General features: G+C 49.6%; 3 protein-coding genes across 7 annotated transcripts; 1 reads left to right on the top strand and 2 right to left on the bottom strand.

The window, feature by feature from the left end:
• Positions 1 to 24,555: 24,555 nt before the first annotated feature.
• MSI1 (musashi RNA binding protein 1) lies at positions 24,556 to 86,561 on the top strand. 5 transcript variants are annotated; one of them, XM_083373286.1, is made up of 15 exons: positions 24,556 to 24,730; positions 25,188 to 25,228; positions 25,766 to 25,847; positions 26,010 to 26,094; positions 43,685 to 43,726; positions 47,928 to 48,020; positions 60,834 to 60,882; positions 68,870 to 68,952; positions 70,055 to 70,172; positions 70,398 to 70,478; positions 71,554 to 71,610; positions 77,245 to 77,307; positions 77,428 to 77,582; positions 78,201 to 78,266; positions 83,802 to 86,561. In XM_083373286.1, exons 1-14 carry the CDS (start codon positions 24,672 to 24,674, stop codon positions 78,240 to 78,242), a joined length of 1,050 nt encoding a protein of 349 aa, XP_083229412.1. In that variant the 5' UTR covers positions 24,556 to 24,671; the 3' UTR covers positions 78,243 to 78,266; positions 83,802 to 86,561. The 5 variants fall into 5 exon arrangements, with proteins under 5 accessions (XP_083229412.1, XP_083229411.1, XP_083229415.1 ...); XM_083373285.1 differs by having other exon boundaries at positions 77,410 to 77,582; XM_083373288.1 differs by having other exon boundaries at positions 24,595 to 24,730; positions 25,192 to 25,228; positions 77,410 to 77,582.
• Positions 86,562 to 113,902: 27,341 nt separating this feature from the next.
• Positions 113,903 to 122,397, bottom strand: LOC310646693 (hydroxysteroid 11-beta-dehydrogenase 1-like protein A). Its single transcript, XM_083373338.1, has 6 exons — positions 122,187 to 122,397; positions 119,315 to 119,445; positions 117,549 to 117,660; positions 116,097 to 116,282; positions 115,154 to 115,297; positions 113,903 to 115,066 (listed from the first exon to the last, which is right to left on the bottom strand). The coding sequence occupies exons 1-6, from the start codon at positions 122,266 to 122,268 to the stop codon at positions 114,852 to 114,854; spliced, it is 870 nt and encodes a 289-aa protein (XP_083229464.1). The 5' UTR covers positions 122,269 to 122,397; the 3' UTR covers positions 113,903 to 114,851.
• A 2,056-nt stretch (positions 122,398 to 124,453) lies between these two features.
• SIRT4 (sirtuin 4) lies at positions 124,454 to 137,992 on the bottom strand (the record flags this gene model as incomplete). Its single annotated transcript, XM_083373941.1, has 4 exons — positions 124,454 to 126,117; positions 126,505 to 126,693; positions 134,277 to 134,571; positions 137,484 to 137,992. 3 exons carry the CDS (start codon positions 137,990 to 137,992, stop codon positions 126,544 to 126,546), a joined length of 954 nt encoding a protein of 317 aa, XP_083230067.1. The 3' UTR covers positions 124,454 to 126,117; positions 126,505 to 126,543.
• Positions 137,993 to 141,502: the final 3,510 nt, after the last annotated feature.

Raw genomic sequence — 141,502 nt, 5'->3', positions numbered from 1 at the left:
ACTTAATACGCAGCCTTCCGCAGTCATCTGAAAAATATGGAAATGGGATTGTGTTTTCAAAGTACACTTACATGCATGCTGTTTGAATTTATCTTATTAAAGTGTGTGTTCTTGTAAAGTTTTTCTTGGTTTTGCTTTTGCATTTTACTTTGCAAACAAAGTTTTAAACACAAGACGGTTTATCCTTTGGAGCCTTCTTCAGATTTGCCTCTTTTCCAAGTTTGTCCTATGTTTTCTTCAGGAAAAAGAGTCGGCTGGACGTCAGGGACCTGATCCACAGACCTTCCCTTTCCCCTGCCACGCTAGCCAGAGAAGCTTTGGGTCGTCCCGGTGCCGCCTTCCTCCTACTGCCTGCCCAGTGCCCAGACATTCAGTGCTGCCCGCAGGTCCTGTGAAGCTGCAAAACCTGTGAAGAGGCAATTGTGGGGTTGGCCACCCTGTTGAGTTTGGGCCGAAGGACTCGCAAGTTGTGCCCAGTTTGCAGATCTCAACCTTTCCTGATGACCGACAGATGGGAAGGAAGAAAGAGATGCAGAGAGCTATCCAGTAGCCCACTCCCACATTCCCTTGGAGTTTGCCCACCTCGCATCCCCCTGACTTTTTTTTTTAAAAAAAAGTTCTTTCTTCTTTCATGGTTTAGAGAAAATGGCTTTCTAAGAACGCCACATTCGGGATGCCAGATTCAGGCTGCCAAAACTTGGATGGACACCAGATGCTCCCCAAACCGTGGAAAAAGTCTTGCCCTTTACTGCCTCCTAGTGGCTGTCTGAATGTTTGCAGCCCAGGTCTAACCCTGGTTCCATTGGCATTCAGATAATAATAATAATTATTATTATTTAATTTTTATACCGCCCTTCTCCCGAAGGACTCAGGGCGGTGTACAGGGCAATACAATAAAATACAATATATAAAAATTAAAAGAAATATTAAATACAACAGCCCAATTCAGTAGATGACCTGCCCTAAAAAAATGAAAAAAAGGGAACTGGGGCGCAGGAAAATATTTTTGTAATAATGGGGACCGTCCAGGAGATTTCCTTCAGTCAGTGGATGTTTTGGGATTGCCCCCGCGCACAAGGGTAGCCATTTTAGGGTTAGAATAGATGACGCCCTCTTCCCCCAAGCAGACAACTCTGAGAATGCTCCTCGCCTGCCTGTCGTGCCTGATTCAGTGCTGTGGATGAACTGCCCAAACCCTGATGGTGAATTTGTCTTTGGGTTTATCTCCATTGTTTGGTTAATTTTCAGCAAGGGGCGGAGGCCTCCACGATGGGCTTCGGACTCCTCCTTTAGACCTTTTCTGGCCACAGCCCAATACGAGGGAGGGGCAAGTGGAGACGGCTGCCCTTTTATTTTCCCAAAATGCCCTGGAGGCAGTCTTCAGAAAGCCATGATGGGAAATTGAAAGGGCCACTTCCACTCCACAGGGCTAAGCCATGCATCTCCTTCAGATTCCAGGGGACCACCAAGGCTATGGCAACACCGGCTCCTGGCTGTGGATGGCAGACTTCGCTCCACCCCGACTTCACCGATGATGGAGATGAAGGAGGGGATCCGGGGACTGGCCAAAGGCAAAGAGCTGGGAAGGCCTTGTGCGTGTGTGTGGGGGGGAGGACTGACTTCTGTGCCCTGCCCACATTTTGCAGCAAAACACTGAACCATGGCTGGGCGGCAATTCTCTTTTGGTTTGTAAAGAGTTACATTCATCCTTTGAGAAGTTTAACGCACCTATTTTATAAAGCCTTTCCAAGCCCTCTAAGATAAAAGAGGACAGCAGAAGCTCCAGCCTGGTCTGCCTGGTGCTGAGAACTGGGCCATCCCCCTCCCCTCTGCAATCACAGCCCCTCCCAAGTACCCCAGCCAGCCTCCCCACCATCCCCACAAGAGCCAGGCTCCTTCGCCAGCAACTGCCTTGGACATAATTGCATTTGAAGTGAAACAGTTCCTCCCCCCCTCCCTCCCTCTCTCTCTCTCTCTCTCTCTCTCTCTCTCTCTCTCTCCCAAATCACCAATGAAGGCTCCAACTTGCTGCTCGTTTCTGGGGCGACGGGGGGGGGGGAATGTGCCATTCCTTGGGCACAAGCCTGGAGGCCTGGATGAGCACAGATGGCCTCGGGGGTTGCCCCCCTTTCTGAGGATGACAAAAGACCTTCATTTCATTGGGGAGGGGCCTCTCGCGCTGCCTCCCCCCCTGCCCTGTGAGCAGCCTCCCCAGGGCCAGAGTTGTCACCAGCCCCACAAAGCGGGTGATCAATGAAAGGGAGGCAGCAGGGCCTTCCCAGCCCCTGTTTGCTCGGCTGTCTCCCCCTCCCATTGAGCAGGCATGCAGAAACATTCCCCCTCCGGGACACCCATTGTTGCCACCCGGTTGCCAGGCTGCACGGCGGCTTGAATAGCTCTGCTGATCCGGGCTGCTCCCAGACCCGGCCATCCGGTGCTTGGGGGGGGGATGGGGGGGACCACAGATAGGGCTTGTCCTCCCTCCACCCGGCCCCTTTCCATCTTTTGGGAGGGCCTGGATCTCGCTGGAAGCCTGGTGGGGCAGGAGCAGAGGGCGTGAGAAGCGGGCGACACCCCATTCCCCAAAAGACTCCCAGGGCCTGTGGCTGCTGCTAGTCAGGATTACAGGTGGCCGGTTCTCTTGCAGATGTGGGGCCACTGGAGACACGAACATCTGCAAGGAGCTTTTCTTGCCAGACATGCCAGGGCACTTGCCTTGCTTTCACTTTAAGTGAGCTTTTTAACGGCTGGGGAAGCATCCGAAAGCCGTGCTCGCTGCAGCTGATTCCCTAAATGTCTTAGGACGCAGCGGTAGACTTTGGACAGGCCAGATCTGAAGCCAGAGGGTGGAACATACAGTAGAAGGCAGAACATGGGGTGCTCACCCCCATTGTAAAGATCTCTGGAAGAGCAGACCACCCCCGCCCCTGTCTTTCCTTGAAAAGGCTGGCAGACTTTCCCCTGGAGCAAATCAACAACAACATCAACAACAACAAAAAAACCAAGGCAGCAGGGTCAATCCCAAGGTTGCCACTGCCATCTTGACTTCTTCGACACCCCCCTCCCCAAGAGAAGGGAGGGGGAAGCAATCACAGCAGAAGGATGTGCTGCCCTAAGCCCTGCAGTGGTTAACAACAGCTCCCTGAAGCTTTTGGGGAGGGGTCATTTACTTAATGCCTTGTGTGAACTCACAGCTGCCCCACTTATCAAACAGGCCTCGGCCTGGTCTTCCTGAATGGAAGCTTCCAAAGCCGTGAACAGAAAGCATTGTCTCCTTATCGTGCTACTGAAATAGTTTACGCTGAATTCCTCAAATTAATTTTAATTGGGCTTTGATTATTGCTGAGTCTCAGCGTTTTTGCCTTTTGTAAAACAGCACAAAAATGCAATTGATTTGTTTGGAGAGCACTTAAATGCTTTGATTTTTTAAAGAAATGTTCACATGGTGCTTGACTGACTTTTCACTGTTGTTAGAAATGCAGGGCAGTTTTGGAGTGGAATGACTTGCCTCCAGAAGTTGTGAGTACTCCATGGTTGGGGGGTTTTAAGGCAAGACTGGACAGTCATTTGTTTGGAATGGTATAGGGTCTCCTGCCTGAGCAAGGGGTTGGGCTAGAAGATCTTCAAGGTCCCTTCCAACTCTGTTCTACTGTTTACTGTACAGATGTTGGAAGGGAATCAAATTGGAGTGGTCACACTGTGCCCAGCCCTCCCGAGCTACATAACTCTCTTCAAGTAATCTAGAATGATACAATGCTGTAGTGCAGCAGCCCCCAACCTTTGGGGCACCAGGGACCACTTCTGTGGAGAGAGGTTTTTCTGCAGACCAAAGCAGGCCCTAGTTTCGTGTGCTGCCTGCATCCCGCGGATGGGGCTTGGCTTCTTTGCCTGGACCAGTTTCCGGCATGCCGCAGTCCGGTGCCGGTCCATGGACCGGGTTTTGAGACTCCCTGCAATAGTGTATCTGGAGGGGATGATAATGGTTATTTAGTCCAGCCTCTCTAAGATGCTGGAACACCAAAGGACCATCCCTGAGACTTGACTACCCAGCTTATCTTTAAACTTGTGGCATCCTTGCTGCTCTCTGAGGTTGGCTGTTTTCATGAGCCAAGTAGGAACATCTTCAGAGATGAGTAATGAAACATCTGTAAGAAAACCACCAAGCTCAAAAGGCACCAGGGACTCTTATCGTTCAACCCCGAGCCAGAAACATTATTTTCTATTGAGACTCCTGTACGGCTCTCATTTGACGAGCAGTGTTTCCTTTCAAACAAAATTCTAAGTAGCTGCAACTTATACCTGTCCAGTTGGGGTGGTCATGGACATTAGTTCCTATAAAGGAGAATATCTGTAGTTGAAATGAGGTTGAAATTTCAGCGTTAGTTCCCTGGAGTTTCCCTTGGCTAGTCTGTGCTAATGTGGCTATCGTGTCTCCCTTCTGGGACCTTTTTCACCCCTGAACTGAACATCCCAAGTTCCTTCAACCCATCCTCAAAGGAAGCATCCTCAAGTCCCTGTATCATCTTTCTCACCCTGCTCTGAAGCCCTTGATATCCTTCTGGAAGTGTGCCCAGAATCTGATGAACTCCAGGTGTGGTTCTGCTGAGTAGAGAGGAATCAAGGCTTCACGTGTCTCGGACAGGCTGCTTCTCCTGATGTTGCCACAACTGGTTAGGCCTTCTCGCCACTGTTTCCCCTGCTGACTCACACTCAGCCTATCTCACTTTCATACACTGCTCAGTTCTTCTCTGACGTAGCACATCCAAGCCACGAATCCCCCATCTTATATTTGTGCCTGACATTTTTTTTCTCCCTTAAGCTTCTCCTGACTGAGGAACAACTTGTTCTTAGTCTCCCAGGCTGTTGGTGGGACTGCAGTCTTGTTCTGCTATGCTGAGTGTTGGCCAGACCTCCCCATTTTGTGTCCTCCACAAAGGTGTGGTGAAGGTCAGTTTTATTGAGGCGGTCATTTTAGTCGGTTTTTGGACTACATTTGCATGACGTGGTACACTGCAGTGCATTATCCTCAAGAGAGGCCTTTAGGAAAGCATATCACCAGCTATCACTTTTCTTGAGCTGCAGAAAAAATCCCAGTCAGTTTGTGTTTCCGGGACACCTGTTAAAAGTGCACAGGTCCGACAAAAAAAGTCTATTCTGACAGGTTAGAGGTACAGTAGGAGCTGAATGTCTGGTGACAACTTCTGTGAAAACTTTGTCTGGTCCAGTAAGGCTCTCCTTGCATTCTTCAGCAAAAGTGCAGGTATGGGGTCCTTTATTTCAAAGGATCCTGCCTCTCTCCCTTTGTGCACAGGGTACAACCCTGAAATCAGCCTCCCTGTGGTTTTGGCTGCTGAGCCTTTAAAAGCCACAGGGTGAGCAATGCTTTCTGTTCTGCTCAACTGAGACGCCGGAAAAGACCAAAGTACCTTTGGGGGGGGGGGGCTGAAACTGAAATGTGCAACTGACAGCTGACTTCAGGGAAAGAAAGACAGAGAAGCTGATATATACGTTGGCTCCCAACAGCCCCTCCTGCTCCCTCTCTGAGCCAGAAGCAGGCTGGAGTGCAGCTTTGGGGTGATTAGCATAACAATCCTTACAGATCGGCTTCCTCCTGAGCCCAGGACTGGCTCAATCCAATTTGCAGGCTCTGCTCTTTGTTTAGAAGCTAATTCCTACCACCAGGATAGTGAAATGACCTTCTTAAGGAGACACAGCACTGCCTCACCCACCCACCCCATGGAACTTGCCGTGGAATTTCCTAGAAGGTTGTGCATTCCAGATGTGCTTAACTGTGGCTGAGATACCCTGAGAAACCCATCTTGAGGGTGAGAAAGCTGGCAAAAGGGACATAAGTATCCCTTTGTTTTGCAAGCCAATTCCCCAAAGGTAGCAAAAATAAACACATACGGTGCTAATACATAATTTCAACACTTTTCTAAGCGCTTCTTAAAAAGATGAGTTAGCATTATGACAGCACAGAGTGGTCTTTATAGAAACAGAACCTGATTTGTTCTTGTATCCCGGGAACAATTTCATTTCCAGAAATTGGCCAGCATGGAAAACCACGTCACACGGCAAGGTAGTGTAAAAATTGTACATGCAGAGGGCAATAAGTGGGTCATCAGCAATCCTACTTCCAAGAATTCTGTCAAAGAGGCTGATGTTATTGTCCCCATATTAGCAGGCAGCACCTGGCTGACCTAACTGAGACTTGGAAACCGAGTGGAATCATCCAGGTTAGAACTTGGATAACTGAAAAATCAGGGAATTCAAGGGCTGCTGGACTGGGAAGTTGAAAAAGCTTTCTGGAAAGTGGCCGTGGCAAAGCTTTCTCCTGTTTTGCTGCCCAGCAAAGAATTTCTCTAAATGTACTTGAAGGTGACCTCCACTCAACATTTCAACTAGCAAAGTAGCAATAGCAATAGCACTTATATACCGCTTCATAGTACTTTACAGCATTCTCTGAGCAATTTACAGAGTCAGAATATTGCCCCCGACAATCTAGGTTCCTTGTTTTACCGATCTTGGAAGGGTGGAAGGCTGAGTGCTCCTTGAGCCGGTCAGAATTGAACTGCTGGCAGTCAGCAGACTTAGCCTGAAATATTACATTCTAACCACTGCACCACCACGGCTCCTGAAATATTATTCTTAAGTTCTCCGGTGTCCTCTGTACAGTCTGGGCTCGAGATTCAGTCTGTCCTCTTCTCGACCTCCTGGGGAGATTTTGTTCCATTTCTCCGATTCCTCTCCTTTGGTATAATTTTGGTCAGGACATGCACAGGGAGCTTTTGGTAAGAAAGAGGGGATCGTTGTGGTTTTCTTAAAAACCCCATTTTAAGATTGCCAGCTGCTAGAAACTGCTCTTGCTCCTGTGGTCTATATGCAACAATGAACATGTGAAACCGCTAAACTATTTCCATTACATTCTCCCAATAAAAAACATTGAATGAAGCCATGATCTATTTTAACCATGGTCTGCTGAATATTTATTTATTTTTATTTTATTTTAATCCCATTTATATCCTGCCCTTCTCCAAAGACTCAGGGCGGCTTACAATCTAAGCACAAATCAAATATGCTTAGCAATATGCCATGATTACTGAGTCAAAACTAAAAGGAAATTGTGGGCCAAACCAAATAAAGCACATTATGATTAGCACAATGTAGGCAACCAACTTGTGTCTCAGCTCAAGAACAAAAAGCATCAAAGGGCAAAAATAAAGTCTCTCTGCATTCTTGTCGGTTGCACCGATGATTCTGCAGCTTGCCACCATCTTGTACAGGGATATTTTTTTTTACTTCCTTGTCTAGCTTATCCTGATATTTACTAGTGGTCTTCCATCCACATGCCAAGGCAATCCCAGGCTGAGCTGTCCATATATAGGGAGTCCTTGTCTAAAGACTGCCTCATTTAGCAACTGTTCCTGGTTACGAAGGTGATGAAAAGTAACTTTGCAACCAATCCTCACATTGACAACCTTCAACAGCTCTCTAGAGCAAAGAGCACAGTCATGGTTTCATTTAGCAACCGCTTCGCTTAATGACTGAGTTGCTGGTCCCAATTGTAGTAACTAAACAAGGCCTATTTGTAAATGAATTGGGAGGCTGGCTAGGATGCCAAGTTTCAATAAAAATAAAATACAAAAATACAAATATTTTAGTGGAGCGAGAGTACTGATTGCATGGTGCCCCTAGGAGTTGTTGTGGAAGTATAGGGCTGCCACAGCCAGATTCAACCCTATTTGGCTGCTTCAAGATCAGCCAAGGTTACCTTGAAGCTGTCATCTGTTGATCAAAGGCTGCCCTGTGTCTGCCTTCATGGACACATCTATGTTGTTTCCTTCCTGACAACGGCAGGCGGGAATTCTTATTGCTGTCTAACCTTTGCTGAAGTGGTTTTATTTTAATAGCTTCCCAGCACGTACTACAGTTCTGGGATTTCCGGTAACCCTCCATCAAAGTGCAAACCAGATCTGGCTTGGCTTGGCTTGGCTTTGTTTGAGATCCGTCCAGGATCTCTTTGCCTATTCTCCAGATCCTATGGCTTCCCAATTTGTTAGGATTCCATCTTACTTCTGAAAGGGCAAATGCAATTCCTGGGCAGTGCCACCTTAGTCTCCTATACCAGGCAGGCTGTCTGTAGTGTGTGATGAAAAAAGTTAAGATTGGTGATTACAACAATGCAACCTGTTTTGCTCCATTGGGACATTTTGACCACACCAGGTAAACAGTCTTCTCATGACTACTCTCAACTTGGGCCCCTGAGATGATACCTGTAATGTATTGGCCTTTTGTATATGTTGTAAGTGTTTGCTCTTGTTGCACTGCTTGCTAATTGCTTGCATTCAATTGCTAAGTACTAGTTCACCTGTATGTGTATGTTGTAACAGTTGCTAGCCGGCCCAGACTGGTTGTCTCCAGTCGGCTAAGTAGGTCTTTGAGCGGGGAATCTATGCTTAAAACCTATTGGTCGCCGCCTATCGGCCAACTGTATAAATAGCTGTGCAGCAGTTCCCTTGTTGCTTCTGTTCTGTTTGACCTTCAATAAAGCATGTTGCTGTTTTGAACCTTCTGTCTCGCTCAATGCCTGCAAAGAACTGGCTACACAACAATACCATATTAATAAGAGCCTTGGTGGAGCAGTGGGCTAATGCCTCCTTAAGTAACACCAGCTGCCTGCAATTAGTGCAGGTTCGAGTCCCACCAGGCTCAAGGTTGACTCAGCCTTCCATCCTTCCGAGGTAGGTAAAATGAGGACCCAGATTGTTGGGGGCAATTAAGCTGACTTTGTAATAATGCCGCTTGGGTGTGTGTGTGAAAGCCCTAACAAGCAGGCATATACATAGAATGAAGGCTACTGCTAAGCTTGTAAGCCGCCCTGAGTCTTCGGAGAAGGGCGGGATATAAATGGAATTAAAATAAAATAAAATAAAAAAATATTAACCTTGTTGAGCCACTCTGAACATTGGACCTGACTGGAAGAAACCAGAGGCAATGCGTATTGTGGACCTACCGTAGATGTTTCTGCAACTTCTGGAGAAACGGAATTCTACTCTGTCTGTGGAAAACCTCTTCTTTGGTGTTACTTGAGCAGGAGAAAGACCAAATGGGAGCACCTTTTGGGAGCACCTTTCCAGCCTGAGAAATGTTATTCAAAGGCATCAGCCTGGGTCAGCTGCAGTCCCCTTCAACCCAGACATGGATAGCTAAACACCATCCAATGCAACAGGGTAACCGCATATGAAGTGAGGCACCCAAGCTGATCACTTTTCTTAGCTTGAAAAGATGCTACATGGTGTCTTCTGATGTTTGTCTGCCATAGACCAGAGACAACTTTCCTTAAATTTTGAGCGTGAGAGACAAGGGGTTTCTTAGCTGAACGAGGAAGTCAAGAAAGGGACACCTGCAAAGCCACAGGATTAAGACAGGTGAGGTCACCCCAGCAACTGAGGGTGAGCTGCAGCTTCCTGACTAAGTGGCTTGTCTCTTCCCCAGATCCTGTGGTGAGAAAAGAGAGGAAGTTGTAAAAAGGAAATGAGGGAGGTGCCAGAAGGGTGTCTACACCTATGTTTGGCTTTGTCAACTACTTTATTCAGTCCGCTTCTTCCTACCTTGTTGGGCCTTCTCAGAAAGGGTTCCTGCAGGAGGGCCTCTCTGTGCAAAAGCGCCCTATGGCCCCACAGGTGAGAGGCCTCTTTCCTGGGCTCCCGCCTGGGTGGAGGGCTGATCCAGAGGATAACCTTGGAGGACCCACTCGGCCACAGAAGAAGAAGGCAGCTCTGGAGCTGCTCACGTGGGAGGAGGACCATGGCTGGGAGACCTGCAGCCCCAGCAAACAGAAAGGTACCACAAAGGACACAGGAGCTGTGATGTATAGGTTGTGGTCAAAAGTAACAGGATGGCAGCCAGCCACATTATTGATGCTCTGCCTGCTTTTTTTTTACATGTATTGCTTTGATTTTACACTGTGGTTGTGGTTGCCATCTTGATGTTTCTGACCCCATTTGGCCTAGGAGTCATGGCCTGTCACCTCCAGATGACCTCTGGGTGCAGATTCCAAGTCTTTTTAGAGAGGGCCCCCAAGTGTAAGATGCAGAGGAAGGCTAATAACAACAACAACAACAACAACAGGTAGGTAAAATGAGGACCCAGATTGTTGGGAGCAATAAGCTGACTTTGTAATAATGCCACTTGGGGTGTGTATGAAAGCCCTAACAAGCAGGCATATACATAGAATGAAGGCTACTGCTAAGCTTGTAAGCCGCCCTGAGTCTTCGGAGAAGGGCGGGATATAAATGGGATTAAAATAAAATAAATAAAATAAATTACTACAAATACTTGGGTATCCTTCAAGCTGATAACATCAAGCACACTGAAGTCAAGAAAAAGATTAGAGGTGAATACATCAAGAGAGTGAAGAAGATCTTAAAGTCCAAACTCAATGGAGGAAATACTGTGAAGGCAATCAACACATGAGCAATTCCAGTCATTAGATACACAGCTGGAATAGTGGACTGGACTCAAGCAGAACTAAAAGCAATGGATAGGAAGACCAGAAAAATAATGACAATGAATCATGCCCTTCATCCACGCAGTGACATTGACAGACTCTATCTACCAAGGCAAATGGGTGGACGTGGAATGCTGCAAGTACATCAGATGGTTGAAGAAGAAAAAATGGCTTTGGAAGAATATCTGAAGGACAGTGATGAAGATGCACTGAAATTAGTATATCAGGAGGGCTTACAGACTACTGGAGAGACCAAACTGGCTTACAAGAAAGACCAAATGAAGAACAGAATAGAGGCATGGGAAGACAAAGCATTACATGGCCAGTACATTAAAAATTAGCTGGGAAAGCAGATACTAACAAGACCTGGCAATGGCTAAGAGCAGGAAAGTTGAAGAAAGAGACCGAGGGACTAATTCTGGCTGCACAAGACCAAGACTTAAGGACAAATGCATACAAAGTCAAAATTGTGAAGACAGCAACAGACAAGTGCCATCTATGCAAAGAAGCTGAAGAAACAGTGGACCACCTGGTAAGCTGCTGCAAGAAGATCACACAGACTGACTACAAGCAGCGGCATGACAAAGTAGCAACAATGGTGCATTGGAAAATCTGCAAGAAATATCATTTGCCTGTAAGCAAGAACTGGTGGGATCATAAAATAGAGAAAGTCATAGAAAATGATAAAGTTAAACTGCTCTGGGACTTCAGAATTCAAACAGGCAAGCACCTGCAACATAACACCCCGGACTTAACAATTGTCGATAAAAAAGACAAAAAAGTCTGGATAGTGGACGTGGCAGTGCCTGGAGACAGCAGAATAGACAAGAAAGAACTGGAGAAGATAACAAAATACAAAGACCTACAAATAGAAATAGAAAGACTGTGGCAAAGGCAAGCAAGGGTAGTATGAATAGTAATAGGTGCCTTGGGTGCAATCCCAAAACAACTGGAGCACCACTTGAACATCATTGGCATTGACAAATTCGCCATCAGTCAATTGCAAAAGGCAGCCTTACTAGGAACTGCTTCCATCCTGCGACGATATCTGTAATACCATCAAACATCCACATCTGCCTATCCCAGGTCCTTGGTAAGGACTCGATAGGTAGACAAAAATGCCAAATCCAGTCTGAACATCTGGCTGACTGTGATAATAATAATAATAATAATAATAATAATAATAATAATAATAATAATAATAATAATAATTTAGAAGGGGCCTTGGAGGTCATCTAGTCCAACACCCCCGGTTCAGGCAGGAAACCCTATACCATTTCAGACAAATGGCTGTCCAATCTCTCCTTAAGAAATTCCAATATTGGAGTATTCACAACTCCAACAGCGGAAGTTTTTATATATAATATATATAATAAGGGTGTGCGGTGAATTACAATTAGATTCAGCGGAGCAAATGTAGCTTTCTCCTGGCTGCACCCCTTCTTCTTGCAGGGACCCCCGAGCACCCCGTAGAAAAAGTTTCTTGCTCCGCTCCAGAACATGAAGTCCTTTGCAGAGATTTGTGAGTAAAGAGGGAGGGGGCTCCCCAAATCAGTCTTTCTGCATTTGCCTATCACTACCCCCAATTCCTTTTTTGCCCCCCCCCCCAGCCCCTGGGCCTTTTCCTGGGTCAGGGACTGTTTCACGCACCCCCCCCTTCCTGGACTGCTCTGCCTTTGATGGTAGCTTGGAAGGCAGGCCTGCAAGGGGGGGGGAGACTGGGGGAACGCCATCCCTGCATTGCAGAAAAGCTACATCTGGACAGTTGGAAGGTGGGATGGAGCTGCAGTGGGGCAGGGAGACCCTGATACAGAGGCTCCATCTGCAGAAATTGGGGTGGGGGATGGGGAGAGGAGGGGACCCTTTCTGTTACTCAAGGGTGCACTTTCGCCCTGGGTGGGGCAGCGCCCCATCTCCTGCCCAAGTTGGCCATTTCTTTTCTGTCACTGCTGGTGGGTGGACTTTGCTTCTCGTCCTTTGTGAGACCCTCATCCTGGACCCCATAATTTTCTTCCTCCAGCCCAGGAGGGCCCCCTCCCAGTGTGAGGTGGGTTTGAGAGGGTCTCTTTAAGGAATCCCTCCCTGTGCCAAACCCCCTCTCCTCCCCCACCTGAGAACCAATTAAAACTCCATGAATTCAGGGAGGGGGGGGGCTTTTGTGCTTCCCATGCGGTGGGCTGACAAAGGCTCCGGGCAGGAATAAAAGCGGCTATTCAGCCACTCCGCTTGTTCTCATTCAAATCACTTCCACTCCAGCCTCCCCTCCCGGCTGCTGTCTGCTGAGTTCCCAGGCCCACTCCCAGCCCGGATGCACCTCCCCAGCCCCGCCCTCCCTCTCTGCCTGCCTGCCTGCCCCCAATGGCAGAAGATGGGTCTGGGGGTCTCCAAAACCTGGGATAGCCAGAGCCTCCCTGGAAGCTGGCTGGCCAGACGGGGGACAGAGGCTTCTAGCCCTGCTGGGCTCCCAGAATGGAGCAGCGACGCTTTCAGGGGGCAGTCAGTGCCCCTGTTTAGGTTGCCCTGAAGATCACAATTATCTCTGATTCTGCATTGTCAAACCGCTACAGGTACTCCTCAACATATGACAGTTCGTTTACTGACCGTTCGAAGTTACAACGGCACTGAAGAAAGGGACTTAGGACTGTTTTTCGCACTTAGAACCGTGGCAGCCTCCCCAGGGTCACGTGATCAAAATCCGGACATATTTGGCTACAGACATGGACTTAAGACGGTTGCAGCGTCCCAGGTCACCTTTTGTGACTTTCTCAGAGGCCAAGTCCACGGGGAAGCCGGATTCACTTAACAACTGTGTTACTAACATAATAACTGCAGTGATTCACTTAACAACTGTGGGAAGAAAGGTCGTAAAGTGGGGCAAAGCTCGCTTAACAAGGGTCTTGCTTAGCAAGAAAAAGTTTGGGCTCAACTGTGGCCATAAGCTGGGGATTATCTCTCCACAGGCTCCGCTGCAGTCATCACCGAAAAGCCAAACGCCTCCAAATTTTGCATTACTACTTGCAATTTTTCCCCCCTAAAAAAAGGGTGGCAAATAGCATAAAAATGCATTATTTTTAAATGAAAATAGTTTGCCTAAAACCATATTAGGCAGAACTTCCAACAGAAGGCAGAAATATGGTGCAAACTGAGCCAACATGTTCATGGAAACATTTAACACAAATCGTGAAGTTTCTCCAGCTAAGCGCCAGAAAAAGTTTTTTTTTTTTTAAAAAAAAAAAGCAAAATGTTGACTCATTTTCAATCTCACCCCGAGGAAGAAAAGGGCACGACTTCCCTGGAAACAATACGGGCCATCCTCGACAATGGAGTCCGGAATTTCCACTGCTTAAGTGAGTTTTGCCCCGTTTTACGACATTCCTTGCCACCGTTGTTAAGTGAAACACTGCAGTTGTTGAATTAGTAACCCGGTCATTAAATGAACCTGGTTTCCCCGCTGACTTTCCTTGTCAGAAGGTTGCAAAAGGGGATCATGTGACCCCGGGACGCTGCGACCGTCATAAATGTGAGTCAGTTGCCAAGCATCCGAATGTAAATCATGTGACCCTGGGGATGCTGCAACGGTCGTAAGTGTGAAAAATGGTCATAAGTGTTTTTTTTCAGTGCCATCGTAACTTTGAACAGTCACTGAGTGAACTGTTGTAAGCTGAGGACTGCCTGTGATTCAGAAAGATGACAAGAACATGATGTAAGATGGGACATGGGACATTAATGACTCCAACTCCCATCAGCCCCAACCACAAGCAAATGTGGCTGGGGAATTCTGGGAGTTGAAGTCCATCTTCAAGTTGTCACGGTGGAGAAACACGGCTCTCCAGGGTGGGACCATTCATTTTGATGGCCATTTTTGTCTCGGACACACGTTTTTACTTATTTCCCAGACCAGTTTCTTGGGGTGGAGCCTATCTGAGAATAATCTTTCACGAGACTCTGAAAATAAAAGTAACTTCTAAACTCGGAGGCAGCTTCACAGCTGGTGGTGGGGGCGAGCTACCCACTGGTGTCCTGCCCCATCTCATCTCGGGTGCCCTCCTGGAAGGAATCTTCTCAAGCCAAGTGAGTGAACTGAGCCACTCCAGCGGCTGAGCTGGGCAAATCTTGACCACGCCTGGCAGCCCTGATTCTCAGAGGTTCCCAGAGGCCCCAGCCAGCCTCCCTGGGGTCACAGTCTGGCACGGAGGACTACTAGGGAGGTCCCAGGAGCAAACATTCCACCCAATGGTGTACTGGGGACATGGGTTGTGTATCCATTTGGGATGTCTATGGAGATTCTCCAACATCCGAGCCTTGGTGGCACAGTGGGCTAACGCCTCCTTAAGTATCACCAGCTGCCTGCAATTAGTGCAGGTTCGCGTCCCACCAGGCTCAAGGTTGACTCAGCCTTCCATCCTTCTGAGGTAGGTAAAATGAGGACCCAGATTGTTGGGGGCAATTAAGCTGACTTTGTAATAATGCCGCTTGGGGGGTGAAAGCCCTAATAAGCAGGCATATACATAGAATGAAGGCTATTGCTAAGCACATTGATTTGTGCTTAAATTGTAAGCCGCCCTGAGTCTTCGGAGAAGGGCGGGATATAAATGGGATTAAAATAAATAAATAAAATAAATGGGTGTCCCAAAGGTGTTTTTCCAAAAGGCAACTGGACTTCCTTCTTTTTTTTTCCCCTTGAAAATGTTTCGCTTCTCATCCAAGAAGCTGAAGAACTGAAGAGGTTTCGTGGGTGAGAAGCGAAATGTTTTCAAGAAAAGAAAAACTGGGAAAGTCCAGTTGCCTTTTGAAAAGACCCCTTTGGCTACACCTGAGATTGTTGTTGTTCAGTAGCTAAGCCCTGTCCTGGTTCTTTGCAATTGCATGGATCACAGCACACCAGCTCCCCCCCCCCCCCGTCTTCCAGAGTTTGCCCAGATTCATGTTCATTGCATCTGAGATGCCTTCTGCAGGTCAGAAAGACAGATTCTTTTCCGTTGCTACTCTTCTACTTTTCATGATAATTCTTCTCCTTTTTCCTTCACAGGAAGAGTTCGCTCCTAGACTGCTGCCTCTGTTCCCCTTCTCCACTGCAAAGGGCTTCTTTCTACCCCGGAGACACCTCAGATTGAAGGTGAGACTGGCATGCAAAGCATTGGCCCCTGGGGAGGTGATACCCACAAGACAGGCAGCTGGCTTTGGCTGTCTTGGTCTGGTGTCTCCCATAGCCTTGGACTGCACCTCCCATCTTTCCCAGCCAGCGTGGGGGTTCAGACCGAGGCACAGGGGTGCTTTGGCTGCAGTCTGCTGTGCCTCGGTTCCTCCAGGGCCCCTCTTGAAGGAAACACGGTGCCCTTTGTGCCTCCTCCTGCTCCCCTCCTCCTCCTCCTCCTCCCCTCGGCTGACCTTTGGCTCTGGCTGTCCTCCTGACAGGCCGACTGCTTCTCATCAGGAAGAGAATTTGATGCCGCCAATCTTTTCCGTGTGTGGAGCAGGGCCTCCTTCCTGCCAGGGAGAGAAGCGTTCTAGTCTCAGCTCCTAGATCAGACCTCCAGCGCCTGGGGGGCTTCCGTGATCCGGGGCCACCTCCACGGCTGCCCAGGAACCACATGGAGGCTACAGTTGAGGACGGTGGCCAAGCCAACTCCACCCAGAGCAGCCTCTGTGTGCAACAGGACTGTGGCCCCACATCTGGGGACTTGGGTCAGGATACTAACAAGACACCCCCACTGGGCTCCCCCAGATGTCTTGGGCTGCAGGCCCCACAAATGCCTGAGAATCAGGAGATTTGGACTCCAAGGGCACCTTGGACACAGGGATTTTTCCACCCCTCCAAAGGATGGCAAGCAAGCCAGGGGTTTTCTGCGATTTCTCTCCCTCCGCCCCCCACAATTCCTCTGCCTCTCCCCTCAAAAGCAGTAATTCTTTAATCTTGGCAAAATCTGGCTGCCTAATTCAGTGTTTCTCAGTGGCAGCTTTAGGCTGTACGGATGCTGGTTGGGGAATTCTGAAAATCGAGGTCCACCCAGTTTAAAGCTGCCAAGGCTGAGAAACTCTGCTCAAGAGAAAAGTGGACTGAACGGGTGTGTGTGTTGTGTGTGTGTGTGTGTGTGTGTGTGTGTGTGTGTGTGTGCAGGGCTGGTGAAAAAAGTCAAGGTGGCAGCTGCGCAGCAAATACATCCCCTTTTCTATGTGTGTGCAATACAGGTTAAAAAAGTGATGCCCTTTGCATAATCCCAGTTGCCATCTTCGTTTTTTTGACATGCCTCTCCTTCCAAATGTGAAATGTGAAATGATTCATTTCCCAATTCCTGTTCTGACAAACAGCCTGGAAAGTTCCAGAATGGAACATAGAGAAGATTCTTCAATATATCTAGACCACGTAAAGGTAGTTGGTAGGGGATTTTGGAGTTAACCCAATTCCTGTGAAACATAAACCGTGGTTTATGGTCTAGTGTACAACACTAACTCATCAATTTAGCTGATTTTCCCCCCAAATCCTATCTAATTTATTACAGCCAGATAAAAACAAAATATTGGACAAAAGAAGTATCACATCCTCCTATACCAGGGGTCGGCAACCTTGGCTCTTTTATGACTCGCGGACTTCAACTCCCAGAATTCCCGAGCCAGCTGGCTCGGGAATTCTGGGAGTTGAAGTCCGCGAGTCATAAAAGAGCCAAGGTTGCCGACCCCTGTCCTATAGAGAGAGAAAACAATAAGTTTAATGGAATCTAAAAAATAATTAAGAACATAGTTACTAAAACAAATTCAAATAAACTATTATTGCAAGAAGGTCCAATCCTAAGTAATGATACAGTGTATCTATTGCACAAATGGCAACGGAACTGGGCAACTTGTCAGCGCTTTCAAACTTGGCAACTTTAAGATGTGTGGACTTTCCCACTGGCTGGGAAATTGCAGGAGTTGAAATTTACACATCTTTCAAGTTGCCAAATTTGAAACACTGATTTCGTTTGGACAGTAAAGCATTGTTTTAAAAAATCCTGGCTTTGGCAACATGTGAAATCTTCCAGTGAGTAATGTTTGCTGAATTCTTTGGACTAATGAACCTGGAATCAAGTAGCAACCCAATTTCTGTCTTCATTAAAATTAACATGTAGCTCATAGAAAAACTCTGGTAAACAGAAAAGTTGGTTGTGAAGTTGGATGTGATCAATATACGCTAATGCCTATGAGCTCTTTGGAACCCAATTCTTTTTTTTTTTAATGTTGTTTTAAAAAAAGCAAAATGGAGTCTTTGCTCACAGCTTCTTCCATCTTTTTTTTAAAAAGAGGCTCCTACTTCCTGGTAACTGACCATTATTTCACAGAGGCTGTGAGTCCCACCATGAGCTTGGGCAGGTTCTGCTGAAAGAGCTGAGATGGAAGGTTGTCTCTAGACTCTAGAAAGAGTACAGAGAAGAGCAACAAAGATAATTGGGGGACTGGAGGCTAAAACATATAGGGAACGGTTGCTGGAATTGGGTATGTGTAGTTTAACGAAGAGAAGGGTGAGGGGTGACATGATAGCAGTGTTCCAATATCTCAGGGGCTGCCCCAAAGAAGAGTGAGTCAAGCTATTCTCCAAAGCACCTGAAAGCAGGACAAGAAGCAACGGATGGAAACTAGTCAAGGAGAGAAGCAACCTGGAACTAAGGAGAAACTTCCTGACAGTTAGAACAATTAACCAGTGGAACCACCTGCCTCCAGAAGTGGTGAATACTTCTTTGAAGATCTCTGAGAGGATCTTAAGAGGCAGCCCATTCAACTGGTTGACAGCTCTTCCCCCTAGGAATTTCCTCTTTGCATCCAACCTGAATCTGCCTCCCTGTAGTTTCCATCTCTTCAATTCTGACCTTGCCCTCTTGGGTGTCAAAGGAGAAGCCTACTCCGTTCCCCTCATGGCAACCCTGTGGAGATCTGAAGGCTTGCTATCACGCCTCTCCCAGCCTTCTCTTCTGCAAGTTAAATATACCCACTTCCTCCAGTCTTTGCAAAGTGTGGTTTCTTAGAGCCTTCGTTGCATGAACAGCTGTCTTCACCTCCTCCAGAGTAAAGTGGAAAATTAATTTCTGTGACCTGGACTGTGCACTCTTGCTAGTAGATGCCAACTTTTGTAGCAGTGCCTGGTTCATGTTTAATTTGTGGTCAACAAAGACAACCAGGTCCTACAACCAAGCCAGGTCTTCCCCATCCTAGGCTTAAGTGTCTTCCTCCCGTGGTGCAGGCCTTCACATTTCTCCCTGTTTCTTTTGGTCCACTGCTCAAACCTAGGTTTAGATCTTTTTGAATGTTTGTTTCCTTGTAGTTTTGGGACATTTGCAATTTGATAATTGTTGGTCATGACTGAATATTGGTTGATGCCTTGGAAATCAACCCCAAAGGGGCTGGAAAGGCTGAACCCATACACTCCATGGGTGCTCTAGTTGTCCAAGAACCACAAAATGAGTGTTCAATATGTTGTGAACCCTCCTTTCAAGAAACTCTAGTATTCTCCAAAGAATAATGGATGTTCATAAAGCTTTTTAGATCTCTCTAGATTTTATCAGCATTTATTCATTGCTTGCCAGAAACCATCCCTGAACTTAATTCAAAGTAGGACTAAGATAAGTTTATTTGAAGTTGGAGAGAGTGATACAGACTCTCAACTTCTATTAATCCTTGGTCCCTAAGTAAACATCTCTGTTGAGATAGTTTAGTCTCGTATTAAGTCCTGGGTTAAAAGCTGGGAGAGGTGCCCAGGAGCCAAAATTGACTTGGTGGATCATAACAACAACAGTCGCCTCAAGCACAGGACTCTCTACTTGCTATCACCCTTAAGCATTGGGAATACAAGCCCCGGCATGTTGGCAACAGATTCTGGAATTCAGTCCTGATCCACCTCACTGAGATGAATGCCAGAGTTCAGAGGTCCCCAACAAATGTGCTGGAAGCTTCCACCAGCTGAGGACATCACAGCCCCAGCCGTTGCAGGTTGGGCTCCACAGCACAGTAGTTTTTAGGCTAAGCTGGAACTGTGTATCTTGTATGTTTGCAAATCCCATCAGTGCCTTTATCTTAATACATTGTGTGAACTGAGCCGTCTTAAGATAATTCATTTGAACAAGGCAAAATACATTGGCTTTTTGTTGATCTGGTTCTGCTCCAAACGCAGGTAATCCACATTTAACAAATAGCTCCTTTAGCAACCATTTGCAGTTAGGATGGAGATGAAAAAGTTACCAATCCTCGCATTTATGACCTTTGCAAGTCTGTAAAGCAAAGGGAAGCTGAAGTAAAATCAAAAGGCCGGTCACAGTGTCACTTAGTGACCACTTTGCTTAGCAACTGAGCTGTCAATGCCAATTGCGGTTATTAAATGAGGACTATCTATATTGGGAACAGAGCTATTGAGTCTTGCCAAGATGTCTGCATGGAAAAAACCTTGGCAGGCTTCACAAGAGCTTGCTCTGAAAAGCTCCCCATGCTGAGCTCCAAGTGAAGCAGAGGGCCTGAACTGGTTGGGACTGGACTTGTGTTTGTCCTTCACTGGAAATGAGTAGCTCTTCCTGCACCCATTCAGGACCTTGTCTCCACCCCCCAGTCCGTGGACTGGCACTGAGCCGTGGCATGCCAGCAACCAGTTCGCACAAACAAGCAAAGCCCCATCTGTGGGATGCAAGCAGCACACAAAACCAGGCCCTCTCCGGTCCGCAGAAAAACCTCTCTCCATGGAACCAGTCCCTGGTGCCCAAAAGGTTGGGGGCCTCTGGTCTAGACAGCAGGACACAACCTGGTGCCTTCTCATCAGTCCCAGCCATCATGGCTGACAGCAAAGGAGAGGGGCACCTCAGGTTGTCCAGTTTTGGTCAAGAGGTGACAGCTTCCATCCAGATGTCTGCTGCCACTAGCAGGGGTTGGGGGGCCAGATAGCAATGGCAATAGCCCTTAGACTTATATACTGCTTCACAGTGCTTTACAGCCCTCTCTAAGCGCTTTACAGAGCCAGCCTGTTGCCCCAAATCTGTGTTCTCATTTTACTGACCTTGGAAAGATGGAAGACTGAGTCAACGTTGAGCCGGTCAGGATCGAACTTCTGGCAGTCAGCAGAGTTAGCATGCAATGCTGCATTCTAACCACTTAGCCACCATGGCTCTTAACCGGATCAGCATCAGAATAGAGCTGGAAGGGATGTTAGAGGTCTTCTAGTCCAGCCCCCTGCTCAAGCAGGAGACCCTTTTGTTGTTAGCTGCAAAGTCGTGTCTGACCCATCATGACCCCATGGACAACGTTCCTCCAGGCCTTCCTGTCCTCTACCATCTTCTGGAGTCCATTTAGGCTCAGGCCTCCTGCTTCAGTGACTCCATCCAGCCACCTCATTTTCTGTCGTCCCCTTCTTCTCTTGCCCTCAACCTTTCCCAGCATTAGGCTCTTCTCCAGTGAGTCCTTCCTTCTCATTAGGTGGCCAAAGTATTTCAGTTTCAAAGGAGACCCTATAAATAAATGGTTGTCCAATCTCTTCTTAAAAACCTCTAGTGATGAAAGCACCCACAATTTCTGGTTGCCAAGCTGTTCCACTGGTTAATTGTTCTCACTGATAGGAAGTTTCTCCTTAATTCCAGGTTGCTTCTTTCCTTGATAACAGTTAGAGTAACTATTTTGGTGGGAGGGGGACTATCAATGTTGACTCTGGGAAGGGAGTGGGTGCTTAGTCTGTCACCTCTGCCAATCTGTACCAAGAAAGAGGTGGCCTAGGACTATCATATGGTGGACAGTAGAAGAATCCTTTTAGCTCCAATTCACAGTCTACTTAGGCAACTGCTTTGTTCAACCTGGGTATCAGTGAAATATCTGTTCACGTCTGTTAGAAAATACTGCCTCTATTTGAAGCTGGTTCTGTCATAGGTAAAGGTAAAGGTTCCTTGGCACAAGCGTGCTAGTCGTTTCCGACTCTAGGGGCCGGTGCTCATCTCCGTTTCAAAGCCGAAGAGCCAGCGCTTGTCCGAGGACGTCTCCGTGGTCATGTGGCCGGCATGACTAGATGCCAAAGGCGCACGGAATGCTGTTACCTTCCCACTGGAGTGGTCCCTATTTTTCTACTTGCATTTTTACGTGCTTTCGAACTGCTAGGTTGGCAGAAGCTGGGACGCGTAACAGGCGCTCACTCTGTTACGCGGCACTCGGGATTCGACCCACCAAACTGCCGACCTTCTGATCGACAAGCTCAGCGTCCTAACCCACTGAGCCATCGCGTCCCTCGGTTCTGTCATACCTGGTATTATTGCTCCAGGGCAATTTTCTCCATTGTGGCCTTCAACATCCAGCCCTAGACAACTGGGGATTTTAGAAGTTGTAGACAGCCACACTCGGAGGCCCCCTTTGCTCAAGGTTGCCCTGCTCTAGTAGCAACAATCTCTGGGTTGTGAAACACCTCTGGAAGGTTGAGGTGATCAGAGGAATGTCTTCTGAGACTGGCCGAAGAATCCTTTGCACACAGGGCTTTTTCTGTGGGTATTTCAGAAGATGGGAAAGAACGGCTCCTTGGAAGTTCTCATCCTGATGAGGAATGTCTAAAAGTCCAGAGAAAATCTCCCAGCCTTACCAAAACTTCTTTCAACATTCCTCAGATGTTTGAACTAAGAACCTCAAGGCAGCGATGACCCTAAAGATGGGAGATTCAAATCCTCTCTCCTTCGTCACTCAAAAGGTTTTATGATACTTTCTCATAGGTTGTACCCCAAATCACATTGAATTCCTCAGGTCTACTTGCTGTGATGTTGGGAGGTCTCCAAAGCTTCTGGACAGTTCTGTCTGGTGTTGCCAAGGGTTGAGCCCCAGGCCTTTCGGTGCCCAGAAATCGCTCTGCCATCGAGAAGGCACCCTACATAGATTTTGAAATGTTACCACCTATTCCACACCTTCTTCGCACAGCTTTCTGGAAAATGTTTGCGCTGAGGTCGCTCCTTGCAGCAAAGGCTTTTTTAACAAAGCTTTTCTGCGTAATCTGGACTGGTAACAAGCACACCAGATTGCAGAACAGGGTGACCCAAGTTTGAACCAGGCACCTGGGTGTGAAGAAGGGCCTTCTGCTCAAAAAGTGGAGAAGTGTTGCAAAGCACACACTTAGGACCCCCGGGACTCAGGCTGCAGTTCCCAGAGATGGGAATGTTACCCTTCCTAGCTTATAATGCACAACCTATCAGGGCTGTGACCTTCCCTGTATTGGCCAAGGCAGGTGGATCAAGGTTAAGCAACATATTTTGGGGGTGTGTTCTGTGCTTGTAGACAATTTATAGCTTGCAATTCCAACATGTTTTTCTGGAAACGAACACTTCGGAGGGGGCAGGTAGAAGTGTTGTGAAGTCCTGGATCAGTTGCCTCTCTTGAAGAATTCTGCCTGTCTGAATGAACAAAGGAGCGCTCCCATCTGTCTGGCTAAGGCTGTGTGGATGCCCTCAGGCCCTCTGAAGGTGCCACAAAGACAAGATGCCACCTTGCAACCCCAGAATGTCGCCCTTTGATCTAAGCCTGCGTGGAAGTGATGCCCCTCAGACCTGCTGCCTTCAGGGGTCTTGACTAGCCACGGAAGACCGGGGTGGTGGTGGTGGTGCACCCTTTAGACAACCCTTTGGTGGGGTTCACACAGCAGCCAACTCTTAAGTGGTTTGCTTGGCTTCAGGCGAGGGTGGCGTATGAAGTCACGGATTTGGGCTTAGTGCTATGTGTGAATCCGGCAGTGGTAGCTTATCAATCACTTGGTGCCCTCAAACCGACCGGGAACCAACTCAAGCTTGCTGCTGTGGCACCGGAGGGGGGCAGTCCAAGGGTTGGGGGCTCTGGGACTAATTCAGGGTGGAGTAAGTGGATTTGTAGGAAGAGGCGGCTGTTCAATAGGCCACCCACTCCGGCTGCAGCTCTTCTGCTCTGCTCCAGAAGGCAAAAGTCCCTGGCAGCTTCGCCCTTCCTCCTTGCAAAGTGGCCCCTGAGGAAAAAGGGAGAGGAGTGGACCCCTCACCCTCGCGGGGTCCCAACGGGGACCAGGGCAGCCGTCGGGGCTCTGCCCTCACAAAGACCTGGCTGCTGCTGCTGCTTCTCTGACCTCCATCCCTGGAGAGGCCTGCATCTCGTGCGCAGAAGCCCCAATTCTGCATCTCCCTGCCCGAGACGGCTTCTTCGTCTCCAGGTGGGCCGGGCCGCACCGGAGGCCGCTGGCCGGCTCCCCCGTGCGCCATTCGTGGCGGCTCGCCCGGGAAACCGACTCCCCCCGCCGGCAGCCCTTCATGCCGGGCGGCCGGTGCCAGGCCTGGCCTCGAGCCAAACGCCGGGCACGGACCGCGCGGCGCAGAACTCGCCGAGCGAGCCTCGGGAGGGGGCCGGCCCCGAGGGGAGCCCTTCGGTGGGCAGCGGCCGGGCCTGGCTGCCGCCCTTCTCCCCGCCGGAGCCCTCCAGCCCGCGCTGCCCGCGTCACACGCCGGTCCTCGTTGTCGCCGGCTGGCTGGGCTTTAACCCTTGGCGGCCCGGGCTCCCCCCTCCCCCCGTTCCGGCGAGCAAGAGTAATGAAGGGCCGGGCAGGCCCGGGCAGAGCAGGGCGCCCCCCCTCCCGGCGCCCTTGACCATGGAGGCCTCGTCCCCCAGGTAGAGAACAAAGCGGCGAGACGGCCTACTGGCCACGCTCGCCCGGCATCGCCGCTGGCAGAGCCCGAACTGGCGCCTGGCCTGGCCCAGTTCGGCCCGGCGCGCTCTGCCCGGCCCCGCTTCGAGGAGGGACGGACGGGGAGGCAGGAGCCGGCGGCGAGGCGAGGCCCCTAGGCGGCCGCCTTTGTCTGGCGGCGCAGCCAAGGACGGAGCTTCTCCCGCCTGGGGGACCGAGGGAGCGGGCGGCGGCGGCGGCGGCGGCGGCGGGCAGAAAGGGAGCCGCTGCGCGCATGGCCGCCACGCCGCCCGCCTCGCCCGGGCGCAGCCACCTTCTGCGCGCTCGCCGGCGGGCCGGCTTTTATGCTCACGCCGGCCACCCGCCTGCCGGGGGTGGGAGGAGCCGGGCAGGTTGTCCCCGCCGGGCCCGTCCCTCCCTTCCCCTCCCCGCCCGGCTGAGAGGGGTCGGGGGAGGGGGCAGCATGGCCTGGCCGTCCGGCCCCTTTTCCAGCGCTCAGCTGCCCCGGGAGTGCGGCGCTGGTCCTCGCCGGGAGAAGTAGCCCGAATGGAGACCGAAGCCAGCCAGCCCGGCCTCGCCTCCCCGGACTCGCCTCACGATCCCTGGTACTCGGCCCGGACGGACGGACGGCCTCCATCCGCGCGCCCGCCTCCCTCCGCTCGGGGAGCCGCCGGCGTCCCCGCCTCCCGCCATGCCCGGCAGCTCGTGGCTGGGGAAGCGGCCGGCCGGCCGGCCGAGGGGAACCGCCAACATGGCCGATGCCCGCGCCGCGCTCCTCGCCGCTCCGCTCGGCCGCGCGCCCCCGCCGCCGGCAGCGCCTCCCGTTCGGCCGGCCGGCTAGGCTGGCAGCCCGCCCCGGCCGCCTCCCGCCCGGCGGCCCCGGCGCTCTGGAGCCGCGCCCCCCCTCGCCGGCTTCTCGGGCTTCGGCTTCCCGAGGCTCCCCGCGCGGCGTCCCCGGCCCTGCCCGGTCCCGGAGCGGGGCGTCGCTCGGCCCCTGCCCGCGGCCGGTGGGTGCTGCCCGGCGCCCGCCTCCTCACGCGGCTCTCTTTCTTCCCTCGCTAGCAAGATGTTCATCGGGGGACTGAGCTGGCAGACGACGCAAGGTGAGCGGCGCCGGCGGGGAGGGGGTCCCGGCTCCGGGTCTCGCCCGGCGGCACCTGCCGCCCCGAACTTCGCGGCTCCTCCCCCGAAGCCTCCCTCTCCCGCCCGCCGCCGCCGCCCCCTGCAAGTTCGGCGGGCCGCGGACCAGCCCGCCGCCGGGGCTTGGCGGGCTTTGTGGTGGGGTGCGGGGAGGCCGGGCAGGCGGGCTTGGCGCGGGGGAAGCCGGGGGCAGCGTTGCTCCGGAGAGGCTCCCGTGGCTCGGGAGGGGGGGGGTCCTGCCCCCGGGCCTCCCTGCTGCCCCGGCTCGGCGGGCCGGAGGGTGCGCAGCGGCATCTCCTGGGACAGGGGTCGGCAACCTCGGCTCTTTTATGACTCGTGGACTTCAACTCCCAGAATTCCTGAGCCAGCATAGCTGGCTCAGGAATTCTGGGAGTTGAAGTCCACGAGTCATAAAAGAGCCGAGGTTTGCCGACCCCCTGTCCTGGGACAACCGCCTCCCGCCTCGGAGCCCCACGGGTGGCCTTGTCTTGTGCTTGCAGAAGGCTTGCGGGAGTACTTCAGCCAGTTCGGCGAGGTGAAGGAGTGTCTGGTCATGAGGGACCCGCTGACCAAGAGATCCAGGTGAGGCTCCCCGGGGCCCTGGGCCGCCTCCGGCACTCCCGGGCAACGGGGGTGGGGGGAACGGGGAGGGAGGGAGGGAGGCGCCTGCTGCCCTCCCCCCTAACCGAGTTTCTCCCTTTCTCCGGCTGCCCCCCCTCCCTTCCGGCCCTTCCTCCCGCGCAGGGGCTTCGGGTTTGTCACCTTCATGGACCAAGCCGGGGTGGACAAGGTGCTGGCCCAATCCAGGCACGAGCTGGACTCCAAAACGGTGAGTTGCTTCTCTGGCTGGGCTGCTTGGTGCGGCTGAAGCCTCCCTTGGCTCTGCCACCCACCAGGAAGGTACGGATTGCAGCAGCGGCTGCCGGGTTGGCAAAACTTTCTCTTGGTTGCAAAGTTGAACAGAGTGTCTTCTCAGCCGAGTCTGGCTGGTTCGCAGAAGCGGGAGACTTGGCACCTTGTGTTTCCCATCCTAACTGGGAATCCTGGGAGTTGTAGTCTCCCTGCTTTCGGGATGCCAGCTCAAGGGAGGGGTGTAATCAGGATGGGGCACCCCACAGGTGACTGGACTGATGCCAAAGGATGGGGACGTGTGTGGTTATGGGGCCAAGCCCAGGCCGTCTAAGAGGAGGCTTAGAGGCTTTGGGACCGGCGTTAGGCTGTTTCTTTGAGGATGGGTAGAAATTTCTGGGGAGGTGGGTGGGATTTGGTTCTGGGCTCCGTCTGGGGATACTGTTCCTCTGGCAGGCCGTCTCGGCCACAAGGTGTGACTTGTAGACCTTCCTCTTGGGCGCCCAAGCTGGGGTGCTTCCGATGCGTCCTTTTCCCCACGTAACCCCAAAAGGAGTGAAAGGATCCTGATGGGCTTTTCCCCAGAGAGTGGATTGTGCTGAGACAGATCTTCTCCGGGCATCCTGAGCTCAGATCCAGGATGTTGTGATGATGGAATTCTCAATATCTGTTTCCAATGTTGCGGGGGGGGGGGGGCACCAGATATTCTGGGGGCTTGGCTGACTGGTTAGACAGCCTCTGGTCATCCCAATAAAGCTTCTCATTCAGCATTTTATATCCCCATTTTGCTCCCATCTGGAAAGGTGCAGTTTGCCTGTGCCAGCCTTCCCCAGACACTCCACGCCAGCAATATGGGGATATCCCACCCATCATCCTCTCCAGATTGGCCATGGGGTGCACTGGCTGCCAGCTGGCATTCTTTTGCGCCCCTTTGGGTCAGGAGAGATCTGCCAGCTTTCCCTTTAAGAGCTTTTTGCTGTCCTCCCTCTCTCCATTCTCCATTCTCCCCTCAAGCTTATTTGCAGCTTTAGCAAGCAGAATCCTTGCTCTCCGGAGGTGAGAAAGGCAGCTAAGCTTAATCTTCCTAAACAGCAGTGCAGGTTGCGGGGAGGGGGGAAGGAGCAGGATCCATATCCTGGATATTAATAACAGGACCCAGTTCAGCTCTTCTGGTGGTTTTAAGGTCCAAGGTGCCTGAAAAATCAAGTCCAAATCCACTCATGCCAAATTTTATTTGGAATTATAACTTGTATTTTGCCACCTCGGAACCCTCAAATGTCTCAGTCTAACCCGGGTCTAAGAAGACCTGGAGGTTTAGTGGCTACATCTCTTGGACCATTATTTTAGAAGCTTTTGGTGTGAGATTATGAAGCTGTGAATGGTTTCAATGTTTTATTGTATCAACTGTAGTTTTATTCCTGGTACTATGCTTAGTAATATGTCCATGGTAAATAAAAATACTAGCAGGACTAAGGTGGTCGAGTAGGGATTTCAACCCACATCTCCCAAGAGGCCGTAATCAATCCTTCTTTGATTAATTTGTGGACTAATATGTCTGGTATTCTTCTGTGTAACTCGAATGTGTGAATACGTGTGTATAACTGGGATCATGATTCTGTTAATCCAGATTTGTTTGAACTACACTTGTTGAGCAAGCCTCAAGTTAATCAAACATTAAGTATGGTTTGTGAATCTCAGTGGCTTAGTTGCATGATGTGTGAACTCCTCCTCTGTGTAATACTGTGTAGGTACTTGTTGCCTTCCTCTGCCTGGACGTGAGTGGGAATTTCTTGTGGATACTTTTAGACACTTTGCTCTTTGGGTTCAAGGCTTGGGCTAGAAAAAAGGAACAATGTTTGTTTTCAAAATGTTTTCTCTCCAGCGAATGGCTGTTAGGGAACAATGCTCCTAGAAATCCTCATAAAACGAAGGGGAGCTGAGCTGCTCCCCCTCTTTCGATGGGGCCGATGCCCAGTTACAGCTCCCGTTTCTGGTCAAATGCAATTTCTTGTCTAAAGTAGAGAAACAAATAATATTTCCTCGAGCGGCTGGTTAAGGAAGCTTCACTGCCTGATCTGTACGAATCCAGGACCTTGTGATTCTGGCGTCGAATAGACCTGAGTGCAACAAAAACATTATCCTAAAAGTTTGACACTTTCTTTGATTAAATTCAGGCTTCTCCATTTAGCTTCTTTACAACTTCTCAGGCTGGGCCCGGTGTGGCTGGCATCAGCAAGCAAGCTCTAGGTTGTCCTTGTGATGGCCTTGGGGGCCTTTGGGGGGCTTTGCTATGGGGCAAAGGAAAGGTGGCAAAGGGGGTGTATTTCGGTGGTCTTGATGTGGGCCTCTGCAGCTGGCCTAATCTCATGGACCCCTCAGATGAAAGTCGCTGATCCCTTTTCTTCTCCGCTGCTCTCTCCCCGCCTTTGAAAACAGGGCTGGGGGCCTCCTTGCAAGGCAGAGCAGGTGGGGGGAGGGGCTAAGCAGACCAAAGGAGAACAGAAGGGGTCTGGGGCAAGACAGAAGGCAATGGGAGTGGGCTGCCATGGCAGTCCCCGATGCGTCTGGCGGGCTGGGTGGAGGGTGGAAGCCTGAGGTGGCACTGGCAAAACCTGGGCCCAGAAGGACTTATTTCTCTTTGTTTGGTGCTTAAAAAAAGCTCCTGCCTTCTCGCTCTGTTCCCTCCGGATGCAGGTGGTCTATATGGCACCTCCCTGCTACCTGCTGCACCAAGGCCCATTTCTTATGGGGCATAATGTCCTGAGAGTGTCAGGAAAAAGCACCCTCTTGGGCTTGAGTGTTGGGAGAAACGGACTGTGCGTCCTTTGCCACTTTTAATGGCATCTCAAGACCTTCCCCTCACCAGAGCAGCCTTTTTGGATCCTTCCTAGTTTATTTATTTACCTGCCAATTGGAAGAGGAGGGGACCTCAGGGTGGGCGTCCGAGGGCTTCTTTGCTGACTGCTTCAGGGCCCAGGAAAGCCAGGAACACAAAATGCTCACTTGGGGCCATTATGTAGCGCCGGGAGAAGCTGGGTCAAAGAGGCACACTGGCATCATCTCAAGTGTGGCTGTGCTACGAGAAATCCCTCTGCACATCCTGGTGACACAATTTGTGAGTTGCAACGGGCACCTGGGCAGCGGGAGCCTGCCTACCATTGTCTAGGCAAGTTTCGACTTGGAGACGAGCCCAAAGAAGGGCTTGAGAGAGAGAGGTTGCGCCATTTGGCCAGGGAGGATTTAGGCAAGACTCCTGGATCGGAGCCTCTGAAGAAGGCTTGGATCTTCTGCCTTCCCCTTGGATTTTCCAGGTCATTTCTCTCAGAAAATGGAGCGATTTTCCTTGGCTTTCTATTGTACAGAACTCCGTTCCTTCCACGGGTTATTACCAAGATTTGCTAAACTTGCAAAAAGGGCCCCAGAGGACATGTCTCAAGTGCTGCTTTGCTGGCACAATACCTGAGGGATTTTAACCTGTTTTGGTCTTCCTGGGGTTGGAAAGACTGCAAGGTTGCCACACGGTATACTGTATTGGCCTTATAAAGTTTTAGGCGGGAAACATTTCTCTTTATCACTTTGGTGCTTGACCTTTAACTGGACCAACTGAAATTTCCTTATTAGCCAACGTTGGTTCAACACGTGCAGTTTTCTCTAGCTAGAACGCCCAGCCAAACACAGGAGCTGAGCCCGTAGGGAATTTGAGAGCAGAAATGAAGAGGTTGCTTCCCTGTTCTGCTTGTTATTTTGCATTCAGACATGTTCTCCATCTGCTTTGCTTCTGCGATGGGGTGAAAGTCTGCAGGGGTTGCAGGGCTGGGTGATTTCCCCCCCCCAGTGCAAAAGAGTTTCTTCCTCCCCCCCAAGAATGTGCTTTTTTGAGAACACTCTTTATTTGTAAGGGAGATAACTGCCTGCTAGGCTTTGTTTATGGAAATGTAAGTTTAATAGATACCTTGGCTTGTCTCTTCACATTTCAAAGGCTAGGGAGGCTGGAGTAGTCGGAAGTGTTTGTTTTTCTTCCCAGGCTGGGGGGGGGGTGCTGGGGGGGGGCGGTGAAGGCCCTTCAGGTTCAGGATGGAGCAATTTGGCTCTTGGCTTCACTGGGCATCTGCCAGTGTGTCCTCTTATACAGTATTGGTCTGGGGAAGAGGCTCCCCATTCTCCCCTCTCAGCACCCACTGGATATTAGTGGTGTACAATCCAAGAGTTCCCAGACAACTGTTGTGAATTGTGGGTGCTGGGATAGCAGTTTTTGTGTCTGTTCATTGTGATGCCAGTGTGTTTCAGCATTGTGGCAACGGGTTGGAGCAAAGGCTGTGAATCCTTGGCTGATGACCGGAGGCTGAACCGTTGTGTGATCTTTATGTGACACAACCTCCACATCCACAAACAATACAGGTAGTCCTTGACTTACAACCATCGTAAGCCTACAACGGTGCTGAAAAAAGTAATTTATGACTGGACCTCATATTTACGACTGTCGCAGCCTTCCTGTGGTCACGTGGTGATCAAAATCCGGGTGCTTGGCAACTGGCAGCCATTTTGACGGTTGCAGCGTTCTGCAGTCACATGACTGCCAGTTATCACTACCCAGGTGGCTTCTGGGAAAACTGGATTCACTTAACAATTGTTTGATTAACAACTACAGCAAAAAAAGGTCCTAAAATTGGGTGCTGCTCACTTAACAACCGCATTGCTTAGCAAGAGAAGTTCTGGTGCCAGCTGTGGTCTTACATGGAGGACTCCCTGTGTGGAAGAGTTCCAAACCTAGGCAGGAACCGGATGCCCCTCCTGCCTGGGCAGACGGGAGATCAGGCAGCTCCGTTTTGCTTCTTCAATTTACAGGCTGAGCCACACGAGATCAGAGTTCCCCAAACTTGCCAGCTTTGCGCACTGGTGGGGGGGGGGAGAAGAGGGGATGTTCCACGTGAGTAGTGGGTAAGTGCACAAATGGAGCGCATTTGCACACTGCACAAGTGGGGATGAGTGTACACACACTCACCTTCCACTTCTGCGGCCCGGTTCCGAACAGCTCAAGGTCCAGTAGTGGGCTGCTGTCTGAGGTTGGGGACCCCTGCTCTAGATGAGTCGAGGAAGGCTGGATTAAAAGTGAACGTAAAAAATACCGGTTTTTGGTCTGAAGCACGACGTGGCTTGTTCTCTGTCATGGCAGTGCAGGAGGCAGAGTAACGGCTGCAGGTTTACAGGGAGGCAGATTCAGACTGGATGTTGGTAAAAATCCCAACTGCTTTCAACTGTACAGTTAGTTTCAAAGCCAGAGGCCTTGGCGAGTCGTGGCTCCTATCAGCCCTTCAGGGTGGGCCAGCAGCAACGCTACTTCGTATCCTACAACGTAGGATACAACAGGATCTTGAAACCTGTTAACATTTCTCCCTACAGGCTCTTATGCCAAACAAAATCAGGCTGGGGGTTGTTTCGGGTTCCTTTTTCATGTTTGTCCCTTCCTTCCCCAAAGTCAGTTCTAAATTTCTTAACCATTTTTCTTTACTAGCAGTCATCTATGAGCATGTTGCAGTCAGCGTGGGGTTGATCTCGATGACCCCAAGGTTACCTTCCAATTTTACAGTTGACTTTTCTCACCCTCTCTCTATTTTGGGGAGAGGAAGATGGGGGTGCACTTAGGCAGTTTCAGATTCTGGAGTTAAGAATCCTCTGGGCGGGGGAGTGACGTTTATAAATTGCAATAAAAGCTTGTTCCATTGCAAGGCTGTCCCTGCAGGCATTTTGATACAAGTAGTCCTTGAGTTACAGTTGGTGACTTAACAACCTTTTGAAGTTATGATAGACCCGCCCCCCCCAAAAGCGACTTGCAACCCGATTCAGAATTTCTGATTCGGAAGCAAGTCTTTCGCTGTTACATGATCGCATCTTGGGTGCTGGATACCTGACTCACCTTTACTGGTGTTTGCAACATCCTGTGGTCATGTGACTGTGATTTTTGATATTTTCTTTTGGTTCCTAGCAAAACACACCTATTGGATAAAACAGATTCGCTTAACAACTGCTGCGAGAGAGATCATAAAAATCAGGTGTGGTCACATGGTGATCCGCTTAATGACTGCAGTGGCTTACAAAAGGGGTCTTCAAACTTGGCCCTTTTATGACTTGTGGACTTCAACTCCCAGAATTCCTCAGCCAGGCACGCATGCCTGGCTGAGGAATTCTGGGAGTTGAAGTCCACAAGTCATAAAAGGGCCAAGTTTGAAGACCCCTGGCTTACGACCATAACTTTGGCCTTTGAGGAGTACCTGTATGGGCCCAGAAACTCATTTAATTTTCTGTTCAATTTATTTGATATGTGACAGTAACCAAGAGTTGTCACATGCCACTTCTGCATTGTTTGCATCACCTTGGTACCCGTTGCCCTGCCACTTTTGGGGTCCAAGCCCACACTCTCCAAGTCGGTGCCTTCTAGATGTTTGGGGATGGGATGACACATTGCAGAAATCCCCCCCCCCATTGCCATGCTCCTTAAGGGCACCAGATTGAGGAAGGTGCCTGCATCTCCTTTCCATGTTGGCAAAGAAAGAAGGGGGGGGAGGGGGAAGGCTTGGACTTCTGCATGGTTTGTTGTGCCAAAGGACACCCGCCCTTTGAGCCAGCTGAGGGACCTCTTTAGTTCTGGACTTCAGTCTGCAGACTGGAAAGGAAATGTGGTTGTCAAAAGAATGCAGACAAATGGGCCATGGACGCAGGCACCTGGAGCACTGACCCAATCCTTGCTTGTCCCTTTGGAAAACAATGTCCTTTTTGGCTGAGTTCCCACAATACGCCGAACTCTTTACCTGGGTTAACCAAACAGACTGGCTGTGTTCATACAAGATGCTGCGCCCAAATCAATAAAGCCTTTAGTGGGCCGATGGGATGGCCTGGTTCACAGGACATGGAAGGTGTTGGCTGGCTTCCCACAACAACATGGAGGCACCAATCTCTTGGCTGCCCTTCAGCCCAGCATGGCAGGCGAGTCCAGTGGGAAGGGAAGGACTCTTTGCAGAGGCCCCACCCCTCCCTATGCTGGGAATCTGGCCAGTTCCTTTTAAGTTTGGTTATTTGCAGACCCCAGGCGATGAGTTGGCTTGGTTCGTTTCTTAATAAAAATAGCAAGAGGGACATGATGGGGTCTGTTTGCTGGATCTCGGTCCTGCCTTTTGTATGGAAGCTCAAGGCACCATATCTATAGTGCTTCCTTCTCCTATTTGTCCTCATCACAACAGCCCTGCGAGCTAGGATAGACTGCGAGGGAGCAACTGGCCCAAAACCTTATGGAGCTTCTCTTGCTGGGGAAGGATGGGAACCAGAATCTGCATTTCTTGATGAAGTCCTGGGTTGAATCAACAGATGGAGAGCATCAAGGTTGCATGAAATATTAGTCCCACTTTATGAAGCCTTAGTAAGGCCACCCCTGGAATACTGCATCCAGTTTTGGTCACCACAATATAAAAAAGATGTTGAGACTCTGGAAGGAGTGCAGAGAAGAGCAAGAAAGATGATTAGAGGGCTTGAGGCTAAGAAAGGTTGCAGGAATTGGGTATTTCTAGTTTAATGAAAAGGAGGACTAGGGTGATGTGATATGGTGGTGTTCCAATATTTCGGGGATTGACAAAAAGAAGAGGGAGCCAAGCTCTTCTCCAAAGCCCCTGAAGGCAGGACAAGAAGCAGCAGATGGAAACTCATCAAGGAGAGAAGCAACCTAGAACTAAGGAGAAATTTCCTGACAGTGAGAACACTTAATCAGAGGAATGGGTTGCCTTCAGAAGCTGTGGGTGCTCCAACACTGGAAGTTTTTAAGAAGAGATTGGACAGCCATTTGTCTGAAATGGAATAGAATCTCCTGCTTGAGCAGGGGGTTGGACTAGAAGACCTCCAAGGTCCCTTCCAACTCTGCTATTCTATATTCTATATTCTGATGCAATCCAGTTTCTTATCCTTTGTCCTGCACTTCACATTTGTGATTGAGGAGATCCGGGTTCATGTTCCCCCTCAGCCAAGTCGTTCACCCAGTGACTTTGGACAAATTACTGTCTCTTAGACCCACCTACCTCACAGGGCTGTGGTTAGAAAAAAAAGCAGATAAATAAAATAAGACATATATGTTTCTTCATTAATTGGACAGAAAGAACTATAGGATGGGAGGCTTATCCAAAAATCAGACAAAAGAGAACGCAAAGTTGACACAGTCACCTATGGAGGGTTTCCATAAATAGGGATTATTTATGAAGTGTGGGGGGGGGCTTTGCCAGATTGCAGGTAAGAATTTGCAGAATTGGGTGCTCCTACCTATTCAAATACAACCTCTGCATTTGGAAAACTAGGATGTCAGGAAATAGCAGGCTAGATTCCCAGCCTCTGTTTTTTTTCTGTGCTCAGGGTGATAGGGTGAAGGAACACACGATCCTGAAATAATGCCTTTAGACCAGTGTTTCTCATCCTTGGCCACTTGAAGATGTGTGGACTTCAGTTCCCAGAATTCTTTGCTGGCTGGGGAATTCTGGGAGTTGAAGTCCACACATCTTCAAGTGGCCAAGGCTGAGAAACTCTGCACAGCAGCCACAAGCAGTTATGTGCCTATCCCTGAAACGCATCAACACCCAAATATACTTTTTGCTCTTCCTAGCCTCTGCCCAAGGTTGTAAGATTGTCAATCCAGGGGCCCCTTTATCCTCTGAGGGCCACAGGCCCCAAAGGGAGAGAGCAAAATAGTGAAACAATAGATTTGAGGGTTGGAGACTTCTGAATTCAGAGGCTATCTTGGACAGAAACTCATTGGGAGCCTGTGAAGTGAAGTGGGGCAGAAAATTCTTCATTCTTTTTATTTTTCCATGGAAAAATTTGCCATTTTTTCAAAAAAAATATATCATTCTCCCCCCCCCAGAAAATTAATTAGCAGCATAAAGAGTGGATACAAAGACTATTCAAATTGGATAGCACTGAAGTTATAATTAGCTTTTATATATATATATATATATATATATATATATATATATATATATAAAGAGAAAGGTGATTATCTGTAGGAAGCAACCATGCATATATAATGGAGCTCATTGGGGCATGCTAAAAAGGGGAAATGAATAATTTTATCTCTCTTATTATATTTCCCTTAAAATGTAAACAGGATCAGCAGGTGTCTGGCATTGCTACGCAGGGGTTATGTTTGCAGGTATGCTGATCCCAAAAGGCATTCCAGTAAAGCTTGGAATCAGGGAAAAAAAACCACAGAAACATTCCACTAAAAGGTTTTTTTGAATCTTGCCTTCAGGCCGCTGGAACAGGGCCAGGCCAGAGTCAGTGGTGAGAGCGAATGGCAGCTCCGCCTCAGTGCTCCAGCCCTCGAGAGGGAGGGGGGCAAAACACAGACCCAGAAAATCCACAAACGGGAGAGGAGCCCCCACCTACCTCCCCCGCAGGATTCACTCCGATCCCATTGCTCTGATCAGCCCCTGGGCTTTCAGCTCCCTCCATATAGGGTCAGCCAATGAACTTGATGGTGGTTGATGGTGGCATTTTCCACACAATCACAACACAGCATGCCGTGCAAAGGGCACAAGGGTCTGCTGGTACCAAAGGCATTATGCCCAGATGCCCAGAATTTTACTCTTACGTTTCTGATGATCTAGCCAGGATCAGGGCCTGGCTGACCTTACCTGAGCCCCAAAAGCTTGGAGTGGGGATATTTTGGTCAGGCAGCATCTCGGAAGAAGCCAGAGCAGATTGCTTGTTGCAAAGAATTCCCCAGGCCACCTGGAGTCAATCTTGGGCTTCTTACAAGCCTTGTGGAACAACCTGCCTCCAGAAGTTGTGAATGCTCCAACACTGGAAGTTTTTAAGAAGAGACTGGACAGCCATTTGTCCGAAATGGTATAGGGTTTCCTGCCTAAGCACTGGGTTGGACTAGAAGACATCCAAGGTCCTTTCCAACTATTGTTGTTGTTATTAGCGATTTGGGGCATTGTGTTGCAAGGAAAGGACGAAGGAGGGCACCAGATGCTTTACTGATTAAGAATTATGGGGCACCAGCAGCATTTCCTACATGGAAGACACCTCTTCCCCCCAATTGCTGTCAGGAATATTTCTTGGACAAAGTGTGTGTGTGTTCGTGTGTATGTGCTTTAACTCCTGACGACTGCCTGGACAAATCCCTGCAATTTTCTTGGCAAGATTACGAGTGCATGCCTTAAAGGAAGTTTAAGTTTTAAAAAAAACACCAATTGTTTTATTGCTGTCTGGGAAATTATGAAAAATAAGTGGGGTCCTAGGATAATTGCTCCTGTTAACAAGGTGCAAAGAAAATGCACCTGTTAGCCCAGGGTGCCAGAAAGCAGTGAGAAGGTTCATCTCATTTCATTCCCATTAACTAAAATTTAAATGGACACACTGTAAATGTGACAATTACTTGTATTTTACCATTTCCTTTCCTGCCACATTACAAATTAAAATTTGGGAACCACTTTGGGAACCATTTTCCAACTTCAGGGAGATCCCATTTGCCTCTGGGTGACATGATAGCAGTCTTCCAATATCTCAGAGGTTGCCACAAAGAAGAGGAGGTTAAGCTATTCTCCAAAGCGCCTCAAGGCAGGACAAGAAGCAACGGATGGAAACTAGTCAAGGAGAGAAGCAACCTGGAACTAAGGAGAAACTTCCTGACTGTTAGAACAATTAACCAGTGGAACAACCTGCCTCCAAAAGCTCTGAATGCTCCAACACTGGAAGTTTTTAAGAAGAAACTGGACAGCCATTTGTCCGAAATGGTATAGGGTTTCCTGCCTGAGCAGGGGGTTGACTAGATGACCTCCCAGGTACCTTCCAACTTCTTCTTCTTCTTCTTCTTCTTCTTCTTCTTCTTCTTCTTCTTCTTCTTCTTCTTCTTCTTCTTCTTCTTCTTCTTCTTCTTCTTCTTCTTCTTCTTCTTATTATTATTATTATTATTATTATTATTATTATTATTATTATTATTATGGAAAAAATGCTTTTCTACCCTCGAAAGATACAAACTTATTTTACAAAGCCCCTGAAGGCAGGACAAGAAGCAACGGATGGTAACTAATCAAGGAGAGAAGCAACCTAGAACTAAGGAGAAACTTCCTGACAGTGAGGACAATTAACCAGTGGAACAACCTGCCTCCAGAAGCTGTGAATGCTCCAACACTGGAAGTTTTTAAGAAGAGACTGGACAGCCATTTGTCTGAAATGGTATAGGTTCTCCTGCTTGAGTAGGTGGTTTGCACTAGATGACTTCTAAGGTCCCTTCCAACATCATCATCATCATCACCATCACCATCATCATTATTAGTGTGGTCTTCTGCTTCTGGGAAATAATTTTTAGAAGAAAGTTCAGTAAAGATTTAAGGACATGGGCTATGGCTTGAAGGCTGGCCTGACAGACCTGGACACCCACTCCACCTAGAGGGCTGTGCCCCAGACGGTGTTTTGTGCCAGGCATGCCAACCTGCGTAATAGGAAATACTACCTGTGGTTTAGTGTGATGTGCAAATTGAAATTGCTGCCAGGACCATTTGCTGCTAAGCCATCATGCAGTTGGCTTGGTGGGTTGAACCAGGAGGGCAACACTCAACTCGGCCTCTTAACTGGCTGATGACCTGCAACAGTAATTTAAGGTCCCCAGGAGGAAAGTGCCCAAAGTTTAGAGCTTTATTGAAAATTTTCCGGGGGCTAAAGATGAAACAGACCTGGTTCATTATTAGTATTATCCCCGTTGTGACCAAAAGGGACACGGTGGCTCAGTGGGTTAAGACGCTGAGCTTGTCGATCAGAAGGTTGGTAGTTTGGCGGGTCGAATCCCGAGTGCCGCGTAACAGAGTGAGCGCCTGTTACTTGTCCCAGCTTCTGCCAACCTAGCAGTTCGAAAGCAAGTAAAAATGCAAGTAGAAAAATAGGGACCACTACGGTGGGAAGGTAACAGTGTTCCGTGCGCCTTTGGCGTCTAGTCATGCCGGCCACATGACCACGGAGACATCCTCGGACAAGCGCTGGCTCTTCGGCTTTGAAACGGAGATGAGCACCGGCCCCTAGAGTCGGAAATGACTAGCACGCATGTGCGGGGGAACCGTTACCTTTACCTTGCCATTGTGACCTTCGTCAGTCTGCTGCTGAATTTTGGTTGCATGTTCTTGAGATCTTTCAGGGGCCACAAACAGGGTCACCTGAGTTTAACTACCCACTATGTTTGGATGTGTTCATACTGCTTGATTAGTGCAGCAGGCTGAAAGTTGGCTAGTTTTAGCCCCAGCCAGTCCTTTGTGGGTTCGTGTGATACAGATAGCCCTTCACATACAACCAGTCCCATTTTTTTTTAATCCCATTTATATCCCGCCCTTCTCTGAAGACTCAGGGCGGCTTACAATCTAAAGCACAAATCAATGTGCTTAGCGGGTCTCCTTCGCAGTCATGCGACTGAACTTCAGGTGCTTGGCAAAATAACCATGTTTACAGTTGTTTGCCACCTCCTGTGGTCATGTGACTGCATTTTCCATGGTTTTGACAAAACTGCCCATAGTGGACCATTGGCTAACAACTGCCCCCCAAAAGGTTGTATAATCAGATTGGTCATATAATGGACCCATTTTACAACCATTGCAACTTGCAACCATATTGGGCAGACTATTACAGCTGTCTGTTGAGGGCTACTTGTAGATGTGTTCAACTCTTTTGATCAGTTTAGAGCAGGGGTCTTCAACCGTGGCAACTTTAAGACTTGTGAACCTCAACTATCAGAATTCCTCAGCCAGCTTTGCTGGCTGAGAAATTCTGGAAGTTGAAGCCACAAGTCTTAAAGTTGCCACGGTTGAAGACCCCTGGTTTAAAGCAGTGTTTCTCAGTGTTGGTGGAAGTAAGCTATCAGAATTCCCCGCTAGGAGCTGAAGTCCATCTATCTTAAAATTGCCAAGGTTTGCAAGAGTAGACTAAATAACCATTTGACCAGGATGGTATAATGTTCTTGCCACGACCAGAGGTTTGGAGTAGAAGACCTCTTAAGGTTCCTCCCTCCCTCCCTAGGCTTCTGTAAGGTTGAGAAACATTGGTTTAGAGTCCATTGCAGTGTGAAAATCTGGGAAATGATTTGGTGATCAAGTCAAATCTGCCTATATGTGAGTACAGTCTGCATATTCCTCCTCTTACAGAAGAAGGGAATAAAGATAGAAAAAGTTCATGTTGGATGTTTGGCTCATGTGTCCTGTTGCAAGCAAAATCCAAAAATTCCTGGAAGACAGACACTCAGACAGATCAGCCATCAACAGGCAGATAGAGATAAATAACATTTACACATCATTCAAAAGAGACAATCAAAAAGCTGAGAAGGAAACAAAAAGACCAAAACACCTCCTTTACGAAGTAATCAACACCCAGATAAGTAGAAATTAGCACCAGGGTTAATATAGTACCAACAACCAAGCAGTAAACAATATCCCAATCAAGGAATTTCCGACTTGGACAAACAGTCAAACAATAATAAACTAATCGAGGAACTACATAGAAGAAAACCACGCTTCCACCGACACTGAGAGGGCAAGCTATTATATATAAAGAGAGCAAAGTCCTCCCCTAGCACTGAAGATGTTGCCTAGTTGGGTCATGAAACACCTTCCAGAAAACAACCAAGCTCAGAGAGCACCAAAGACTCCACAACTAACCATGACTGGAAACCTTCATTATGCTATACCATGTGCTTTGTTGTGGCTTGTTTGCATTTTCCTTCCAATGAAGCTGGTTTGAGTGAAACTGACCCAATTTGGGTAAAAAAGGTGGTAGTTAACAGAATATCAGAGTTGGAAGGGACCTTGGAGGTCTTCTAGTCCAACTCGCTGCTCAAGCCGGAAACCCTATGCCATTTCAGACCAATGGCTGCCCAATCTCTTAAAAATCTCCAGCGACGGAGCACCCACAAGCTGTTCCACTGATTAATTGTTCTGTCAGAAAATTTATCCTTAATTCCTAGTTGCTTCTCTTGATTAGTTTCCATCCGTTGCTTCTTGTCCTGCCTTCAGGGCCTTTGGAGAATAGCTTGACCCCTTCTTTGTGTCAGCCTCTCAAATATTGGAACACTATCATGTCACCCCTAATTCTTCTTTTCATTAAACTAGGTATATAAATAGACACAGCTCTTGTAGTTGTTAATGTTGATGGTAGGAAGTATAGGGTCAATGGAGCTGCGAAGGATCATCTCTACTGCCTCTTAATTTCAAGGATGTTATTATGATTTTGCATGATTTTAGCTCTTCTGCCCGTAGACAGCATTCCCAAAACCTCTTGGCCAGGGAACCTTAAGCAAGATTGGTCTGTTTGAATGTACTTTTTTGTGTTTTCCCCTAAATCAGCTCAAATGTTTTCGGTACTCTGGGAGGTGCTTATCCAGCTTATAAAATCATCCTTCCTCGGGTCCATGCTGCCTGGATCATAAATTGAATAAGTATGCTAGCACAGAAAAACTTTTGGTTCAAGAAATTCTGTTGATTTCAAGTTTTTTAAAAATCCACATTGTTAGGGAAGGCAGTGTCTTTGAATTCAGTTGGCAAAAATGAACAAAATGGCAGCAGGACTGTGGCCTATCCAGACCAAGACAACGGTTCCCATCAGTGAGTGTGGGGAGATGCTATGGGCCGTAGCAATTGTAGTCCAGAGAATCCCACCTTTGAGAAGTCTGATTTAACTGAGTTTATTGACGTGGATGCCTATCTGGAGTTAAGAATCCCAGCTGCATTCAGTGAAATTCGCTCACGATTGAAGTCTTTGCCTTTCTTTACATTTCCTCCGAAGGTTCCATTTCATTCAGTGCCCTGTTTGATACGATGGAAATTAATGTACAAAATAAATTTTGAATTCAATAGAATAAATACAGTAAAGCCATTCAGTGTAGTGTAGTGCAAAATGCCAGATATCAAGATAGATTGTGAAGAAGAGTGAAGGCAGAGATAAATTTTTTCCCCCGTCTTTTGGGGGGAGGGAATTTGAGAAGAAGGCATGGTCCAGCTTGGGGGCAGCTGAGGCAGTTGGAGGCCCACAATAAATGGAAAGAAAGGAGAAGGACAGCACATCAGTGAAAGGAACAAGAATGACAAAAGCAGGCAGGATGTGTCCTTGCAGTGTTGCATACAAGCTGGAAAGGCCTTCAAAAGCCTGGCCTTTGCTGGTTCTCTTCCCTGCAGAGGACAGCCTCTGCTTTCCTGGGATGGAAAGTCGATGAAGTGAGGGAGGTGCTGGTGTGGTGCCCTCTCAGTAAACCAGAAGGAATTTCTTCACTGTGGCTTGTATGACGTGAATGCATGGACCTTCACCATCCTCATGGAAAGAGGACATAGGGCAGGGGTAGGCCACCTTGGCTCTTTTATGACTCGTGGACTTCAACTCCCAGAATTCCTGAGCCAGCATGGCTCAGCTTGGAAACCTCTCCCTTTCCCCTCAGCGTGGCTGGCTTAGGAATTCTGGGAGTTGAAGTCCACGAGTCCTAAGAGAGCCAAGGTTGCCTACCCCTGTGACATAGAGTAATAAGACTGCAAGAAGCCTTGGAGGTCTTCTAGTCCAACTTCTTGCATTTTCAAATTTTCCAAACCTGCATTTGAAATGTTTTCCAAAGGAAGGGAATCCTTTAAGGGTGGAAGGAGGCGTTTAGTGGCCAAGGACTTGACTGTGGGTGTGAATATCCAGTCTTGGAGGCTATAGTCCTCTCTCCAGGGGTCCGCAGCCTTCCCTTCCACCCAGGGGAGAGTCTGAGTGGGGATCTCTGCAGCATCCTTAACCAACACAGTGTCCTTGGGAGGGGTCCAAGGGGAGGCTGGGGGGATGGCTTAGGTGGTTTTGCTCCCCACGACAGAGGGAGCGACTAGATGATTCTCCTGGTCCAAAAGAATTCCATGGTTTTGGCCCATGAATGCCTGTGTCACACCAAGCAAATTCTTAAGCCCTGGTTTTTGTTGCTACAGTATCATTGCATCTGTGTGTCCATGCCCCCCTCGCCCTGCTGCCCATTCCTTTCTCAGTGAAGATGCTGTGACCAGGGAGGTGGGCAGAGAAACTGGCGGGGGGCGGCGGCGATTCTCCTGCCTCAGAGAAAACATCCACCTAACTGGATGCACATTTGATGGGGAATTTGGCCCAGTTGGTGTGTTATTAACCCTGGTGCGTGGATGGAGCCTCCCATATCCGAAGGAGGTGAGGCCAAGGAATCTTCTGGGCGCCTGGCAGGTCTTGGGAAAGGTGGAGCCAGCCCAAGCTGGCACAGCAGAGGGCAGCTCTTCCAGGCCTCGACTTTCCCCGCTTGGCAGGGAGGGCTCCTCCCTCTGTGCCAAACGCTCCTCCTCTTCATGCTGGGGGTGGGGGGGCTCCCTGTACCCCTACCTGCAGCCTGTTATGGCTGTACTGGCCCAGCTCTTACATCAGCCACAGCTCCAGACTTCTCTCTGGCCATTTTGTCTTTCAAAGAGCTCACCTGAGAAGGGAGCCTAGGTGAGAAATGGGAGACATTTCAGCCAGAGAGGAGTCTTGCGCTGTGGCTGATGTAAGAGCTGGGCCATTACAGCCATAACAGGATGCAGGGAGGGGTACAGGGACCCCCCCTGAGGCTGACTTGGCTGTCAAATGGCTGGTTCTGGAAGGAGAAAGTTTTCCTGCCCTTGTCCCCCCTCTCCAGCTGCAACCTGCCTCTTGCTAACTTAAACCTGCTATATTCCACGGTCTCTGCTCCAGAACCGGCCTTGAGTTTTTGCTCTGTGAAGCCTTTTCACATTTTGGGAGAGCCCCCCACCCCACCCCGGTACCTGAGGGATGTCTGACCAGGTGTCCCTGACTTACAGCCGGTTGCTTAACAACTATTCAGAGTTGTGATGGCCACAGGGCAGGTGCTTTATAGCCCCCAAAGCACCCCCAGCCGCTGTAAATGATTGGCCACAGCCCCTTGCAATTTACGGTCACTTTTTTTTTTGCTGGTTTTAGGCAGTAAACGTCCATTCAGATGAATGGTTCACATAATGACTGCTGCAAATAAGGCCCTAAAATTACTTCTGGTCGTGTAGCTGCTTCGACTTATGACCATCGACTTATGATCGGATTTTTGGTTGTAATGGAATTATTACTTTCCATATTTCAAATTCCACACTTCCAAATTTGCCAGTTTGGCTGCCAGGCTGATCTGCTAAATGGTGGTGATCAATTAGGGTTCAAAATCCTTGACTCACCTGTGAATTTGATTTTTTAATTCCTAAATGAAGGCTTCTTCATTGGTTTCTATTTAAATTTCATTCATTCTTTTGTTTTCTGGCCCCCTCTGTAATTTCCAAGATTCTTTTGAATAGTTACATCTACCAGGAAATCCTGCCAAGTTCTACTTCCGTGCAAGGAATCTAAGGGAAACTGCAGACTGCACCCCAACTTTTAATTGTTAAACCCAGCAAGTTGTCATATTCTTTTGTCGTGCATGTTCTTTTATGCTGCCGTGTTATTTTTCTGCATAAGATGCTGGAGAGTTTTTGGTCCCCAGTAGAAACTGCAAATACACCAACCTGATTTTTTAAAAAAACACCATGTTTCTCTTTCAGATTGACCCAAAGGTTGCCTTCCCTCGCAGAGCACAGCCTAAGGTAGGGTACATTTTATTAATGTAATTGTTATATTTCTGTTTTAAAGAGACACTAGTATATTGGTCTTCAGAACAAAAGTAAAACAAAACAGTGACAAAAAGCAAGCTAAAAGTAAATGTAAAACAGAGCCGCTCAATAGAAAACCTAAGTTATAAGAGTTCCTTGGCAGCATAAATTAAAATGACAAAATTTGAAGGAAATTCTGGCTGGTGGCTGCATTAGAGAGAATCCATACTGTAGATAGTTGCTGCTCTCCACTTGAACAGACATGTGTGGCTCAGTTGTGGTCTGGTAGCTTGTATCTTCATTTTGAGCTTTGCTCTTCCATTGATTTTTGAGTCCCCAATGGATGGTTACGATTCAGAAAACCATCAGCAATGTTTTGCAAGCCACAGTTACTGGGTTTGTGCATTTTGTGTAGAACACCACCTTGAGTGGATTGAACCATCGGAGTGTCAAGGAGCTGCACCAGCCTATTCTAAGTTGTGATGCTGGCTGACAATTAGAGCACTAGCCCTTAGCATTTAAGACCTACATACTGCTTCGAACTCCTGGCATTGGGCAGAATTATCCTGCAATACAGAATAGGAAGGAAGGAAGGAAGGAAGGAAGGAAGGAAGGAAGGAAGGAAGGAAGGAAGGAAGGAAGGAAGGAAGGGGGGAAGGGAAGGGCAGTATCAATAGCCCTTAGACTTATATACCACTTCACAGTGCTTTACAGCCCTCTTAAGTGGTTAACAGAGTCGGCATTTTGCCCCCAACAATCTGGGTTCTTTTTTTAACGACCTCGGAAGGATGGAAGGCTGAGTCAACCTTGAGCTGGTAAGAATTGAACTGCAGGCTGTGGGAGGAAGGAAGGAAGGAAGGAAGGAAGGAAGGAAGGAAGGAAGGAAGAAAGAAAGAGCAATACCACTTAGACATATACTGCTCCATAGTGCTTTACAGCCTTCTCTAAGTGGTTTTACAGAGTCAGCCTGTTGCTCCCAACAATCTGGGTCCTCATTTTATCGACCTCAGAAGGATGGAAGGCTGAGTCAACCTTGAGCCAGTTAGGATCGAACTGCTGGCAGTGAGCAGTGAGTTAGCCTGCAATACTGCATTCTAACCACTGCTGGAATGAAGGAAGGAAGGAAGGAAGGAAGGAAGGAAGGAAGGAAGGAAGGAAGGAAGGATGGACCAATAACATTAGCACTAGCACTTAGACTTATATACCACTTCACAGTCCTTTACAACCCTCTCTAAGCAGTTTACAGAGTCAGCCTGTGGCCCCCAACAATCTGGATCCTCATTTTACGGACCTCGGAAGGATAGAAGGCCGAGTCAACCTTGAGCCGGTCAGGATCAGTATACTGCATTCTAACCACTGCACTACCACAGCTCACGAAATGGTGGTCTTAATACAGGTAGCCTTCAGCTGTGGCCACCTTTGGGACCAGCACATTTTGGGCAGACGTTTGCAGGGCCAGAGGCCGCAGTTCAGTCTCATCATTCCAGCATTATGGGGGACCCACCCAGGGATGCTGGTACATCACAAAAGGGACAGGGCCAATTTTTTCATCTCTTTTTGGTTTGGAGGGTGGGCTAACATTAGCTCTTCAAGGCCGTGCAGACAAGAAGCACAGAAGAAATTCTATCTTTATTGTTGTGTTAAATGAACAGAATCTTGCAAGTCTGAAAGTATCTCTCCGCTCTTTTCCTTTTACTCTCTAGAAGCTAGGGAGGGTCCCTTATGAAACGCTTCCCACGCCCCTTTTCCTTTCGTGAAACGAGAGAACTTTTTGCACGAATGTTTAGTCTGCAGCTCTTCCTGTGTCTCTCACGGTCATTCCCACATACCGTTAATATGAGTGTGGGACTTTATTTCTTCCTTATGAGGTTTGTACCCTACTTTTATTTTATATGACTCAGGGTGCTGTAAATAAAGCTCCCGTCTCCTGCTTGCCCCACAATAAGCAACCGATCAGTAGGTTGGACTGAGAGAGAGCCCACCTGGCTCCATAACCACTACACCAAACTGTCTTTCACAAAAGGGAGCAAGGAGCTCCTGGGAAAACAGAGCTACTTGCCACAGTCCTTAAAATCTAACCCTGGTTTGGTGAACCAACCTCTGCAGGGGTTGCAGGCTTCACTTAGCCCTCACCCCCAGCTGCCAGCAGCAAGATTTGCTTTGCCCGCAACCTTTTGTTTTAAATTAAAATAATAATAATATTAGCATCTGACATTATTAGATTAGCTAGGAGACCACAATGCTATTTCAGAGTAGTAGCTTGACTGCCTGTTACATACATGCTTGTGGGCTTCCCAAGGTGTGCCACGAGATTAAGAATAATTATTGAAAAAGGCAAAAAAGCTGGATGGAACCAGGCAACCGGGTGGCACCAAAAACATACCCACAGCGACCAAACTGTTTCTAGCCACGAAGGCCACATTCCTCTGTCCCAGAGGTTCACCATCTAACATTGAGAAAGGAAAACGGTGGGGTCTGCGTGCAGAGGGTCACCTGGGAAGCATTGAGTTTGGATGCTCTCCTTTCCAAGAAGGATTCTCTGCTGAGCTCTTCTGATAACACCCCCGTCCCCAGATGCCCGAGAGGCTGCTGTGCTCGTAGTGCCGAGGGTGCTCTGGGCAGGTGGCCGAGCGGATCAGGTAGCCCAAGGAACAGCTCTGCGGCTCAGGGCTGGAACTGGGTTAATTCCATTAAGCAGTTTGGTGACAGAAGGTATTTTGCTTGGGGGGGTGGAAACGGCTTTCAAGACTGAGAATTGCAGTGGATTAACTCTGTGCTCCATTGAGTCATTGGAAGCAGATTTTTCTTGCAAAGCGAAGGCGTCAGGCCAAGGGGAAGGGGGTTCCAAGACCTCCCTGGGGTCCTTCACAATTAAGGTGCTCTGGAGCTGGAAATTGGGTGTCCTCCCATGGTCTCTTCTAAAAGGCATTTTGGCATGTTGAACCATCTCTCTTGGGACGCGGTGGCTCAGTGGGTTAGGACGCTGAGCTTGTCAATCAGAAGGTCGGCAGTTTGGCGGGTCAAATCCCGAGTGCCGCGTAGCAGAGCGAGCACCTGTTACTCGTCCCAGCTTCTGCCAACCCAGCAGTTCGAAAGCACGTAAAAATGCAAGTAGAAAAATAGGGACCACCACGGTGGGAAGGTAACAGCGTTCCGTGCACCTTTGGCGTCTAGTCATGCCGGCCACATAACCACAGAGACGTCCTTGGACAAGCGCTGGCTCTTTGGCTTTGAAACGGAGATGAGCACCGGCCCCGAGAGTCGGAAACGACTAGCACGCATGTGCGGGGCAACCTTTACCTTTACCTTACCTTACCATCTCTCTTATTCTCCCCCCGCTGTCTCTTAACATGTTCGATTGCTTTCCATTAAAGTGGAAGCCAAGTATCCTGTAATAAATCCAGTTCTGTAAAATATATACACAACCCAAAAATTACAGCCATACAGAATGTAATGCAGTAGCAAATAAATCCATGCCACATTACAAACAGCAAAAGCGCAATCCGTGAAAACTGAAATTGGGGAAATGACTTGGCAGGGGGTGGTTGGCCCAAAATTCCTGTTCACTGGTGATGCTGAAAAGCACACAAATCCCACAACTCTGCACGGTTTATTTAATGGGAAGACCTCCTCTGTCCTGGCAGAGCATGCCCATAATAGCGGGGACTTGGCCCCTGTTGGGGTCTTCCTAAAAAGCCTTCTGGGGCACGAATGAAGAGAAGCAGGAGGGAGGGAAGGGGGGTGTCCCTCAAAAGCCCAACGTCAGAAATGACCTTGCTGGGCCTACCCTCTGAGACACTGCCAGTTTGTGATGTTCACAAGATGTTGCCGATCTTCTCGGGGCAGAAGAAGCTGTGGCTGGTCGGTTCTTGTGTTTTGTAATTGCGATCCAGGCTGTTTATAGGCAAGATGCCCAGTGTGGGAGCATTTATGCTGCAGCACAAATTCTTCACTCTAGATTTTGACATTTGGGGGCAGAAAGGGGACATCTTCGGCTTGGGATCTCTGCAGAACAGATGCCTGCTCTGGCCATCCAGAAGCGGCTAGCTTTCTTTCCAGCTCAGCCTGCCGTGGGACCTTTTCTTGCAAAAGCTTTTCTTTGTGTGTGTGTGTGTGTGTGTGTGTGTGTGTGTGTGTGTGTGTGTGAAAAACTATGAATCTTGCACCGCAGCCTCTTTTTTCTTCTGTTTTCTAGATGGTAACACGGACTAAGAAAATATTTGTAGGCGGCTTGTCTGTGAACACCACCGTGGAAGATGTAAAACAATACTTCGAGCAGTTTGGGAAGGTAAGCACTTAGGGTCCGTGTAGGAACGAACTCTCCAATTATTAAGTGTTCCAAGACTCACCCTATTTCCTCCAGGTGTTAGTCAGAGGTTGGGAGTGCCTGCTAGGGCTCAGCATCCCTGTCAGAGTACAGTTCCGAGGTTTCTTTGGTGAAGACGCCCAAAGAAGAACACAAATCCTAAAAGTCCTAAATTCTAAAACATCATCTATTAGAAATTGACCTATTTCATTATACCCACAGAAGCTAGTATAAAGTCACCATTATATCCAGGGGCTCTCTGGGGTGTCTAAAGTATAGAGATGGCAGCCACCTTTAGATTCAACCCACTCCTCCCACGATACCCTTGATTACAACTTCAGCACCTAGTGCAATTCACTGCAAAATATAATTAGGAGTTGAGCGGGGCAGGGGCTGATCAAAAGTTGTGCTATGAATTAACCAGCATTCCTTCCCCCTGTCCTGGATGCTGCTCTGCTTTGTTTGGCAGAGCTTGACAAGGATAACACAGGAGTAGGGTGTGTTTCCTCCTGTCTCACGCCCAGGAGTATAAGCGCTGCAGCCTGTAATTACTCTGGTGGCAACCACAGATTGTTCTAAAAGTCATAACTAGTGTTTGTTGCCACCTGAAAGTTTGGCGGCTCCAACCTTTGAGGACGCTTTGAAAGGCCTCCTGTCAATCATGTGCTTTTCCTGAGAGAGGTTTTGGAAGATCTGCCACATTTGCACTATAGGAATCTAATGGCCATCCAGATTTTTGCACCTCAGCTGTGGTTTCCTGATTTCAGGGCACCCACAGCTTATGCCCAATTGAAGCCCTTTAGATAGGACAAACTTCAACTACCAAAATTCCCATTTTTTCCCTCCTCTCTGCTCATTCCAAACTCTGCAGCCTGGCACAAAACTTTGGGGATCCTGGCTGGAAAGACCAAATGGTGCATTGCTAGCAGTCAGCATTCTTGCGCAGGCCAACACTTCTGCCGGCAATGCCATGGCATTGCTGGACAGCCAGAGCGAACAATTTGGGGATTTCTTGAAGGAGTTGGGTAGTTTTAAGGGGTCATGCCTAAAAGTCCGAAAAGGCCTGCCAGCTCTGGGATGCTTAAAGCCCTCAAAAGGGGTCCTGGGAGTTATGTGTGTGTCACACAGCCAAAGGTTGTCCACCCTAACAGGTTCTTGGCCTGTGCAAGATTATTTCCTGGGAAACTGAAGTCTGTCATTGGTCTTGTTCTCCCCCCCTGCCCTCCCTTTATGCCCCCCTTTCATGATGCCTATACTTTTCTGCCTGATGGTGGGGGGGGGTCCTCTGCTCCCCTTTCTTTCTGAATCCTGCAAGATCACCTGGTAACTCCAGGAGATTTCAAGGGTTTCAATTTCAGTTTTCATTGCTCCTACTCCATACATTGTTGGAGGCTTTGAACATTTTGCGTTCTTGGCATTTTATTTTATCCATTGCTTTATTTTTAAAAGGATGGATAAAATGAAAGCAGCGCCCTTCAGTATGTGGACATTTGCAATAATGTACTATAAAAGCAAGGCAATAATGAAAAGGAACTGCTCGCAAGGATAAAGCTACGGATTAAAATTGCGGCATTAAAGCCATTTTTAAAAGTTTAGAAACAGAGTCAGTCAAGGTCTTTGGGGCCAAAACTATTACGAAGCCTTTCAGGGGGAACCATTTACCTATTGACAGCCCGCCTCAGTTCAAACACTCAGGCTTTTAAAGAAGCGTCTCCAAAAATGTCTGAGAGGTAGATTGTTCCTCCTGGAGTCCTGCTTTGAAGGTTGTTTTTTTTTTTAAAAAAAATCCCATTTATATCCCGCCCTTCTCCGAAGACTCAGGGCGGCTTACAATCTAAAGCACAAATCAATGTGCTTTAGCAAGTTGAGCCCTTATTCTTCGCATCGTGCATGGTCCAGCAAGCAATTCCAGGTAGCAGCTGCATTTTCAGACGCTGTGGTGGGCCACCACTTGCAATGCTCTTTGCTTGATGAGGTACTTAGTAGCCAGCTTCTCTTTTTCTGAAAGGGGAGATCGGCCTGGATGGGCTTTCAGGTGGATCAGCACTTGCTTTCAGCAACAAGACGTGGGGCTTGGCTTGTTCCACCCCCAACCGGATCAGCTTCCCCCAAGGCTGAGGCTTTCCGATGGGTTGTATCTGCCCTCCGAGGTCCGTGTGCTCCATCTGGACTTAAATCTATTCAAAATGTCACTCTATCCCGACACTTCCAGTTCTCTAGCACACACAGAGAGAGGAAGCCACCGTTTGCCCATCCCAACCAGGATTAGCAAGGCAGGCTTCTTACGTAAGTGCGAATTGCAAGTCCCGTCCTCCCTTGCTGGGTTAAAGAGGGAGGCCTGAGCTGCTGAAAGAGAGAAAGGCAAAAGCGTGAGGCTGGAATTGTCTGATGGGTTTTTTATTGTAGGAGTGAGGGCGAGAAAGAGTCAGGATGGTGGATCCCTTCCTTCCCCAGGTGGTCTCCCCCCCATCCAGCTTATTTTTATTTTATTTTATTTTATTTTTTTTAATCCCATTTATATCCCGCCCTTCTCCGAAGACTCAGGGCGGCTTACAAGCTTAGCAGTAGCCTTCATTCTATGTATATGCCTGCTTATTAGGGCTTTCACACACACCCCAAGTCAGCTTAATTGCCCCCAACAATCTGGGTCCTCATTTTACCTACCTGGGAAGGATGGAAGGCTGAGTCAACCTTGAGCCTGGTGGGACTCAAACCTGCACTAATTGCAGGCAGCTGGTGTTCCTTAAGGAGGCATTAGCCCACTGCTCCACCAAGGCTCTTATAATCTTCAATATTTGGAAGTCTGGAAATAAAGTACTTTCAAGTAAGAGTTGCAAAGATCTTTGTGCCCTATGTGAAAGATAGGGAAAGTTCTCAGAGCTGCTTTTTCGGAGTTTCCCCCCCCCCTCTTTGTTTCCTTTCCCATGCTGCATTTTCTACATCTGTGGGTGTGAATCAAGACTGGGATATTTTTTGGTCTCCTCCTGCCAAACAAGGAAGACTTAACAGTGCCCCCAAAATGAGGGCAAATGAAATTTTTGCCCATATTCAGGTGTTGCACAAAGCATTCAGTTCTGCTTCCCCCCCCCCCAGCCATTGTGCTAAATAAATCGTGATTTCTAGCTTAGTGTTGTATGAGGACCATTGTGGCTTGGTCTATAGATGCTCAGTAGACTAAGGATGCAGGTCAAGATCTGCATTTGGAAAGGAGGGAAGGGCCAGCTAGTGGCCAAGGGCGGAGGTCTTCTTCTCCGTGGTGGTCCTGGTCCATTCAAACACCTCACTGGGAAGGTCAGTGGAGCAGGAAGCCTTCTTGGCCCCGGGCAGTTGCTGATGGGGATGATCTTGCACAGGGGGGTGGGTGGGTCTGGCGCCTTCAGTTTCTCCTGTCCCCTGAAAGGCCTTCCTGGAAGGAACCTCTCTTGAATGCTGCTTGTGCCCCACCTTCTTCTTGGCCAAAGCAGTCTCTCCCTTGCAGTGCAGGAGACCGGCGATCCAGGGGCTAAATACTCTTCTGTGACATTGCTTCCTCAGAGCTCCTCCTTCTGTGGCCGTGGATGCCCTATGATCAGTAGTTGGCATTGAAGGGGCACTTTCGTGTCCCAGCACCCCATAGATCAAAGGTACAAGTACAGTGTGTAGCTCCCCTCTTTCTGTCTTCCAACTCAGGAATCACAAAACCAGCCTCATCCCCTCTTCGCTCTATTCACGTAGTGCGCCCAAATACTTTTGTAGATCAGTTCTCATTATGTGTATAGTTAGATTTAGATTTAGGAAAAAAAATACATCTCAGTTGTTGTTGTTCTTTTTTTTCTTTTTTCATCCTTCCCCTCCACTGTTGTGCTAATTTTTTGTTTGTAGCTTTGAATATCACAATGTAGATTGCAGTACCCATATTTAGCAGCTGTCTTATCTGCATATCTCCAAATTATAACAGTCCTGTCGAATTAATGTATAAATGCGTTTAGTGAAGAAAAAAAAAGCAGTCTGCGTATATTTCTCCTTTCCCCCTAGACCAGAGCCCCCCAACCTTTGGGGCACCAGGGGCCGGTTCCGTGGAGAGAGGTTTTTCCGCAGACCGGGGTGTGTGTGGTTTTGTGTGTTGCCTGCATCCCACGGATGGGGCTTTGCTTGTTTGTGCAGACCGGTTGCTGTCATGCCGTGGCCCGGTAGCAGTCCACGGAGCGGGGGCATTGGGGACCCCTGCCCTAGAAGATTCCAGGTTTGTTGCTGCCAGAAAGTTCAGGAACTCGTTCAGCCTTTTCCCACCAATTGTTTCTAGTCCTGAGTGATGCACAAGGAGTTAGGAAGCCACAAATCTTCAGACCATCTTTAGATATCTGCCTCCTCCAGCCTTGAGGCTAACACAGACACACGCACACACACACGCATTCCAGCTACTCTACCAGCGTGGCCTGATCACCTTTTGCACTTTTCCATCTGGCTTCCAACAAGCAGTCAGTAGTGGGGGAAGCTGGATTTGCTTAACGACCACCTGATCCGCTTAACAGCTGCAGTGATTCACTTAACAAAAAAAGGGTCATAAAATCAGGCACGGTCCACGTAATAACTGCCTTGCTTAGCAACAGATATTCTGTTCCCAATTGTCGGTCAAGGTAGTACAGCAAGCCCGGGAGCAGATGTTCCCCCTCTCCCACGCCGGCAGCCCTCTGACCGTGCTCCGCCTCGCCCTCCCGACTGACCGCCTGGGGGGGCCGGCTGCCAACTCCAGCCAGTAATTCGGGGGTAGCTGCCCCCCTGCTTGGTCAGCTGAGGGGGGGATCCCGTTGTTGCCTGCCCAACTCGGGCCCTGGAGGCTGTCCAGTGGCAAGACCTGGAGCTGGCTGATTGCAGGATAGCCGGCGAGCAGGTGGCCCTCCTCTTGAGCCTCGCCTCGGCAGCTGGTCCAGCGAGGAGAGCCTGGCCTGCGCTGAAGGTCAGACCTATAAAGGGCCTTTGTTGCTGGCCTCCCTCCTCCTGGAAGAAAGGGTCTCCCCCCCCTCATTAAGCACAGAGAGGGACTCTGGCCAAATGAGCGGACTTTCTGTTCCTTTCCGCTGGGCATCCCCTCCCGTACCTTCCGCTTTAGGGATTTTTTTAAAAAGCTGCCATTGTGAAATCTCCTTTGAGATGAATCCGACTCTGACTGACAGCGTGAACATATCCATGGAGTTTTCTTGGCAACCGTGACAAAGCATTTTGCAATTGCCAGTTCTTCTGGGATTCTTTTTTTTTCTTTTTTTTTTTAAACTTCGCCATGTAACTTCAGTTCTCAAATTTCCTGGTGGTCTCCTTTCAAAGTCAGCAGGTCCGGCTTTTCGAGATCAGCCAAGGTCTGCCCTCTAAAAAAAAAGAAAAAGAAGGCAAACAAGTCAGAGAGAAGGCCGGGCGAGAGCTTTAGGCTGGCTGCTGGTGTTCTGTATACGGGGACGTATTTTGCAGAGGTATCGTGGATTATTGTGATCCAGTCTGCAGTCGTGCAAGCACGGACACTTGGCTTCGCCCGCTGTCAGTGAGGGCTACTCCGAGCCGTGGGTGGTGGGAGGTGGCGTTTTGACTTTGTATACCTGTCCCTGGCTGATGGGGTTACAGTTCAGAAGAGCTGGTAAGGAGATCATCTAGTCCACCCCGCTCAGTTCAGGAACACAGGTGGCCTTCCACCCCGGTTTGAAAGCGTCCAGCAAAGGGAGCCCCACTGGGCCCCACTGCTTGACCACTCTTCCCATCAAGAAATGCCCCTCCTTTCAGACTGGAACCGCCGTCTCAGGTTCACAGAGAACAGAATAGAACAGAGCTGGAAGGGACCTCGGCGGGGGCACCCACTTGCTGAGGAGAAGATCCTTGTCGGCCATTTTAGCCCCTCTTAGCTGTACTACAATCAGTGAAGTGGCCGAACCAGGCTGTGGTCACCCACAGGACTGGCCGATGCTCCGAAAGAGATAGTAGGTTTTTGAATTCCAAGAGATAACTGTTGGGTATAGATTGATCTCTCTGCTGCTTCCTGGCCGAGTCTTCTTGTTTTTCAGGTGGGACGTCCAGGCCTGCTCTGGGCTTCTGGTTGGCTCATGCCTTGAAGATGCCCACTAGTCTCCCCAGCCTGGCTTCCTGTCCTGGGAGTGGCATTAAGGCTCCTTCCAAGCTTGGGGTTCTGTACGGGGGTGGGCATCAGGTGAAGGAAAGGCTGATGGAAATCAATCTGCAGTTAACTATGCAGGTCCCTGGTGGGGAGAGACCTCTTTTGGGATGATGGTGCGTGTCTCTTGGACAGCTGATCCCCGGGGAGGGGAGGGGGCAGCTCCTAGGAACCCCTCTCTGGCAGAGCCAGCAGACCTGATCTGCAAAACTATGGACAGCCACTAGAAGGCAACTTCTGCGTATCTCTGCAGCCCTCAAACCCCTAGATGTGGCCCAGATCACTTGGCCCCCAACCCAGATGCAGGCAGACGCCCTCCGTGAGCTGCCAGGGAGGCAGCCCCGTTCCTCTTGCGCATTTTAAAAATAAACCCCCCCTGTGAGGCTTCTCTCTGAGTCCACCTCCAGAAGAGGATGTCTGAAGGCAGAACGGAAGTGCGCCAAGGGGAGCTGCTATTTATACCTCCTGTCTGTAAACCCTGGATCTGCCCGTCCCACACGCTCAAGGGCATCTCCTGCTCAGCGCTGGTTCCAGCAGGACGCCGAGAGGTGGATCATTTGGGAAAGAGGAGATGTGGGGGGGGGCCCTCCCGCTCCCCCTCCCGCTCCCCCTCCTCCCTGGGATGATTATGTCATCTAATAATCGGGCGGGCTGGCGGTTCAAGCCTCCCCAGAGGGTGCCTTCTCTGGACAGGCTGGCTGTTATCTGAGGAGATCAGCTGCTTCCTGGCTGGGCGTCGCTGGCTCACCCCATATGTGTGCTCAAGGTGGCATCTTGAGAGGACTCGGCCTCCTCGGAGGAAGCCACTCGGGCAGTGGTGGGATTCAGCCGGTTCGCACCACTTCGGCAGAACCGGTAGCTAATGTTTTGTTGCCCAGGCCCAGAACGGACTTCCAGAAGTGTCATCCGCACAGAGAACCGGTTGTTCACCTATTTGAATCCCACCACTGCACCTGGGATTCAAATGGTTAAGAGATGATATGAGCTCAGCCAGGTAGAGAGTGGGGGTGGGTGGGTCGCTTGGTTCTCAATGCCACCGACCCACCGGTAACCTACCACCACATTCCGGATCATTTGCAGCTTCTGGCTCATCTCCAAGACTGCCCCAGGCTGGTGGTGATTCTGGCCTAGCATGATTGGCATACCAGGCCAAACTGGACAAAGCCCTTCCTCTTATCAAGTGGGAGCTCCAGTGATGGGGGAACTCTGGTGATTGGGTCGGTTGACTAGGGAATTTTAAAAGAGCCACTGAATGCAGGCTTGGCTTGTACCCACACCCTTACATAGCAGGGGAAAATTTAAAAAAAGCAGAGAGGCAGGGCTCACATGGTGCTTGGTTTCTGGAAGAGCCATTGGAGATGAGAGCAGAATAACTGGATTATCTTCAGGGGCAAGATGGTTCTTCTTACAGACATCTCATTGCAGAATAGCAGAGTTGGAAGGGACCTTGAAGGTCTTCTAGTCCAGTCCTTTGCTCAGCCAGGAGACCCTATGCCATGTCAGACCAATAGTTATCCTCTTCTTGAAAACTTCCAGTGTTTATTTATTTTATTTATTATTACATTTATATACCGCCCTTTCCCAAAGGACTCAGTGTTGGAGCATCCACACCTTCTGGAGGCAAGCCGTTCTGCTGATTAATTGTTCTCACTGTCAGGAAATTTCTGCTTCCTTCTAGGTTGCTTCTCTCCTTGGTTAGTTTCCATCCGTTGCTTCTTCTCCTGCCTTCATGTTCTTGCTGCTTCGTTGGTTTTTGGCAGCTTGATGGCCACGGGTCTCTAAATTTCCCTTCGGGGGAACAAGCAGCCCCTCTTAGCTGTACTACAATCAGTGAAGTGGCCGAACCAGGCTGTGGTCGCCCACGGGGCTGGCCGATGGTCCGAAAGAGATAGTAGGTTTTTGAATTCCAAGAGGTAACTGTTGGGTATAGATTGATCTCTCAACTGGCTTGTGTATCTAGGTGAGGCTTCTATTCCTGCAAAGGTTCTTTTTTGGAGTTGGGGAGCATTTGTGTGGAAGCCCCTCTACACAGAATGGGGCTTAACCCTTGTAAACAATCGGTAGAGTTGTAGTAGTTTCAGATTAAATAACAGAAATGTAAAATTTATATCTGTGCTTTGACTTACGTAAGGTCGGATTAAGTACTGTAGGAATATATAGGGTCAGTTCAGGGAGTCTGCCTCATAGGTCAGAAAAGTCAAGATACACCCAGGAGAGCGCAACCGTTATAAAAACAGGCAGAGATTTGATTGCACTCTCCAAAGCTGTCTTTAACATTTTTGACCACACCTTGCAGACATCCCTGAGTCTGGTAATGTGTGGAAGTTATCTCCGTTTATGAGTAACCTCTAACAGTAGGTCTGTAAGACCTGACTGGTGTTTTTCTTCGATTTCTACTTCCTGGTGCAGCATAAACAAAGATCAATTGCTTGGCGTCTGTCCTTAGACACCAATCCTCATTTCAAAATTTGGAAAGGGATCAGCCGGTCTGGGGCACTTGAGCCACCCTTACTGGTCCGGCTGGACCACTGTCCCGTCTGGCTGGTTCTGAAGGGGCTACTAAACACCCCCCACTGCAGAGGATCTGACCTTCTGGGCCAGGTTGGGCCCCCTTGAAGGAGGGGAGTGGTGCAGGGTACTTGGGGGGTACAAAAGCCCAGGCTGCATTGGGGAAGCTGGCCCAGAAAGTCCCAACTGCCGCAGGGGTTGGGGGGGCATGGTGGTCTTCCGCCAGGCCCTCTTGGGGGAAATCGCCTCTCACGGCTCACCCAGCAGGCCGTCAGCACCGCTTTGCGAAGAGGGCATCCGAGCTGGCGCTAATCGGATCCAGCAGCTGGGATTGGAGGGCAGGGTTGCCACAGCAACCAGCCCCGGGAGAAGCCATCCCCGACAGACTCTTTTGTCTAGGCCTCTCTCGGGCGTTGGCACGGCCGGCCAGCGCCGCCTCTGGAGAAGAAAGGCTCCGGAGGACGATGAGCGGGGAGCTGCAGGGCGCCGAGAGGGGCCGGGCCAGCGGGGCGTCCACTGAGCAGCTGCCACAATAGCCCCCACCAGGGGCTGCCACTCATGCTTAGTGCTCGGACGCCTGAGCTCGGCAGCCGGGCCACTAATCCTTCCTCCCGGCCCTGAGTTTCCATGGACACCTGAGCCGGCTAGGACAGGCAGGCTGGCTGGAAGGGGCCTCGGCTGTCCTCAGGGCAGGCCTGGGCCACCATCCGCCACATCCCGGCCCTCGCTTCTTCCCTGCTGCATTTCCTGAAATGCCTTTTGCCTGGTCTCAGCGGTGCAGGGCCCGTCCTCGTGGCTGGCGTGTGGCCCTCTTTTCTCGGTCACTCCACGCCGGCCAGAGCTTTGCTGGAGTCTTCTCTTTTCCGCTTTGGAGTTTGGAGCCATTGCATTCATTTCACCCCATTGTATTCTTCAAGACCTCCTGGCCTGTCTCTGGCTCTCGGGCTGCAAAGTGTTTCCGGAGGCACCACAGCCCAGAGGAGACAGCCAGTTTGGGGCACGGGTTAAGGCACCAGGCTACAAAATGGGAAACCTGAAGTTCTAGTTTTGCAAGGAAATGGCAAACCATTTCCAAAAACTTTGCACAGAAAACCTCACTTGTTATCAGGAGTCAACACTGAAAAAAGCGCTCGGAGGTTGGTTGTGGGCCTGAATTCCAAAATCTGGACGCTGGCATCCTGCTGAGACCAGAAATTAGGAATTGCTGTTTGAAAGCTGAAGTCGAAATGTTCGCCCCGAGGGCACCCTTGCATGAGAGGCTGCCAGTCCAGCATTCCTGGGTTTGCAACAGTCGTTTGGTGCCCGAGGAGCGCCAGTCCCTGCCACACACAAGGCCTGGCATTAGATGCCCTGAGCTATTAAAAATTCCCCTCCTGCCAGCAGAGATTCCCCCCCCCCTGAGGTGCCTGCTGGTAAACTGGATAATCTTCTTTCCTCCTTGCCCGTGTTTCGGTGCCCAGCGTGCAGGAGGCTCAGAAGCTTCCAGCCCTGATTTTGCTGGGCCTGGCTGTTGACTCCAGGCCTGATCTGAACAGAAGGTTCATTGTCTGCCTTCCACCTCCCCTCACCCCAGCTGGCCGGACTGCGTCATTCAGGAGAGCCGTTCGGGTATTCTGTATGAGAGTCAGGCAGGGGCAGATTAAAGACTCCGCACTCCTGACTTGTCGGCTGCCACATAAACCCAGTTCTTGACTTCTCGAGATGCCTTTCGTGGAAGGCTGGGTGGCCAATCAGCTGTGGGCTTGGTCCAGTGGACCCTTTGCAGGACCCTGGCCAGAATTACCAGCCTTTTCATGGTCACAGGAGCTCCCTGGCTCCAGATTTTAAATTCTCCCACTTTTTTTGTCAAGCTTCTCATATCCTGCGTATCTCATTTATACGATGTGCTGAGTTTGGTTACTGGTAGCTCTTGTTTGTTCTTGTCTCGCCCCCCCAGCATATTGCTCAAATTCAACCCATTTGGTTAGTTTGTGATTCAATATGTTGTGCCAAACTAAAACTGGGTTAATTCGCTACCTACGTTAAGTGGATTGTGTGTTGACAGAAATAGGAATATGACCTACTTAAGTCCAAGATTAAGGGGTGGGATGGGGGGAACAAAAAAAAGGAGTTTTCTCACTTGCTACAACACCTACGTTGTCTCTCACTTCCCAACTGGCGCTCTGAGTTGTATTAACCCTGGTAGTTGGGAATTATGAAATTATGCCCAAATATTTGTTTTTTTTTATTGCAGTTGCCTCCTCGGTGACTGCACCTATCTCAGCTTGGCTGGTTTCCAAAGAGATAAGGAGAAATAGACCTGGTTAGTGTTTGGATGGGAGACCACCAGGAAATCCCAGGGCTGTAGAATCAAGTAAAAAAAATGTTCTGAAAGAAAACAGTAGCCAATTCACCTTGTTGCCAAGAAAACTATAAAGATAAGTCAGATGTCTCTTACCTTTGTGGTCTCCTCAAGTGGGCAAGATTGATGGTCTCTCAGCAGCCCTGCGAGGTGGTTGAGCTAAGCCCAAAGTCACCTCATGAGCTCTGTGACCAGTAGTGGAATTGAACAAGGCTTGCAACTGATCGATTGCGTGCCCCCTCCCCGCCCCCGGTGGAGCAAGGTGGCCAGGCAGCCCCCTGCCTTGAGTTCATTGCTAAGAAGGCACGATGGTGCCGCATCGTTTTGAAATAAGGTCAGCAGCTCAGATTCAGGGCTGTGGAAAGGCACTCCCACCACCAGCCCTTTAGCACAGTCTTTCTCCAGTTGCAGGTTCTGAGGTGGGTGGGTACCAGCCTGGGCTAGTCTTGAGGAACTGCCCCTTTGGCTGTAGCTGGGTGGTCGCCTGAGGAGAGCCCTGTCCTGGAAGGAAGCCATCGTGGCCATCTCCAGATGACTCCCAGGCGGCCCGACAGCCATTTTGCACCTTTGGTAGTGTTCGTGGCTTATACAGTTAATTTATGGATCAGTGTATTACGCAAATTCAGAAAAATTGGGTTAATTGAGTAAATTATGGTCCAGTTACCAGTTGTAACTGCTTTATGCAATCAGAGGTAATGAAATTTGGCATGAAGAATGGCCAGGTCTGGGCTGTGTAAAGTATGAACATCGATATAGCGCGCCTATTTTTTTTAGCTTCTGACTGGCAGTCCCTCGTCAGGTTATCCCAGTTCATCTGTCCTGGGAATAGCAGCCCTGCGTCCGTCTGTTGCAACCTCCCGCAGCCTTGGCTGTTGTTCATGTTGGATGAGCACGATGGGAGTTGCAGTCCCAAACGCTGGGATGGGCTTCGGTGAGGGAAGGCTGAATCAACCAACATTGGTATCCTGGGGAGTCTCCTGCCAACCAATAGGCAAACTTCTATGGGTTGATGACGTGGTTCTAGGTCCCTTTAAACCTATGAGGGGAAAACTTCGAAGGAGCTGATGTTGCACCTAGCCAACATTTCATTACATTTGGAATCCCTGATTCCCAAGGCTGTGTGATCTCACACCGGAGAATTTGTTCTGTCTTCAACCTACTAGCAATCTTGCAATTATCAGGTATAACTTACCACCAGCTGCTTCCTGCCTGCCCAAGGCAGGCCATCTTTTATCACCTTTCCTGCTGTTGCTGGATTTTTCACACCTGCCCAGAATAGTGAGTAAAATCTCCTTTCCTCAAAGGTTTAGAGATGAGTAAGTTACCAAGGGGAAAGTTTGCAGTTGTGATTGATTGCACACAGTCCTCTGAGGCTTAAGTGGTTGGTAGCTCTGATGCTTTCCGTGTCAGGGGACAGATTGAAACCCAGAGCTTCCTGCTGGTTCTGGATTTAAGCGATACGGATGACCGGTGGGGTTCCTGGGTCTGTGCAGATGGGAGGGTGAGGAGCTTGCCACTCTGGTTTTCTAGGAACATCTCCAGATGTTCAAGATGTTCAGACCTCCAGATGTTGGCATTGCAGGGAAAGCTTTTCCTGTCTCTGCTTCCTCCTCTTGTGCTCAAAACTCTAATAGGTAATTAAATAGCTTATCACCGTCTATTTTCTACTAATGCCCCAAATATGTTATCTAATAGATTATTGTAGCCTAACATTGAAGTTATTCCTGGCAATTATTTTATTTTTGTTTTATCCTTCTGCCCCCAACAGCCACCCATTTCACCCCACCCATCTGGATTATTTTCTCTCTTGCAGGTGGACGATGCCATGCTGATGTTTGACAAGACAACTAATCGGCACCGAGGTGAGAGAGACTCAGCGCTTGGATCGGGGGGGGGCTGCCCAGCGGTGTGGCCCCTTCCAGCACCTCCCATCCCTAATCAAGCGCTTTCACCCACTGTGGGGGCCCTGCCTCAGGTGATGCAAGCCTGGGATAAGCGGGGCTTATCCCAGCCTAAGACTTTGCAAGAAAGCCCAGGGGCTGCCCACCTTCTTTCTTTTCCCGATTTCCTTCTGGGGGACTTTGGTTGAAAAGAGGGGGCATCTCAGACATCAGATAGGTAGGTAGGTAGATAACCTTTATTGCCGTTTTTTTTTTACTGTGGGCATATTGGCACACATTAAAAATGAAATTTAGTTGCTTGCTTTCAAAATGTACACATGCATATTTAAACATGCTGTATACAACATGAATAAACCTACACCCTTACATTTAAATAACATATAAAGAGCCTTGGTGGAGCAGTGGGCTAATGCCTCCTTAAGTAACACCAGCTGCCTGCAATTAGTGCAGGTTCGAGTCCCACCAGGCTCAAGGTTGACTCAGCCTTCCATCCTTCCCAGGTAGGTAAAATGAGGACCCAGATTGTTGGGGGCAATAAGCTGACTTTGTAATAATGCCGCTTGGGGGAGGAAAGCCCTAATAAGCAGGCATATACATAGAATGAAGGCTATTGCTAAGCACATTGATTTGTGCTTCTTAGATTGTAAGCCACCATGAGTCTTCAGAGAAGGGCAGGATATAAATGGGATTTTAAATATATATATATATATATATATATATGTATATATATATATATATATATATATATATATATATATATATATGTATGTATGTATGTATGTATGTATGTATGTATGTATGTATATGTATATGTATATATATAAATATTAACCACAGTCCATCTTGAATACATAATGGGAAGAGGAAACTTTAGTCTGACCACCTGCAGAATCTGTTGAAGTGGTTTTGGGCAGATAGCTATCCAAGACCTCCAGGGACCTGCATCCTATTCCACTGTTGACAACTGGGGAAAATCCTTGAAATCCTTCCCAGTAGCTTCAACCTATCGGTTCTGGCCCTGCCCTCAGGGACAGCAGAGAAGAACTCAAGTTGGGGAAGGATGACAATCTTTCAGATAGTTATGACTGCTGTATATGTCCTCTTGGTTGTCTTTTTTGCAGACTTATTATACCCAGATGCGTTAACGGTTCCTCAGAAGATTTGGTTTCCTCCACCATCTTGGTTGGCCTCCTCTGGCCTCGATCCAAATTGTCCTATTTCTCAGAACCAAATCGGAGACTGGTCCGATCGGGACAGAATGGAGGGAGCCATTATTTCCCTGGATCTGGCTCTCTACTTCTGTCAGTGCCTCTCAAGATAGCATTTGCCCTTTCAGCAGCCGTATCAGACTGCTGAGTCACGCTCCAGCTGTGATTACAAGAATGCCCAGATCCTTTTCCCAGGCCAAATTTTCTCCGTCCTGTCCTTGCGGCTAACACATTTGCTACCCAGATGTACATTTCTTCCTGTTGAATTTCATTCTTTTAGTTTTGACCCACCCTTCAAGCCTGCCCTGTCTGAGCAATTTTGGATCTTCTCTTTTGCTTCTAAGACCGCCAAATGCCGCCATCTTTCCCACAATGCCTTCTTCTAGGTCAGCAATAAAAATGTTGAAGAGTACAGAGGCCAGGATAAGCCCTGTGGCAATCCACCTGGTGCCACTTTCTGGATGATGTGCAGCCATTTATGAGTGTCGTTCATTCATCCAGTTATGAATACAGGTAGTCCTTGACTTATGACTGCAATTGAGCCCAACATTTCTGTTGTTAAGTGAGACATCTGTTAGGTGAGTTTTGCCCCATTTTACGACCTTTCTTGCCACAGTTGCTAAGCGAATCACTGCCATGGATAAGTTACTAACCCGGTTGTTAAGTGAATCTGGCTTCCCCATGGACTTCGCTTGTCCGAAGGTCACAAAAAATGATCACATGACCTTGGGACATAGCAGCAGTCATAAGTATGAAGCATTTGCCCAGCATCCGAAGTTTGGTCACGTGACTGTGGGGAATGGTGCAAAGACCGTAACTCTGGAAAAAACGGTCATAAGTCACATTTTTCAGTGCCGTTGTAACTTTGAACGGTCCCTAAATGAACTGCGAGGACTACCTGTACTTTTAACAGCTCTACCACCCAGCCCCTATTTTATCATTTCATTCACAAGGAGACCATGAGTTCATTGAATGATTTGCCAAGGACAGAGGACATTATTTCCGTGGGATTCCCCCACAATCGATTAAGCTAGTAAGCCTATCAAGAAAGAGACGCTATTAATCCAGCACGATCTGTCTGGGGAAAACCCAGTCCTGCTCTTGATCACTGGTGCACAAACACACTCGAGGCCTTTGCCCAGGATAAATCTCAAGCTGATCCGTATGTAATTGCCTGGGTTCTCCCCCTGTAGTGGGTGGTCCTGTGATCTCTGCTCCTTCCTTCGGTACCCTCGGATGCAATTCATTTGGCCCGGGGAATGGTCAGCTGTCCTTTTGTCCTGAGCTACACAGCTCCCTCTCCACCGCCAGCATAACAATGGTCATTCGTGGCTGTGCTTCCCCTCTGACGAGGGCTGACATCCTGCCTCCTCGTCATCCCTGGTTATCGATTTATCCCATTCTCCTTGCAACAGACCTCCTGCTTCTCCCAAAGCTTTCAGAAACGTCTTCTAGCAAAACAAGAAAGTCCAGTAGCCTTTTGAAAGAAAGCGCCTTTGGGGCAACCACAACCTGGACGACAGAGCATATAGACCAGGGGTCTTCAAACTTGGCCCTTTTTATGACTTGTGGACTTCAACTCCCAGAATTCCTCAGCCAGTGTGCCTAGCTGAGGAATTCTGGGAGTTGAAGTCCGCAAGTCATAAAAGGGCCAAGTTTGAAGACCCCTGGATTAGAGACCCATAAAAATGGAGTTTTTAAGCAGACCCTACCATAGTGTGGGAATAAGGCTAGGAAGAATAATAACAAATAATTCCATTTTGCATTTGCATGGTCAGTATCGTATTTCACTTATAGTCAAGGCCGTGGTCTTCCCAGTTGCAATGTATGGCTGTGAAAGTTGGACCGTAAGAAAGGCTGAGCGCCAAAGAATCGAGGCCTTTGAACTATGGTGCTGGAGAAGACTCCTGCGAGTCCCTTGGACTGCGAGGCGATCAAACCGGTCAGTCCTAGAGGAGATCCACCCTGACTGCTCTTTAGAAGGCCAGATCCTGAAGCTCAAACTCAAATCCTTTGGCCACCTAATGAGAAGGAAGGACTCGCTGGAGAAGAACCTCATGCTGGGAAAGATTGAGGGCAAGAGAAGAAGGGGACGACAGAGAACGAGGTGGCTGGATGGAGTCACTGAAGGAGTAGGCGTGAGCTTAAAGGGACTCCAGAAGATGGTGGAGGACAGGAAGGCCTGGAGGAACGTTGTCCATGGGGTCGCGATGGGTCGGACACGCATTCGCAGCCAACAACAACAGGGTGGAATTGAGGCCTTTGAACTGTGGTGCTGGAGAAGACTCCTGCGAGTCCCTTGGACTGCAAGGCGATCAAACCGGTCAGTCCTAGAGGAGATCAACCCTGACCGCTCTTTAGAAGGCCAGATCCTGAAGTTGAAACTCAAGTACTTTGGCCACCCAATGAGAAGGAAGGACTCACTGGAGAAGAGCCTAATGCTGGGAAAGGTTGAGGGCAATAGAAGAAGGGGACGACAGAGAATGAGGTGGCTGGATGGAGTCACTGAAGCAGTAGGCGTGAGCCTAAATGGACTCCAGAAGACGGTAGAGGACAGGAAGGCCTGGAGGAACGTTGTCCATGGGGTCGTGATGGGTCGGACACGACTTCGCAACGAACAACAATCTTATTTCACAGGCTTTCCTGTCCTCCTCAGATGCTTTTTTCTTCAGGTTTAGCAGATCAGCTCTTCTGAAATCCCTTTCTTCTCTGTTCCTCTGTCCCCCGAAATCATGAACTTTCCCAAGGTTTCAGTCATCAACTAATTCTACTTAGGTATGGTTTAAGTCCAGCCTTGTATGAAATTGCCAGAAAGAGAGGAGAAGAACTGGCCTATCGCCTTTTAAACATGTTTGTTAAGCCAATCCCGGCCGTTTGAAAGCGACCCTGGCTTCTCCCCGCATTGACTTTGCTTGCCAGGTGGCAAACGGTGATCAGATGACCCTGGGACGCGGCACCGGTCACCAGCACACGCCGGTTGCCAAGTGCTCAGACTTTCATCACATGACTGGAGATGCTGCAAGGGCCGTAAATCATTTTTTTTGAGTGCCCTTTTCACTTCAAACGGTCACCAACCAAATGATTGCAAGTCGAGGAGCACCTTTTCTTGCGTTCTTGACTGAACTTCTGAAACGTTGGTTCTTTGCACATCTGGGGACTTCACGATGCTTTCCCTTCTCTTCCTTCCTACGATCCATTCCTTTTGGGTTCTGCCTTTCAGCCCTTCCATTCATTGGCCTTTGCTTCAGGGAGGCCTCCTAAGCCTTGTTCAGCTTCCTGCATTAAAGCTGCCCGTTCTTCTTTCTCCCCTATTCTGTGCATCCACACAGAGGACTGGAATCCTAGAGGCAGAGAACTGGAAGGGGCTTCCCATCCCCGACGTTTGTTTCTCTTCTGCCTTAGAGGCAGCAGCTTTCTGTTCACAGCCTCTGGCGCAGGTTTGCAAAGTGACTTTCCAGGAATTTCTTCCACCTCTTGTCAGGAGTCCCTGATCTCAGAAGTGAGCGCTATTATGGAAGAGAAGTTCAAGCTGTTCACAGTTGGGACCATCTGCTTAGCCAGTTGCTCTCTTCTTCCTGATCCACCTCCTTTGAAAGAATGAATAAAGAAAACACCCCCAGCTCCTTCCTGGACCATTCTGCCCAGGGGTTTCATACTCCCTTGCAGTATTTTCATGAGACTAAACTAGACGGGACTGGACTGGACTGGACTAGAATAGAATAGAATAGAATAGAATAGAATAGAATAGAATAGAATAGAATAGAATAGAATAGAATAGAATAGAATAGAATAGAAATATGGAATGGAATAATAGAATAGAATGGAATGGAATGGAATAGAATAGAATAGAATAGAATAGAATAGAATAGAATAGAATAGAATAGAATAGAATAGAATAGAATAGAATAGAATAGAAATATGGAATGGAATAGAAATGAATGGAATGGAAGAATAGAATAGAATAGAATAGAATAGAATAGAATAGAATAGAATAGAATAGAATAGAATAGAATAGAATAGAATAGAATAGAATAGAATAGAATAGAGGTGGAAGGGACCTTGGTGGTCTTCTAGTGCAACCCCCTCCTCAAGCAGGAGAACCTATACCATTTCAGACAAACAGCTGTCCAGTCTCTTCTTAAAAGCCTCCAGTAATGGAGCGCCCACAATTTCTGGAGGCCAGCTGTTCCACTGGTTAATTGTCCTCACATTAGGAACTTTCTCCTTAATTCTAGGTTGCTTCTCTCTCTGATCAGTTTCCAACCATTGTTTCTTGTCCTGCCCTCTGGTGTTTTGGAGAATAATTTGACCCCCTCTGTCTTGTGGCCGCCCCTCAGGTACTGGAATGCTGCTCTCGTGTCTCCCCTATATCTTCTTTTCTTTAGCCCAGCCATACCCAAGTCCTGCAGCTGTTCTTCGTATATTTTAGTCTCCAGGCCTTGGATCATCTTAGTCGCTCTTTGATTTTAGTCGCTCTTCTCTGGTTGTGTCACTGTTCTCACGTGGTAGGAAGGAAAGGGTATTTGTCAGTGGGCTTAAAAAATTTTGTGAGTCCATCTCATCCTGAATGTGTGACCCAATGAAGGCAACACACACCGACAGGCTACAGCTTCAGTCTCTCGCAACAGAGAGTCTCTGATGACTATCGGCAGCTCTGCTTCCATCATTTCAGGGCAGAAGCAGGAACTCTTCCCTTTGTACAACTTCTGGAGGCTTCTTACTCAGACCAAAATCTTAGGTCAGCCGTTCTTTGTCCAAGGCTTTAGAGATATCCTCTTTGACAGGCCCTGGAATTTTCTGCAGCTCCAGAGAATACGCCTCCTTCTTGACGGGTTTCTTTCTTGGTGCCATTTTGCCTCCACGAGGGCTTCTTGTGTCCAGTCCAAAAATTCTTCATGGGGTGGGGAGTTTACCTTTGCCTCTGGCCTCTTCCCCTTCTCTTTCAGGTGAGCAATCGGCCTTCTTGCGGTCTTCAGACAGGAAAATAAACCCACCACATTTCCTGCAGGTCACATGAACCGATCTCTCTGTCCACAAGCTTCTTTCAACAGCAAGCAACAAGGGCCCTCCTTTTTCATTTGCTCTGCGACCTGGTGCTTTGGGCAGCTGTTTCCTTATATGTCCACTGAAGCTGCCTCAACTGGGTCAGTCGCGAGCAATGCTGCCATCTGTCAGCAGCTCTTAGGGAAGGATCAACAGCAGCTGTCAGTCGCAGTTCTGTCCTTCTTTCTCCTCAGTTGAACTCCTGTGCCAAACTCCTACTCACTTGCCCATTTCTCTAGTCTTAAGTTGCACCGATGGGATGCATGAAGCCTCTGCACCCTCCTGATGCTTGGAAGATCTGAAACATCATCATCATCATCATCATCATAATTTAATTTCTATACCGCCCTTCTCCCGAAGGACTCAGGGCGGTGTACAGGGCAATACAATAAAATACAACATACAAAAATTTAAAAAAATATTAAATATTACAGCCCAATTCAATACATTAATACAATAACATTAAAATACCCCCGAACCCATCAGACCAGGCCGGCTTGTTCAAATAAATATGTTTTTAGGTCACGTCGGAAGGAGCGAAGGTCGGGAGCCGTCCGGAGCTCCACCGGTAAACGGTTCCACAGGTCTGGCGCACCCACAGAGAACGCCCTCCCCCTGGGGGCCGCCAGTCGACACTCTTTGACCGACGGCACCTGCCTTCATCTAAGACACCGCCGACTTTTCCTCACCTGGACTGGCTCTCCTGCACCACGCGCCCTTCCCCCCCCCCAAATCTTGCTGCCCTAGCAAAGATGTAGATTTTTCTTTTTATAGCATTTCTGCCTGCAGATGTTCTCTTTGCTTTTACGCCTGCCCCATGCTCATTCATCAGCTATTACTGGCTTTATATAACGTAATGCATTGTATAAATTGAGGAAATAAATAGGTAACTGGAACAGAGCGGGCGGGTCTGTATTACAGGGCAGATTCTGCCACCCCTTTTCCACTCCCCCATTATGCCGTGTTTTAGCCAGAGAAATGCAGCTCTGGCTTTCCCTCTTGGCCCCACTTTCCAGGCTTCTTCTGTGCTCCGTTCTTCCTTCCTGGGTCCTCATCCTTTCATTGGTACCTGCCTTCCTGGCTGCCATCCACCGGGACTTAAGGAAATCTGAGCCGATGCTGGTATTGGCAGCCAGGATTTTTGAAAAGCAACTTAACTTTGCCATAGTAACTGGGGCGCAGCTGAGGCTGACCAGGCCTGCTCTCCCTTGCCCACGGAGAAGTTGCAGGCAGGAGGCCTTGGCTGCTGCTGGTGGGGAGGTGGCTATGCCCCAATTGGGCGGAAAGCGGGCGATATCTCTCCATTGCCATCTCTGTTATCTCCATAGCTGTGTTCTGGCGGGGGGGGGAGCTTTTGAAATGATAGGGATGGGTGGGAAGAGCTAGGAAGAGTAGGCAGGGGAGAGAGAAGGACTGCTGATGTCCATGTTCCTCAGCTCTTTTCCAATCATGGTTTGTTTACATCTCATAGAAATGGCATTCGCCTCAGGTTGGCCACCCTTCCAGGTCGGAAACACAAGAGATTCCTCAGTGAATAGGATGACATTCCTGTTGCCTTTCTGGTTTTGAAGTGGGCCAGCCTGGCGGCTGTTTCAGCCCCATGACAGCTTGTGAAAGGGACAGGTCCCTTCAGCCCGAGCCGCGGAGGGCCTTGTGGGGGCCTCTTCGACTTTTTTTTGCCTTCTTCTCTCTTTCAGGGTTTGGGTTTGTCACCTTTGAAAGCGAAGACATCGTGGAGAAAGTCTGCGAGATTCACTTCCATGAGATCAACAACAAAATGGTTAGGGCAAGGAAAATTGGGTTTGGGTGGGTGGGACGGATGGCGCCCCTCCTCCCTCCGGAACTGAGGGTCACGCAGCCTTTGCATGTTCAGCCAGGGCCCTCCGTGGTGGCCTTACTGGTGAGCCTGGCCACGTCACAGAACGGGGGTCCCACTCAGAGGGACATTGAGTGACAACACGCACCAGGGGGTTCTTCTGATGGCTGGAAATTAGCTTTGTCCGGTCAGGTGTTCCCCAGATGTGTGGAATTCAGTACCCAAAATTCTTAGCAACAGTTGTGCTCCTTGGGGAATTCTGGGCATCGGTTTATCCCAGGGGTAGGCAACCTCGGCTCTTTTATGACTCGTGGACTTCAACTCCCAGAATTCCTGAGTCAGCTGACTCAGGAATTCTGGGAGTTGAAGTCCACGAGTCATAAAAGAGCCGAGGTTGCCTACCCCTGGTCTATCCATCTGAAAGTGCAAAGCTGAAAGTTATTTTTTCCCCCAACCTTGGGCAGCATTTGTGAGGCAAAGGGCAGAGAGGGAAGGCGAAGCTAAGATGTTTTCTTCCTAAATACCTGTCTCCAGCTGGTTCGATCTGGCCGGGCTGGCACGCTCTGGGTTCCATCGATTAAGCAATGCCTCTAGCATCACACCCTCCAAGCGAATCCTCTCAGTAGCAACTCCTGCCCTCTGGAATCAGGGGCCCCCTGAGATCCAGATGGCCCCCGCCCCGCTGGCATTATTTCAGAGCCCTGAAGATGTGGCTCTTCAGCCAGGCCAGGTGATGCCCCTTTCTTTTCCTTGTGCCCGTCTGGCTTTGCCCATTTCTGCTCTTTCGGTCTGTCTTGTTTTTGTGGCTTTGCGTTGCTCCTAATTTTAAGTGTTCTTCACCGCTCATAAACTGCCCAGTCGCTGGGAGTGAGGTGGCACATAAATTTAATAAATTATTATTATGAATAGAGGAATGTGGCGTCATTAGGGCAGAATGTTGCGTGTTTTATTGCAAGGGGCCCTCAGTTGTTGTCCAGGGGTGGGGGTGGCCTGCAATAGCAATAAAATGTGGCACCCCCTTTTATAGGATTGTCTTAGTCTGACTTCCTGTTGTGTTTGGTGCCAGGTGGAATGTAAAAAAGCTCAGCCAAAGGAAGTGATGTCGCCCACTGGCTCCGCGAGGGGACGCTCCCGAGTGATGCCCTACGGAATGGATGCCTTCATGCTGGGCATTGGCATGTTGGGTAAGATGAGAAAGCACTGCCCTCTTCTGGACGAATCAGAGAACTGCACCCCCTCTTCTGGAAGAACCGCCCTCTTCTGGAAGAACCAGAGAACTGCAGGCACAGTGCAGAGAAATTGCACACTCCATCCTCTTTGCCCTCAAATTAAAATTGGATGTAGATGGAGAGGGGGACAGGGGGGTGTTTTTATGGGGCCTTCTGATTTTCTTCTTTCTTTGACAATAGGGTACCCAGGTTTCCAGGCAGCCACCTACACAAGCCGGAGCTACACCAGCATTGCACCTGGATATACCTACCAGTTTCCTGGTATGTTCTTCTTTCTCTAATTTTGTGTTGCTTTTGTTGTCCCAAATGTAGACAAACATCTCAACCATTCTTTGCAAATTGTCCTTCTTCTCTTGGGGGGGATGTGAAGTGCCTCCCCCAAAGCTGAGGTGAAATAGGAAAGGAATTGTCATCCAATTCAGTCTTTCTCAACCTCAGCCACTTTTAAGATTCAGACACTCCCAGAATTCCCCAGCCAGCATGCTAACGAGCTTTTAAGACCTGTGGATTTCAACTCCCAGAATTCCCCAGCCAGCCATTCTGGCTGGGGAATTCTGGGAGTTGAAGTCCACCCATCATTAAGTAGGTAAGATTGAGAAACACTGATCTAATTCAACCTTGCTGCAAGATTTACCAAAGCAATTGGATGGTGGCCTCCCTTTACTCAATTGTCGCCTTCTGACAATTGGAAACTCCCCTCTTTTGGAGTCTCTGCTTCTACAGCTGCTCACACCCCCAGCTGAGAAGCATCTTTTCCCAGAGTGACTGCCTTTCAAAAACGGAGCGTTTTTTATTACCAAGCTTAAAGTGCCAGAGGCGTGATAGGAAATCCGGCAGGAGGACCCAAACCCTCTGAATAAACTGCAGAGGGTGAAGCACTTCATGTGCACCCTTCTGCCCACAATTTTCTCTAAAGCATGCATGCTTGTAAAGGTCAGTCTCTGCATTTTGGGGTGCATTTCTGAACAAAGAGAGGCCTGAAAGCCAGGGGAGGACAATGTTCGGGCTTGCATATTGCTTCCTCTTTGAATGACATCCATATCCCGTCCTCTCCAACCTTAAATTCAGTCAGATGCACGAGCACATTGGCAGACCCAGAGTTTTCACAAAGAACTGTTAGGTGTGTCTTCTGACGGCAGCACTTGACGCTTCTAGCAATGCCCCCTTGGAAGCTGCCGGTGGGCGTTCCTCCTCCCGCTGTTTTCAGGCAGTCTCTCTGAGGATTTCCATTTCCTGTGCTTGCCTTTGCGTTCCTTCCTCTTCCTCCTCCACCCTTCCCTCTGCCTCAGGGGGGACTTGATGGAGCATCCTAAGTGGTCTTGCCTTTCCTTTTTAGAATTCCGGGTAGAGCGGACCCCCCTCCCGAGTGCCCCTGTTCTCCCTGAGCTCACAGGTCAGTCCCACCGGTTTTCTCCTTGCAACATCTGGAAGAGAAGGGTGGGTGGGTCGTGCTTTCCCTGCCTTGCAGCCTTGGAGGCCAGGAGTTGCTGGTAGGCAGGCTGGCGCTGGTCTAGGTCCTCAGGATGGGGGCTTGGGGAGTCGAGAAGCTGCAGATGGAGAGGAACGGATGCATGCTGGGACATTTCTTCCCCAGTCCACAGTGGCTCCCTGATGAAGGGGGGAAAAGCATTCTCAGACCCTTACATAAAAGGAGAAACCCGAGTTCTCCATCTCATAATCATCCACTGTTTTCTGCTCTTTACCCTCTGTTGAAACCACTGATTGAGCCGTTGAGTAACTGGGTTGCCTGTTGTGTCATCCTTCCGTGGCAGAGCACCTGGTCTGCAGGTGAGAGAGCCACTGAAGAGAGCTGTATCCTGGAAGCCACGGCAGACAAGTGGATCAGGAAAGGATGTTGGCTCTCCAGATGTGGCTGTTGTAGGAGGAGAGCCAGATTAGTCTCTGAGGGCAAAAAATCAGGAGATAGCATCTTTTCTAACACTTTGATGAAAAGGCACAACTCAGCTTTGTTAGTCAGATATGATTAGGAATTCTGGGAATTGCAGACTCAAAACACCTGGAAAGCACCAACTTCTTCAGGGGATTGTGCAAAACGTTTTTTTTCCCCAAAATGATTTTGAATGTGAAACTTCACAAAGTTTCCTGCTTTAGGTACAAAATGCTCTGCTTCGAATATTGGAATAGCCCTGCCCCCCCTGCGTTCTGAACTCCCCCAATTTTCCAGCATGCTCAAAGTGCTCATTTTGCACTCAGACAATATTTTTGGGGTGACACAAAGCTCCCTGCTTGAAACAGTTGCACACCCCTCGTCCACAGGCATGTATTTCACAGGCTGCCTTTCAAATGCTCCTTTGGGGCAGTTTGTTCTTTTCAAAAGTGCCTGTGTGAGGTCCATCCCAAACATCTGGAAGGGAGAAGCCAAGAGGCAGTGGTGACCTTTTCTTTGTCACTTCCTCCTTAGCAACTGGACTTGAAAGGAAAACGTCGTCTTTCTGAACCATCTAAGCTCACCGAGACTGCCTCTTTGCAAAGAGGCAGTCCCGGAACTAGCGAAATCTGGGGGCTGGACAGGGGGCAGATTGTATCTGCCCTCAGTGTGGAAGGACTGCCACTCGAATGGGCCTTTTTAGGCACACCAGATGCTGCTTTAGGACCTCTTTCCAGAGCACGACACCATAGTCTCTCGAGACTTGAAGGATGCCAGTGAAGCTCACCGACTAACAAAGAGAAGGATTAGGGGGTGACGTGATACTTCCGGCACATGAGGGGTGTCACAGAGAAGAGGGGGGTCAACCTATTTTGCAAAGCACCAGAGGGCAAGAGAAGAAGTAGTAGGTGGAAGCTTGTTAAAGAGAGATCTAACCTGGACAGTGAGAACAATTGATCAATGGAGTGGCTTGCCTTCAGAAGTTGTGGGTGGTCCATCACTGGAGGTTTTCAAAAAGAGACTGGGCAGCCATTTGTCCGGAATGGTGTACAGGGGTAGGCAACCTTGGCTCTTTGATGACTTGTGGACTTCCTGGCTCAGGAATTCTGGGAGTTGAAGTCCATGAGTCATAAAAGAGCCAAGGTTGCCTACTCCTGGCCTAGGCCTAGGCCACTTTATGATTCGTGGACTTCAACTCCCAGAATTCCTGAGCCAGCCGTGCTGAGGGGAAAGAGAGGTTTCCAAGGTGAGCCACGCTGGCTCAGGAATTCTGGGAGTTGAAGTCCACGAGTCATGAGAGAGCCAAGGTTGCCTACCCCTGGTGTAAGATCTCCTGCTGCAGTCCCTTCCAGCCCTAGGATTCTATGACTCTCTTGTATCCTGAGGTGGCAAAAACCAGAAGTTCATCCTCCTGAGTTTCTTATTCTCTCCCAAGATGCCTCAGGCTTGACACGATGCCCTCGAGTCTGTGTTGCTGGGAGCCAGAGGGCTCTGCCTTCAGGTTTCCAGGCTCTTTCTGGTGTCACATCTCCCACAAACTTCCATCTCTTGAATAGATGCACGAAACCCTGTTAAGTAAAGGTCTCAAGAAACCTTTGCTAAGTTACAGTATTAGGAGACTGACTCTTCCTCATCTGCAAAAGTGGCCCTCAATTTAACGTGGTTTGCTGAGAATTAGGCGTGCAAAACCAGAGCAGAAGGCTTCAGCAGGGGTCCTGGTGGCGTGTCTTTCATCTCATGCCTTGCCAATCAAGCTGGAGCCACTGATCAAAAAATTCCACACAATGTGAATTCCTGCAGTTTTATCACAGGATGAATCCCAGCTGTACCCAACTGATGGCCTGTTCAACCTGAAATCTGTAACGAAGAAGAGTCAGGAAGCATTCAGACAACGTGTTGTCCATAGTTGGGTTTCCTCCACTTTCTGGATAGCAGACCCAGTTTGAAGTTTCATGTCCAGGTTAAGCTTCCGGTCAGTCATCCACTGACTGGAAGGCAAAGTAGTAAATTCACCATATCCTCTTTCCTGCTTCATCTGTCTATCTGTCCGTCTGCCTACTGAGTAAACTGGCAGTCTTTCAAAGCCCTGTGTGGTATTTTCTAGGATTGCCTATTGGACCCAGAGATGGGCTTGTCAGGATAATGTTACGTCATCTATGCCGGTTTCTGCTGAGATTCAACAGCCGTCTTACCCAGTGTTGGCAAGTGGAATCCAGAGTTTTCAGGATTTTGTATCTTCTGCCAGTGACTCTCACCAGCTGCTATCTGAGAAGCATTGGAAGGCAATTGCTGGCAGAAATTTAGCAATCCTAAAACACCCTTAATTAAGCAGCTGTTAGGGAGACCCACGAAAGGCCAGTGTGCAGTTCTCCTTCTCAGCAGCCCATAACCCTCAGGGCATCTATTTTGAAAAGCATTCGGAGGCCGGATTTCATAATCTGCGGCTGTGCTCAGGTTGCTGGGTGTGTTTTTGTTGTTGCTAAATAAGAATCAATAACTGGCTGCCCACCAATTCCTGAGTGAAGCAGAAGGTAGGGTTTGAGACCCCCTCCTTCTCCTTTCCCCTTTTCTAAGTTGTCTGGTGGGAGAACCCAACTCTGGTCCACCTCAGATCCTTGGTAACATATTTCACCTTGCTGATAAAAACAAAACCTCTCCCATCTGATCCGCAAGCTCTTGATGAAATGGATCGGGCTGGAACTTTGATGCCTGCTTCAGACTACGAGCTCCAATAGTGAAAAGAATTGCTATCAAAATAGTTTTAGCAGATTGGCAGGAAGAGGGGTCACCTAATCTATAAGTGAGACAGTCATCACACTGATGGAGTGCAGCTGTTGTATAAATTTGGCTTCTCTACAACTGGAGGTAGTGACAGATTTTATTTTCCTGGGCTCCAAGATCACCGCAGATGGGGACTGTAGCCAAGAAATTAAAAGACGCTTGCTCCTGGGAAGGAAAGCCATGGCAAATCTAGACAGCACACTAAAAAGCAGAGACATCACCCTGTCAACAAAAGTGCGTATAGTCAAGGCTATGGTCTTCCCAGTTGCAATGTATGGCAGTGAAATTTGGACCATAAGAAAGGCTGAGCGCCAAAGAATTGAGGCCTTTGAACTATGGTGCTGGAGAAGACTCCTGCGAGTCCCTTGGACTGCAAGGCGATCAAACCGGTCAGTCCTAGAGGAGATCAATCCTGACTGCTCTTTAGAAGGCCAGATCTTGAAGCTAAAACTCAAATACTTTGGCCACCTAATGAGAAAGAAGGACTCACTGGAGAAGAGCCTAATGCTGGGAAAGATCGAGGGCAATAGAAGAAGGGGACGACAGAGAATGAGGTGGCTGGATGGAGTCACTGAAGCAGTAGGCGTGAGCTTAAATGGGCTCCAGAAGATGGTGGAAGACAGGAAGGCCTGGAGGAACGTTGTCCATAGGGTCGCGATGAGTCGGACACGACTTCGCAACTAATAACAACTGCAAAATGGATCAAAGAAGCGGGAGAGTATGGCGCTCTCAGATTTTCGTGACGTCAGCATGGCATGGAAGAATTTTACTGCTTCCTGTGGATGCCAGCATTATTTGATAAGGTCATGTGTCTAATCAACAAACAAACTAGAGTATGCCAACAAGGAGCTGGGCCCAGCCATTGAGATCAAGGATGACTTAGGGCTTAAATTTTTCCTTCCTTCCTTCCTTCCTTCCTTCCTTCCTTCCTTCCTTCCTTCCTTCCTTCCTTCCTTCCTTCCTTCCTTCCTTCCTTCCTTCCTTCCTGTTGTTTTCCAAGTTCCTTCTTGCTATTGCCATTCCTTCAAAGCTTCGTAAAGGTGGTTTTGCACTGTGCTTCTGCAAGCAGAGCGGCACTTTTCTGCATCTAAGCTAACGGCACAATCGCTTCCATGCACCATCCCATTCTCTGAGCATCTCCTCACTCTTGAAGCCCCCTTTGCCTTCCTCCAGGCTTTGGACTGCAAGGAAGTAGGGTGCTGAATTCATGCTCTGGTATAAATCTGTGGATGCCTTTAGGGGCCCTGCCAGAGGGAGGGATTAAAATCTTGTTCCCCAGCTCTTGTCCCATCTCCATCTGTCTCTGAAGATAGTGGCATACTTCAGAGCGGGATGGGGATGAATGGGTCCTCCAGATACCCATCCCAAAAACCTGTATCAAATCATGGTGAGGCTCAGTGTGCTTTTGCCCCCGCCTCCCGTTTCTCTTCTCAGGAGACCGTTCACTGAGGAAGCTCTTTGTGTGAATGCTGCAAGCCAGGATGGGAGGGCAGAAGAAGCTCAGGGGAGCCTGTTGACTGGTGGAGAGTTTCTTTGGGAGAATGTTACGTTCGTTTCAGAGATTTGGTGGGAGTTTGCAATCTCTAGTGAAGCTGGAAGCTGTGAGCTGCTGCTGGTTTCAGGTGGCCAAAGATCTCCTTTAGTTCTTTGCAGGCGTGGCAGGTTTACGTTGCATTGTCAAAGTGATTGGGGTGCTTCAGATAAGCCAGGATTTAGCCACAACATGCCTGTGCCAACTTTACCAGATAAACATGAACATCTCCCCCCCACACACATCTTGTTTTGATTTCCACTTCAAGAAGGAAAGGCAAAAAAGGGAAAAGAAAAGAAAAAACAGCTTTGTGAAGACAGGGATCAGAATGGGCAGGAACTCCCTGGGTTGTTTTGGGCCTGAGGTTCTGCTAGAGCTAATTTCAGGGCTGGCGCTAGAGGTTCAGGAATGGCTAGGTCAAGTAAATCTCCATAGTCGGCATTGGCGGAGCATCCTGCTAACGCAGACCGGCAGGATTTACCCAGACAGCCCCACAGAAGAGCTGGCTGGGCCCTGGGGCACAGGAACATGCATGTCCCTCTTCTTAGCCTTCTTTCACGTCTCTTACACACAGGCTTTCAAGCGAATGGCTTCATGGAAAGCCAGAGAGTGGCTCCGCATTAGCCACTGGGAAGCAGGAGCGGCTGGTCAAGGACCGCTCATGCTGGCCAGCTGGTTTTTCAGGATATACTTGGCCTGGTGGCCACCCCGACACAAACCAGCCGTGGCATAGCTGCCCATGCAGATGCGTGTCTGCAGTGGGCACGGGCTGGGCATCTCTGGGTTCCCTGCATCCCATCCCTGACTCTGCCTCTTTCCCCCCACAGCCATACCCCTCACTGCTTATGGACCAATGGCGGCAGCGGCAGCAGCCGTGGTACGAGGGACAGGTAACTGCCGCATCTCTTCCCAGAGGTCTCTGGGGACCTTTTCTGCACGGCTGGGGGCGGGTGGGGGGGGCAGGGTGCCATTGTAGCATCTCGACTGGCTAGTGTTGCTTCCTTCGCTAGGTTCCACCCCCAGCCGCACTGGCGGCTTCCTGGGCACCACCAGCCCCGGGCCGATGGCTGAGCTTTACGGAGCAGCCAATCAGGATTCAGGAGTCAGCAGTTACATCAGTGCGGCGAGTCCCGCCCCCAGCACCGGCTTCGGCCACAGCCTAGGGGTGAGTGCTGTGGGGGGCTCCACGGGCAGGGAACGGACCGGCGAGCCCAAGAGCCAGAGAGGAGGAGGGTCCCGGCCAGCTCCCGGTCCTGGGAGGGAGGTTTTTGTTGGATCGGGGCAGGTGCTGTGGACGAGAAGCAACGAGTTCCGTGTTGAGGGCGTGTGAAGACCTGGGCAATCTTTGTGAGCCGAAGGAAGCCGGGTTTCTTCTGAGCCATTCCAGGTCTTTCGTTTGAGTCGCAACTCCACCTCTTCTGTGCACAAGGAGCCCCTCTTGCATAAGAGTCTCCCGGCTTCGCTTGTAAGATATTGCTGAGCCTCACCTGGCCACCTCTGCATGGCCCAAACCAGCGGTAGGCAACCTTGGCTCTTTTATGACTCGTGGACTTCAACTCCCAGAATTCCTGAGCCAGCATAGCAGAAGTCCAGGAGTCATAAAAGAGCCAGGGTTGCCTACCCCTGGCCCAAACCAAGTGTCAGTGGGAGAGAGGGGGAGCCAAGCCAGCTAGAGAGTCTCCCCTCACAAAATTCTGGCAACTTAAGCTTCACTTTACCTAACGCTGCAAGTCCTCTGTAGTGTCCATTGTAGTGAATAGCGTGCAATATTTTTTTTTGGCAGGGGCCTTTGATTGCAACGGCATTTACTAACGGTTACCATTGAAGCTGAGGACCAAGAAAACAGATGGTAAGTGGGCTCTCTAGGGCAGGAGAAGAGCCTCAGCTTGACTGCGGTTGGGAAAAACTCCTGGGCCTGCCCTGGAACACTTTTGTCTCTCCATTGGGAGGTGTCATCTGGGGCAAAACATGAAACCCTCTGTCTTTTAAGATTCAGTCGGAGCTTTCCCAGGTGTGGAACATCTGAAACGTGTCAAATCTGACACATTGCAAGGCTGCCGAATCCTTTTTTTAAAAAACAAATCTAAGTAGAGTCTGGAAATGCAGCTGGATTTAAAAGTTGGGTGGTTATTCAGTATTTTATGATTCTGCTGCTTTTATAATGAATTACATGGAGTGCTTGGTGCTCTCTGAGCTTGATTGTTTGCTTACCTTTGATCACACAACTAGGTAACATGATCAGTGGGAGGGGGGGGTGTTTATATCCTGCCAGTATTGGTTGGGGTGGGGCTTCCTCCCTCGTTCTTCCTTGATTAGGGTATTGTTTCCTGCTTGATCGATTGCCTGGCGTTAATCCCTGTGTGGGTTGCTGGAGAGGATGTGTTCTTTTTGTTTCATTTTTAGTTTTTTAATTGTCACTTTTGAATGGCGTGCAAATGTATTAATCTCTGTGTGTCTGTCGGTGACTGATTTGTCTGAGTGCCCAGCTTCCAAGCATTCACTTGGTTTTACAGTTTTGCTTGGTCTTGTATGCTCACAGATTCCTAGGTGAAACTATGGTTCAGTCTTGTCCATTTGCTGTGACCGTCCGTTGGTGTCTCTGGTGTGCTCTGCTAGTTTCCAGCCTGTCTCTCTGCCCTACATAGTGGCTGCTGCAGTCCTTACATTGTAGGGTGTAGATGACTCTTGTTACTCCCAGACATTTTCCTATGAGTACTGCAACAACCCAGAACAACAGACCGCCTCTATAACATTATCTAACAAAATGGATGCCCACACAATTATATCAAAAAGTGCCTAATCACTCAATCCACTACAGCAGGGGTGTCAAACTCAATTTCATGGAGGGCCGCATCAGCATTGCGGTTGCCCTCAAGGGGCCGGGTGGGTGTGGCCAGGGTGGGCGTGGCCTACTGGGTGGGCGTGGCTAGAGTGCGTATGGCCTGCTGGGTGGGCGTGGCCAGCTCTACATCATTCACATCAAGGGTGCCTATGGGGGCCTGGGCAGGAGTGGGACAGATCTGAGGGTCTCTGGCAGGAGGTTTCTGGGCCAGGGCCAAGGCAGTGGGGGCTGTTCCCTCACTGTTTCCAGGATGGCTTCGCGGGCCGCATGAAACCACTTCGCGGGCCGCATCCAGGCCCCGGGGCTTGTGTTTGACATGTCTGCACTACAGCACAACCAACATAAGCTATAGCAACAGAAATAGCTTCACGGTGCTTTACAGCCTTCTCTAAGCAGTTTACAGAGTCAGCCCATTGTCCTCAACAATCTGGGTCCTCATTTTACCGACCCTGAAAGGATGGAAGGCTGAGTCAACCTTGAGCCAGTCAGGATCGAACTCCTGGAAGTGGGCACAGTCAGCCCGCAGTACTAACCCAGAGGTCCCCAACCCCCATTCCGTGGACCAGTACCGGGCCGTGGCACGCCAGCAACCAGTCCGTACAAACGAGCAAGCCCCGTCCATGGGATGCAGGCAGCACACAAAACCACGCACTCTCCGGTCCATGGAACAATCTCTCCATGGAACCAGTCCCTGGTGCCCAAAAGGTTGGGGACCTCTGTTCTAACCACTGCACCGCCAGGGCTCTTAGGAAAACTATGAAACAGATATAGTTCCCATATACCAAAAACGTCTCTGAAACAACCAACAGACTACAGGTAGGTCTTGACCTATGACCACAATTGAGCCCAAAATTTATGTTGCTAAGTGAGAAATTTGTTAAGTGAGTGTTGCCCCATTTTATAACTTTTCTTACCACATTTGTTAAGTGAATCACTGCACACGCTGTTGTGTGTTTAATGAATCTGGCTTCCCCATTGACTTTGCTGGTCAGAAGGTCACTGCAACCGTCATAAATATGAACCAGTTGTCAAGCATTAGAGAGCCCTGGTGACCCAGTGGTTAGAATGCAGCATTGCAGGTGAATTCTGCTGACTGCCAGCAGTTTGATCCTGACCGGCTCAAGGTTGACTCAGCCGTCCATCCTTCCGAGGTCGGTAAAGTGAGGACCCGGATTGTTTGGCGGGGGGGACAGACAATAAGCTGACTCTGTAAACCACTTAGAGAGAGCTATGAAGCAGTATATAAGTCTTAAGTGCTATTGCTATCTAAATGTAAATCACATGACCATGGAGATGCTGCTCATAATTGTGAAAAAGGGTCATAAGTCACTTTTTCCAGTGCTGTTGTAACTTTGAATGGTTACTAAATGGACTTTGGTAAGTCGAGGACTTATTACAACCATGTGACATCACTGTACACATACACCCACAAGAGCCCTCCAGCATTTCTTAAATAACCGAAAAGACCCAGTAGCTCGAAAAACAGGAGTCATCTGCAGCATATAATGTAAAGACTGTAAGAGCCACTGTGTAGGACAGGCAGGCAGAAGAAGACTAGCAAAGCTCATCCCTGGGGGCTGGACTAGAAGACCTCCAAGGTCCCTTCCAGCTAAGAAGGGAACAAAAAGACCAAAACAGATCCTCTCCAGCAACCAATACCCAGAGAAGCAGGGATTAACACCAGACCAACAGTCAAGCAGAAAACAATTCCTAATCCAGGAACTACCAAGGAGAAACCTCACCCACTCCAGCTGGTGCATATAAACCAGAGGTGTCCCCAACCTTTTGGGCACCAGGGACCGGTTCCATGGAGAAAGGTTTTCCTGCGGACCAGAGGGTGCGTGGTTCTGTGTCCTGCCTGGACCCCATGGATGGGGCTTTGCTTGTTTATGTGGACCGGTTGCTGGGATGCCACGGCACAGTACCGTCCACGGACCGGGGGTTGGGGACCTCTGATATAAACAGAACAAGTGCCTAGTTGGTAATGAAATGACTGCAAGGAAACTGCCAAGTCCAGAAAGCACCAAGGACCCCACAGTTTAACTCTGAGCTACATACATTCCCTTCTTTTGGCATGAATCGAATTTTAATTCATTCCACTTGCTTTAGAATTTAAAACTTTGGCACTGGACTCTGTTTGCACTGGTCCACATGGCCCAAAGCGACAGACGGAAGTTCACTAGCTGGACTTGCCTTCCTCTTGAACCAGTCAAATAAAGACCCCCTGCGGTTACGTTTGCTCAGCCCACTCCCCCTTTGGGACCCTTCTGAGGGCCAGAGCAACATATAATTAAGCCCGTTGGGTACACTGTACAGGTAATCCTCAGGTTAAAACCATAATGGAGCCTACCTATCATGGTCACAGTTGTCATAAAAACCATTATTTATTTTTTGCGGCAGTTGTTAAATGAATCGGCAGTTATGAAGCAAACTAAAGGTTTCCTGTGGCTGTGATTTTCCTGCGAAACAGAAGTAAATACCTGTTTTCAGCAAAAATGTCGTAAAACAGTCACATGACCGTGGGATGCTGCAAACAGCCCTCGGTGAAACCCAGTTGTTGAGTGCCAACGTGTAATCACATGACTAGGTGGGGCACTTTTAATCCTGTTTGCTGGTACCCCTTCCCTGGGTAGATCCACTGGACCTTCAAACGGCCCCAGGTTGAGGACTCCCTATATTATGCAAGCTAAGAAAAGAGGTTAAGGCTGCTGTGTGAATGCAGTCAAACCAAAGCACACTTTCGTGGCTTGAGCAGCAGAGCAACTCGTGCGGTGCTCCTCTCCCACAGCGCAGGCGCTGTGGGAATTGTCTCTTGTGCAACATGGTTTCCTCACCGCATGCTTCCCTGGAAGGAAGGTGAACAGTGCTTCTCAACCTTGGCAACTTTAAGATGTGTGGACTTCCAACTCCGAGCATTCGTGCCAATTGGGGAGTTCTGGCAGTTGAATTTGCCACATTTGAGAAACCCTGCGCTAAAACAGGAAGATTAAATTTAACTCCAAACAGTTAAATATAAGAGGAAGCCACTCACAAAGGAAAAGTAACATCTGAAATGGTAAATGGCAGGGATCCACAATCCCCGGGCCGCAGCCCGCTACCGGGCCGTGGCATATTTGGAATTGGGCTGTGCGAGCGGCGGGCAAGCTGTGCACAGCTTGGTTTTCCAAGTGGTGGGCTTGCGTGTGTGCACACAGCCGCGGAACTCAAGTTGCATAAGTCAAGTTATGCATGCATACATCAGCCTACCGCTCACACATCCCGATTCCCTCCCCCTCCCCCCCCCCCCGCAGCCAGGCCACCAAGTCACAAAGGTTGGGACCACTGGTATAGGTTCTCCTGGTTGAGCAGGAGGTTGGACTAGAAGACCTCCAAGGTCCCTCCCAGCTCTATTCTAAATTCTAAACTCCTCCCAGTCAGTCATAGTGTGGGGACAGCTTAGCTCAGCCAGTTGACCTTAACCATCCTCCAGAAAAACAGCTGGAGAGAAAAGCAAAAACTTGAACAATGTAAGGTGCTTCTGTGCTACAGAACCACAGTAGGAAGTTTTTGCTTTTCAAGTCACTTGCTGTAGGGGCCGAGCCACATCTGCTGCTGCTGTGGGGGGGGGGTGGCAGTCTCATACAGAAGGAAGCCTCCCCCGTGCTCTCCCGTGGTGCAGTCTCAGCTGGAAGACCCCGAAGGGTGAATTCCTGAACCATTTACAGGCAGTCCTCATTAACAACCACTTGCAACAGAGCTGAGTGGGTAATGCATGTAACTGGTCCTCAAAGTGCCAGCCGTCCTGGATTTCTAACTGCTGCCGCATCCCACGGTCACACAATTGCAGTTAGCAGTTTCTCACAAACAAAGCCAATGAAGCTGACAGGCACAATCAGAAGCCACGATCAAGTCAGATCCTTGCTTAACTGCTCCAGGGTAGCCAGGAACTCCCAGGATTGCCGACCGTAAGCAACATGGTCACTTGACGTTGTGCTTTGCGACCACATCACTTAGTGGTGGAAATTTGGGTCCAATGACCACTAAGCGAGGACTTCCTGTAGTCTAATTCAGGGGTCCCCAACCCCTGAGCTGCAGCCTACTACCGGGCCTTGAGCCGTTTGGAACCGGCCGCGGAAGTGGTGGGTGAACGCGTGCACGCTAGCCCACGACTCACACGGAACCGGCCCTTCTCCCCACCCTCCCCGCTGGTGCGCAAAGCCAGGAAGGTTGGGAAACTCTGGTCGTAATTGCATGCTGGCAAGGAGGCCCAGTGTGGTGGGGGAGCCCGTTCGGGGGCACAGCGCAAGGGGGCGATGGGCTTGCAGGGGGTTCTAGCAGGGTAAATCCCACCTCTGCTCTCCCTGGGGCTACCAGAGTGGAGAAGCCTGCCTCCGCCGAGTAAGGGGGGGGGTGTCCGTGCAAGTGGTTGCCAGTCCTTTGGACAGTGAGATGGTCGGCATATAAATGGGATAAGTAAACGGGTACGCGCCGCCCCCTTTGGGCGGATGGCAAATGCGACGATGGTCACCTGGGCTGCTTTGCTTTCCTCTCTGCTCCCCGCAGATTCCCCAGTGAGCGAGCTGGAGGACTCCGCAGACCCGGAGGGATGAGCCAAGGTTTCATTTTCATTCAAAAACTGCACACTTGTGGCTGTCAGCTGGGCTCCGGCCAGCCCCCCCCCTCCCGCTGGCCAGAAAGCACTGGATTGGGAGGCGAGGACCGTCTCCTCTGCTACTAACCACAGACCGTTTACACTTCTCCCAAGCCTCTGACCCACTGCTTCTACTTTTATTTATTTTCTTAGCCTGTTAGTTCTTGGTTTTTTATTTTTATTTTGGGGAGGTCGGGGCGGGGGCGGGCGCGAGATCAGCACTCTCATTTTCCTGGTTCTTTTGCTCTTTTTCGGAGCTGCTGAAAAACCGTTTATTTTATTTTATTTTTTTGGTGACTGTGCGTAGGTAAGTTTTTATCAAGGAATATTTTTATTTGGTTTTGAAATCTTTTGTTTTGTTTCTTTTAGATATATATATAAATATATATATATATATATATTGAGATGGGGAAAAATATGGACTCGGTCACAAAAGAACAAAGTCTTTTTAAAGGACTGACTGGTTGATGTACAACTAAAGCAATTTCCGAAGAGGGGAGGGGGGAGAGAGAGAGAGAGAGACAGCTGAGAGGCTGAAGCGTTTAATAGTTTATCTGTCTCTCTTTTTTTAAACAAGGAATTTTTTTTTCTGTCAATGTGAGGCTTTTGAGACATACAGAATTAACAGGATGTGAACACTCGGGGCATTGCTGTGGAACAAATACAAACTGTATATTTTGCTAAGTGAGAAAAAACACTATTCCTTATTTCTGATTTTTTTTTCTCCCTGGTTTTTAGATTTTAGGCTCCTATGAGTTTGTTATTACTGTATTTTTCCCTTGATCTTTCTGTATCATATGTAAATTGTGCAAGGCTCTCTTACGCCTTGTCTTCACAGCAGAGGAACCTTGTATCGTTGATTCTTTCTTTCTTTCTTTCTTTCTTTCTTTCTTTCTTTCTTTCTTTTTCTTTCTTTCTTTCTTTCTTTCTTTCTTTCTTTCTTTCTTTCTCTCTCTCTCTCTCTCTCTTTCTTCTTCCTTTCTTTCTTCCTTTCTTTCTTTCTTTCTTTCTTTCTTTCTTTCTTTCTTTCTTTCTTTCTTTCTTTCTTTCTTTCTTTCTTTCTTTCTTTCTTTCTTTCTTTCTTTCTTTCCCTCTTTTGGGCTTTGAAGCCAACAATGTGAGCAATATTCTCTGTTTGGACCACGACAAACCTCCTTTCTTTTTATACCTTTTGCTGTAAGCTTTTATGACTTCTGATGAGATGGAAGGGGGTGGGTGGGTGGGCAGGGATGGGATGGGCAGGGGGAGGGCCGGGAAGGACCGCGAGATGGGCAAGAGACAGGGTGGGGAGGGCTGGGTGGGAGCCACATAACCAGCAGGGCCTGTTAGGCTGAGCAAGATGCACCGGCCACGTCGCCACTCGCTCATGTGGCCTGAGCCCACAAGAGCACTTTTGCCCGGCGGCTGGTCTCCGTTGATGCTTGGGCCCAGGGACAACTCTCTCAATATTTGCCACTTTCTGCCACGGGGGGGTCATGGCCTGCAAGGGGCTGGGGGTGTCTGGGGGACAGGCATCTGCTCATCTCTGGCAAAGGAGTCAAGGAGTGGAGCAGATCCAGACCGTCTCAGGTGTCTCGGAAGGAGAGGCAACCCCCCCCACACACACACATTTTTTCCCTTTTTGCAGCCATGTGCAGCTGAGGTGCAGCAGCTGTTTGAGCTTGACCATATCAGGAGATCGATTTTCCAGCGCCTGGGGAGAGGAGCTCTCTCCAGAAAAGAGAGCCACGTTTATTTTCCTCTAACGCATCCCCTGCCTTTCCCACTCCAGGCCTTGCTTCCTCTCCCCCTGTGTCATTTGAGGCTGTTGCCCCAGAGAGGCTGGGGGCGGGGAGGGGTCTGCCCTTCCTTTGCACCCTTTGCCAGTGGGCGAATGGAGGGAACAGGGCTGTCCTCAGTCGTCTTTGGGGGAGGGTCTTTTGCTTTTCAGCTTCAGGGTCTCCCCTGAAGCTCAGTTGAGAACCCAAATATATTTTTGGGTTTTATATCTGCCAAGGGTCTTACCATTGCGCTGATAACAAAAATGAAATGGATAGATAGATTTTCTCCAGGTGCCGCAAGAGCGATCTGCTATCCCCCGTTCCTGCCCAGGCTCTGTCCAGATGGTGGCCATCTTTGGTTACTCCATTTTCCTGAGACTTTCTAGATTCGAGCGAGGAATTCTGCACACGGCAGCCCCAAAGCGTGCAGACGCTGGGTATTGAGACGGGGAGAGGGGATTGGGGTCTGCAGTTAGCAGTGTCAAACACTTGAGCCTTTTGAGGGTGTCCCCCATGTCCGATTGAGGCAGCAGGGGGGTGGGAGGAAACGACACCAGGAACCTCATTTCTTGCAGGCCAGCTTTCTGCTAGTGTTAATTCAAGTTTTTAGCTTCTTGGGGTTTGCCTCTCAGCCTAAATCCTAAGAAAGGATCAGCTTTTCCCTGCAGATCCTTCGCCTTTCCCACAGTCCCGGCCCCAGATTCCCACTGGCAGAATCCCCCCTTAAGCAACGTGAAAAATATTGGGAGAGTTTTTCTTGGTGGCAGGAGGGAGAAGAGAAGGAAACTCAGCTAATTAATACTGGAAACACAAAGCAATAATTTTTGTTAACTCAGATGAATATGTTTGTCTGGTTTTTTTTCTAAAGAAGAAATAAAAAAGCAGCCACAATCTATCACAGTCGTCCCCCCCCCCCACAAAAAAAACTGGTGCCTCCGGAGAGGAAAGATGCAGCACCTCTCAACCCTGCCAGCAGGGGGGGCTCCAGGTTGGGAATGTCTGATGGAAGGGGTTTATTTTTATTCTAGTCTTTGGCTGGGGGGGGGGGTGTCAGGGGATGTGACTGTCGCGTGGCACTCTTGTACCTCCTCCTTGGCACACATGCTGGGCTACTTCTATGCCAACCTTCTTTTTTAAAAGAAAATAAAGCTGTGTTTTTTATTAAGCCGGTTTTATTATATGTCAATGTTTGTTCTCACCATGCCTGTAACCCCTTTCCCCCCCAGATTTTCTGTTTTAAATTCCTAATAAATTATTTGAAAACAGCTCTGGCTCTGTGATCTGCAAAAGGTGAGGGTTTCAAGATGCTTGGGGAGGGGGGGCTCTTCCAGAGTGGGCCCCCAGGTGGGTGTGCAGGTCTGTGGCTTGGATTGCAAAGGTTTGACCAGCTGCAGACTTAGCAGGAGACTTAAAAGTCAAACTATGGGTACCTCTGGAGTGTGCTGCGTACTGTACTTGGGGCGTCCTAGGCTAGGGGTAGGCAACCTTGCCTCTTTCATGACTCATGGACTTCAACTCCCAGAATTCCTGAGCCAGCATGGCTCAGCTTGGAAGCCTCTCCCTTTCCCTTCCGCGTGGCTGGCTCAGGAATTCTGGGAGTTGAAGTCCATGAGTCATAAAAAAGGGCCAAGATTGCCTAGCCCTGCCCTAAACAAAAGGAGAGGAATCCTGCCTTAAGGATAAGGGCAACCAAGGGCACATCTGGGGTGTGATCCAGTGGTGGAAATGGATCCCCAGCAGCAGCCTGACAAGTTCACCCTTAAGGACCGGGAGCTCAAAGCCCTGGGCAAAGTCACCAGATGGGGACAGACTCAAGGCTCACCAGGCCTAATACTTCACGTAACGGCCGAGCGTTGGGTGCAGCCGGTATTGAACAGAAGCTCCTGAGCAGACCAATAAACCCGGCGTCCTTGGGGGAGGAACAGCCACATGGGAGAGGGATCTCTTACTTCTCTACCTTGGCGTAAGTTGCTGTGCTTTGTGTGATGCTACTGAGACTCCAGAACACTGCAAATGCTAAGGCCTTGGATTTAAGTTCCTGGTTGGTGAGCATTTCCGCAAAGCAGCTCACTCAAATGTAGGGTGACTGAGGGCATTGCTGGAGAGCCAATTCTCACATTCATTAGTGGCCAGGGCTCCAGTCACAGTCACCAGCAAGTGTGTGTGTTGCCTTGAGTGCTGCATGAGGAATGAAGCCAAGGGATGAAACTGAAGTGTTCATGCATTAATGCAAAAGTTAGTGAGTCAAAAGAAAATGAAGTTTCACAGGGATGTCGATAGATGATAGATAGACAGACAGACAGACATAGATAGATAGATAGATAGATAGATAGATAGATAGATAGATAGATAGACAGAAAGGAAGAAAGAGAAAGAAAAAGAAAAAGAAAGAAAGAAAGAGATACAGTGGTGGGATTCAGCTGGTTCGTACCACTTCAGCAGAACCGGTAGCTAGTTTTTTGTTGCCCAGAATGGACTTCCGGAAGCAGCATCCACACAGAGAACTGGTTGTTCACATATTTGAATCCCACCACTGTATAGATAGATGATGGATGGATGGATGGATGGATGGATGGATGGATGATAGAGATCACACAAAGCGCAGTAACATAGACAATAGAAAAAGATGAGATAGATGATTAATGATACAGATATATGTATATATTGTGTGTGAACCAAATCTTGCCAAAAAACAGCAAAGCAGTGTGTTCATCTTTGCCTTTTAATAGAACATTTTCATTAAGCATCCATTGATTTTTACAAAATTTCCCAGGCTCAAATTTAGGATGAATTTCCCCTTCTCCCTTTGGCAATGTCCATCCTTTTTCTTTGCCAGCAGAAAGATCTCAGAAGCTCCTCTCCCACCTCGATAACCTTGGTCTCCACCACAACCTTCAGATGCAGCACGAAACCTTTTATTTCCACCAGACGGTGTAAAAAGTTCACTCTGCTAAAAAGATCTCCAGTTTTCAGATGAGAAAAGGCTTTTCGTGCTGAAGATACTGAAGGCAGTTAGTGCTGACTGGAGAATTCTGGGAGCAGAAGTCCACCCATCTAAAAGTGGCCAAGTTTGGGAAACACACTCTTACACTGGATTATGGGAGCTGCAACTTCAAAAAACAATGCCTTTTGATGTAAATCTGTTGATCAGAAAAACCTCCTCTGGATGGAACACATCAGCGATGTTGTGATCTCTAATGAAACACTTTTATTAGGCATAGCACACCAGCACAATAGAAGGAATACCAGCTCCGGCAATGTGATGGGGAAAAGTTAATTAATTAATTAATTATTTTATTATTATTATTATTATTATTATTATTATTATTATTATTAATAATAATAATAATAAGTTGGAAGGGACCTTGGAGGTCATCTAGTCCAACCCCCTGCTCAGGCAGGAAACCTTATACCATTTCAGGCAAATGGCTGTCCAGTCTCTTCTTAAAAACCTCCAGTGTTGGAGCATTCACCACCTCTAGAGGCAGGTTGTTCCACTGGTTAATTGTTCTAACTTAATTAAATTAAATTTAAATTAAAAGAGTGAAACTTTCCCTCCCCTCTCTGGCCACTTTGTCCAGTTAGTCTTCATGCTTTTGTTATGAGAAGAAAACCTTTATTTGCCAAAAACATCTCTTCAACGACCTGGGCTCTCACACTGATAGCAACCACCTCTGTGCTCCAAACCTTCCCCTCCCCCTCTGGATTGTAGGCAAGCTAGAAGCAGCATGGTAGTCCTAATGCAAGGGATCTTCATAGCTTGACAAGTTCATTTAGTGACCAAAATTACAAAGGCACTGGAAAAAAGTGAGTTATGACCCTTTTTCACACTTACGACCACTGCAGCATCCTCTGTGGTCATGTGATTTACATTAGGATGCTTGACGACTGACTCATATTTACGATGGTTGCAGTGTCCCGGGGTCATGTGATCACCTATTGCAGGGGTCTTCAAACTTGGCCCTTTTATGACTTGTGGACTTCAACTCCCAGAATTCCTCAGCCAGGCACGCTGAGTTGAAGTCCACAGGGCCAAGTTTGAAGACCCCTGACCTATTGTGAATTTCTGATCAGCGAAGTCAAATGGGGAAGCCAGACTCACTTCACAGCGGTGTTACTAACAACTGCAGTGCTTCACTTAACAACTGCGGCAAGAGAAGTCGTAAAATGGGGCAAAATTCACGTAACAACTGTCTGAGAACAGATATTCTGGGCTCAGTTGTGGTTGTGCCTCACCCTTCACAACTCCTCGGACCGCCGCACACCAGGCCCCCCCTGCCCTGCCCTCCCTTCCGGAGTCTGCCCAAATTCACAGCCCCGTGGTGTCCATGAGACTATCCGACCTTTATCTCCTCGTCCGCCCCTTCTCCTTTGGCCTTCCTCCTTCCCAATACCGTGGGGGTCTTCTCCAAGGACTCCCCTCTTCTCATCAGGTGGCCAAAGCGTCTGACCCGCGGCATCCGTCCTTCCGAAGGACGGTCAGCGTTGCTTTCCTTTAAGACTGACTCGATCTCCTCGCACTCCAAGGCACTCTCCCGCGTCTTCTGCAACACCACAATCTGAAAGCATCCGGCCATGGTCGCCACCAGGGCTTTTTTCCTCATTGAACGCTCAGAACGGAGTCCCGGCACCTTTTTTTGGATGGAACCTTGTAGGGTAGGCAAGGCGGGTTGTATGACAAGTGTGAGTTCCGGCACCTTTTTCTTTTACAAAAAAAAAGCACGGGTCGCCACTATACAAAAAAAGGATGCAGAGACCCTGGAAAGGATGCAGAGAAGAGCCAGGAGGAGGGGCGGGGGGGACCCGACCGTTGCAGAACTCCAGTCCTTTCGCCGCGGCCTCAAAACACTCCTTTTCCACCTGGCTGACCTAGACCGACAGGGAGTTTCATTATGTTTACATAATCTAACTCTACTCTTTAATTTATTTTAATTTATTTCAAATTTTTATTTTTAATTTACTGTACAGAGACCTTTTCTGTTGTTGTTAGCCGCCCTGAGTCCCTCGGGAGATAGGGCAGGATATAAATCCCATTCATAAATAAATAAATAAATAAATAAATAAATAAATAAATAAATAAATAAATAAATAAAGACAGACAGACAGACAGACAGACAGACAGACAGACAGACAGACTGTCACAGTCCAGGGATGGGGAACCTTGGCCCATAAATAAATAAATAAATAAATAAATAAATAAATAAATAAATAAATAAATAAATAAATAAATAAATAAATAAATAATACATACATACATACATGCATACATACATACAGACCGTCACAGTCCAGGGATGGGGAACCTTGGTCCATAATAAATAAATAAATAAATAAATACATACATACATACATACATACATACATACATACATACATACAGACCGTCATAGTCCAGGGATGGGGAACCTTGGCCCTTTTATGACTGGTGGACTTCAACTTGGCCCTTTTATGACTGGTGGACTTCAACTCCCAGAATTCCTGAGCCAGCATAGCTGGCTCAGGAATTCTGGGAGTTGAAGTCCACCAGTCATAAAAGGGCCAAGGTTCTCCCATCCCTAACGACTGTCAAGATGCCGGCCGCGTCTGCGTGAGGCGAGCGAGGCGCAGAGAAAGCCGGCGGTCACCTGGGCTGGCTTCCCTCGCCCAAAGGGCCAAAGGGCGGCGGACCGCAGGGAGAGCAGCGCCCCTCTCTTCCCGCCGCGGTGGCCGCGGCGGCGAGCGTGTCACAATGTAGCCGGCCGACGGGACGGGTCGCGCCGGCTGAGCGGCAGCAGCAGCGAAGCCCGAAGCAGCGCCGCCAACCCTCCGGGCAGCAGCCGCGCCAGCCTTCTCGGGGACAGGCAAGCCACGGCCCTGCGGGGGGGAGTGGGCGCCCTGAACTATCACTCCCAACCTCCCTAGGAAGCACGAGTCGTGGCAAAGGGTGCCGGGAGTTGTAGTCCTCCATCTGGAGAGGCAGAGGTTGCGCCTTTGGGGGGGTCTGGAAACCCTAGCCAAGGCGGCGTTGTCCTCCTCTACTGCCCACCCATCCTGCCCTGCCTCCCCCCCCCCATGCTGCTTTTTGCCTTTGGAGAGCGCTGCTCTCTTAATATGCTCAGAGGTAATCTCGCCATGGAGGGGGGGGAGGGAGAGAAGATTCTCAGGGATGACTCACACCCTGGACGGTATCTCTTTACTCTCCTACCATCCAGTAGGACAGCGTTTCCCAACCTTAGGAACTTGAAGATGCGTGGACTTCAACTCCCAGAATTCTGGCTGGGGAATTCTGGGAGTTGAAGTCCACACATCTTCAAGTTCCTAAGGTTGGGAAACGCTGCAGTAGGAGATACAGGAATATAGCCAGCCGTACTAACAGGCTGAAAAATAGCTTTTATCCGTGGGCTGTTAGGCTTTTAAATGGGACATAATCTTATGCAGAATTGACTTGGGAGGCCGGTGTGTGGTGTAGTAGGTTCACATAGTGTGGTGGGATGGAGGGTTTGTTGTCACTGTGTGTTGGGGGGAAGAGAGCACGGGGGGAGGCTCAGCTAATCTCAATGTACACATGTTGTACTTTGACAATAAAGGTTTATTATTTATTATTATCCCTTCTGGCCGAGGCGTGCAGGATGGAGACCCTGGAGGAATTCGACAGCGAGTACCCGCTTGCCCTGTCCTTCTGCGAACGGATCACCCCCCAGGATTACGAGAGCCAGGCCCTGAGCTACACCCAGAAGTCCCTGCAGGAGCTCTTCGCCCAGATGGAGCGCAACCCCAGCATCTGCGAGCGGGCGGTGCGCAAGCGGAAGCAGGCCGAGAACGAGAGGGGCAGCCTGGGGCAGTACCTCAAGGTGAGGCTGCCGCTGGCCAGGGGAGAGAAAGCTTCCAGTCGCCAGAAGGGACCCTGGGGGGATGGGCAAGGGGTGCCATCCCCTCCTGGTCGGGGTTCAGCAGAGACTTTGGTCCCGGGGCGTCTGCAGGGTAGGGTCAAAAAGTCAGCTCAGTGGTCTTAAGCAAAGGTCCCCAACCTTTGGGGCACCAGGGGGAAACGTTTTTCCATGGACCGGAGAGCACCTGGTTTGTTTGCTGCCTGCATCCCACAAATGGGGCTTTTGTTTGTTTGTGCGGACCGGTTGGTGGCATGCCGCGGCCCGGTACCGGTCCACGGACCAGGGGTTGGGGACCTCTGGTCTTAAGGGTGTGATCGATGCACCTTCCAAACAGAGGGGGCAGCTATCACACACTTCCTGGCTGCCATCTTGACTTTTTTTACCCTACTCCACCATTACCCGGCTTTTATTGCACCTGAGAAGCTGTTTGTGGCTGGAGCATCCTTCCCCAGCTGAAAGCTCCAGCTTCGCCTGCGGAAGAACCAGATCCTTCACTCCGCCCAGGCTGGAGCAAGCGCCTGACCCAAAGGAACTGACCATCACTCAGTACAACTCTTCCTCCCCGCCCCCCCCGCCCCCCTCCCGGGAGATGTTGCTGGACTCAGACCCTGGTTTGGATCCTGGGCACTCTGGATTTGAAAGCATGGACATCCCCAGATCTCAGGTTATGTCCATCATGCCCAATAAGTGGTCTGTGCTGGATTACCACTCCCATGATCACCAGCCAGCATGATGGAAGTTATGGTCCAACCAGCCCCCAGCTCTGCCTTTGGCTGCTCTGGTCCCGAAAGCAGGACCGGGATTGTCTCCTGCAAGGAGGAAGTCAACACACTGGGTCCTGCAATGTCCTTTCACCTCAGATTGATTGTTTGTCCCTCAGAAATTCAAACCCAATAGCAGAAATCAGCTGGTCCCGCTGGAGAGGAGGGGCTGCAGCCCTCTTCCTCAAAGTGCCTAATCCCTTTGGGTAGAAATCTAGCCCAGTGAGAAGGATACGGCTGGAGCTGTCTTTGAATTGGTGGAGATTTTGTGCTTTGAGCAACCCCACTCGGCAGCCCTTTGCCTTCTTTGCACCCAGAGGTGCCTTCTGCTCACCTGTTCCCATCTCTCCCTTGCAGTGGTGGGATTCAGCCGGTTCGCACCACTTCGGCAGAACCGGTGGCTAATTTTTTGTTGCCAGGCCCAGATGGACTTCTGGAAGCGGCATCCACACAGAGAACCCTATTGTTCACATATTTGAATCCCACCACTGCTCCCTGCCCCCCCCTTTCCCCAAGAGCCCTGGTGGCCCAGTGGTTAGAATACAGCATTGCAGGCTGACTCTGCCAACTGCTGGCAGTTTGATCCTGACCGGCTCAAGGTTGACTTAGCCTTCCATCCTTTTGAGGTCGGTAAAATGAGGACCCAGATTGTTGGGGGCAAAATGCTGACTCTGTGAACCACTTAGAGAGGGCTGTAAGGCACTGTGAAGCGGTATAGTAAGTCTAAGTGCTATTGCTATCACCCTGCCTGCCTGCCTGCCTGCCTGCCTGCCTGCCTGCCTGCCTACGCAGTGGTTAGAATGCAGCGTTGCAGGCTAAATCTGCCAACTGCCAGAAGTTTGATCCTGACCAACTCAAGGTTGACTCAGCCTCCCATCATTCCGAGGACTGTAAAATGAGGACCCAGATGGTTGGGGACAACAGGCTGACTCTCCAAACTGCTTAGCGAGGGCTGTAAAGCACTGTGAAGTAGGAGATACGTCTGAGGGCTATTTCTGCTACTGCTTTGCTCTCTTCCAGGCCAGATTCTTTGCTCTGCTGCAGGGCGATGTGAATTACGACAACTCCCTGGGGGAAATAGAGATGGAGGAAAAAGTCGAGCAACTCAAGCGGGAGATGCAGAAGGCCAACAATTACGCCCGCGGTAAGTCTGCCTTTCCTTACCCTTGTACCTGTGTTTTGTGATCAGGAGTTTTCCTGCTCCCTCCCTCCCTCCCTCCCCTGGACACTTTGAATAGATGCGAGACCAGAGGCAATGCTGACCTCAGGAGCCACCTTCTGCATTGCCCTTCCAGAAAACACAACTGGCTGCATTCACACGTGGCACGGGGATTCAGACCTTCTCAAGCTGAAGACCTTGTTAATTAAAAAAAACTAAAGTTCAGGGAAGCCTCACACAGTTAGAAAACTGCGTTTGAGCGAAATTCTTTTTTTTCTCAGTCGTTCCCGGAACCCTTACAAAACCCATTTTGAAGCCTCCCCCCCCCCAGCCCCCGGCACAGTCAGGCCTCTGGACCAGGGCTGCAATCCAGTGACCGGCGGAAGGCAGCAAAGTGATACAGACAAGTCTACCCTGGCCTGTTCTCCAGGGACTGCATGTTGCAGCCCAGAGCTGGTAGTAGCCCAAATGTTGTGAGTAGCTGGTTGTTGTCTTAGCATATGATATGAACTAATGTGGCACTAAGCCCCGGTGACATGCAGAGCATGCAGTGTTTTGTGAATGCAGCAGTGGTGTTTTTATTAGGCTTCAGCCTGAGAGTTGCAGGAGCCCCTCCTTTGAATTCTGAAGAAACCACATCTTTCTGCAGGAGACTCCCGCTGTCTTTCCTGCCGGGCTGCCCAGTTGCTGTACCCAAGCCAGATGCCCCGTGCACTCCCCGAGCATCCTTGCACGGCCCCCAGCTTCACCAGTGGTAATCTGGAGCAGCCAAAACCAGAACCGCATCCACTTGACCTGCACAGGCATGCAGGACCATGGGCAAACGCAACTGTTTGAAAAAAGGGCTTGGCGGCCCCATTTAGGGCCCCCAAATGAAGAGGGAGTGCGAGGCTTGATCACTCCTTGTTGTCTTTTTCCTCGCCAACTGTACCTGCCAGGTGTATTTTGAAAGAATGCATTCCAGATTTAGGAAAGAAAAATTGTGTACAGATATAAATCTTTGCTTCGCGGCATGCCGATGTCTCATTAAAGTAAAAACAAAACACAACTTAATACAATCAGGGGCCCAAAGAATAAGATAAAAACAGAGAAGCAGGGGAGTCTGCCGTGTGTGTGTGTGTGTGTGTGTGTGTGTGTGTGTGTGTGTGTGAAGAAAGTCAAGATGGCGACCACAATCATGCAAAGAAAGTCTTGCCCCTTTTTGTGCATTAGAAGAATCACACTTATATGGTTGTGGTCGCCATTTTGACTCTCTCGACCTCCTGCAGGGGATGCTTGTAGCCTGGTGGGAGCCACTTGCAAATGAGGCTCCAAAACGGCTCAGCCCCCAAACCCTCCTTCCAGACGTGGCACACGTAGCAGAGAGTGAAACTTTGCTCCTTTTCAGCTGCCAAGACCTCATCCTGGAGGCCGACCGAGAGGAGGGTCCGCAGACCCATCCTGATGGGAGGGTTCAGCCCGACGAAGGCCAAGCTCTGGGACTCGGGCCTTCCAGCCATGCCCAAAATCTTCGGTTCTTTCCCAAAGCAGGTTGGTGTTTCTCACCTCTTACCTTTCCAGATGTTGTCCCTCTGCGCTGGGGGGGGGAGTATAGTTACGAGCAAAGGGACTTTCTCGGTGCTGTCTCCCACAGAGGGGGATGGATCCAGAGTTTCCAATGGCCTCTATTACGGCTTTTTTAGAGTCATATATGTATGTATGTATGTATCTTAAATATTCTGTGCCTTTGTTATTACTGGGATTTTATGCTGGGTTTGCTGCGCCTACTCCTGATTTTTAACTGATTATCTTCCTGCATTTTCTTCTTTATTATTTTTTTTTTAATTCCATTTATATTCTTAAAAGCCTCCAGTGATGGGACACCCACAACTTCTGAAGGCAAGACTTTCCTCTGGTTAATTGTTCTCACCGTTAGGAAATTACTCCTTAGTTCTAGGTTTATTTATTTTATTTATTTATTTTATTTAATTTCTATACCGCCCTTCTCCCTAAGGGACTCAGGGCGGTTCACAGGGCATATATAAATAAGTATACAAAAAATTAAAAGAAAATTAAACCATGCCCAAATTAAAATATAACAATAGTGAAATAAAAACCAATTAAAAACCCAAATACCCCTTCAGGCCAGACCAGGTAACTCGAACAAATGGGTCTTCAACCCGCGACGGAAGGATCGGAGGTCCGATGCCATCCGGAGCTCAACCGGCAGTTGGTTCCATAGTGCCGGGGCACCCACAGAGAAGGCCCTCCCCCTGGGGGCCACCAGTCGACATTCCCTGACTGGAGGCACCCTGAGGAGGCCCTCTCTGTGGGCACGCACAGGGCGGAGGGGAGTTGACGCCGGCAGCAGGTGGTCCTTGAGGTATCTCGGACCCATGCCATGTAAGGACTTAAAGATCATAACCAAGACCTTGAACCTCACCCGGAAGACAACTGGCAACCAATGCAGCACGCGGAGCAAAGGTGTAACATGGGAGTACCGGGAAACTCCCAAGACATCTCTCGCGGCCGCATTCTGTACCAGTTGGAGCCTCCGAGTGGTCTTCAAGGGAAGGTTGGTTTTCTACCTGATGAGTCTCCATCCATTGCTTCTTGTCCCGTCCGTAGGTGCTTTGGAGAATAGGCTGACCCCCTCCTCTTTCTGGCAGCCCCTCAAATATTGGAAGACTGCTATTATGTCCCCCCCCTCGTCCTTCTTTTCTCTAGACCAGCCATACCCATTTCCTGCAACTGTTCTTCATATTTTTAGCCTCCAGAACCCTGACCATCCTAATTGCTCTTCTCTGCGCTCCTTCAAACATTTTTCTTCTTCTTGGGGAGAGTGGATTTTGCATTATGCCTGCCTTGAGAGTGTTTGTTCTCTGTGGGGGCCCCGGCTTTATGGAATCAATTGCCGGTGGAGCTCCGGATGGCACCAGACCTTCGAACTTTCCGTCGGGGCCTGAAGACCCATCTGTTCGAATTAGCTGGTCTGGCCTGATGGGGATTATGGGTTTTTTAATTGTTTTTAATCTGTATTACTGTTTTATTGGGCAAGGGTTTAATTCTTTTTAATTTTTGTATAGTGTTTTTTGTTTTTTATATATGCCCTGTGAACCGCCCTGAGTCCTACCAAGGAGAAGGGCGGTATATAAATCTAAATAAATAATAATAATAATAATAATAATAAGTAAGCACCATGCAGCCCAAGCAAACTTCTTATTTCTAGGATTGGCTCTGGCTTGTTCAGCAAACCCAGGGGCTTGTTGGATGTGGTCATATATTTTTTTATTTTTTTTTATTTTAATTCCATTTATATCCCGCTCTTCTCCGAAGACTCAGTGCGGCTTACAAGCTTAGCAGTAGTATATATCGTGCTTTTCATTTACTTGGGCTTGTTAAAGAGAGCCGATTACCTCCAGGCTCAGCTGCTTCTTCCCAATTCCCCAGGAAAGATCATTGCTTGTACTGAATATAGGATGCCGTTCTCTACCCTGACAGATGGAGAGAAACAATACTGACTTGAAGCAGCTTTGGGCCGGCATGTCACCTGTCAATCAAAAGAGGTCAGAAGGCAGACAGAGAGGAGGAAGCTGTAGAAATGAGGTAGAATTGTCGCCTTCACACAACTTTCTGAGCCACCCCTGGGCTTGCAGGGTTTCTCAACCTCAGCAACTCTTTAAGATATTTGGACTTCAACTCCGGAAGTCCCTAGCAAGCGGGAATTCTGTCCATAAGAAAGAAGGCAAATGTATGTGTCCCAAGGTAATGTTGCAGGACCTAATCGGGGTTGACCACCCAAGAAAGCAGAACTCTTGAAAGAGGCATTGTCTCAAAAGTTCTGCTTTCTTGGGTGGCTTAGCTGAGGTACAGTAGGTCCTTACAACCAGTTTTCCGAGCTCTTGGATTCACGCTTGAAGCCCATCCTCTGGGAACTTCTCTCTACCAAAATATTTCACTCTGCTAGAGGGATGTTCCCTGGGGATGGTCCAAAAGCTCAGAAGACGAAACCTCTGGTCCAGGTGACCGACCAGATGGGATCCTGAAGTCCATGCATCTTTTTAAAATTATTTATTGGTTTATTGCTTTTTAAAAATAATAACAAAAAAACAGACAAAAATAGAAATACAGAAATGGAAAAATTGGATCAAAGTGGGTCGGCTGATTGATGATGATATGATGATGTATTGTGTTAAGACATAACTATCACCTGTAATCCAGTGGCAATATTTACAGGCACAACATTTGTTAACAACTTTGTATGGACCAGCAATATTTTCAGTTTCTGAGACATCTGAAATATTAGAACAACTTGTTAAATCCTTTGAAATTAAAAATCTCTACATTTTTCTTAATACTTGTTATCAATAAGTTTGATGTGCTTATGCTAAGAAATGAGAAGAATTTAGAGTAGAGTAGAATAGAATGGAATGGAATGGAACAGAATAGAATAAAATGGAATGGAATAGAATAAGAATTAGAATTAGAATAGAATAGAATAGAATAGAATAGAATAGAATAGAATAGAATAGAATAGAATAGAATAGAATAGAATAGAATAGAATAGAATATAGAATAGAACAGAATGGAACAGAACAAAACAATAGAATAAAGATGGAATGGAATAGAATAGAATAGAATAGAATAGAATAGAATAGAATAGAATAGAATAGAATAGAATAGAATAGAATAGAATAGAATAGAATAGAATAGAATAGAATAAAGATGGAATGGAATGGAACGGAACAGAACAGAACAGAATAGAATAAAGATGGATTGGAATGGAATAGTATAGAATTCTTTATTGGCCAAGTGTCATTGGACACATAAAGAATTTGGGGTTCCTATACTGCCTAGAGTCTAGACAATGCAAGTTTGAGTTCACTGGGCCTCAAATTAACAAGGATAATGCTTCTTTGAAACATGTTTTTACACTGTTCATTTACTGTGTTTTGGGAGAAAGGCTGATGCTGCAGCATTGGAAAATTATATGTATAGCCGCAGTTACTCACTGGATTGAAGAGTTGACTACACCTGTTACCTATGAGTGGATTGCCTACATATGTATGGACAAATATAATGAAATGATGTGACTCAGTTTTACAAAGTATAGTAGGTTAAAAACACGGAAGTTATATAAATGTAAGAAATATATTTGTACTCGAACAATAACTCCATTAGATGACTATATATAGAATAATAACTTTATGGCTAAAATGATATATTATGTCCTTCTTTGTTATATAGGTAGTCCTTGACTTACGACAGTTCATTCAGTGACCATTCAAAGTTACAACAGCACTGAAAAAAGTGACATGACTGTTTTTCACCCTTAAGGACCTTTGCAGCCGCCCCAGGGTCCCGTGATCAAAATTCGAAAGCTTGGCTACTGGTTCATATTTATGACAGTTGCCATGTCCAGGGGTCATGTGATCAGCTTGAATGGTTGTAAGTCAACCAAGTTCATTTAACAACCATGTTACTAACTTAACAATTGCAACAATTCATTTAACAACAGTGGGCAAGCGAAGTCGTAAAATGGGGCAAAAGTCACTTAACAAATGTTTCACTGAGCCACATAAAGTTTGGGCTGAATGGCTGCTGTACGCCAAGGACTAGCTGTATTTTTTCACATTTTTTTTAAAAAGTACCTTCTATGTGTTTTTATTTCCTTGATAAAGTCTTAAAGTTGCTGAGGGTGAGAAACTGGGCTGGGCTAGGGCTGGCTGCATTTCAGCCTTGCTTCCTCTGCAAAGCCAGCCTCACAGGACCAGCGTGTGCGCCAGGGGGTCATGTGAATCCAGGCAGTTGGGCTAACTTAACCAAGTCCTGCTAGGGCAAAGCATCCAAAAGCTTCCGGGGCATTGGTTCCTCCTGGTGGTTTCCTGGTCCTTGGTATAAATCCCCTACAACAGGGGTAGGCAACCTTGCCTCTTTTATGACTGGTGGACTTCAACTCCCAGAATTCCTGAGCCAGCATGGCTCCGCTTGGAAACCTCTTCCTTTCCCCTCAGCATGGCTGTCTCAGGAATTCTGGGAGTTGAAGTCCACCAGTCATAAAGTGGCCTAGGCCTAGGCCAGGCGTAGGCAACCTTGGCTCTTTTATGACTGGTGGACCTCAACTCCCAGAATTCCTGAGCCAGCATGGCTCCGCTTGGAAACCTCTCTCTTTCCCCTCAGCGTGGCTGGCTCAGGAATTCTGGGAGTTGAAGTCCATGAGTCATAAAGTGGCCTAGGCCTAGGCCAGGGGTAGGCAACCTTGGCTGTTTTATGACTGGTGGACTTCAACTCCCAGAATTCCTGAGCCAGCATGGCTCCGCTTGGAAACCTCTCCCTTTCCTCTCAGCGTGGCTGGCTCAGGAATTCTGGGAGTTGAAGTCCACCAGTCACAAAAGAGCCAGGTTTCCCCACCCCTGCCCTATAAGAAGTGGGAGGGGAAGGGAGGGGGTAATTCCACTTGCACTGGATGGGCCAGGGTGGTAATCAGTGTGGGAGGACCTGGGCTGGGAGACCCCTGGAAGGGAGGAACCCCTGACTTATGGGGGGAACTGAAGAGATGGGGGACGAGGATGATCAGAGGGAATCTGGCATCTGCTGGGCTGCCACGGATCCTGGTGGTGATGGGGGGGAGGCGGGAGGGACCCTCGAAAGAGCAACACCCAGGGGAGAGGATGGAGGGCCAGGGGCAGAGGTGCCCACGGGCTCTGGGTCACGGTCTTCGTAGAACTTGTGTTTCCTGTTTCCCATCCTTCACAGCATGGTTGACCTGCGCCCGCTAATGCTGAATCCTGGGGGATTCCGTCCCTCGTTTCTCACCAGCAACTCCATCAGCCGGCTGAAATGCACTTTCCCAAGGTATGCGTGCCTTTATTCATTTGTTTGTTTTCCTTGGACCATTTTTTGCTTTTAAGGCGGCAGACCTGGCAGTGGATCCAACAAGGCAAATTTGTATTTTAATGTCTTAAGTCAGGAGACTCAACGGGGCTGTCCTTATTAACCTGCCAGCTTGCCTTTCTGCAGGGTCCCTCGGAGTGGGGAATCTGGGGCTGGCCTGACTTGGTCACCGGTTGCAGCAAGAACCACCCAAAAAAGGGGTGGGAGGGAACCACGGGCGGGGGAAAGGAAAAAGTTTCATTCTTTATTTTTACTTGGCGAACACTGTCAATGTGTAGAGAGAGCTGTGGTGGCCCAGTGGTTAGAAGGCAGCATTGCAGGCTAATTCTGCTGATGGCCAGCAGTTCGATCCTGACTGGCTCAAGGTTGACTCGGCCTTCCATCCTTCCAAGGTCGGTAAAATGAGGACCCAGATTGTTGGTGTGGGGGGGGGAACAATAGGCTGACTCTGTAAACTGCTTAGAAAGGGCTGTAAAGCACCATGAAGAAGGATATACGTCTAAGGGCTATTGGTATATATGGAGGTCTACACACGAAATGAATATAATAATTTTGTACCTTCTGACCTATAATGTGCAGGGTTTCCCTAAGGTCTGAAAAATAGGTTCCTCCAGGGCTAAAACCTTGAGAAAAGCTGATTCTGAGAACAGTTAGATTTTTTTTTCTTTCTTAAATTTTTATTTATGCCTTGTGAGATTGATCTTTCTCTCAAGTATGGGGGGGGGGGGGGGGAGAAAGGAATTAAGTCTCTAGCCACATGCCGCCAAGAGGTGCAGTCATTGAGATTCCCTTTTTTGCATTTTGACTTTGGCCAGAAAGGTGAGACAGCGAGAACCTTCTGTTTGGGGGACGGGGGGGGGGCTAGGGGGAGGAAGCCAGATGGGGTGCTGTGTGTACACTAGGTGATCCAGTAGGGTGTACCTCCCCAATACTCTAGAACAGGGGCCTCCAAACTTGGCAACTTTAAGACTTGTGGACTTCAACTCCCAGAATTCCTCAGCCAGCCAGTTGCCATGTTTGGAGATCCCTGCTTTAAAGCAGGAGGTGTTGATCAGGATAGAGTGAGTAGAGAAGAGCTGGTGGAGGGGAGGCTGAGACCCGGAGTCTTCCCGCTGTTTGTCTCAAGGATGTTGGCAGCGTCTGCTAGACACCTCTTGGCCCTTCCTGAGAAGGAAGGCGGAGGGTTCAGCCTGATGGTCTGGTGGTCTGGTACTGCAAGCCCTTCTTCTGAAGGAGGGGCTGGGGGGGGGCGGCAGTCTTGACTGCAGACGTGGCTTTCTTCCAGGGTCCCCGCCAGCAGCGGCTCACCCACCTCGTCTTCCCAGAGTTCCGGCTCTTCTGGCACGACTTCCGTTTTCAACACCCCTGTGCTGGCCAGGTTTAGAGGCAACAAGGAGGACGAGACGGACAAAGGAAACCCCGGCCCTGATACAAACTCTGCAGGGGCCTAAATGTCTTTTCATGTATGGGAAGATGCTACGTGAATAAAAAGTTTGGTGCACGCTCCTCAGGGCAGGTGTGGGGGTGGCTCTCTCTCTCTCTCTCTCTCTCTCTCTGTGTGTGTGTGTGTGTGTGTGGTTTCTGCAGCTTAACTAATCTCAGTGCAGCAGAAAGTAAACAGCATGTCTAATTTTTTGAGTGAAAGGGAGATGACTAAGCACGTTGGAGTATCCTTCCTTCCTTCCTTCCTTCCTTCCTTCCTTCCTTCCTTCCTTCCTTCCTTCCTTTTCCCAACCTGTCTCTCCTTCCTTCCTCCCTCCCTCCCTTCCTTCCTTCCTTCCTTCCTTCCTTCCTTCCTTCCTTCCTTTTCCCAACCTGTTTCTCCTTCCTTCCTTCCTTCCTTCCTTCCTTCCTTCCTTCCTTCCTTCCTTCCTTTTCCCAACCTGTCTCTCCTCCCTCCCTCCCTCCCTCCCTCCCTCCCTCCCTCCCTCCCTTCCTTCCTTCCTTCCTTCCTTCCTTCCTTCCTTCCTTCCTTTTCCCAACCTGTTTCTCCTTCCTTCCTTCCTTCCTTCCTTCCTTCCTTCCTTCCTTCCTTCCTTCCTTCCTTCCTTCCTTCCCACTTGCCCCGTATCCCTCCTTCCTCCTTCTCTGAAAACCCATCTTGTAAGCTGAGCTGTTCCTACCTGGCTTGCAACTGTTTGTTTACTGATTGCAGTTACACTGAAAAAAGTGTCTTATGACCATTTTTCAGAGATACGACTTTTGCAGCAGCCTGCCTGGTCACATGATCAAAATTCGGATGCTTGGCAACTTGTGTTTATGACTGTTGCAGTGATTAAGATGATTAATTAAAAAAGAAGCTTCATACTGATGTGGTTGTTACTTGTAGAAATGCTAGAAAAATGTTTACATTCAATTGTTATCTAGTAAAATTATAAGGTTGATAAAAGAATATTATTGCAAGAAGAGAAAATCAAGGAAAGCTACTCAGACAACATGCTGTTGACCAAATAAATATTAATGGTGATTATGTTAAAAAAATTATAAAATATATTTTAAAAAAAGTCTTAGGAATGATGAACTATTTGGCGTCCAGTAACATTCCAGACCGCGCCCCCCCCTCCAATGACAGTTTTGCAGTGAGGTAACATTTTAGGGTCCAGCTCCCAAAGGGAGTGTCGTCTCGGTATTTGATCCGGCAGGGGAGTGAAGTGTCCTCAATCTGGGACTTTCTGGAAATATCAGCTTGTGCCTAAACTTTCTAGAAGGCATTTTCAAGTCAACTAGAAGCATGACTTTATTTTTCAAAACTGAATTTTGTATTGTGTCTCCCCAGAAGATGAGACATTAATGACAAAGAAATGAAGTAGTAGTGTAATGCAGGAATGGAAATATAGGACCCCCAGACATCAGCACCGCCAGTCCCAGCCAACGTGGCCCTTGGCCAGAGGCAATGGAAGGGACCCCCTGGAGCAACTACACAGCAGGAAGACAGGTCCTGCAGCAAACCAGGGGTAGTCTTGTCCCTCCCCATTTGCAGGCTTGGAACCTGTGGATTCTAGTCTGGAACAGCAATCTAGTGTTGGGGAGAGCTGGACGGGGTCAGAACATCCATGGGGAGGGGGTCATGAGAAGCCAAGAGGGCAACTGTAGCTATGCAGTGAAACTCAAGCCCAGTTTGCATTCTTCAATCATGAAGTTGCAGCTGCCATCTTGACTTTTTTGACCCCCCATGGCTGTCCCTGGGACAGGTAACAAGGATCCGCCTGATAGCCTGATGTTTTCCTGAAGACCTATGGAAGTGGCGGGCCAGGGAAGATCCATCCATTTGCAGGTGTGTGTGTGTGTGTGTGTGTGTGTGTGTGTGCGTGTGTGTGTGTGTGTGCGCTTCTAGGTTCTGTTGTTGCTGGAACTGATGATTCATCTGCTTTCAGGGGGAAAATTATCTTTTAACATCATCTTTTGACCATCTATCTGCCCATAGCTGCCCCATGTGGACATTATTATATGGCTCCTTTGCGCTATTCCAGTGTGGACCTGTATGCCCTCAGGAGGGCCCCCCCTCCTGGGTGCGACCTGCCACCCTTTCCAACGTTTCCCTTAAGGACGGGCCCAATTGTTGGGACCCCGAGAGGTGGTTGGGCATAGACAGGGGCCTCTGGTGGAAACATATCAAGAGGCCCCTGGTATGTTTTTTAGCCAGTTGTTTTAAGGGGTTAGGGAGGGAGGTGGATGGTAGGGTTGGGTGGGAATTGCGGGGTGTTCCACCAACCGGTTGTCAGTCCGGGCCTGAGATGGTTCCCGGCGGGATGGGGTTGGGGGCCTCTGGTTTTCCCAGCAGCGGGGTGGGGTTTCAAATCCCCACGACGATTGGGAATGGCAGCAGGCAGTTATACAGAGGGCCATATCAACATCTGGGAGTACGCCCCCGCTGTCTCCAAGCGGTGGCGTGCTCCGACCCTCCGGTCAGGACCCGTTTATCCGGGAGTGAGGGGGATCAGGCCCCTGAGCTCAGGCTGGTGTACTTTAATGCCAGGTCCGTTTTGAATAAGGCTCCCCTCGTTCGGGATCTGATCGAGGAGGAATGCGCGGACCTGGCATGCATTACGGAAACCTGGTTGGGCGCAGAGGGAGGTGTCCTTCTGACTGAGCTTTGCCCTCCAGGTTTCCATGTGCTTCACTGGCCATGGGCTCAGGGCAGGGGCGGTGGGGTGGCGGTGGTTATACGGGAGACCTTATGTCCGCGGGAGGCCACTGTCATACAGATAGCCAGGAGTGAGTCACTCCTCCTGAGGTGCAGCCCTGGGGTTCAGTTGGGCTTGTTGCTAACATACCTGGCACCCAGCTGTGTGGCAACGGCCCTGCCCGAGCTTCTCAATGCCCTCTCAGGGTTGGCAGTTGAGTTTCCCAGACTTATAGTTCTGGGCAACTTTAACCTGCCTTCCCTGGGAGGGTCGTCAGAGTTGGCTCGGGAGTTCATGGCCTCCATGACAGCCATGGACCTGGCCCAAGTAATTCAGGGTCTGACTCATGGAGGGGGTCACACTCTCGACCTTGTCTTTTTATCTGGACAGTGGTTTGATGATCTGGGAGGGGGCTCGCCAACTATTGTCCCCCTGTCATGGTCCGATCATTTTCTCCTGTGGTTGGTCTTCTGCTATGCCACCCCTTGCTGCTGGGCTGCGGAGCCGACCAGGTGGTTCCGCCCCAGGCACCTAATGGATCCGGAACGGTTCCAGACAGCGCTAGGGTCTATACCTATCTCCCTCACTCACAGCCTTGCCGATGCCTTGGTGGATGCCTGGGAAAGGGCAGCCACCGAGGCGCTCGACCGTATTGTACCCTTGCGACCCCTGACCCGGCGCAGATCCCGATGGGCTCCATGGTTTTCCGTGGAGCTCCGGGAGATGAAGCATCGGAGACAGAGCCTAGACAGCTGTTGGAGATCCAGCCGATCTGAATCTGACCGATTGCGGTTAAGAACCTCTATGAGGTCTTATTTCACGGCGAAGGTGGCGGCGAAATCTAACTACTTCGCTGCCCTCATCGCATCCACAGATAATCGCCTGGCCGCCCTGTTCAGGGTGACTCGCTCCCTCCTTAATCAGGAGGTGAGGGAGGAGCCCTTGCAGGGGCGGGCCAAGGAGTTTAGCCAGCATCTGACGGATAAAATCGCTCAGATTCGGGCTGGTTTGGATTCTGACTGGGCAGAGACTGATGGGGGGGAGTCGAGCAGTCTTGGGAATGTTATCTGGAATGAATTCGATCCTGTGACCCCGGAAGAGGTGCACAGGATCATGAGGAGACTGAGTTCCACCACGTGTTTATTGGACCCGTGCCCCTCCTGGCTTGTGTATGCAGCTCGGGAGGGGACACGAGGCTGGTTCCAGGCAGTAATAACTGCTTCTTTGAGGGAGGGTACCTTCCCTGCCACCTTGAAGGAGGCGGTGGTGAGGCCCCTCCTCAAGAAGCCTGCCCTGGACCTGGCTATTTTGAACAACTATCGTCCGGTCTCCAACCTTCGCTTTCTTGCGAAGGTTGTTGAGAGCGTGGTTCTTGGAGGAAGCTGATTATCTGGACCCGTACCAATCGAGCTTTAGGCCCGGGTACAGCACGGAGACAGCATTGGTTGCGCTGGTGAATGATCTCTGGCGGGCTCAGGACAGGGGTTGTTCCTCTGTCCTAGTCCTATTAGACCTCTCAGTGGCTTTTGATACCATCGACCATGGTATCCTACTGCAGCGTCTCAGGGGGTTGGGAGTGGGGGGCACTGTTCTACAGTGGTTCTCCTCCTAGAGGTCCGCCCTGAGGCCTCTCGTTTGTGGAGTTCCTCAGGGGTCGGTCCTCTCTCCCCTCTTGTTCAACATCTATATGAAGCCGCTGGGTGAGCTCATTCGTGGTTTCGGGGTGGGGTATCATCAGTACGCTAATGATACCCAGCTTTTTCTTTCCATCCTGAACCAACCCAGTTGTTGTGACTCAGGGCCAGCCTGTGGTTTCGGCAGCCGGCTCAGATGTGTCGGATGACTCAGATGAGGGGGAGGAGGACCGTGTGGGAGACGAACCGGTTGATGATGGCGTGGAGGCTTGGCAGAGTTCCCAGCCGGGGCCCTCTTCTCAGCTGCGTGAGCCCGATAGTGCGGAAGATGATGACCCACAGCTGGCCCTGTTCAAGGACGCCCGACGCAGGAGGCAGTCGAGCAGGAACAAAGAAAGAAAGAATGTGGGACTCCTCGGGAGGAGGCACAGGGAGACCACGCCCTGAGCTCTCTATAAAAGGAGTGTTTGGGGAGGGGCTGGTTGCTGAAAGCAACTTTTCCGCTTGAGAAGACAAGCTCTAGTGTTTTTGTTAACTGCGTAATAAATCTTGGCGGATGCCTTTTAGCCTTGAACGCTCTCCAGTCTCTTCTTTCTAAATAGGGGTTTGCCTTTACAAGGCCAGAAGAGGGCTGGTTCAGAACAGTTTGCTTTCAGCCACCCACCCCTTATTACTACGATGGAGCAGCTTCTTGCCGAGAATGCCCAGCTCACCCAGCAACTCACTTTGCTGGCAGCTCAGGTGGCACAACTGCAAGCTCAGGTACATGCTGCACCCCCACCCAGGAGGAAATGTCAGATAGCTATGCCGGATAAATTTGCTGGTAAACCAGAACTGTTTCCTGCCTTCCTGGGACAATGCCAGCTTTATATCAGCGTGAGAGCAGCTGATTTCCCCACTGACCGAGATAAGGTGGGATTCATGTTGAGCCTTCTGTCGGGAGATGCAGCTCGTTGGGGCACGCCTCTGTTGGCACAGCCTAGCCCTTTGTTGGATAACTTTGGGGGGTTTTGTGACCATATGCGCCTCATGTACGAGGACCCGATTAAGGCGCAGACTGCCACCTGACGCCTGAAAGCTTTGAGGCAGGGTCAGCGCCCTCTACAGGCCTATATCAGCGATTTCCGGCTGCTTAGCCAGGATTCCGCCTGGAATGAGGCTGCGCTCGTGGATGCCTTTCAGGATGGCTTGTCAGAGGAGATGTTGGATGAGCTGGCCCGCGTGGACATTCCCTCAGACCTGAATGGGCTGATCCATCTTTGTCTGCGGATCGATGCCCGGCTGCAGCAGCGTAAGAGTCGCCGTGCCACCCCACAGACCCCTGCCGCCCCTGTTGTGCGTGAGCCCCCAGTCCAGAGGGAGGAGCCAATGGAGCTGGGTGCCGCCAGGTCCCGTCTATCGGTGACGGAAATGGACAGACGACGATCGGAGGGGTTGTGTTTTTACTGTGGGGACCCTGGACATTTGGCTGCTTCTTGCCCGAAGAAGCGTCAGCGGGCGTCAGTGACCAAGCCTGCCCTGAGAAAGTCCCCTGCTTTGCTATCGGGAAACGGCCCGAGCCCGATCTAGACGGTGTGAAAGATCGGGCGACCCACAACGACCACGCCGAGCGACGCCGTTCCGACGGTGCCTGTGAACCTCCACGGCATTTGATTTTGGAGGCACGACTGATCCTTCCTGGCAAGCCAGAGGGGATTCCGGTCCATGCCTTAATTGACTCTGGGGCTACCACTAACTTTATGGATTCGGCCTTTGTGGCCAAATGGGCTGTTCCCCAGTGTCCAGTGGATCCGCCCATGCTTGTGGAGACCATCGATGGTCGAGTGCTCCTGTCCGGGCCTATTACGGCCGCCACGCAACCCGTGTGTATAGCCATCAGTACCCATGTGGAGGCCATTCAGTTTTACGTCACTTCGGATCTGCACTTCCCCGTGGTCTTGGGACTGGCGTGGCTCCGGGCGCATGATCCACAGATCTATTGGTCTCAGAACTTGGTCACCTTCCCAAGTTTGCAGTGCGTGGACCACACCCGCCATATCTGTGCCGGCCAGGTGGAGGGTTCCTCAGGGGTTTCCTTGCCTCCCGAACTGTCCGACTTTGCTGATGTGTTCAGCGAGTCAGAGGCGGACCAATTACCCCCGCACAGGCCCTATGACTGTTCCATTGATCTAGTCCCTGATGCGCCTCTCCCAGTGGGGCGTTTGTACTCCATGTCGGAGCCCGAGTTGGCTGCATTGCGGGACTTCCTGACAAAGAATTTGGCTCGTGGTTTCATCCGGCCCTCGTCCTCGCCAGTGTCTGCGCCCGTGCTCTTCGTCAAAAAGAAGTCGGGCGAGTTACGGCTTTGCTGTGACTACCGGAAACTCAACGCCATCACGGTGCGTAACCGCTACCCGCTGCCCCTCATCCCCGAGCTCTTGGACCGACTCCGGGAGGCTAAGATCTTCACGAAACTGGACCTGCGTGGAGCTTACAACCTCGTCAGGGTTCGGCCGGGTGATGAGTGGAAGACGGCGTTTGGTACTCGCTATGGACATTTCGAGTACACGGTGATGCCGTTTGGCCTGACCAACGCCCCCGCTGTGTTTCAGCATTTTATGAACGATATCTTTCGGGATCTGTTGGACCAGTTTGTCGTGATTTACTTGGACGACATCCTGATTTACTCCCCGTCGCGTGAAGCGCATCATCAGCATCTCCGTCAGGTCCTGCAGCGCCTCCGGGAACATCGGCTGTTTGCCAAGTTGGAGAAGTGCCAGTTCTACCAGGTGACCATCGATTTCCTGGGTCACCGCATTTCTCCTGAGGGCATCGCCATGGAGCCGAGTAAAGTCGAGTCGTTGCAGAGTTGGCAACCCCCGTGTCGCGTGAAGGACGTTCAGCGACTCCTTGGATTTGCCAACTACTATCGGACATTCATCCCTGGCTTTGCTGCCTTGACAGCCCCCCTCACCCGGCTCCTGCAGAAGAAGACTCGGTTCCAGTGGAACGCCCCCGAACAACAGGCGTTCCAGGCTTTGAAGGACGCCTTCATGAAGGAGCCCATCTTGAAACATCCCGACCCGCAACGGCCGTTTGTTGTGGAGGCGGACGCCTCCGACATTGCCATTGGGGCCATGTTACTCCAGGCAACGACGCCCAGCGGTACCCTTTTCCCTTGCGCGTATCACTCTCGGAAATTGAACCCCTCGGAGCGCAACTATACCATCTGGGAGAAGGAGCTGCTGGCCATCAAGGCGGCGTTCGAGGCTTGGAGGCATCATCTGGAGGGGGCGCGGCATCAGATCGAGGTCCGGACGGACCACAAGAATCTGGAAAGCCTGCAGACCGCTCGGAATTTGAATCAACGCCAGATCCGGTGGTCCCTCTTCTTTGCGAGGTTTGACTTCCGGGTGCGGTACATACCAAGCGGGCACAACCAGAGAGCGGATGCTCTGTCCAGAAAGCCCGAATACACCCGAGCGGAAGACAAGCTTCCGCCCAGGACAGTGATCCCCGTCGAGTCTTTTGCTGCGGTGCGGGAGCCGGTGGATATACGGGCTCGGATCCGGGAGGCGCAGCAGCAGGAGGCGTGGGTGGCTCAGCGGAAGGAAGAGGTGGGGCCAGATTCGCCTTGGTCGGTCGCGGATGGACTCCTGTATTATCGTGACCGGCTCTATGTTCCAGGAGGGCCACTCAGGGGACTCGTCCTCAGCCAGTGTCATGATAACCCGGCTGCGGGGCATTTTGGCCTGTTCAAGACTCTGAACCTGGTCTCCCATACCTTCTGGTGGCCCCGAGTCCGACACGATGTCCAGTCTTATGTCACCTCCTGCATTCCTTGCAGGCAGGCCAAGTCAGCGACAGGGGCCCCGCCTGGTTTACTGCAGCCCTTGCCAACACCCAAGAGACCCTGGGGGGCTGTGTCCATGGACTTTCTGACGGATCTACCCCCATCCTCCGGCTTCACGACAGTGTTTGTGGTGGTGGACATGTTGACCAAGATGGCGCACTTCATCCCCTGTCGCGGCTTACCGTCAGCTCGCGCCACTAGTCGCATGTTCATCCAACAGGTGTTCCGGCTGCATGGCCTTCCCGATAGAGTCGTCTCCAATAGGGGGGCCCAGTTTACAGCCCGCTTCTGGCAGGAGTTGATGCGGGCGTTGGACATTAAGGTTTGCCTCTCGTCCGCGCATCATCCTCAGACCGACGGGGGTACCGAGAAGGTCATCGGCATCTTAGAGCAGTATCTGCGCTGCTACGTTAACCTGCAGCAGGACAATTGGGTGGACTATTTGGCCATAGCCGAGTTTGCCTTTAATAACTCGCAGCACACCTCCACGCAGATGACACCGTTCTTGGCCAACGTGGGTTATCACCCCCGGTTTTTCCCCCTTTCTCCCGTGGACTCATCGGAGCCGGCAGCGAACGAATTTATGGCGGAGTTACAGGCGATCCATCGGTTGGTGCGACGGCAGCTGGAGAAGGCCAAGGCCGACTACAAGAGGTTCGCCGATCGGTCGAGAAGGGATACGCCTCCACTATCGGTGGGGGATCGGGTCTGGCTGTCCACCAGGAACCTACCATCCACTCGGCCGGCGAGGAAGCTGGACCACCGTTACCTTGGACCGTTCCCAGTCGAGGCCGTCATCAATCCGGTCGCCTATCGTTTAACTCTGCCACGTTCCCTGCGCGTGCACCCCGTCTTCCATCGGTCCTTGTTGGTCCCCGAACAACCGGCCTGTCCACTTCGCCAAGCGGAACCTCCCCCATCAGGAACTCGTGATGGAGGCAGCACCCCCGAGTACGAGGTCGCCAGCATCAGGGATTCCCGCTGGCTGAAAGGTCGCTTCCAGTACCTGATCGAGTGGAAAGGGTATGGGCCGGAGGACTTCACATGGGAAGACGCGACCGCCGTTCATGCCCCTGCGTTGGTGACTGCGTTTCACGAACAGTTCCCATCCCGACCGCATCCGGATCGGCAGACCCGGGGGAAGGGCCCTGCGGTGCGGGATAGTGTTGTGACTCAGGGCCAGCCTGTGGTTTCGGCAGCCGGCTCAGATGTGTCGGATGACTCAGATGAGGGGGAGGAGGACCGTGTGGGAGACGAACCGGTTGATGATGGCGTGGAGGCTTGGCAGAGTTCCCAGCCGGGGCCCTCTTCTCAGCTGCGTGAGCCCGATAGTGCGGAAGATGATGACCCACAGCTGGCCCTGTTCAAGGACGCCCGATGCAGGAGGCAGTCGAGCAGGAACAAACAAAGAAAGAATGTGGGACTCCTCGGGAGGAGGCACAGGGAGACCACGCCCTGAGCTCTCTATAAAAGGAGTGTTTGGGGAGGGGCTGGTTGCTGAAAGCAACTTTTCCGCTTGAGAAGACAAGCTCTAGTGTTTTTGTTAACTGCGTAATAAATCTTGGCGGATGCCTTTTAGCCTTGAACGCTCTCCAGTCTCTTCTTTCTAAATAGGGGTTTGCCTTTACAAGGCCAGAAGAGGGCTGGTTCAGAACAGCAGTGATGCCCTCGACGTGATGTCCTGTTGCCTGGAGGCGGTCTGGGTTTGGATGGGGAGAAACAGTCTTCGACTCAATCCTGCCAAGACTGAGTGGCTGTGCATACCGGCATCTCGGATCAACCAGTCTATTCCATCGCTAACTATGGGGGGTGAGGTGTTACCCCCCATAGATAGGGCCCACAACTTGGGCGTCCTCCTGGACTCATGGCTCAGTTTGAAAGATCATATAGGAGCCGTGGCCAGTGGGGGCTTTTGCCCAGGTTCGCCTGGTGCGCCAGTTGTGGCCCTATCTGGACCGAGATGCCCTACGCACAGTCACTCATGCACTTGTGACCTCCCGGATAGACTACTGCAACGCTCTCTACATGGGGCTGCCCTTGAGGACCACTTGGAGGCTTCAGCTGGTGCAGAATGCAGCCGCGCGAGTTGTGATGGGGGTCTCCCGATACTCCCATGTAACACCTCCGCGAGCTGCATTGGCTTCCGGTTGCCCTCCGGGTGAGATTCAAGGTGCTGGTGATGACCTATAGAGCCCTAAATGGCATGGGTCCGGATTATCTTAGGGAGCACCTGCTGCCAGCATCAACTTCCCATCGTTCTGTGCGCTCCCACAGGGAGGGCCTCCTCAGGGTGCCACCGGTCAGGGAGTGCCGGCTGGCGGCCCCCAGGGGGAGAGCGTTCTCAGTGGGCGCGCCTGCCCTTTGGAATCAACTGCCTGTGGAACTCCGGATGGCCCCCGACCTTCGCTCATTTCTCCGGGACCTAAAAATCTGGCTATTTGAGTTAGACGGCCTGGACTGAGGGATTTTAAGGTTTTAAATTTTATACTCTTTGGGGGCTATTAGTTTAATTTTATTTTAATTTGTACATTGCACTGTTTTAATTTGTCCTGTAAACCGCCCTGAGTCCCCCGGGAAAAGGGCGGTATATAAATCGAAACAAACAAACAAATAAATAAAAAAAAATGGCCTGGGTGGATGGAAAAGGCTGACCAGGTTACCTGGATGTCCCCAGAGGCTGTCAAGGTCAGTTAAAAGGTTTGTGAGAAATGAGACTCTGTTGTGGGAGGGGCTTTCAGACTGTTTTAATTGCAAACTGGCTCAAAAACGTTCCTGAAATTTTGCAATTTTAAAGTGGAGAAAGCCTTTCTGCGACTGCAGGGCCCAGAGATCACCCTCGGCCCTTGCTGAGTGAGCTAGAGCAGAGTTCCCCAAACTTTTTGGCTTTGTGGATAGGGGGAAGGGGGGAGAGAGGGGATGCTTCCGTGCCAGCAGGGGGGAATTACGTGCATGCGCACGCAGCTCCCTTTGCGCAAGCCGCGGACCCTCACTCAAGGCTTGCACAAGTGAGGATTCCGGAGCCCTGTTCCCAACAGCCCACTAGTGGACTGCAGCCCCAGGGGTTGGGGACCCCTCAATCAGCCATTCTGGGCCACAAGTCTAGCGATTTATGGTTACAGTGATAACAGAACAAGGATAGAAGATGCTGCTGTTGGTTTTGCGGTAAAAAATAAAAATAAAAATTGGTGCAGCTCAGGAAAGCACATCCGGTAGGGATCTTTACACAAACAGTTTAATTTTCTAGGTTTCTCCAGCACAGTCTTCCCATAATTTGAGTGCATGAGATGGGTTTGCACCCCTCTGTGTTCAAAAGGGATCGGCTCCGCTGCAGTTTGATGTGTTGGGTGGATCCAGCTTTTGCATTACATGGGTGCAAACTGCATTGATCTATTTGCATTGGGGAGCGACCCAGGAAATACAGCGTGTGGCTTTATATAAATAATGATACCTGTGGTAGATTTGTTGTAGGGGTTAAAAGCACGAGTAGTTTTGTTTCCTTTCTCCTGTTTAGTCCAGGCTACTAACGGGATGCTGCAGCATGTCCACTACGGGTGACTTCCTTTACTAAAATACTTCCTTTACTAAATACCTACTACGGGTCCCGCTTCTTATCTTTGCCATGAGTACAGATTGTATATTCGGTAAGTATTTGGTTCCAGATTCCCTTACAGGGCGTGGAAAAATTGGGCACCCGAGAAGCGCTGGATTTGCTGTTGTGTTTTACACAATGCTGCATCTGGATAAGAGGCCAGGATTCCAACTCCTGTGCCGGAACAAAGGTGAGCTAAGGAAAGAAGTGTGTGTGTGTGTGTGGGGGGGAGAATGGCATCATTTTGTCCATTACTATCCTTCCTACAGGGTGGGGTCTTTCATTTTGTTTCCCCTGCAAGCAGTCCCGATCTTTGGCAGACACGGATGGCAGTGCTGGATGGTCCTTTGAGCCAGGATTTTTAGAGGATGTTCTCCAGTCTGTAGGCGTAGCCGACTGTTTGATCCAGGAGGTTGGGCAGCAGCTCTCGGAAGAGCAGAGTGGGCTTCAGGGCCCAGTAAGGATAGAAGACCTCACGGTAACGCAACACTCCGCCCTTCACAATCTTCTGGGCGCACTCTTCTTTGGGACTCGGCCTATGGGAGATTTTGTTGCCCACAGCCTTCACGGCATTTTCTACAGAAAAGAGAGTCAAAAGTGGGTGGTCAGCCCAAGAGGAGGGTGCTGGGTTTGGGCAAGCGAAAATTCCAATGTGTCACTCACCGGTGTCAATGTAGCCCAGCACAGCCACAGTGATGGGCAGATCTATCTTCCGCAGGCGCAACTCGGTGCGCAGCGAGGTGAAGAATCCTTCCACGGCAAACTTGGCTGCCGCGTAGGGGACGCTGAAAGGACTCGGAACACGTCCTAGGAGGGAGAGGGAGGGGTTGGCGTGGAAAGAGGAACTGTTTATCCCCAAAGCTTGTTCCATTTCCTCCTCCTCCTCTCAATCTCTCCCCCAATGGTACTCTCTTCCATGTCCAATTTAATACAGGTAGTCCTTGACTTAGGACCATAATGGAGCCTGCCCATCAGGCTCAATTTTGCAACCTTTTTCACAGCAGTCATTAAGCAAACACTGCAGTCGTTTAGTGAACCAATGGTTTGCTATGGGCCTGGTTTTGCAGAAAATCAGAAGTGCCAATTTTGGGCACTGTCTTGATTGAGAAGTGATGGTTGTGTGGAGTGGATTTCTATGGAGATTCTCAGTCATCCAGGTCATAGTTACTCCAAAGATGTCTTTTTCAGGAGGCAACTGGACTTTCTTTGTTTTTCTTTGAAGGCGTTTCTCTTCTCAGCCAAGAAGCTTCTTCAGCTCAGGCTTCAGGGCTGAAGAAGCTTCTCATCTTCAAAGAAAGTCCAGTTGCCTCTTGAAAAAGCATCTTTGGGATATGGAGTGGGTGAGATCTTCAGGAAGAGACCAGAAATTTGGAGAGCAAGAGACCATGAATGAAGGGGGCAACAGAAGGAAGACAAGGAAGGATGGGGTGCAAGAAGAGAAAGGGATGAGGAATTGGAGTGGCTGGTGCTGGGGTGACACTTGGAAGCAAATGGTCATCAGAGTGAGAACTGGTAGGACCACGTGCAGGAGATCTGTCAGCATGAATGAATGCCCCCACTGGGGGATCCACTCGTGTGCCAGCCTGTTGAGGATTGCAGTGCCTACCACTCATGGAGGAGATGGCTACGATGTTCCCCTTAGATTCCAGCAAGAGGTCCATGGCAGAGATGGTTAGCTGGACATAGCTGAAGAAGTTCACATTCATCGACGTGATCACCGACTCAATTGTTCCTTCGAATGGACCAAATGAGGTTCCGCCAACGTGGTTCAGAACCAGCTGGTCGAGACCTCCTAGAGGAGAGAAGGACACACAGGCAAATCACAAAAGGCAAACTGTTCTTCTTTTTCTGGCGCTGGCTTGCTGCCCACCCCCACCCCCCCTTGGAGGGTGTCTTCCAGCACAGAGCCCCGGGCAGGGCAGCTGGGCATGCCGAGGCTGCAAAGGGGCTGGATCCTGACATCACAGGTCAGCAGGAGCTCCAGCCTGGAGGAAGCCTAGTACAGGCAAAGGTTGGTCAGCCAGGCCAGCACAGGGCAAGGCATTGGGAGACCTTGGGTCTTAAAGCCTCTGTAGGGCCAGGAGCCATCCTTGCTTTTCCTACTCACTTTACTGTGTTATTAAATACATCCATTTGGAATGCCAGGAGCCCTGATGGCCCAGTGGTCAGAATGCAGCATTGCAGGCAAACTCTGCCCACTGCCAGGAGTTTGATCCTGACCAGCTCAAAATCAACTCAGCCTTCCATCCTTCCGAATTTAGTAAAATGAGGACCCGGATTATTGGGGGCAATATGCAAATGATGCTGACGCTGAGTGGTGTAAAGGACTATGGGGTGGCATATAAGGAAGCCCTATTGCAGGGGTAGGCAACCTCGGCTCTTTTATGACTCGTGGACTTCAACTCCCAGAATTCCTGAGTCAGCATAGCTGACTCAGGAATTCTGGGAGTTGAAGTCCACGAGTCATAAAAGAGCCGAGGTTGCCTACCCCTGCCCTATTGCTATTGCTATTAAGCAGGGGATTGGACTAGAAGGCCTCCAAGGCCCCTTCCAACTGGTCTGTTGTTCTGTTATTCATATTGCCCAATATTGGTGGCTAACTCTGGATTCTAAGGGCCGCTTGTGACGCAGAACACATGAAGCCCTTCTGACAAACACTTGAAACCAAACATGTCTCTGTGCACAGCCCTGAAGCCCAGAAAAAGTGTCCCCAACAGGAGCACCGCAAACATTCGAATTGCTTGTTGCCTTTCAAAGATGTTGCCCCTTTGCTGCACGGATTCTCTCATTCTGGAGGAGTATATGGAAATAGGAACTTTCTGGGCGCTCTTCTCCATGCAGGAAAGGAGGGGAAAGCAAAGTCCGGTGGGGGGAGGACTTTTATAGAGAGGAATGGATGATGCTGGGAAGGGCAGGGAGAGCCCTAAGTTCACTGGGTGGATGGGATAGGTAAGGGAAGCTGAATACAGCCTTGCACACAGAGCATCCAATTCCTCAATCTCTCTCCTCCCCCCCCCCACCCCCATGCACAAGATGAAATGCAAAATGTCATCTTTACCCAACTGGGCTTTAGTTTCTTCAATAACCTTCTGGGCAGCAGTCAGATTGCCCATGTCTGCAACCACATAGTGGGCAGAACTGGCACCCAGCTCTTGGCACTTCTGCATCACCTGGAAGGAAAAAAAGAAGGCAAAGGAATGAAAAGGACTCACAAGAACCAGGGTATCCACAGTATGTGGTCAAAAAAAGTTCTCCAAAGCACCTGAGGGCAGGACAAGGAGCAACGGATAGAAACTAATCAAGGAGAGAAGCAACCTAGAACTAAGGAGAAACTTCCTGACAGAACAATTAACCAGTGGAACTGCAGAAGTTGTGAATGCTCCAAGACTGGAAGTTTTTAAGAAGAGATTGGAGCTATTTTGTCTGAAATGGTTTAGGGTTTCCTGCGTGAGCAGGGGGCTGAAGACCTCCAAGGTCCCTTCCAACTATTCTATTCTATTCTGTTCCGTTCCATTCCATTCTGTTCCGTTCCATCTTTATTCTATTGTGTTCTGTTCCATTCTGGTCCATTCCATCTTTATTCTACTCTACTCTACTCTACTCTACTCTACTCTACTCTACTCTACTCCACTCCACTCCACTCTCCACTCTCCACTCTCCACTCTCCACTCTCCACTCTCCACTCCAATCCATCTTTATTCTATTGTGTTCTGTTCCATTCTGGTCCATTCCATCTTTATTCTACTCTACTCTACTCTACTCTACTCTACTCTACTCTACTCTACTCTACTCTACTCTACTCCACTCCACTCTCCACTCTCCACTCTCCACTCTCCACTCCAATCCATCTTTATTCTATTGTGTTCTGTTCCATTCTGGTCCATTCTATTCTATTCTATTCTGTTCTGTTCTGTTCTGTTCTAGTCCAGTCCAGTCCAGTCAAAATGATAGCCATGACACAGCAGTTGAATCTCTGCCAATCTTAATATTAGGATGAAATCAGAACCATTTGATGGACAACGAATTAGAAATGTCAAACATTAATATGGCATATTGTATATGCTAACTGCGCCAAGATTATTGCATGCACAAAAATGGAAGAATAATGAAATAAGGTAGGAAATAGGTTTGTAATATTGATATGAAACTGACTAGCTTGGTCATGGAAAAAAGGAAGGCTTTTTTTGAAAGCCTGGAAACCTTATGTGGACTGTTTGTTGAAAGATAAAGACTAAACTTGATGCTTTATGGACTGGGCATTAAAAAGGGTTAACTAGGAAGGTGAGGAAATTTAGACGGCAACTACGAAAGGGTGGAAATCCCAATTCTGTGTTTTCTTTTTTTTAATTTCATTTCCTATACCGTCTTTGTTTCTTTCCTACTACCGCCTTGTGGGTTCAAGAGCGGCTGGTCAGATCCATGGCTGCCAACGGGGTTGAGTTTCGTGCCTCTTTTAAGGCCCCCTCCCCGCCCCTTTCCTGAAACCGAAGTTCATTGTTGCTCAGGGCGCCCCTCCAGAATGCCTGGAAGGGGGGGCGGCATCGGGGTGCCCCAGCAAGCAGGAAGGCAGCCGCCCCCGCCCTGAAAAGCAGAGGAGCGGGATTCGCACCAGGTCCCCGTTTGAGACCGAAGCTAGCCAGGGAATGTCTCGCCAGCTTCAAACGTGGGCGGGGGTTCCCTTTCCCCCCGCACCCCCCACGGGAAAGTGGTGCGGTTCTTTGCGGAGCTTGGGCTGCGAGGAAGAGGAGGCGGCGGCGATCCGTGCAGGGCTGGCGGTCCTGTTCAGAGATGACCGGGCTTGGGTTGGGGGTTCCTGCTGCTTACCTTCTGCAGCTGTTCCTCCCTCCGGGAGGTCAGCATGAGGTGGGCGCCCATTCGGGCAAACTCGTAGGCCATTTGCTCCCCGATGCCCGAACTCGAACCCGTCACCAGCACGCGCATCCCTCGCACCATCTCTGCGGGCAGAAGAGCAGACGGACGGCCCGTGGGTTCCCCTCTCCACGGCCGGAGAAAAGGCTTCTTGCCGAAGGTCTTTTAGCTAAGGGAGGAGGTCCGCCCACCCCACCCGCCCCGCGTTGATCTGCTGCCTTCAGCTTGGGGGTGGGTGGACTAGAAGACCTCCGAGGTCCCTTCCAGCCCTGTTTTGCTTTTCTGTGTTCCCCTGCGAATGTTTTATTTTTATTTTTTATTTTATTTTAATTCCATTTATATCCCGCCCTTCTCCGAAGACTCAGGGCGGCTTACAAGCTTAGCAGTAGCCTGCTTATTAGGGCTTTCACACACACCCCCCCCAAGCGGCATTATTACAAAGTCAGCTTATTGCCCCCAACAATCTGGGTCCTCATTTTACCTACCTCGGAAGGATGGAAGGCTGAGTCAACCTTGAGCCTGGTGGGATGCGAACCTGCACTAATTGCAGGCAGCTGGTGTTACTTAAGGAGGCATTAGCCCACTGCTCCACCAAGGCTCAATGTTCTCTGTTCCCCCAGCCTTCGCTGCTTCCGACTCTAATGGGAACCAGTTTTGATTAATTTGTTGTGTCGTCTAGAAGGGATGGTTCTAGCTGTTCTAGCCCCTCCCTGGGCAGGAAAGGGAATAAACGGGCAAATAAGTAGTCAAGGGACTGACAGCATTATCCCTCCGCCCCCCCCCCCCACACCACGATGGTGTCACTGCGGGTATTTTTATTTTTAATCCCATTTATATCCCGCCCTTCTCCAAAGACTCAGGGCGGCTTATAATCTAAGCACAATCAATGTGCTTAGCAATAGCCTTCATTCTATGTATATGCCTGCTTATTAGGGCTTTCGGGGGGGGGGCAGCAGCATTATTACAAAGTCAGCTTATTGCCCCTGACAATCTGGGTCCTCATTTTACCTACCTCAGAAGGATGGAATATGCCTCGGTTTTGTTTATTTTTACCTGATGTTTACCATGCTTCAAATGAACCACGGTTCATCGCCCTCTGATAGGGAAGTATTAATTTATTCCCTGACAGATGGACCCTTACTCGATTCCCTGCCCAGAGCACGCTTGGCTCCCTGCTCCCTCTCTGGGGGCGTTGCTTCCAAGAGCCCCCCCTCCCCATTCCCTTCACTCCACCCCCTTCATCGGGGATAAAGGCCGTTTGGGACCTGTCAGCAGTCTGCTGACCCCTTGCCAGCCCCCATCGAAGTGAGGCTGCCAAAAGTCCAGCAGGACAGCCACCTCCAGCCAGGAGTGGGTTGGCCGGAGAAGTGGGGAGGGCATTTTGGCATAGAGAAAAGCCACCTGCCCCCCCCCCAAGAAGAACAAACAGCCCTCCACTCAGTGGAGGGGGGGTGTCCTCAGTCGCCTCAAGTGCCAATAGGAGCAGGGCAGCCCCCCCCTTAACCTAATCGCTTGTGGAGCAAGCTGATGGCAGAGAGGGTGGAAATTGGTCTCTCTCTCTTTCTTTGGAGAAAGCTGATTGTCTGGTTTTATCCACTTGATTACTTCTTCTTTCCTTGTAAGGTTAATGGCATCTTTTCTCAGTCCCAAATTCTACTCTTCCCCACCCCACCCACCCCATTTCTCTCCCCAGATTGTGCGCTGGCTAAAATTCCCAGCCCAGTCAACTTTAAAATATATGGACTTCAGCCCCAGCACCTATTTCTGCAATTGGTTCCTCCACGGGCCAGAGTTTCTCAACTTGTGACTTTTAAGATGTTGGACTTGAACCCCCAGCATTCTCTTGGCCAGCGCGTTGCCTGCCTCAACCTGGGTCTTTCTACACACTTCTAGCATCCATCTGAATGCCAAATGGAATATTACTGCCCACCAGCTACACTTATGTATCAGGGATGCTCAGCTTCCCACCCTGTGAGCGAGAATTGCAGGTAGGGATTGCAGAACTGCGAAGGTGGTCCCCTGCCACCACCCTGAGCCACTTCAAAGTCTGTCTGTGCTGCTGCTTCGGGGTGGGTGGGTGGGTGGGGGCTTACCCAGGTGCCCTGGAGCTGCGCAGAGGTCAGCTTTCGCTCAGCCTCATCCGCAAAAGCAGCTCCCCATCTCTTCCTCTGATGTGACCTGCCAGACATCTGGGACACCTGTCTAGTCTTGGGCAACAGATTCCATTAGCGGAGGACACCAGAGTCTGCTACCGGATTCCTGCTCCCACAGCCGGTCCCACGTGAGCAGAGAATCCAGTGTGTGGCACCTTTTGCTATGGGGGCTCAGATGGAGCTGAAATGCAAAGCTGATGCTTCAGGCTCTGCTGTCAGCCTTCCTGGTCTCCATCCTGCCCCTTCCCCAATCTGAAAGCAGATTTTCTGGTAAGCCGTTTCCCCTGGAGAGGTCTGAATGACAGGAGGCACCATCACAGAGAGTAAGAGATGCTCGCCCCGCCCCATCAGTGGTGTTCAGGCAATGGGCTTAACTGGATGGATGACGGCTGCCGCACTTGCCTGTGCTCAGCTGGGTTCTGCGTGTGTTGTGCGACCTCAACCCACGTCGTTAGTGTAGAGGTCCAGCACATTGTGAGAACACGGGGAACACCCTCCTGGAGAGACTGACCACCTTCTTCACACCTTGCCTGCGGGAGTTTCACCAACACTTTCCCCCTCCAGGAAAGCCCATTCTTTTCCGTTAAATGGAAAAAGAATAATTAAAACAGAAAAAGCAGAAGGACAGCAATGGCCTAGGATCCCCCCCCCCCCGTGGGATCTACCCTCCTTACCTGGAGAGAAAGTTTCTTGCGGGTAGAAATAGTAGGCGCCGAGCCCGATCAGGACAGGGACCAGGATCTTGAAGAGCACCATGACCAGCTTCTGAGTGCAGTCATTAAGCTGCACACGCTTTTTCTTTGCACGCTCAACACAAAGTTCAGAAATACAGGCTTTCCAGCTCTGATGAAAGACACTGAGTGGCACCCAATCAGGGCTTGGCCCAGGTGGGATGGTGCAGGCGACGCGTCATCTGCTGACTCAGGTTCCTCCAGGTCTCCAGGACGGAGAGATTGGCAGTCATCCCAAACAAATATTACGGCGATTTCAAAAGTTGCATGATGAGGTTTTTTGCCAAGAGACTTTTGGCCAAGGATTTACATTCCTGCATGTGTAGAAAGCACGAGCACGGCAGAAGTCCCGATACCAGCAATTTCCCAGCGAGAGAGGAAGGTTTCTGGGCCAGGATCAGTGGACAAAATTTATGGGTTTGGCTCGCTATAACTCCCAGAAACCTCTGTAGAATAATAAACTCTAAATTTCAATTTGGGACTTAACAACCACAATTGAAACACAAAATTTCTGTTGCTAAGCGAGACAGTTGTTAGGTGAATTTTGCCCCGTGTTATGACCTTTCTTGCCACAGTTATTAAGTGAATCACTGCAGTTGTTAACAGAGTTAGAAATTGAAAGTGGCTTTCCCGTTGACTTTGATTGTCAGATCACAAAAGGTGAGCACATGACTCCAGAACACTGCAACTGTCATAAATATGAGCCAGCGGCTAAATTTTGATCATGTGACCATAGTGATGCTGCCACGGTCATTAAGTGTGCGAAAAACGGTTTTAAGTCACTCTTTGCAGTGCCGTTGTAACTTCAAAGTCACTAAATTAAGTGTTGTGCATTGAAGACTACCTGTATACCGTAACTCCTGCCCACAGGGTTCCAATATAAAAGGAAATATAGATGAGGGAGAAGGAAAATGTGAGAACTCACACTCCCTCATCTAGATATGTCATGCTGGGATGGAGCTGAATATTTGAATATCTGGGAGGATCAAATGGAAACTGCAAGTGGGAAAGCTGGTCTTGTGCCAAGAGGCAAGAGGAAAAGATTCAGGTTTTCCTGCTGCCTGGTGTGGAAGACTTAACAGACTTTGTGCCTTTGCATTTATTCTTGAATTTCTATCCCACCCTTCATTGGAGATGGGGCAGCACCTCTGATTTTATCTTAGGCTCCTGGGAAGCAGAGCCAGAGTGGGGCCAAACTGAACCCAAGATTCCCCCCCCCCTCAGTTCAGGCCCACCACCATCTCCTGGGAAAGGTCAGTCTGAGCAGACCGGATGCTCCGATCAGTCCCCAAATCCGGGCTCCTTTCCTGCTTAGAGCAAGGAAGGGCAGTGCCACCCCTTATGATCAGCACCCCTTTTGGTCCCTGGCAAGCTGGGGAGACTGTCGGATGCACTGTGGGAAGAACAAGCCATGGACACAATGTCAGAATCCATTTATATCACATTTCATAAATGTATAGGTAGAACATTGTGCTTATTCTGGGGATTCTGCCATCTCTCCGAGGGGGGGGGAAGAGGATGGTTACTTAAGGCGATCTTCAAACAACAGGGAAACGTTTGAACTGGGGGAGGGAGGGGGAGACACAGATCTGGATTGCATCTTCATTTACAACTGAAAAAAGAAGAAACAATAACAATAAAAACAAGGAGTTCCCTTTCCCACGGAAGGGCCTGACACCTAAGTAAATGATGGGAGCCTGACCAAATGGATGAGGGGAGGGGCTGAAATGGGAATGCTTTATATAGGATTGAAATGTAACTTTGTTAGATTCTGTCTTGTATTGCCACAATCGATTCCATCCTAGTAAACATTTTCCTTTTGGATTAAACTTGCATCCAAGAGTTCTTATTTCCTAAGATGTGGATTGTGGTGGGTCCTGACACACAACACCTTCCCCAGCTGCACAAAACCCGAAAGGTACGTGGCAAGGGAAAACCAGGCGCCAGGCAATGCACAAATGGGAAACACTGAAATGGGGAAGCCTGTTTGACAGTAATTTGGTGATCACTGATGCTAAAGTTATTTTAAAATAAAATTAAAATAAGCATGAAAATGGTAAGAGAACACCTATCTGGCCTTGACGAATATAAATCACCAGGACCTGACAGATTACATCTCAGAGTTCTGAAAGAGCTGGCAGATGTTATGTCAGAACCATTGCACCATATCTTTCATAAATCCTGGAGCATGGGCCGGGGGAGGGGGGAATACCAGGGGATTGGAAAAGGGCTGATGTGGTTCCCATCTTCAAGAAAGGTGTGTGTGTGGAAGTTTCCTGGGAACAGACCCAGGAAACTACAGACCAATCACTCTAACCTCAATACCTGGGAAGATCCTAGAAAAGATAATCAAAAAAAGAGATCTGCGAACAACTAAAAGCAAACCAAGTTATAACTAGTAGTTATAACTATTATAAAAGTTATAGCTATAGTTATAACTATTCTAAAGTCTTTTGCGTGAAAAGACACCCAGCAACGCCCCCATCGGTCAGTCCTTTCAGCGTCTCTCAGCTCCTTCTGCAATCTCTGCCTCTTCCACCGAGCCTTTTTGAACAGTGAAAAGCCAGAGCTGCATTTGTGCCTTTTGATTCCAAAAAAGCAAGAAAAACTAAAGTCTGCTCTCCTCCTGTTCCACGATTCTGCACAAATCCTCTTTCTCTGCAATCAGCCCTCTTTTCCTCTTGTGTACCCTGCTGGTGTATGTTTAAGTGAGTGAAATTAGATCAAAGGTCCTGAAATAGTCCAGCAGGCATTTCTTCATCTTGTGCTACCATTTATTTGAATTACTTAAAAAGAGGAAAGTCACTTTGCATGTTGCTTTTAAAATCAACAAATCTATGGACTGTAATAAAAGAGCTTATCGTATCATATTCACATGTAGCCGAGTCCTGTGACTTTTCTGTGCTTCTGAGGAAGACAAGATTTCACTGAAACGGATGCTTTTATTCACCCCCCCAAAACAACAACAACAACAGCAGCAGAGCCGGTGTGCAGGAGAGGCACAGTTCAATGTCATGGACACCCAAAGGTTGCAAAAGGCCCTTTGGGTGGTTTGTTTGAGAAGACTAACAGGCCCACTTTTTAGAGCACTAAAAAGAGAAAATACTGCCCAGTTGAATCTATGATTTGCTATTGAACCGTGGGCTGAGAGTAGACACGGCCTGCTGGCCAGCCTTAATAGCCGAAGTGAGACAAGACAAAATCCAGGTTTTTCCTGTTCCCTTTGGCTCAGTCTTGCTTGGATTTCCAGAAAATGGATTTCACAAACTGCTGGTTGGTTGGGAGAGGCCAAAGCTCTCTGAGTGAGATTTTTTCCCTCTCCACTGGCTTTAAGTCTTGATACTAAGATGATGAGTCATGATAACAGCTGGAACCCAACATGTTTACATCGGAAGGAGGGAAAAACAGTTTTGAGAGAAGAGGAAAGCGGGAGGGTTTCCATGGAGAACCTCTTCTAGATAGAAGATGATACCTCTTGGCATTTTGGCCAATGAAATGGCTTTCTGAACAGACAACCCTTTGCAGATGAGAACCTGGTGGCAGCAGAGAAGACAGGTAGTCGTCAAAAGCCAACAGCTGAACTCACACACCTTATGAGGTCAATGGTGGAGACAGTATGTTGTATGAGCCTCCTAACTCAATCTTGGGGCAAGAGAGAATACTGCATCCAATTTTGGTCACCACAGTGCAAAAAAGAGCGCAGAGAAGAGCAACAAAAATAAGGGGACTGGCGGCTAAACCATATGATGGACGACTGATAGAACTGGGTACGTCCTATTTAACCATGAGAAAAATTGAGGTGGTATGATGGCAGTCCTCCAGTTCTTGACAGATTGTCACAGGGAGAAGAGGATTCACTTGTTCTCCAAAGCACCTGAGGACAGGACAAGAAGTAACAGGGGAAGATCATTAAAGAGAGATTCAACTACCGTAGGACCAAAGAGAAACTTCCGATCAGTGAGAACAATGGAATAGCTTGCCTCCAGAAGTTGTGGGTGTTTCATCACTGGAGGTTTATCAAGGAGACATTGGACAGCCTTTTGTCCAGAATACCATAGGACCTCCTGTCATGGGCAGGATTTGGACTAGAAGCCCTCCGAGGTCCCTTCCAATCCTATGATTCCATGTTCTGTGTTTTTACAAAGCTCTTTCTAGGCCGTAGACAACTTTACCAGCTTCAATTCTTCTGGTATCTTGGTGGTATTTCACTCAGCCCCCTGGACCTCAAACCAGCCCACTTCAACAGCATCCCCACAATTACCCTTGAATCTTTACTGGTCTGGATGCCTCATCAGCTCGCTCAAAGGAGAATTGAAGGCAGCAGTGCCCCACAGCGGGAGTTCAGCTTGAAAGAAGCTAAGGAATCGGCCCGCGTGGGGCCAATGTTAACAATGGCCATCGGCAGCTTCCTGTCCCGGGCAGCAAGCGCAAATTTGTAAGCCGAGAAGACCTGCCAGACATAAAAGAAACATTTGTCAGATGAAGTGAAGCATATGGCTGACAAGCTCTCCCTAATGGGATGCCCTCTGGATGTGCTGGCATACGACACCAAGACTCTCAGCCAGCACAACCTTGGGCCAATTGCGGTTAAGGATTAGGCCCGTGGTGGCGAACCTATGGCACGCGTGCCACAGGTGGCATGCAGAGCTCTCTCTGTGGGCACACGAGCTGTCGCCCCAGTCCTAGCCCTTCAGCTGGGTTTTATAAAACCTTTTCACTTTAGGCCTCCGCTGTCGTGTGCAAAAGAAAAAAAAAGGTTAATCAATCAAGGAGCCTTGGTGGAGCAGTGGGCTAATGCCTCCTTAAGTAACACCAGCTGCCTGCAATTAGTGCAGGTTCGCATCCCACCAGGCTCAAGGTTGACTCAGCCTTCCATCCTTCTGAGGTAGGTAAAATGAGGACCCAGATTGTTGGGGGCAAAGCTGACTTTGTAATAATGCCTCTTGGGGTGTGTGTGAAAGCCCTAATAAGCAGGCATATACATAGAATGAAGGCTACTGCTAAGCTTGTAAGCCACCCTGAGTCTTCGGAGAAGGGCAGGATATAAATGGAATTAAAATTAAAAAAAATCAGTTTCCACTTCTCGCTGGAAAAAAAAGATCTCGCAAAGTTGGGATTGATTGAACTTTTTAGTCCCACCCAGTCTGCCGTTACCACTGCAGCCACACCCACCTAATGGGCCACACCCACCCATTTGGCCACACCCACACAATTGCCCACACCCACCCGGCATCCAACGATACATAAGTGGGTTTTGGGTTGCAGTTTGGGCTCTCAGTCCCTAAAAGGTTCGCCATGCTGGCTGAGAGATTCTGGGAGTTAAGGTCCACACGTCTTAAAGTTGCTGAGTTTGAGAAACACCAGATTAGATAAGCAGGACTTGGGGTACATGCGAGGGTGTGGAACATGGATTAAGAGACCTAGAAGACAGTGTTGCAGGTAAACAAAGTAGCCTGCTACTTCATTTGTAGATTTGTAATCAGCAGACGGGCTAAGCCAGGTTTTATTGAGTAACAATAAATATTCTGGATCAAGCTCATTGTGCTAGTGATTTAATTCCTTGTTAAGACACTTGCGCTGGTCTGTTTAAGCGAATTTAGTCACATTTAACGGCCCTTTCCAGATAGTGAACTCGTAAAGTACCTGGTTCATCTGAAATACCTTTATTTTGCATGTAGGAGAAGATTACAGCAGAGAAGGTGTGGTCAGGTGAAATCTGGATGGTACTTTAAGGTCAAAAGACAGTAACAGGATTACTGTCCGCATGGCTTGTGTTCAGATGTTACAATGGAGGATGGAACACAAGGGAACAAGGAGAAGGAGGAAGTCCAACCCAGAAGGGGTGGATCCTAGTACAGTATCATGAGCAGGATAGGAAATACATCACAAAGGGGAAGGTACTGGCAGGCCCAATTAACATATTATAATTTCCCAAAACAGCCACGTGGTGGCAGTACACTCCCTGTCTGGTATTTCATAATACCACCATATAAAATCCCATAACGGTAGTTATGGAAATGCAAATACACGTTTGTGGTTTGTAGTTGTCATAAAACACCTAAGAAATATAAGTAATAAATCTGAGAAATATATATAAAAATAAACATGCATACATATAAGACATGAATCTGAGAGATACAAAATAAACATGATATATATGAGGCATAAAACTTGAGAGGTATAAGAAGGAAACATGCATCCATATAGGACATAAAACCTGAGATATATGAAGTAAACATGCATACATAGTGCAATAATAAGAACTGCCATTTCAGGCTGAGGTTTTGCTTGTTGCGTTCAAGACCTGAAAGACAGTGGCGTAGCGTGGGGGGTGCAGGGGGGGCCGGCCGCACCGGGCGCAACATCTGGGGGGGGCGCGCTCGCACTCGGGAGGGATGGAAGACCCGCCGAAGCGCCCTTCGCGCGGCTGGAGTCCCACGGGGGGGATCCGGGCCTGAGGCACACTCGGGGAAGCAGCAACTCACAACCAGCTACTCTTGGGGGACGGAGGCACAAAGCCGGCCAGACAGGGCTCGGAGCCATCCCAGACCACAGCTGCACTTCCACCTTTCCCAGGGCGGCCCCCGCAGACGGAGCGCAGTGCAGGGCACCAGCATGCCCCACTGCCAGAGAAGCGCCCGCCGGTGCGGCCGCAACTCCCTCACCCCGCGGCAGGTGGCGGCGGCGTAGCGGGGCTTGCGAAAAGCGGGGCGGTCGGTGGCGGCTGCTCCCGGCGCCGGGCAAGGGCAAGCAGGGCAAGGTCGCTCCTGCTCAAAAGCCAGAGTTCAGCGGCTGGCGAGGCGCTCGCGCGGGGCTCTCCCGGGGCTGGCGGGCCGAACGGGGACCGTCCTCCCCCTCTCCGCGCTAGAGCGGTCCCCGCGGTGGCGGCCCGGCGCACATGGCTGAGGGGGCGGCAGTGGCGGGAGGGGGGTCAGAGGAGCGAGCCGAGCTCTCCCGGGGCAGCAGGTGCGGGCTGGTGCGGCTCCAGGCTCAGCCGCAGCTCCGGCCAAGGGCTGCCAAGCTCACGGAGCGTCGTGCCGGCCCCCTCCCTCGCTCCCCGCGCCCGGATGCACCCCCGGCGGAAGCCCCGGCCAGCCGCGGTGCATGCCTGAGCGAGACGGGCAGCTGCGCTGGCGGGTCCCGCTCTCTTCCAGGCATCAGAGGTAAGAAAGGGACGGTGGCGCCCCCAGCCGCCCCCCCCCGCCGGCTCCGAAGCGGAGGCTCCGCTGCGCCGCCTGCCTCCTGGCATGGCCTCGGGTCCCGGCGCTTCTGCCGCACGTGAGGGAGGGGATGCCGGACCTTCCCCCTTTTCCCGGGGGAGGCGTGGGTGGGGGGTGCGGCGGACGCCCAGGATGCGGGGCTCCCTGCGGCAGACTCGAGTGCTAAAATCCACGGGTTAGGGGGCGCAAATTACTTGCCTTGCCCTGGGTGCTGACAACCCACGCTACGCCACTGCTGAAAGATATAAAAAAACATGCATATATATATATATATATATGTGCAACAATAACAATTGCCTTTTCAGGCTTCAATAGTCTGGATCAGGTTGAAGGCACTTTTCTTCTTGAAGGCAGGATTCAACAAGTCTTCAAGAGGCAAAAGCAGGACAAGTAATGCGATGGTCTGGTGAAAGTTTTGGTGCCTTTCGATTCTTGAGCTCGTTGGTCGTTAAACAGAACAAGGTCTCTAACTTGAAGATTGAAGTTAATATGAGACGTTTGTGACTGGAGCGTGACTTTGTTGCTCTCCGCCATGCTGCTCCCCGCCATAACTAGAAGCAGGGTTGGATACAGGTGGTTGCTGTGTATTGCCTGGAAGTGGATCAGGATGCATAGCTGTATCATGTTTGTCGCTATCGGATTCTGTGCACTTGACAAAGGCTTTACAATTTTTAGCAAAATGGCCATATGAAGCACAGCACCTGTAGCATATTCATCCCCACCAGCTGAATCGCTCCATTTAGGAGGAGATGGTACAGGATGTGAGTTGCCACCACCTGAATCACTTCATAGAGGAGGTGATGATACAGGAGGTGAGATGTCCGTCTTTCTTGTAGACACAGCTCCACGTGAGTCTCTTGTGTTGAGCTGCTGTGTTACCATACCTTGGTGATGGTGATGGAGCAGGCACACTGGGTTGCTTTGAAGAAGAGGTGTAGGCCCTGACAGGCGTGGGACTTCTGTGCTGTTTGTGGGAAGCAAAGCTGACACGCCTGTGTTTTGGCGTTGAGGAGGTATAGGTCCTTGCAGTTCTGGGATGACTGTGATGTTTGTAGGCAGTGTGGAAGATGGCTCTGCATTGTTGCAAACATTATGCTTTAACATGTATTCACTTGTGCGTTCCATCAGATCCTTCACTTCTGTTGGGATGGAGCACTCCACATCGGTGTTTTTCTTTGTTGTTGGTTCGTAGACCTTCAACTTTGCTAAAGCAGCCGCTCGTTCTTTTTCTATTTCCAGAATTTTTATTTGGGCCTCTTCCTCTGCTTGACGGACTTTTTCCTGTGCTTCCATCTCTGCTTGATGGGCTTTCTCCTGTGCTTCCTCTCTGCTTCCTGTTTGGCAAAGGAAGCATGTACTTTCTTTGCTTCTAGGTGTGCACGTGCCTCTAGTAGCTTGTGATATATCGTTGAAGCCCTGGAGCGAGAGAATCTAGCAGAGCGTACTGTGACTTTAGGTGATGTGGTTCTATGGGACCTGGTCTCCTGAGGTTCAGCAATACGGATTTTTGCCTTATTCTTTGCATCTTGCACTAGGAGATCTCTTTGCTGGTTCAGATCCTCAATTTTGGTTAATTCTGCTGAGGAATCATCTACATTAGAGTCATTCAAAAATCTATGTATTTTGTAGACAGCCGCTGGTAACGTTCATAAGCTGCAGATAGGCGATCTATAGAGTCTCTTAATACAGCAGGATTACTATCAAGACTGAGCAAAATTGTCATGGCGTGTGCGGTTCTGTCCCATAGCTCTGACAGATTACTGGAAAATTCACCCTTAATTGCCTCATAATTTTCTCTCAGTATCTGGGTTAGTTTTATTATACACTTGGGTCTTAGAACTTCTTGGTGCAAATCAGGGTTGTCTGGTTGAAGTAGCTCTTCTGGATCAATGAGACACTCTGCCATGGCTAAGACAGATGCAGAAAATTTCCTAGATATTTTGACTAATTTGACGAACTTCACTCTTTGACCACCAGGGGGCGCCTTCTGTGGGGTTAGAGACTTCAGGGAAGTTTGCCCTTTGACCACTAGGGGCACCTTCTATGTGGTTAGGGACTTCAGGGAAATTCACCCTTTGACCACTAGGGGCATCACCCCTTGACCACTATAGGTCGCTGTTTGGATGCAAGACTGTTATTGTCTCTAGCTTGAATTTGGACACAAAGTGAGGCAATTGTTCCTTCTTATGACCACTAGTCGTGAGCCGGTCTGGAACTCTTGAGGGACTTCCTGTCCATATTAAGAGGACCAACCGTAGGCTATAAAACTGTGTCTGACGAAGGTTAATTTGCTCTTTGTTCCTTGTTTGTAGCTAGAGTACAATAAATCACTTGCTTATCCAAATAAAATGCTTGCATAGCTTGCTATAAGTGTGAATCAAAGTCTCTCTGTGTATACAAGCTTTCACATGCGTTTCAAATTTGCAGACAGTTTAAGCGTTTCAGTTTGGCCACCAGGAGTCGCTGCCTGCCTTAACATAAATCCAAGCTGGCCCCTTTGTCTGGCACATTCCAAGGATGGGGGCCCTTCTGACTGAGCAGCAACCAAGAGTTTGGTTACTAGGCAACTAATTGTTTTATTGCTTCTTTTATTGTTGTTTCTCAGCAATCTTTATTGCAAAAAAAATTGCTAACTGGCAAACTTTTTTGTTTGAGCAAAATTCTAAAAACAATGGCTATCATTCAATGCCTCTCTCTCTGTATAATAACACCCAAGCTTACAAGCTGTTGCATAGCTTGCATTCTGGAAGGTGGGTTCTCCTTCACTGAAGTGCCAGTTACCAGGGCAACAAATTACTTTATTGTTCCTTCATTGCCACTTAATAGTTTAGCCAGAGAGGAAGAGTTTGTTTTCAAAGGTAAATCTCTAAGCCTTCTAGTGAAATTTGAGAGAAAGACAATTTTGGAAGACAGGCAGCAAAATTCTAAACTTTCTTTTGGTTTCACAAGACTTGAAGATTACAAACAAACAGTCTCTTTGCAATTAAAACATGGAACATTCAAGCAATCTGTCTGAGTGAGCAGAAGCTCATTTCCTTTTCAAAGCTTTTCCAAATCACTTTAAATCACTAGAAATCCAATGGCAAATGAGGCAGTAAGATTTTAACAGGCCTTTTGGCTGGCTTTCTTAGAGAGACAGGAAGAAACAAACAGTTCACAGAAGCTTAATCCTGAAAACACGGCTCTGCCTCTTACAGAGTCAGCTTTCTTACTGTAGGCATGCACATTTAGAAGCAGATTTTAGGAATTGAAGCACGTTTTCTAACTGAACTTTAAACTTGATTGCAGTAAACACACGCAGCCAGTAAGAATTAATTGCTATCTTTGACTTCTTACTCATAGACAACACACACAAAGCAGCCAGTAAAATTGATTGCTGTTATTTAACTTAAGCTTTGCAGATAACATGCATACACAATAGATTACAGGGAGTAAAATTAATAAATGTCTTTTGACTATTCTGGATCAAGCTCATTGTGCTAGTGATTTAATTCCTTGTTAAGATACTTGCGCTGGTCTGTTTAAGCGAATTTAGTCACTTTAACGGCCCTTTCCAGATAGTGAACTCGTAAAGTACCTGGTTCATCTGAAATACCTTTATTTTGCATGTAGGAGAAGATTACAGCAGAGAAGGTGTGGTCAGGTGAAATCTGGACGGTACTTTAAGGTCAAAAGACAGTAACAGGATTACTGTCCGCATGGCTTGTGTTCAGATGTTACAATGGAGGATGGAACACAAGGGAACAAGGAGAAGGAGGAAGTCCAACCCAGAAGGGGTGGTTCCTAGTACAGCATCATGAGCAGGATAGGGGAAGGTACTGGCAGACCCAGTTAACATATTATAATTTCCCAAAACAGCCACGTGCTGGCAGCACAATAAAAGTTACTCAAGTATGACCGTGAAATTCAGTTAAAGATTAGACTGAACCCCGTTTCTCATAGCTTCTCATGCCTTGTTCTAGCGAGGACCACTGGCAGAAAGAGTCAGCAAGGGGTGGGGTGGGGTGGGGCTTGAGGCTGTTATAGCAGGAAGGAGGGAATCAGATAGACAGAAACAGTCACCAATGTGCCGGGGTTAGGATGACTAAAGATTGGCACAATTTGGAAAATAGGTAAGACCCACTATAATGCTCAGAACCAGGACTGCATTCCTGTGACATTGCCTTAGCACCCTCAAAACATCAGATTTCCAAGACAAAGCTCTAGATCAGTGATGGTGAACCTTTTAGAGACGGAGTGCCCAAACTGCAACCCAAAACCTACTCATGTATTGTCGGGTGCCGGATGGGCATGGCCCATTGTGTTGGTGTGGGCCATTGGGTGGTTGTGGCCTACTGGGTGGGCGTGGTCCATTGGGTGGGCGTGGCTGTGGTGGCAACGGCAGACTTGGTGGGACTAAAAAGTTCAATCAATCAATTCCAACTTTGCGAGATTTTTTTTCCTGCGAGAAGTTGAAATTGATTTTTTTTTTGCACACGGTGGCGGAGGCCTAAAGCAAAAAGTTTTTATAAACCCAGCTGAAGGGCTATGACTGTGGTGACGGTGCGCATGCCCACAGAGTGGGCTCTGCATGCCACCTGTGGCACCTGTGCCATAGGTTTGTCACCACGGCTCTAGATTAATGTCTCCATTCACCCCATCATCTAACTAGAGGGTGATACAGTCCAGATTTTGGGGAGCCCAACCTGTTTTAGAGACCCTGAGTAGCTTTAGTGTCTCACAGATCATCCATACCCAGGCTGGAGAAGGCTGAGACAGCCTGCACGGTGACACCCCCTTGCCGGGCATCTCAGAGGCAGATTTGCACACGTACCTGCAAGGAAGACCCGGCCACGAGGACTGCATCGGACTCCTCAAGACGCTGGTACACCAAGTCCACTTTCTCCTTGCACACATTGTCCCCAAAGAAAGTCACATCTGGCTTGAGGACCCCACCACATTTGCTGCACGACGGGACACGGAAGTGGCGCACCTGCTCTTCTGTCAGAAAGACATCTCCGTCAGGGGCCATGCCGTGGGCCTCAGCTGTCCACGTGGGGTTCAAAGCCTCAAAACGTTCCTGGAGTTGCTCGCGGGGGACCTGGGTCCCACAGCTGAGGCACACAACCCTGTGGAGAAAGAGGCTTTGAAGGCTCACCAAAGAGGTGGAATTCTAAGCCGGGGGGGGAAAGGAAGGGACCCTCTTGCGATTCCTAGCAGCTAAGCCCCCCTCCCCCACAATAGAACATAAGAAAATGAAATGAGAAAATGGAAAAAGAATTTGAGGTCAATGCTTCAGGCGAGACGTTTAGGCCAGGGAAAAGGGTATTATTCTTTTTTTCCTGCTGCAAGCACTTCCTGGGAACTAAAATGCCTGTAGGGGGGTCAGCACTGTCTGGCTCCCCACAGGCAGCAAAAGGCTTGGAACTCTGCCATGGAGGGACAGGATCAGACCCCACCAGCCCTCTGGCATTCTACCCAGAAGACGCCTCTGAGCCGAGCTCAGCTGCTGCTGACTTCAAGGACGGATGCTGCTGGGTTGTCTTCTTTGCAAGAGCACTGGTGGGTTTGCCTTGCTGCCCTCTGCCTCGCTCCAGGACCCTTTTCAATTTTGCAGCCCAGCAGAAATTTCTCAGATTCGCTCCTGGCCTCCCTCCAAGTGGTGATCAGGCCTGACCCCCACTTAGTTTTCAAGCCCAGAGAAGGTCAGGGTCCCAGGCTGAGTGAATATGGAAGAACAGGAGAGACCTCACACCCAAACCACAAAATAAAGCCATGATTCATGATGCTGGCTGGGTTCCCAAAACACCTTGTCAGGAACACACAACTTCCATTAGCTCAAGGAAGATCTGGTGGGATCCTGAGGCCCACACTTGCCAACGGGGGGCAGGGGGTACTTGGGGAAGCCTCCCAAGGTATGCCAGCCTTTGACCCAGACTCTTCAAGGGCTGCAGAAAGGAGGTTATTATCTGTGCTTTGCAGACCATAATTTAGTTGGGTGCAGCCTTTCTACTCAGTTATAAATCTTGGTTTTACGGGCCCACAATGGGCTGGATTCATATCACATGTGAAGCTGAATTTGAGCCAAATCAATGTCATCCTGGGCATACTAGATGCCAAGTCTTCCTTCTTAGATGAGGCATGGGCATTGCAACCGATGCCAGCTCAGAGGTGTCCCCTCGATCACTCCTTTTCTGTAGCTGTGCCACGCTAGGTCCTCACTGCTCAAAATACGAAGGCAATTCGGAAATAAACCTCCATTTGGTTATCAATGACACTCGCAGATACAGAACTTTTATTATGCACATTGGAAAATGACAACATTGCATTGCTTTTCGACATAATCGCCATTCAAATTGAGGCACTTGTTGTAAGGCCTTACAAAGTTTGAAATTCCTTAGTACAAGTCACTCGGCACCAAATCTGGGCTATGGGGTGGTGGTGATCAAAAACATCCCAACGGAACTGCTTCAAAAGTTCTTGGGTGCATCTAGAGGTGTGTGGGCGAGCATTATTGTGAACCAACACCACACTGGAAGTCAGCAGGCCCTGACGCTTGTTATGGATGACTCGTCTGAGTTTTCATAATGTTTCACAGTAGACTTTTGAACTGATGGTCGAACCATGCTCCATGAACTTCACTAGCAGTTACTCCTTTGGCATCTTCACATTTGGCGGGATTTTCTACGGCACCACTTCTGGTGTGGTGTTCACGATAATACTCGTCTGCACACCACTAGACGCACCCAAGAGCTTTTGAAGCATTCCGTTAGGATGTTTTTTATCATACCCCCCCTAGCCCAGATTTGGCGCTGAGCGACTACTACTAAGTAATTTCAAACCTTGTAAGACATTATGACAAATGCCTCAATTTGAATGGCGATTATGTCGAAAAGTAATGTTGTAGTTTTCTAATGAGTACAATAAAAGTTCTGTATCTGAGAGTGTCTGTCATTGGTAACCCAAGGGGGTTTATTTCCGAATTGCCCTCGTACATTTAATAATCTATCCTTATTTCATGGGGGCTGTGAAGGACTCTTCTGGAGAAAGCCTCTGCCATCATGCCTGGCTGGGAACCATGGAAGTCCCTCTCTGCTCAGTCTGGAGGACAGGCAAGGCTAAGCTCTCTAAGCGCCCCCCCACACACACTGTTGCAGAGTCATCCCTTGCTTCCTGCTGGCCCCAGATCCCCTCCCACAAGCCCTGAAGTCCCATTTTCTTCCTGGCCTTTGCAGCTTTTTGATTTTGGTGACTTTTCTGTTATGAGATAGTTAAAATCCATCCTGGACAGTCAAAAGAACATCAACAAATCATGAATTAACAGATTCTACTCCTGCAGTCTTGGCATATGATGGCTGCCAAAACGGCTGTGCTGTTTTTCCCACGTTAGAAAGCAGCACAAAGCACTACTCTGCTTCCTCTTTTTCTAACACTGGGGATGTTCCCAATACAGTTTAAAACGTTGCCGCCTATAAATTCTTCTTCCACTTGATTCGTTTTGTATCATATCAGAAAAACGGCTCCTGCATCCCCCCCCTTCTCCTTGGCAAAGGAACCTGTGGGGTGAGCAGGATATGTCTGCTCAGGCTGGCAAGACGACGCTTGTTCCTCGCAGACTTGCACACCCCATGGATATTATAACAAATGGCTAGCAGTTGCAGCTATGTGCAGGAGGATCGTGTCCTCCATCACCCAGGAAGGCAGCAGGAAGAATTGGCCGGGGGTGCCGGAGGGCGAGCTGCTGCCCACTCTGGCTGCTGCTGCTGCCCACTCCTGCAGAAATGCTGGAGAGCTGTCAAAGACCCACCAAGCTGGCCAAATTGACCATCCTAAACGCTGTCCCATTTCGAGTGGGGCTGTCCAGAGGCTGCGTGACTTTCAGCCCAAGGGAAGCCATGCCCCCCCCCCCAGCTTTCAGCTGCACACAGGCCCATCACCACAGGGCCAGGCCAGTGCTGGGGCCTGAAATGCAGATGTTCTGGGCAGTTGCAATGCCATGCACTTTCCCTGTCAGGCTTGGTGCCCCCTTCCCCTTGGCCACCTGTGTGTGCAGCCATGCAGCTCAGTCATGCGCCGACTGCCAGCCTTGGCATGGAGGGCGTCCACGTTCTGGGTCACCAACCAGTGCAGCCTCCCCTGCTGTTCCCAGCTGCTCAGAGCCCGGTGTGCGGCGTTGGGCTGATGGGAGGAAAACTGAGGCCACCCCACAAAGTTCCTGGCCCAGTATTTCTGCCGGGCTGTGGCACTGCGGAGAAACTCGGTGTGCTGGATGGGCCGTCGGTCAGACCGGGCGTAAAGGCCCACGCCTTCAGAGCGGTAGTCCGGGATGCCGGATTCAGTGGAGATTCCTGCTCCAGTCAAGACAAAGAGCCGCTGGCAGTGAAGAACAAACTTCTGGAGTTTTTCTATTGCCCCAGCGTCCGGAGGGGGGCTGGCTGGAACAAAAGCCAGGGAGGGGGCAGCCTGGGGCACAGAGGCATGGGAGGCCCAGCAGTGGAGTCCAGGAACCGGCCGTCCGCCCCAGCCTTTCAGGGTTGGAAGAAACTTCATCTGAGGAAGACAGAACAGGTGGGGGGGAAAAAAACAAGGTTCCAAACTATTCAAGGACACATTTTTTGCCCCAGACATTTTTTACAGCCATGGTGGTTTAGAGTGCAGCATTGCAGGCTAACTCACTGCTCACTCCAGGAGTTCGAACCTGACCGGCTCAAGGTTGACTCAGCCTTCCATCCTTCCCAGGTCGATAAAATGAGGACCCAGATTGTTGGGGACAAATAGGCTGACTCTGTAAACCGCTTAGAAAGAGCTCTAAACACTGTGAAGCGGTATATAAGTCTAAGTGCTACTGCTCTTCCTTTCCCCCTTCCTCCTTCCCTCCCTCCCATCCATCCATCCATGGTATGCAGTGGTCAGAATGCAGCATTGCAGGCAGACTCTGCCCACTGCCAGGAGTTCAAGCCTGACCGGCTCAAGGTTGACTCAGCCTTCCATCCTTCCGAAGTGGGTAAAATGAAGACTCAGATTGTTGGGGGCAAAATGGTGACTCTCCAAACCGCTTACAGAGGGCTGTAAAACACCGTGAAGCGGTATATAAGTCTAAGTGCTATTGCTATTGGTGGGGCAGGAAATCTTCATATTTTTTTATTTTTTATTTTCTGCTGTCCGGTAGTGAAAGGGAAGCAGAGTTTGAGTAGTTCACACATAGTGCTGCGCCACGGTTAAGCAAACTGTACTTAAGATGCCTAGATAGCTCCAAGAGGCTTGTGAAGCACAGTGGTGTTCTGTTTACAGGGTGCAAACAGTTGAAAGTCCAGGCCTTACAAGTTGTAAACCTGGCCTGGTTGCTTGCCCACCCCACCCCACCCGGCGGGACTCCGAATGGAGCCAGGGCAGGTCGCCTGACCTGCAACGGGAGGTGGGGGGGCGGGGGAGGCAGGGCTGGCCAGGACAAGGTCAGTCCGGTTCAGAGGCGCTTTCCCAACCCGCCCCCCCCCCCGCGGAGGCAACGCTTTCCCAGCCACTCCAGGATTGCTGCTGGGATTTTGCAAAGTAGCCCACCGCCCGGAGGAGGGCGCCGGTTGGAGAAGCCCCTCCGGTGCGCCGGATCCTCCTTCCGCCCCCGATCTGCTACCTCCCCCCCCCCCGATGCGCGTGCACCGGCTGCGCGCGATGCCCTCGTGGGGAAGGGGCGCCGGGCACGCTCCGGCAGGCACTGCGCGGCCCCGCGGGCGGGCTCGAGCTCTTTCAGACCACCCCCCACCCCGGCCCGGGCACGCTCACCTCTCCTCCCCGGCCAGAAGGACAGCCTGCCGGGACGGGGGGGAGCTCGGCCCGGAAAAACTACAGCTCCCAGCATCCAGCGCGGGAGAGCAGCAGCTGGCCCGGCCGGCCAGACTCGGCGCTGCGGGAGCTTTGTGAGCTCAGCCGGTCCCAGAAGGAGCCTGTCCCGCTCGGACGGCCCACGCGCCTCGGAGGGCTGGGCAGGGGCTGGGCTGGGCCGGGCGCCTCGGGGAGCGGAGCGAGGGGGGCACCCCGAGGTCATCCGTTCAAGCCACACACACACACGCACACGCACCCCGAGAGCGGCAGGAGGAGCAGTTGCGCTGGAGCCGCGGGACTGTCTGCCGCCCAGCTGGACGGAGCCCTCCTTCAGCTTGGCTCCGGGGCGATTCCCCGGGCTTCTCCCGAGGCCGGGATCCCCTCCCTCCGCTGACCTCTGCGAGGTTGGGCAGCCACCGGGGCGATGGGGCGTGGGCTCCCGAGGAGGCTTCAGGGGTTTCCCCGAAGTTCGCGTTTCTGAAAATGTCGCTTTTTTGCCCCCCCCTTTTGGGGTCATTGTTACATTGCTGAGGATTCGGGCCAAAAAGTGCTGCAGCTGCCGAAAAAGCCAACGCAGTGCTAGGCTGTATTAATATAAATAAAATTATTATTATTATTATTATTTATTATTATTATTATTATTATTATTATTATTATTATTATTATTATTATTATTATTATTATTATTATTAACAGAGGGATAGAATGAAAATCATGTGAAGTGTTAATAGCACTTTACGATGCCTTGGTTAGGCCACACTTGGAATCCTGCATCCAGTTTTGGTCACCAGGATGTAAAAAAGATGTTGAGGCTCTAGAAAGAGTGCAGAGAAGAGCAACAAAGATGATTGGGGGACTGGAGGATAAAACATATGAGGAACGGTTGCTGGAATTGGGTATGGCTAATCTAGAGAAAAGAAGGGACTATGGGTGACATCATGATAGAAGTATTCCAGTATTTGAGGGGTTAGCACAAAGAAGAGGGGGTCAACTTATTTTCCAAAGCCCCTGAAGGCAGGACAAGAAGCAACGGATGGAAACTAACCAAGGAGAGAAGCAACCTAGAACTGAGGAGAAATTTCCTGACAGTTAGAACAATTAACCAGTGGAACAACCTGCCTCCAGAAGTGGTGAATGCTCCAACACTGGAAGTTTTTAAGAAGAAACTGGACAGCCATTTGCCTGAAATGGTATAGGGTTTCCTGCCTGAGCAGGGGGTTGGAATACATGACCTCCAACAACAACAACAACAACATCATCATCATTATTATATTCTCCAGCTGGATCTTCCTGTAGAAAAGTGAGGATGGCTTGAAGATCTGCTCTCTTCCCCCCCCCCCCCGCCCCCAATTGCCAGCAGTTCCACGGCCTCCCTTCATGCCCCCACCCCCAACTTACAGTGACAGAAACCCTCCATCTTATTACACCATGTGAGCTAATTACACAATGCACCGGCCTCGCAAGTCAATCATACATACAGTAAAGTTTATAAAATTATTTCCCGTTCAAAAGCCTAACAGACCATGGATAAAAGCTGTTCTTCAGCCTGTTGGTGCAGCTGGCTATACTCCTGTATCTCCTACCCAATGGTAGGACAGTAAAGAGATACCGTCCAGGGTGTGAGTCATCCCTGAGAATTTTCCTCACTCTTCCAAGGCAGCGAGCCCTGGTGAGGTCATCCAGTGGTGTCAGGGGACAGCCCACAATGTCTTGTGCTGTGCTCACCACCCTCTGTAATGCCTTCCTATCCGTGGCTGTCAGACCAGCATACCAAACCACAATACAGCACGAGAGGACGCTCTCTATAGTAGACCAGTAAAAGCTGACAGAGCTTGAGAAACACAGCAATAAAGCAAGATAGCCCAGTGAACATCCTTCGTGTTGGTGCCCAGTTCTCTCTCTTGGCAGCCTTCGCACCCTTTTGCTCAATCCCAAGGGGAGATGCCAAGAGGGATCCTCCTCTCAGGAAAAAGCTTATCCTTGAAGAACAGTTGGCGCCTGGCTCCTTTCCCTGGAGATCCTCAGGAAAATCCAATGTCATCCTCCAAACATTTAGCACGAATTCTGGAAGGCCACCTGCGCGCCAGGTTCACGAGAATGAGTGTGGCTCAGTTCCATGAACCTCGCTGGACTTCAAATCTCACCACTATGCCTCTCTTCCAGTTGCTGAGAGGGATTGCCTGGATTAAGGCAGCCTCCGGGCTAGGGCAAGGTACCTCAAAGGCTCCCAAATCAAATGGC

This window comes from Vipera ursinii (assembly GCF_947247035.1).
Source record: "Vipera ursinii genome assembly, chromosome: 14".
In the NCBI taxonomy this organism is placed as follows: domain Eukaryota; kingdom Metazoa; phylum Chordata; class Lepidosauria; order Squamata; family Viperidae; genus Vipera; species Vipera ursinii.
This window is presented reverse-complemented; position numbering and strand designations above follow the sequence as displayed.

What these genes read in the sequence shown, in the direction of transcription:
- MSI1 (XM_083373285.1), top strand. Translation starts at nt 24,672, where the DNA reads ATGGAGACCGAAGCCAGCCAGCCCGGCCTCGCCTCCCCGGACTCGCCT. An exon ending in ACTTCGAGCAGTTTGGGAAG is followed by an intron (nt 48,021 to 60,833) that starts GTAAGCACTTAG and finishes TCTCTCTTGCAG; the next exon opens with GTGGACGATGCCATGCTGAT. An exon ending in ATGAGATCAACAACAAAATG is followed by an intron (nt 68,953 to 70,054) that starts GTTAGGGCAAGG and finishes GTTTGGTGCCAG; the next exon opens with GTGGAATGTAAAAAAGCTCA.
- LOC310646693 (XM_083373338.1), bottom strand. Translation starts at nt 122,268, where the DNA reads ATGGTGCTCTTCAAGATCCTGGTCCCTGTCCTGATCGGGCTCGGCGCC. An exon ending in AGCCATCTCCTCCATGAGTG is followed by an intron (nt 115,298 to 116,096) that starts GTAGGCACTGCA and finishes TCTCCCTCCTAG; the next exon opens with GACGTGTTCCGAGTCCTTTC. An exon ending in GCTGGGCTACATTGACACCG is followed by an intron (nt 115,067 to 115,153) that starts GTGAGTGACACA and finishes TCTTTTCTGTAG; the next exon opens with AAAATGCCGTGAAGGCTGTG.